This window comes from Xiphias gladius, chromosome 14 (genome assembly GCF_016859285.1).
Source record: "Xiphias gladius isolate SHS-SW01 ecotype Sanya breed wild chromosome 14, ASM1685928v1, whole genome shotgun sequence".
Lineage (NCBI taxonomy): Eukaryota > Metazoa > Chordata > Actinopteri > Istiophoriformes > Xiphiidae > Xiphias > Xiphias gladius.
The window spans coordinates 25,777,610-25,899,505 of NC_053413.1; the positions used below are offsets into that span (position 1 = coordinate 25,777,610).

The following is a 121,896-nucleotide window of genomic DNA, read 5'->3' on the forward strand; positions in this document are numbered from 1 at the left end:
TGAAAAGACCTAAGAAAGAAGCTATAACAGCACCGTCTTTACTGTTTGATTGACAGACGACCTTTGGGAAGTGCTGTGCAGAAACACAGCGGTAATGAGCCCTTCAGTGTTGCCCGGTCACTCTTTCATCCAGATGAAAACAAAGATATGCAAATAGCCCAGGACAGGAACTTCAGCCCTTCAATCATCGTCATTGGCGTAACGTTCCCCGATAACGGTGTTTGGACCAAACCTTCAATAAAGGCGATTGAAGTCATCTTGAACATTTGTCCCCTTCTTTCTTCTCTAGAGTTGTGCCTGGCTACAAATAAAGAAATGTATTCGGGGGATGTTCTGATGCATCAAATGAATACGACCACAACGAGCAGACTAAACATACCTCAGCATCCATTAGACATTTCTGTGGTGGACAGAACCTCGTCTCCCCTTCATCGCTTCTCCCTCCAGACAGTTGCAGTAAATAGAGGTGTTGCGTTTTAGTCATCTCGCCCGATGAACCTCACCAAATTCGCCTACGTGTTACGAAACACTCTCTCCTCAGTTTTAGTAGCGTTCAGCTCAGCTAATCTGCTTTGACAGGTGACTGTTCTAGCCTGAATCCTAATCTGCTATCCACATTTAGGATGAATGGGATTGGTGTTTGATGCACCGAATTGCTGTTCAGCTGCCACCTCTGGCTCACGGCTGCACATGTCTGTGTGCACGTTTGCATCCCGCGTGTTGTCTTGATGACAGCCAGCTTCGCGTCATGCCAGGGGATAAAGGGCCTCAGTCTGTCTGGGATGATCTGAGTCAGCGTTGGGCAGGAGAGGAATCTGCCCACTGGGAACTATTTCAAATGTCGTTGATCTCATTACTGTCGTGAAAATTGTGCCAATTAACACGTACGAGGAAAAGTAATAGGACCACAGTCTTCAAACTGAGGTGAATTACAAGCCCTAAACCTAAAGTGCAAAATAGACCCATATGAGTGTTCTCTGATCTGTCACCTCTTTGATTAGTTACCTAAGCTTGACAAGAACTTAAAGCTGCTCGAGTGATAAAAGGAAAAAATTGTGGTCATGGATAAAAGAGAGGTCGTAGGTCGTAAAAAACTTGGCCCCATCACGAGAGTGTAACGTGTGATCATCTCATTGCTCATGTTTACGTCTTACTGGTATTCAACATATAGCAGAGCCTGACCGATACACTGACGTCGGCGGATTTTAGCCTGTGACAAAGAATTAGTACGGCATATACTGCATATTGGCCAATAAATAACAAGGAGTGGCATCACAGGAATGACACATACTTTTGAGGTAGTTTAGAAACTGAGTTGCCAGTAAATAGTTTGTGCATCAGTAAGAACTGATATAAGTAAGATTTTTTTAACTGTTAAAAGCCCCACTCAGTAAATATCTTGGTCACGATTCAGCAAAGCCGCGAAAATAGCAATTGCTTTTTTGAGCCACTTCCACGTGCAGTGGAACGAGCTGTAACACAACACTGACATCATTTTATCACCTTAATAGCTGCCTTTTTACAAATTCATCAGAGGCGGAGCAAGATTAGCATTCTCCATCAAAAATATCTGAAAAAAACCAAACATCTGAGCTGCTTAGCTGCCACTTTTTTCCCCAGATAGTCTCTAACTTTGTCTGGTGTTTAGTCCTGGGCAGGTAGCGTACCGTGGGTTTAGGGGAGCTTTTCCCCCCAAAAAACACCTGCTTTCTGCTTGAGAGGGTCAGGTGCAAGTTGCAAAACCGGAACAATGAGCTGAACTCACAACTGAACAAAAACAGTCCATAGAACTGAAGGGAACTGCAAAGCCCGGTGTTAAGGCGAGTCTTAGAAGTATAGATAAAGAGCAACAAAAAAAACCTAATATTACCTGACGTATTTTACCAGATTTTTTTTAAAACTCTCAAATTAGTAACTGCGCTCAAGAATTCGGTGCTGGTTGGAGTACACCCCTTCAGTAGGATGCAATGTCCAGTCTCACTGGTTTCACTGGTGACTAAAATGTTATAAAACTGAACAGAAACGATGGACAAAATTATGACCATGTCATCCGGCTAATGAAAAGCTAATTCATCTTTCAAGTACAGAGGTAGCTTCAACAGCGGAGATCTCGCTGGTGAATACATGTTGCTTCTGGTCTCTGCGCCGGAGACATCAGAATATTCCTCATGTACCAACTGCTACAGTGTTTACATGAGTCTGTATCAATGCCTACATCAGATGACAGGCTTATCCTTTTACACACACGCAGAAGTGAAACACACACCCGTGGACCGTGCATGTTGTTTGATCGTGGCGGCTTAAAGTTATGCAAACCCGTAGTAACACACTCGCGCGCACACACTGTGACATTAATATTCAAAAAATGTTGAGGACGGCTCGGTTGTTTTTCCAGTGTTGTTTGGCAGGGTCTCAGTGTTTCCTCTGCAGGATTTATGTGGCCCACACACACTATTAATTCATCTGCTTCTCCTGGTTTTAAACACTCGCTCGGTCGCTCGCTCGCTCGCTCACTCACTCGCTCACTCACTCACTCACTCACTCACTCACATCAAAAGAGGGAGAGAAACAGGGAGCGTTGCCTGGTTGGTTTAAGCAGCTTATCCTGACCCTGTATTCATCTATCAATCATAACCTTGACTTTCCCCGGTGCATCAGCTTGAATTACTCCCCTCCACCGGCTACCTTTAAGAATAATACAAACAGAATATGGACAAACAAATGACAGAGTAAATAAATTAACAGATGCAATAAATAAAATTTCTATTTATTTCCTGTATCTACTGATTTTCGCATATTGTTTTGGTGGTTTGAGGAAGTATTTGTTGTTGGGCTTTCTTCTGCATTCTGATTACGGGATCAATTCTGATTTAAGACACTTGTTGCTCCGCTGGTATAGTTTGATGGAGTTTGCAGATGTCGCACTCCGCTCTGTTCTCTCGAAGCCAAGAGCGAAATCTTGCGGCTTACCGTACAGGCCAGCTGAGGCTGAAACCTAATTTTTACTTTAGTGAGCAGCATTTCGAGTTGAGGGACTAGTCGCGTTGCGTGGTAGCGTTAGTGAGGTTTGGAGAAGGTTTGAGTACAAACAGTGGTCTCGATATGATAAATCTTAAGTGGAAAAACACCTGGGAACACACATCAAAAAATCCCAGGTTCACACAGGTGTTTGGGCAGGAAAAGACATCTGGCAAGAGTTCACCGTATTCAATCCAAAACCTTAGCTGGTCCATACAGTTCTGTATGTTTACGTACTGTAGTTTCGATAGCGTACCCAGTATTATCTGAAAATATCGCCTGGGATTTTTGTTTGGTCAGATCATCACCACCAATGATTTTTCTTTATCAAAAACATCTGGTGTTTAACATCCGTCTGAAGGTGGACAGGCCCTAAGATGCGACATTTTAAGGTTGATGCGGCGTGAAACCTCGTCCTTGTGCACCCTCGACATACACAGTAAACGCTATTCTTTTTCTCCACGTGCTTCCATCGCAGGTTGACAGTCGACATCCGACCTGTAACTTCATGTTGGAGGTGGAGCGAGACCAGGTGGAGTGTCTGAAGCGGCTGAGGGAGGAGGAAGAGGAAGAGGAGGCCGCTGGCAGCCGTAAAGGTCAGGTTCACTCGCCAACGACACCTGCTGTAGCACCAAAGAAAGAAACTGTAAAAAACTTTGTGGCGCTGAACAAGTAGAGCCCGAGGACTGAAAGTTGAAGTGAAAATGTTTACATGTATGAAGATGTTTACACACAGTATGTACATATAGTCCTTCCTCTGTCATGTGAGGATGTGAGCAGCTTTCACCATGCGGTTTAAATCCCATGTTTTGGGTTCTGTCCAGCAGTTTTAATGCGCAAAATGAAAAACCAACAGATTCCAGTACAGGTTACCTTCTCTCATTGAGGAGATTCTGGCAGGACACTGAAAACCTGTGCGATGTAGCCGGGAATGGACACCAACCAAAATCCTACCTGGACTAAATCTGGATATGAGACGCAGCTACACTGACCTCCATAGATGACTGAAAGGATTATATCTCATATTAAAATATGAGATTATTTCTCTGACTTTAGACCAAAATGATATTAAACACACACACACACACACTTCATTTCTGTTTTTTTAGAAATCTATTGTACTGTGTATCTGTCCTTGATATAAAAAAACATGCTGCAGTGTGCCGGCTCATGCATAGGTTGATAAAAATGTATCCACTGAATTATTTCACATTTATTTTCATTCTGTTGAGAGTTAAACCCTGGACCAGAGACAAACTCCTGAATAATGTATGGGGCTATTTGGAAAACAGAAAATATAGCATTTTGGCACTCGTTCGTATAAACCTGACGGGGGAGGGAGACCGTGAAGGCATTCGTGGCGTGAGATGGTGAAACGTGGCAGGTCGAGGAAGGGAACCAATTATTAAAAAACTACTTCTTGTTGTTGGCTTTTTCTAAAAGTAAAAGCAACAAATACATTGAAGAATTTATGAAATAAAGTCGGGTTAAAAATGATCTCAGCCGATTAGAATGAAGCACTAATGGCCCTGGTTGCTGATTTGATAAGATGGAAGCTTACCTGTACGATCTGATGATATCTGCCGCACCTGCATCAGCAGGTTTGCTTGGCTCCTTTATAAAGACGGTCCGAGACAATCTGGAGGTAACCAATTGTTTGTGTTACAGCGTGTTTGCTCCTGTTTGTACCCAAATACACAGGTACCTGGCAACAAGGCTGTATAAGAGCTTGTCTGGAAAAACAATCAGACCCTATGCGCTGTATTTGTCTTCAACCAGCAGCTGCACGTTGGATGTTCAGTAAAACTCAGAACACATACTAACACAAACACAGTCCTTTAAAAGAGCAGATTGGCGGAAACCATTTCTGTCCATTAGTTTATGTCCGCACACAGTCAAAAGGTATTTGTCTTTCTGCAGAATGGTACTAATTACCACAAATTACCCTGCGAATGGGGTCCTCCGCTGACGTTCACGGCTCAGAAACCATCTAGCGTTGGGGAACAAAAATGCAAATGAGCTTCTCAGTAAGTAAAAGAAAAACAGGAGTTAAATTACACATTGCTGCATAGTGATAAAGGAGCAAAAACACCGAGCAATGCACACACAACGAGCAGGGCACTCGGAGAGCACAGACTCAGCCAAGGCCAATGTCAAACAACATAGACCAGGCTTCAGAGAAAAAAAATTCAAATAAATAGTAAATGATCCGAACCTGCTCCAAAAACTAATGAGTTCTTCCCTGGCCCCTGCCCCATCCCTCCCTCCAAGTTCAGTGCAAATCGGATCAGTACTTTTTGCTTAATCCCGCCGACAAACAAACCAACAAACAGACACGGGGGCAAACAGGACCCCCTCGGCGGAGGTAATGAGGCCTACGTATGGGGCAGAAACAGAAATCTCAGCACTCCCCCATGTAGTTATGGAGTCATTGTCATTCTCAACTGTGTGCTTTGGAGCAGTAAAAATAGGTAATAAATTGAAGTTTTAAAACTGAGCCTAACCTTTCCGACCCCAATCTGTCTGAAAGACTCTCAAGTGTACAGAGTGAAACTTCGGATCGCTCTTCACCCGACCAACGCAGTCAGACATTTAAGCAGTGGCGGCGGCGTTCGTATGCTCAGACCTCGGCTTAGAGATAATTAACACGAAGGTATAAACCTGGTGATGCATTGTAATGTCCCAAACAAGCATACCCTTGCTTGTTCAGCAGACTCTACAGCAAAACGCGCCCTTTCCAAGCACCAGACGATTGATGATAAAGTGTTTCAGTAAATTTCACATCGATACAACAGTCCATTTACTTTCGGCTCAATGCTACATCACGTACGACTGTTCTGTTGGATCGAACTGCACCATAATTACAAACACCAAGCCTTTAGAGCCATTCATTTTTTTTAACATTATTTTACTGAAGAAAAATTACGCTCACGTTTTACTGCTGCTACAACTTGGATTCCAAGCACCGACAGATATTTTACATTTTTACTCTAAAGAGAAGTTATTTTAACCGCATCTTTACATTTTCACGGCACGTGACCTCTGGCGGTCGTGTGAATAATGACTGTCAACTCACAGCGTTATGTTTGAGGTACTAAGAGTCAGGCTCTGCTGCTTCAGGCTTCACCATTCTTTTTATTTTTTTTTTTATGTCTCTTGCAAGTCTCCTGACTTCATGGAACTGCAATACTAAGTTGCTGAAGTGCCACTTTAGCCGAGTGGTTTAAATGGCCTTCACTTAGCCACACACTAACCATAGTTTATCAACCATAACCAGGATCTTGGAAAGGGGTCGGGTTGTTGAGAGACAACGTGAGTCGTCTCAGCTAAACCAAACTTCCAACCAAGTGTTTCCTCTAATTTAACTGTGGTCATAGTTTTGGTCACAGAGGGCAAAACTGCTCCCACTTCTGGTTAAAAATCAAAGCAAAAGTTTATTAAGTTTTACTTTCAGACAATGAAGAGATCTAATGAAATAATTATGCACGAGAACGGTTTCATACTGGAGTAGCTATGTGTCCTGTATGGGACAGTAGACATCGGCCTTTCTTTTTGACTGCAGCCCAGCTCAGCATGTGTTATTTTGTATTACTTTGTGAAAAAATAAATAAATAAATGAAAATCTGGACTGATCAACGTAACACCTACTAATTAATTCTTAGCATGAAGTCAAATCCGCAAATGAATATTATCAGCTATCTGGAGTCGTGGCATTTTAGAGAGAGGTCAATTTTTTTTTCCAAAACAGATGTTCGGAAGCAAACTTTGACATGTTGCGGTGAAGATGAAATGTGCTGCCTACGTTTTCCTCAGAAGAAAGGGCTCATTTCTGATGTAACCCGATGCTTGCGTAATTATCCCAGCAGTAAATTGGCTCCGACTAGTCTGTCGGTCTAACTTCATATAAGATCCAATTAGTTTGAGGTTGAACTGAGAAAGCTGAGCTAACTTTTCTTTAGCCTCCCTAAAGTTTTATCTGCATATCTAAAAGGCACAAGTAATAATACCACGTATATACTCGTAAGATTACAGGTTTAATTCACAGTTTGTGATCTTATCTCTAAAGTGAAAAACAAATTTATTCTAATATTTTTATCTGCAACAAACTAAAGCCTAGAACTTGTATTTTCCCAAGTGTTTCACTCCACTGATGTGAGCTCTGGATGATGGGTCTCCCCTGCGGTCTTAACTAAAGCTCATTGACATGAAGAATAATAAAATAATGACACGGGTAAAAAAAAAAACCTCTGCAGGGGGAAAAGTGCCGGGGAGAACATCTTCCTCACGGAGTTGTTTCATGTGTTTGCTGGAGCGAATGAGGCTCCCAGGACTTCACCTGATGCTTCAGCCCCGGTGATCGTTTCAGTACAAAAGAGTTTGCGTTTCGCTCACTCAGCCCCAGCGGGAGACAAAACCCCAGCCCCACAATGTCACCGCCTTGCTGGACCCATGTCCCCGGCAGGACATACGACTCAGGGTTAGTCTCAGGCTCTGCTTTATTTTCTCGTGTCTGGATGAACCCACGTCAAGACTCAAGTTGAATTTCAAAGTCCATTCCTCCCTGACCCTTAAAAGCTTAGGACTGGCTTTGAGTTTTATAGGACTCCTTTCAAACTCTTGTGTCTGAGCGTAGCCGAAAGTAAAAAGAGAGAGTAGCCGCCTCACGCGAGTCCTCGTGTCCCGGAATCTTGATAACGCAGGAGGTGAGTGCAAAGTTGGCGTGACCCATAGAGCCACAATAGCCACATTTATGGGAAGTTCACGGGGTTGAAATTAAGCAGAATTATCCTTTAAAAGGTGCAGGGGGTCCACCCTGTCCTCACCAGACCCTACCCATTATCGTGCTGGTGTCTGTACTCAATAGTCAACCCTGTCTCCGAGACACTAGGTTCATATACTGTACAACTAAACTGCAACGGCAGATACATTCTGTAGGAAACTTAATCGCTGGATTATTTTTTTTTCTTTTGAATGAATAAAGCAACATATTTAATAATTGCGGCAGATTTGCAAGAACGTATTTGCTGTTGCAGGTTAGTTGTACAGAAACATCTGTTTCCAGGAGACAGAGTTTAAAATGTAGGACTCACTAGTACACCATCGAGGCCATGATCCCTCACCGGCTTCTCGCCACTGCCATTACCGGGTGTACGTATGTTAAAGCTCTGGGCTTTCGACTTGAAGTGAACACGAAGGTGAGCAAACTTTGGATGAAGAACATGCCTGCAAACACGTGATGCACCGAAGAAACGGGTCTGCACCTGAAGGTTAATGGAAAACTTCCGTGCAGTTCGTATAAAAGAAGTCAGTCTGTTTAACTAACGGCATGAAGTCGAAGTAGGGCGATGCTGGAGAGGGGCACCTTGCTCAGTCAGCCTTCACGTTACGATGAATAAAGAATAAGAAGACCATAGGGCGGAGGCAGAGGATTTCCCTCCAGATGTGTGCCGCTGTGCACTCGGTGCGTTGTTGCTTAAACGTGGCGGCCCTGCCTCTGATGTGTGTCTGAGTGTTTCTGGGAAAGCGCACAGAGAGCGGCCGGATCACTTAGCGGGTAGATGGAGTTTTCCTCATGCACCGATGAGTTCAGATTCCATTTTTAACCCAGAGACATCTCTTCTCTCACTCTTTCCCCTCTCCTCCTCTTTTGTCCTCTCTTGTCCTTTCTGTATCAGTGTAATTTCCTCCCTTTCACTGCTTCCTGTTTCCCCTTTCTTCACCTCTGCACTTTCAGTCTACCTTTTCTTTCTTTTCCTGTCTTCCTCTTCCTGTCTCTTTCATGCTCCTTTTCCTTTGGTTTTCCCTCCTGTTCTTTGCCTCGTTTCAGAACGTCACCTCCACTGGCCTTTCCTCTCCATCTAGTTTCCTAAAAAAAAAAAAAAAATCTTTTCAGCGGCCTGATGGACTCCGGTGTCCAGGCCATTTACAGTGAGGTCAAGTCAAGAATAAGCCTCAGTTCCTATGTGGGACATACAATAGCAAACCAATCGTCAGGAGGTCAAAAGGCAGAGCGACTTCACGGAAAAAGCAGAATCCTTGTCCTATTACTGATGATCAGGGAAACATGGATCAGTTTAGGAGGAGACAAGACTGGATTACCGACAGGGCGAAACAGGCCACTTTCTGGGGGCCTCAGACCCCCGGGGTTGCTCCACCTCATCTCCGTTTACATAACTTGATCAGTGGCAGATATGTGGCCCTGGTCCTTTAAAGGGTCCCTACGTCAAAATCTATTCACTTAAACTTACTGTTTTAGCTTATGTTGAGCTCCTTTGTCTTAAGGTTGTGTTTGATCAGATTTCTTTTACTCTCTTCAAACTGCCTGAAAACTTCAGGCAAAGTCGTGTCAGTCCTTCAGGGGGAGAACTGTAAGGCTGCAACCAACAGGGATCTTCTGTATCAAAACATCTGACCATCCTTTTCTTTAATATGCAGCTTATTTTTTTAGTGAATAAAATATTAGAAAATAGTGAAAAAAGCCCGTCATTATCCCGCTGAAGCCTGAGTTGACACCTTTTTAAATGTCTTGTTCTGCCTGACGAACTGTCAAAAATACAAAACTGCTGAATTCACTAAAATGGAAAACTAGCAAATATTCACATTTGAGAAGCCGCTACGGGATAATTGCCAGATAATGTGCCGTCGATCGACTAATCAATCAATCATCTTATCATTTCAGCTGCAGAGTGTAGCGGTTAGTGTCTGGGTGCCTGGAGAAAGAATGAAACTGCCGTGTCTGTTGGGGGTCAGCAGGGCCCAACAAGAAGGTTTTTGCCCCCGAGCCCACGGGAGGTTAATCCAGCCATGGCCAGAGAGAGTATTGATGCAGAGGGAGAAAACACAAAAAGCGAGCAACGAAGGAAAACATGGGAGGAAGGAGAGAAATGAGCAAGGGAAGAAAAACGGGCCTGGCACGGGACTGCAGGGTTGGGGATGCGCAGTGGTACAACTAAGAAGACAGCTTTCTGTCACCTCAACGCCCTTTGGCAATTCGCTTTAACCCTTCGCACAATTAGCATTCGAAATGACACCCCGTCCTCTCATAGCGCTGTCAAACCTGAGCGCACACACACACACACACACACACACACACACACACACACACACACACACACACACTGCTGGAATCTGCGTGACTCACCCTCTCCGGCGTTACTCTACTGGTAACGGTCATATAAAAAGGCTTCCTTTTTAAACTTCTAATCTTCCCTCATAATTATCAGACTTTGTTTTTCTCTTCAAGTGACTGTTGCTTGCACATCCTTGGTTACGGGAGAAGCGGGAACAGCTCGTCACCGATTGTTCGCGGTGTCGATTTCGTCAAAACATGCGGGAATATAGGATGGAAAGGGAACGACGCCAAGGACGGACGGGACTCCAGGTTCAACCCATAACCGGCTCACAGACTCCCTGGCGACATTATGGGCCCCGCTTGTGTCGCCCAAAGCAGTTTCCAGAACCCAGGACATGTTTATCCCAGAAAGAAAAAAGGAAAACGAACGTTATTAGAAGTGACAGAATCCATGAATATTGGCCTTGAGGTTTACATTCTGAGCCTCAGTAATATCTGAAATGGACTGATATGTACCGTCAGCGTGGGTCTGGCGACTCGGACACACTGACACTCTTCTCTGCCCAATCTTACACGGTATTTGTTGTGTGTTTCGAGTCTTTGGATTACGTCCAGTACTGTGCACCTGCGAAAAAATGCTAAGAGAACAGCGCCAGCTCTTTGTTCCCCGGGACGCCGTTCTTCATGGTTCTCGGCCGTCCTGTTGCTCCAAGCATCTTGGAGAACTTTAGTCTGCCTCGGTGTCTTCTGTCTCCGCGTGTGACCCCGGGCGGACTCCGTGGCGAAGACGGCTCCCCGCGACTCCGTCCGTACGTTCGGGGCTCGTTGTTCCTGCCGCAGAATCAGTCTGGGACCGATCAGGCGCCTCCGTGGTGGTACTGCGTGATGAATACGAATCTAAACGTCCAGAGCGCCTGAAGCTTCAGCACAGCGCTGTACAGGAACAAAACCTTCGTAACAACCTCAAATTTCATCAAATGCTTCTTCATAAAACTGTCCTAGCACATGTAGATCCCAGCTTATTCTGAAAATACCGATATATGTCATGTCTGGCCCGTGAACCCGGCACAACTTTAAATACGATATAAAAAAACTAGAGCAGGAGGCGACAGAATGGAGTGTGTCTGAGGGTGGCTGGGATGCACAGTTTGGTTGTTTGGCAGAAGAGGACGATGACATCTTCTCGTTCCTTTCGCCTACTTTCGGCGTTTCGGCGCGTGTGAATAACCTTTGCGGAGGAGATGCTGATAATTAGCTCCGCAGGTCCTCAAAGTCACAGGTTTTGATCTCTGGCAGCGCCGGAGCGCGTCTGTCGCCCGGGATAATAATGATGTCAGCCGAACCACCGAAAACGCGAGATTTTAATTGTGTGCACTTCTTATCCACTTCGTGCAATAGATTGCAACATTTCAAACGTCATAGGATTCAAATTAAAATAGGCCAAATACATAGATAAATAAATAAAGAATACATCATGCTGTGATGTTTAGCTTCTCATCTCCTCTGGCTGTGTTCTTCTTTTTTTTTTTTCAACTTGACACTAATAGGTTTCTTTTATGGCCTTTTTATTCTTTTTTTTTTTTTATCACAGTCTGATGCCCTGGTATCTTGCTCGCTGTGTGTCTTTAGCAGGGATGTTGGGGTTGGGGTGGGGGCGGGGGGGCTACGTTTTTACCAAGCACACTGTCTCCATTCATCTGTTGCTAAAAAGCCTTGTTGACTGTTAAGTTTGCCATCGGCACTTTCGCACTCATTAAGGCTTATGCAGAGGAGCTGGGGGGGGCTATATTGGGAGGCGGTATGCTTGGTTTGTCTCTTTTGGGGGGGTGTTTGTGTTCGATCAGGGCCACTCCTGTACTGTATTCTGTTCCGATAGTGTCTAAATCTAACACATACTGCAGGTGCTCTGTCTCCTGTGCATTTTAGGAAAGAAATGCCAAATCCACAACGCTCCACGAGGAGTATAATTGTTCTAAAGAGGATATTCTTTCTAGCCGGTCCCATTGTGCTTTATGTGATTGTTGTAAATAAGCTGTTTATGCAGAGATAATGTAGCCCATTGGGGGCGTAACTGAATATCGAAACAAGATCATTTGCTCTGAGCGGATATGAACAGCATCCAAATTGGTGCCGTGGTACTTTGGGATTTTTTTTTTCCCAGTTTACCACATGGGTCACACCCGTCCGCAGCCAACTCTGAACACACGAAACATCGTCCGCGCATTTGTGAAATCGGTGCAGCTCGCTCTCTCCAGTGGTACAATAAAAGCATCCTGCAGAAATCTGAGCAAGGGAAAGAGATACTCCCGAACTCGTCCGGGTATTTCCCAAAGGGTCGAACTGTTGCTTTAAAAGAAACTTTATTTTTTTTCTGGGCCTCCACTGCAACATCCAGTTCAATGAGCTCTGTTGACCCCCCCCCTTGTTCTGTGTCCCGGACCAGTCACACTTACAAAGCTTTTTAGTTAGAGTCAGTTTAGACCATTCGTGGTTTTTTCTTTCAGAAGTTGGGTTCAAATACAGATCATTTTGTTTATTTTTTTGCTTTGTGAGCAGCTACACTCATACATTCATGTGATTGAAGAGCTTGTATGTTAGGAGAAAACTATGATCCAGAATAATTAATTTATGGAGAATTTATAGAGAATACCACAGAAAATAAAACAGTCTGGACAATTTTCAACATTTCCTGCCGTACGCCGCGGCCATTTCTTGGCGTTAATCTGAAAACTGGCATGAACAGGCGCAGACAGCAGCCCTGCCTGGGTAATTTACTCAGTGAGGAGACACGGCTTGGCAAATGCTATACTTGGCTAAGTTTTTAAAAGTTTGTTTTTCGGTAAATGATTCGTGCTGACAGTTGCAGAACTGTGAAAAAAAAAAAATATATATATATATATATATAATAGGTAGGACTTACAGCAACTTCCAGACACCACAAGTCAAACTGTGTTCAATTTCGCATCAGGCCCAGGAGTTTCATACCTTTTATGACTAAAATTAAATTTTTGGACTTTCGAATTGCTCTGTTCTTCAAAGTATCTTAGACGAGCCTTTAAAAGGATAATAACACTTTGTTGCCCTGGTTTCAACGCTGCTTAGATAACCAAGAGCTGGATGACTGAGAGTCTTCAGACGTAATTACACTTTTTTCGTTCCACCCTTCTATCTGCGAGTCTGCAGCCGATACCGCTGGTCCAAACATGAGACGCAAACTTTCCTAAGAAATGGGAAGCAAATTACCTCGTCAGAGGTCTTCCTTTTTTTTTTTTTTTTTAAAAGCGAAAACTTTTAGTGCCGGGAGATTGTGGGTCACCGGAGGCGGCAACAGTGCCAACAGAGTAATTTTGCTTCTGCGATTATGAAGATAGAATGACAGTGAGCAGAGGGAGCGGCGAGAGATTAGAGATTTGTATTCATGAGCGCTGCATCAGTGGGAAAGTGGATGTCTCAGCAGCCGACAGCACAAAAACAACAGGTGCACTGAATGTTTCTCTGGGGAGGGAGAAGAAAACCCCCCCACCCCACCAACACCTCCGAGCCTCCGCAGCTGCTTTATGTCTGCTGTGACTTCTGTGGACTGTATATAAACCAGTTTTTCATACGTGGACCAGAGTCCAACAGGGAAGAACATGTGACTAAACATGTTAGATTACTTGGGTTTCATTACACGGCCGCGAGAATTCAGAGAAGCCGCCATGTAAAATGAACCAAATCTATAACAAAAGCTTAATGTTGACAGAAATAACCCTGAGAGGACATACCTCCGCCAAAGTTCAGATTTTTTAAAGTTTGGATTCAAAGCCGCATCAGAATACATCTCTTAGATTTACGTTCCAGTGAGAACATTTACTCACCAAGCCACTTTTGGTTTTGACAGAGCCGGGCTGCAAAGGAACATGGGACAACATAGCGTGTTGGAAGCGAGCCGAGGTCGGAGGGACCGTCACCATCCCCTGTCCCCGGGTCCTCAGGACTCTATTCGGCAGAAATGGTACGCCTGTTTATCCTTGCAGTTAATTAATGAGTGCATATGAAGGTTGTTTGGTTTTTTTTTTCCTGTGGCTATTGATTTCTGTATCTGCTCATTTGTGCATTTATTGATTTCCTTGTTTACTTTTTGTCCACTGGTGAAAAGTAATCAAATACATCTACTCAAGTACTTAAGTACAAATTTGATTTACTGGTATTTTACGTGATAAGTATTGAGTATGACATTATGTATTAGGTATTTACACTTGATGCTACATTTATTTGACTTTCCGTACTGTGATTTCACCCACAAAACACAGTGAACTTGTGATACAGTGGGGGGCATCCTTAGGGTCTAGGACGGCGACTCTGTCATCGCAGTATAAGTGATGCTTGAGTCAGTTCGAGGCAAAAACACAAAAAAAGGTCAAAAGAAAAGGCATTCGGCATAATTTGATCCGTTACGTGTATTTTGTTGATAATATTTCTGTCATCCTTTCATCCGAGTAAACTTTTGATGGCAGGCTCTTTTACATGTGATGGAGTATTTGTATACTTTGCTATTGCTACTTTTACTTCAGTAAAACATCTGAATTCTTGCTCCACCACTGTTTTGTATCTAGTCGTCTTTTTTTTTTTTTTTTTTCTAATGCTTTGCGCAGCTGCAACCCGTCGTCAGTCATGTTTACCTCAGCTCCGACTTACCAGTTTAAACATAATCATTTGTTACTTCCAGCGCTGTATGTCTTAACAAGGAGCCTGCATTGGAAAGTGGTATCAGACTCTGTCCAAGCCGCGGGCCAGTGCCAGCAGCGAATGTCTTCAGCGCGTATTAGGACCTCTTAAATTTACCAAAACCTACCTGTACCTGGGGGGTTTTCTTGTGGACTTTGTCCGCATCCTCCGTCTTGCCGTGAAGCAGTTTTGTCTCACACATCAGGCGCATGAATTTTGACTCTTAAGTGACCGATTATGACTCGCCACATCTCCTCCTTGCTCGGGACTAATCCCAACCCAGGCTTTGAATATCTGCGGATGATTTTTTCATCCCCTGAAATTCAAAGCACTATTCGGAGACCTCCTGCGGTGACTTGACATTTGGGTCTAGCATTAAGACTGATTCCGCTTTCTGTCCACGTCTCCGCCTCCCGTCATTCACCGTCCGTCTCCTCCCGTCTTTGTAAATGTGTGCGGTCGGTGGACTCCCTCCTGAATTGGCGAGGCTCTTCCGGCCAGTGACCGGACGGCAGACTCAGCTTCCACTCTGAGCCGTGCTCTGATTTACAGTGATGACTGAACATTATGTAAGCAGCCGGCGGCTTGTTCTGAGCCAAAAGCGCACGCTGAGGCTCCTCCGTCTGGGACGGATCCAGACCCCCCGGAGTTACCGCATTTTACCGAAATAGTAGAGGACTCATTACGTAAGATGAACATTTAGCATCGGCAGGAGGCTGAACACCAGGCACCCTGAAGTTATTGCATGCCTTTATTTTATTTTGCTGTCAATGGAATGAAAGTGCAGAGAAAAGCAGAAATTAATGAGGCTTATTTCCAGAGAGAGAGAGAACCAGCGTTTGGCACAAATGAAACTCACTGTATTATTTATTTTTTCCACATCGGCAAGGACGTTGTTACAGCCAAACATATAAATCAGACATAACTCAGATTCTGACGGTTGGACTATTTTTGTCTCTTAGTTTATCCATCTGAAAGATTGAGCCTTGAGAGGCACCTGCAGGTGATCTAATCTCTCTTGGGTACGATTGGTCCAGACCCGTCGCGAAAGTCATGTGATATGATGCATTTCTCCACGGGGGGGGGACACAAACAGACCTAGTGCAAGTTTCTATGGGCGTATTTCAGCACAGCAGCCTGTGAACTTCTTCTTTTTTGTCTGTGGTGACGTTTCTCTGTGAATGAAACATTCCCACAAACAGAACGGAACAGCCCTTTACGCTAATGATAAGATCTTTAGAACGTGCTCCTCCTCGTGAGGAGGTGGCACAATAACATATGGTGCCTAATTAAAATGTGCTTTCAGTTCAACAGCTTTGTCGTTACTTTTACGTTTGGGCTGATTAACCCACCCTGAGCCCCCATTTTTTCCAAGTTATATAAACTGTCCATGTTCCTTTTTAATCCCATTCTGTTCTTACGTGAGCGTCATTCACTGGACTGAGTCTCGGCCTGAGATTATTTGACTTTTCCCCCCCTTTTGAATTGAGGTCAGTTGCTGTGACAGTGGTTGATAAAATCATAGGAATCATAGTTCTACCTAACAGGAGGTGGCTGGCATGTGGTGTGGGTGCGGTCTGCTGTTCCCCAGACCCAAAAAGGTCGATAAGGTTGAATTGTTCACTTCAGTTCAGTTAAAATTAATTTAAATTACTTTGTTCGTCCCTCGAGGGACAGTTCGGGGCGAGCCAGTTTGTAAACAAAAGTAGACAGAGACAATTCATTTGCGCGCGGACACACAAGAAAAAAATCAATCTAAAAACAGAATGATTAGAAAGTCTTGGAATATACCAGGATTTATAACACTGGCCGGTCCTAGCTGGCCAACGATGGAAGATTTTATGTTAAAAAGTAAAAGTAAAAGTGCATTTATCAGTCTATACACAAGGTAAACTGACCATTTCTTGTACTACAGCTGTTCACAAGTCTAATGGCGTCTGGAATAAAACCACACATCCTTCTATTTGTTATATGTTAGATGTTTTACATCCGACTCAAAGCAGTCGCAGCGTACGTCATGTGTGGGGTCACTGACGGTCTTATATACGTCTTTTTGAGGACTTTGTTTGGTATTAGGCTGTGGGCGGGATCTTTGGGTTTTGCCAATCATTTTTAAACGCCTCGCAATCGGTCGTTGTCCTCTTGACAGAGGGATGTGACCCAGCGAATAACTGGAAAAGTACAAATACTTTTGATTTAGAGGAGGAATAGAACGTTGCCAGTATTCTCCGATCTACTCCAAAGGAGTTTCATGTACATAGGCAGTACAGATGCCGCCGAGCCTTTGTCACAGTCACGTCTGTATTTCCGCTAAATCTCATTCTGTCGTCAGTCACAGTTCCCGGGTATTTGTGGGTCTGGACGACTTTAAAACTTATGACTTGCTCATATTTACTGCACATTTCAAAACCCACCAACCCTGGCTGCAAACGTGGTCGCCCCATGTGATAAATTCGCCCTTTTGAATTCTTTTTTTTTTTAAGGTAAGGAGGGAGGGTCTGCGCTCCACCTGGGCAAATCAAGAGGGAGAGAAGTGGTTGAGGTAGAGAGAGAGTGTCCAGAAAGAGACACATGGCTAAACAGAGACGACAATCACTTGACTGTCACCTTTTTCTGCCCACGTAAGGTTGCAGCCATGCCAGCCGTAAAACCAAAGCTGCGCCGTTGCTAATAATAAAAATAAAAAGTCTTTGACATCAAGTTTCTAGAAAAAGGGGGTGTCAGTTGTTGTGGGGGTTGGCGTCTGGAGATAATTAGCTCTGTGTGTCTTCTTCTCTCACAGGTAACATTAGCAGGAACTGCACGTCAGCGGGATGGTCGGAGGTTTTCCCAAACATCAGCAGTGTGTGTGAGTCGGACACGAGCCAGGACAAGGTACAGTAAACGTCTGCCGTCTCTCGCTCGTCCGGTCTGTCGCTGCCGTAAATGTCAGCGCAGTGTTTCACCTGAGCTGTAATGAATTCTGACTGTGCAGCGGGGGGAAAGGAGCTGTAACATAACTTCGTTAGTGGCCTGTAATTGACGAAGCCCGCAGGGTTGGATGTTAATTAACACCGGTTAGTGATGAAGGGCCTCCATCTTTAAAAGGTCGATATGCCCAACAGTAGTGTGATACATGTTTAAATGTGAGCAATTTGTGAGAGTGTGTGTGTGTGTGTGTGTGTGTGTGTGTGTGTGTGTGTGTGTGTGTGTGTGTGTGTGTGTGTGTGTGTGTGTGTGTGTGCGCTCTCCTGTTTTGCGCCATTTAATGAGGGGGGAAAAAAAAAACAATCTTGGAAACACCATTAGCCTCCCTCTTGTGGGAACAGATTAGGGTTGAAAAGTGTTGTAATTTTGTGTTTCCTAGAATGCTTGTATAATAGCAGGGATGCAGCCAGGCAGGACATTTTCCGGTGAATTTTGAACCTTAAATGAAACATTTAATGAGCTCCATGAAAAAGTCGGCTCACACGCTGTATGTAAAGCCCTTTGCTGGAGGTTCCTTTATTCATCTATGAAGCTGCATGAATGGGAATTAAAACCATTCAAACAGTTTTTAAACCTGCAGTAACTGATTCTCTTTGGCCACTTGTGGGCAGCAGAAACAAGCTGTGAACATAAAATGGTACCAGCACCTTTTTATTTTGTTGAACTTACATTTACTTACATTATCATTTATGTGGAGTGGTATTTGTGTCCACCTGATGAATGCTGAGTCCAGTATTCCCTCTACTTTTAGCTCTGTTTTTGGTCTCCACCAGCTCCTGAGGGAAATGTCTGGCTCTTTAGCTGCTAAATGCTGCACTATGTTCAACGGCTGGTCTCTGCCCGCGTCTGTCTGTCCGCTGTTTGGTGCTCAGCCGGTAGGAAACAGTGTGGGGTTACAGCTGTTTCTCTGAAAACAGCTGCCTGCTGCGGCCAAAAAAAACGACGCTATGGAGAGCAGTGAGAGTGCACCAGAGCAGTAGAGTCATGGTCTGGACAGATGAACGATGAGCTGAGACTCACTATGAGGCTTCGTAAAGACGAGGGGAGCTGCAGATTCAGCCGAAAATTCCCTAGGTTCATAACTACGAGCAACACCTTTCACGTTGTCACGTGGTTTTCACACTGTCATTTTATATTTTAAAATCGCTCATTTTATTCACTTTAAAGACTGATCTGATATCTCCTCCAAACAGTACAATTGGCCTTTTTCACAGTGTTTCGTAGCTGATTTTATTTTATTTTATTTTTTTTTTTTGTGTGCAAAAGAGATGGAAATTAGGATGATACATTTATGACAGTGACATTGGAAGGCAGATCAGAGGACGTGCCTTTCCCTCTTTCTCTCTGCGAATATTTCACCTTGTGCAGCCGCAGCTTTCATATTAATCTATCAGCCTTCGAATCAGACCTGTTGAAAATGTCAAAGCGGAATCACTAGGTCTGACCTGGCGAGATTGCTGTTGAGACATTTATGTTAAACGGCCGTCAGATCAAAGTAAAATGATGCGTGTCTGAAAGGCGCTTAAGTTTCAGCAGCAAATATGTTTTTATAGAAATGAAATGCTGTCTTGATTATACTTTCCTAAGTAACATGGAGGACAACAAGGAGGAAACATTTTTAATGTATGTATCCGCAAAGTCACAGTTTCCCCAGAGCCAAAAACTGAACATCCTATATCTGCAAAATGTTCACTGTGAACATATTTAATCTGTTTTCCTACAAAGCACAAATAACATTTAATGGTTATTTTTAGGCTCTCAACTCAGCCAAGAGTTAGATGAGAAAGTGGATACCACTCTCATACCTGTATGGTAAATAAGACGCTAGGACACAGTTGTCTTAGCTTATCTTGGCCTAGCATAGAGGCTAGAAGCAGGAGGAAACAGCTAGCCTAGCCCTGTCCAAAGCTAAAATCTGCCCACCGGCAAACACTTTCTGTCTCGTCTGTTTAATCTGCACGGGGTTCGAGGTGGAAACCCTCTGTATTTTATTTTCATTGGGTCAATAAATCCTGACACTTCGGTTGAGGTTTCAGACCTGCAGGTAAGCGACGGTTTGGTGATCCGCAGGTTTTTAGATATTTCCATGAAGGTAACATACAAACAACAGCAAGTCAATATCTCAGAGTGAAACAAGTCCAAACTACATGATGAAATGTGGTCATTTAAATGCTGCCATCATGTCCAACAAATGATTTCAAACACTTTTGCTTTCCAAAGGACAACGGTCTTTTGACCTGATGTTCAAAGTGTCTTTTGACCTGATGTTCAAAGTGTCTTTTGACCTGCGCATCACCAAATCACACAGCACAACACCTGAAGGCGTTTTGAGGCCATTATGATCATTGAGCTTGGCAAGGTCTTGTTTTTTGTTTTGTCAGGTGTTTTGGGGGTGTTCTGTGATTTCTCTCCCCCCACCCAAACAGTTCAGGGAAGGAGATGAAGGAGCGTTTGAGGTGGGGCGATTGCGTGGCCTTGTTTGGCCTCGGCGGTGATAATTGCCGCTCCCCTTCTCTTTCGCTGCTGTGGTTCAGTTCGGCTCAGGACTCCTCTTATTCTGAATCAGCGGTTGTGCTTGGTAAACTGTCTCTTCTCCATTTCTGACATCTTCATTCGGTTTTCCTTCCTTCCTCAGATTTCCTTCCTCCTGTTCTCCAGTCTGAGCAGGTCTCGCTCTCAGTACACTTCACCCAAAATGTCCTGAACAGTGTCGTATATCTGTCAGATCCCAGTGGTCCATCTTCAGTGTCGTATTTTTCAGGACAAGGGAAGAAAACGATGCCTTTATTTCTAGCGGACTCCTTGTGTGTTACTGAAATACCTCAATAGCTGTGTGAAAGGATTCAAAGGCCCAAGAATCATTAAAAAAAAAAAAGAGAGAGAACTTGAGCTTTTATTTTATTAAATTCAAACAAAAGGAAAAAGAAATGACAAACCTTCTGGTGCAAAGTCACAGTTCATAGCTTTCCCTAACCAACAACCACACTGGTAGGTCGTCTAGTGGACCGACGCCATAATTTTCTTTTGTAAAGTGAAGTAGTAGACCTGAAATCAAAGGAGCCTCATCCTGTAAAAGGATGTAAATGTGCCTTTTTCATTTTCTGCTGTTCAGGGAAAGTTAAAAAGAGGCGAAATGACGACTTTCATCTGGACTGAGCAGACAGGGCGTTTTTTGAACTGTTGGTAATAACATTTTTAACGTGGGACTGAAAATTTAAGTAGTTTATGGGCTCAAGCACATCACTGGAAAGAAAACGAAATGACAGAAGAATTAACAGAAACTCAAACCAGCAAGTGAGACCAGCAAGTGAAATATAACTTCATTCCATATTAGTTTTCTGGTTCACGTTGTAGCATCTTTGCGTCTGATCGGGGCTGTAGCGTGGGTTTTAGAAATACCAAAATCACGAGTCTGTCTTCTCCCAGTGCAGCCCCCCTCCCTCACCCAAAAAACTCTTTGCATATACAGCCTGAATTCTGCAGTGACACTAATATACATTTGGTGCAAATACTACATTCTTTTTAATGTAATTTGTTTTTTTTTTTTTGTACCTTGGGGATTTGTATGTTTAGTTCGCTTCACAGTGAAAGCGGAGAAAGCCTCAGCTCAATTTCGTTTTCAAAACATGGGCGAATAATTGTAATAAAATACTTGGGAAACATCAAGATCATTATTACTTTAGCGATAATCACGCGGTTTGGCTGTCGCCGCCCCGTCGGAGAAATCGATCGCTGTTACACAACACAGATGCTTGTGTTTATTCCAAGTAATATCAGGCACATCATCGTCTTTTCCGTTTAAAGTAACAAGAGGACAAAGAAAAGGTTCCCGCTTCTAAACTCTCCTAAACTGGCTGCAAAAGCTTCAGATGTTTGTATTGTGAATACTTCTGCAGATTATTATTATTATTTATTTTTTTAAATTATTATTCTTTTCCCTCTTTTCCCCTCTGCCAAGTGTGTGTGTGTGTATATATAATGTCATTTTTAGGAGACATGCACCTTGCACCTTGCAAACAAAAGCCCTTTTTCAGTTTTCAGACATGGCACATGTAACTTTGGTGTCTGCGTCTGTCCGTTGCAGTGATGCCCTTTTATTTGTCTCTTTGGCCCGAATGCACAGCTTTATCCAGGCTCATATGGAAAGAACCACGGCGCTTGCGTGAAACGGTACTTGGCACCAGGTGTCACAAAACTAAACGGGCTCATTTACAGTGTTGCACGGTGTCTGTTTGAGCAAAGGCGATGATAATGAAGTGATGCCTGTATCAGCTTGTGCTGAGGCAGCCTTTACGCTGATTTGACGGTGATAAATGGAGGATAAATGGGAAGGGGCATACTGTATCACACACACAGTCACACACACAGTCACACTTTCCGTTTAAACTGAATGGAAATTTGGTTTTTCAGCTTCTCGTCCAACAAGCGTACTTTGATTTTTCTCAGAAAAAAAAGAGCTCAGGAGAGGAAATCAAACACATAACATCTTTTTCTGAGGAAGCAAGATAACGTGACACACACACAAACACACACACATGGGGGGGGGGCAGGCATTTATTGGCTGAATCCAGTCTCTTTGTTTCTGTTTCTAACAGGAAATTATGTGTTCTTCAGCTCTTCGTGTCAGACACGAAAGTTTTTCTCAACAACAAAACACTTTCTCTCTCTTGATCCTCCAGCACTCGCAGTATATAATGAGCCTGCTCGGATCTGATGCAAAACCTTCATTCAAAGCACAACAGCCTTGTTGCATCACATCTGCTCTGAAACACAAGAGACACACACACAGTATCTTGTGTCCCGATGAAGTCTAAAAGGAAAGTTCTGAAAAGAGAGGGAAAAACCAGCGGCTCCCGATCCTCTTATCCTCAAGTCTGCTTCATTTCACACACGTGCACCAAATCTGAACACATTTTTAAATCACTTTAGTCAAACTTCAAAGTAAATGTGTATTTCATCTGTGGAATGGCATTGCCAAGGAGCTTAGTGGTATTTTCTAAATTAAAATGAAAAAAGATCCGGTGGTTATTTTTTGTTTTTTGCTCAGGGTCTCATCTAAAGATGTGCCTCTTCCCTCACTGAAATTGAATTTGCTGGATAAATTATTGCATTTGGCAAGAAAATGCCTTTTGTTCAAGTGGATCAAGGAGGCTCCTCCTACCGTAACTTTGTGGTACAGAGAGACCTTGAATGTATCGCCGCGTGACAGGATCAGCTCTGCGCCTAAAGGTAACGATCAGTCATTTGGGAACATCTGGAGGCCACACATGGACTGTCTCCCAGCAGACATAGGGTTATTTTATTGTCAGTAATGTCCGTCTGCCATAGCAGACCCATATGTGTGTGTGTGTGTGTGTGTGTGTGTGTGTATACAGTTGTATGAGACATATGCAGGGACATGAGTGCCGGTTGTTTATGTTGTTGTGTGAATACACATGACCAATGGTGGACATTTTGCCTTCTTTCTAATAATTATGTATCTAATAATAATGTATTCATTCACCTGCTACATATGTGAAGTTTAACTGTATATTCATTTCATCTGAAATGTCGCGGTAGTAACATGAAAAAAAAAGGACAAATCGCATCAGAGGAGAAATTCTGCAGCCGGCAGGACTTTTCCTTCGTCCCTCAGTGTTTCCTTTTCGGAATCCGCTTTTATTTCTCTGAGTAAAAGGAGTTTGACTCGGTGGATTCGCGTTGACACAGTCACAGAGAGTCAGAGAGAGTAGAGTCCAGATGTTCTGTCGCGCAAAAGATTTGGAAAAAGAAAAAGTTCCTCTCATATTGTGAGTGAGACGAAACTTTAAGTGATTAAAAATAATAAATCAACTCCTTTCCTGCGTTTCTACAGTTTTCATGAAATATCTACAGTTGATTTGTGAAATATTTCATCCATCCCCGTGACCCAAATCAAATATGTGTGTGTAATTACAATCTGATGTTGCGGGACACTTTTCAGCCGTGCCGGCAGCGTGGCTGTCGGGATGGCAAGGTCAATGCCACCGACGCTTTATTCGGGCTCTTTGTAACGAGAGGTGTTTATACAAAGTCCTTCATAGCGAAAAGCAACGCTGCCTTTATGGGTTAAACGTTTGAGCCCTTGTGACAGTTTGACAGAAGCAAAAGCGAGATTTTCAGCCTGTTTTATCACATTTTTCAAACCTACATGGTGATGGTGACTTTGCATTTAAATAAAATAACAGCATGAATTTTAATACTATATTTATTAACATGGTTTGGGATATTTGATCACATCTGCCTGTCCCATGAAAACAGCCCCTCTGACCCTGCTGATATCTCATTGGTTTCCATTTTAAATGATCGCTCTCTGCTTTGTGAGCTGCCCCAGCGTTTAGTTTCAGCAGGAAGTTCAACGAATCACGGCAGAAAGATGCCGTGTTCACTGTGACGCCTCATTATGCAGCAAGATGATGTTTATGCTGACAGGATCCACCAGATTTTACAGATGCTTATCAAACGATTATTCTTGAAGCCTACGGCATAATGGTAAAAAAAAACAAAACAAAACTGAATTTGTGTTTTATGAGAAAAAAAAATCATTCTTGGTTGACACCATATTTTAAAACAAAGCATCGCACCTACTTAAAGGTGTTTCACCAACTTAAATTATATTATTTATCGTCAGATAGTCCAGATTTATGTAATAAGAGACGTCACTGGTGAGTAAATGTTTAGATCCTTGTGTCCTTGTCCTCACACGGAAGAAATCTCAATCATGAAATCGAGCGTCTGCTCTCCTGCGTTTTCGTGGGTTTTGGCCTGTTGCTGTTGCATAACTGCAGCTTCCTCCTGGTCACTGGTTTGGCTCATTTTGGGTCAGGAATGGCACCAATGAATTGCCCATTGTGTTGTCCCCCCATGTTACTACCTCCTCCTCTCAGTTCACTTCAGCTCAAATCAGTGAGCTTTACCGCCGATGAATTCAGCAAACGATGCCAGATCGGCACCCGTGAGCAATAACAATAACGGCCCTTTTAATCGTGACATAATGCTGATGAATTAAATGTAAAAGTCCAATAAGATCTTTTATTTCAACACTATAACAATTGCTCCCTTACTTGTTTGTCTCCCTCTTGGTCTCTCTATTTTTGCCACGAAGAGAAGTAGGAAGATTAGTTGTATGTGAACTCCGCTGCACAGAGACAAGCATCATCAGAGACCGAGAGCAGACCAGAAACGCATGCACACATCAACAGTGAGGGTGCAGACGAGGGGCCGCCAGTCTTGTGTTGTTTAACAGCTCTATTTCAGCTGAGCCGTTGTGTTATGGGTCAAAAAATATTACAGTCCATCATCTGGGGGCCATGAATGCCCACAGCTGATTTCATAGCATTCTGACCACTAGTTTCTGTCAGGTGATTTGTTTTCAGTAGTCCGTGCTCTCCTTGTGTCTATCAACAGACCGTAATCTGAAACTACCTGCACACGTTAACATTTAACACACAGCTTGTTTGAGGCACGTCAAGGTTAGCACGCCTTTGTATATCCGTACACACAGAGTATCTCCGTCCCAAACCCAAGCTGCTAATTTAAATCAAATTTTCCATGGCTGACAACCGTCACTGATATCGGCCAAAGCTGAAACCGTGTGGCGAGGCTGCGCTTTGAGCTAAATGCTAAACGTCTACATGCTAAGATGCTCATGATGGCAACGCTAACATGCTGATGTTGAGCAGGTATATTGTTTACCATGTTCACAATGTGAGTTTAGCATATTAGCATGCTAAAATATGCAAATTTGCATAGTACAAACTAAGTTTGATGGGAGCATGAATTGGTTTTACACATATTCAGACATAATCCAAAGTATTGGACAAATTGAAACTTTGACCCGATGGTGGAGCTAGATGAAAAGTGTAGGTTTCACCAAAGTGATTACAATTTATCCTGAGCGGAACATGAATGTTCGAGAAGCTGTCAAGATATTTCAGTTTGGACCAAAGTGGCTGGCTGGCTGGCTGGCTGGCTGGCAAAAAAGTCTGGAGGCAACAAGGAGAGATGTAATGAAAGTGATAAACCTAATAATACTAATATGAAGGGATGGAGGCAGCATCACCCCAATGACAAAACACAGCTGCTAGTCTGTCGCTAACACCCTGGGTGCTCCTCCTTAACTGACCTGAGCTGTGTATAGGCGAGGTAGCCTGTAACTGTTTCAGTAACTCAAGTCTGCGAGATATCTTCCCGTGGACCAAAGCACTGGACTGACAGACCAACTGCCCGAGAGACTGGCGCCGAAAAGAAGAATTAACCCAATAATCCTCTTCTCTCTGTGTCGCTTCCAGCTGGTCTTCTACGTGGTCGTGCAGATGTTGTACACTCTGGGTCACAGTCTGTCTCTGATCGCCCTGACCACGGGGAGCGCCATCCTCTGTCTGTTCCGGTGAGACCGCATCTTCCGATATTATCGCACCAGATAAAACGTCAGCGGCCCCTGTGGGGAAGCGGGGTCTTCACAATACATAACAGGAATAAAAAGTTTTTTAGAAAAAACAAAAAACATACCAGGTATCAGTAACAGAGGAAGACTGGCAGGTGTAAATATCACACTCGGTTTTTCTTTCCGGTGTTATTTTTATCTCCATGTGCTGACTGCCATGTCAGCAGAGTTTGAGGAAAAGCTTCCAGTTTAATTGGATTTTAAATGAACAAGCACTGCAATTAGACACATTTTCATTTCACAGCTCTATTAGTAATTGTCAATAGATGTGTGTGTGTGTGTGTGTGTGTGTAACTGCTTCTCAGTTTACGGGTAAATTGGATTTAGCTCCCTTCATTTCATTAATTTAAATTATGTTGATTGGAGCTCTTTTTTTTTTCTTTTTTCTTTTTTCTTTTTTTCCTTTTTTGCTGTTGGGATTAGTTTTTAAAAAGCCACGGGAGGTTTGACCAACAGCAGCGAAACGTTTGAACTTAATGTGGTAAATATGCATAAACCGCAAATCTGTGAAATCTTTTTTCTGAGGTATTTTAGCCGAGAGACATGAAAAAACTTTTGATGATAAATCTTCTTATATTTAAGCTCCTCTACACTGCTCGTATCAAAATTCTACGCACTGCATTCAGCTTTGCTAGTTTTAATTTAAAGACTTTAATGAGCCGGTGTTCTCCAACGTGAAGAAAAACCAGACGTCGTGTGATTTATAGTTTTTAGTTTTACAACTACAGCAGAAGTGATAGTGTTGTCCTTGGCTTTGACGGATGATTAAAGTAATTTAAACAGTAAATAGTATGTTTATTATGCACAGTTACAGCTTTTAATGTTGTGGCTGAACAGTGTGTATACAGTGTACAGTACATGCTTTTCATGACGCCATTTTCAGAGGCTTTCCACATCCTCACAAAAACAAAGCCTGAAACAGTGAATTCATGGTTTAAAGATCACTGACCCCTTAAACCCTGGGCTGTTTTAATTTTCCGCCCAAAAAAAAAACATACCAAAATTCAAACAGTAATAGCTGCACAACTGTCAGGCCAAAATGAACAACCCGGAGCTCTATGGATAAGGGACACTTGGGCGAATTTTGAAATATAATAAGTCTCTGAAATTTGGGTAAGAACACCAGTAACAGCCAGCAGAGGGGACAAAACTGTGTGTTGTGTAATTACGGGCTGGAATACAGTAGAGAAGGGTAAAGTGAGGGTTTCAGTCTTTTTTTTTTTTCACCAAATAAACATTAGTTTTTGATCCAAAAGCACAACTGAAATGTTGAATTTTGTCTCGGTGGATGTAAAACATTAGGTTCCTCTGGGCTTTACCGATTGTGTTGCTCATATAGGGATATGTTTGGCTAGAGAGGCGAGACAGTCTAGTTTCATATGATACCAAACATGTAGTTGTGGTCTGAGTGAAGACTTCCACAATCATGTTTAAAATGTGACTGCTGCTCACATGTCGAAAGGTGATTATTTTAGGACACTTAAATTCGAACGGCTACTTTACGCTACACGTGTTTGGTTCACATATTTTGGAGTACCGGGCCACGTTTTGATAACGGATTCGGGCCCGAACCTGGGACCAGTTGGGTTGAAAGGATTAATACTGGCACAGAAATATGTAAGGCACCGGCAAATTCAATCCTAAAAAAAAAAAGGAAAAGAGCGTTTTCACACTTGAAATGAAAGTGTGACAAAGCTGATCTCCCCCCACCTGTGTGTTGTGTATCTGTTAACGTCCGTGCAGGAAGCTCCACTGCACCAGGAACTACATCCACCTCAACCTCTTCTTCTCCTTCATCCTGAGAGCCGTGGCCGTGTTGGTGAAGGACGACATCCTCTTCAACCGAACCTCGCAGTGCTCCAACCAGCCGTCACTGGTGAGGTCACCACCTCTGTCCTCGCTGAGCCCAGCCGTGTCCTGAGGGGGAGGGGGGGGCGAGCGAGCTACACACTCGTGTGTTGACAGCACAGCTGTCACGGAGGGCAGGCAGCCCTAGTGTGAAGCTGAAACTGAAAATGTAGATTAGGTTTTGCAGAAATGAGACATCACATTTTTCTATTTACCTGAAATTGTTTTGCCAACGTTTCGTATCATTCAGCGTTCATCAACATGATAAAAACTGGCGAGCCATCTACTGCGACGGTTAAGTCGATGATATCAGAATCTCGTTCAGTTAGACTGGCTGCGTGTTGTCTAATTTTTAAGGAGAACGGGGAAACTCCCCTTCAGCCACAGACTGTGTCGTGTATTGTGATTGGCACCGCACAATTCTCTTTATAACCGGCGCCAGTACGTCCTTCGATATCATCAGCGTTTAAAGCCAAAAATCAGTGAAATGAGCATCCGCGGGCCGGTAATGTGGATCTGAAAGTTGGCAAAGGATAGTAGCTGTCGTCGAGTGGGACTCTCAGCAGTTGCTACAGCTCAAACTCCCCGTGAGCCTACGGACTTTTCAGATTCACCTCTTAAGCCACCAAGGGGCCGATAGGGCTTCGCCTTTTTAAAAACATCAGGCCTGCACGAATAAGAACTCGCACACAATTTTTCCATCATTGATTCGGACGCCCATCACATAATCTTGAACTACGCTGTTGACTTGACACAGCCTCCGCTGCCTGATTTGAGACAAGCCAACAGGTGACTTCAGATGTGTTGCGATGGTAATGTTACAGCAGGGCAGTTGCATTTTACAAGTCCAACAAGCAAAAATTAAAAGGAAAAAATGGCTATGGATCAAATATTTAATTTAATATTTCGGTTTTTCGAAAACAGTGAGAATTCCAAATAAAAACTTGCAGCCCCAGTGGTAAGTAAAAAGTAAAAAACTAATTTTATCTGAAGAAAATACCGTGTAAAAATTAACCAAATAATGACTTGAGTTTGGAAAGAGCGAGTACACAAGTCACTGTGGTTTAGCGGTTAAGACGCCAACCATGTGAACCACAACTTCCGCGGCTCAAGTCCGGCCGGGGACCTTTTGTTGCGTCTCTCTCCTTCCGTTTCCTCTAATTTCTCTCCCATCTAATAAAGACATAAAAACACCCCCTAAAAAAGCAGTAGACAAGACTACGAATCTCAACGAGCAACCTTCAGTATTTGACACACTGAAACTTCTGATGCTCTAAACCACTGATATGTGATCCCTTCTTATTTAACGTTCCTCCTCTTGCCCTCGCTGTATCTTGGAGCGGGTGCGTCTCGGTAATAACTTCCGGGAACACCGAACACAGGGCTCTCTGACCTCTATGCTCCCGTCTCCTCGCTGCTCGCTGGTGGTGTCGTGATCTACGAAGTAGAGCTTGTCCCCCCGGTGAACCGACCGATTGTCCCCAGTGGAAGAGTGGCATAGCGCACCCACGTATCAGTCAATAATTAGCATTACTGCCTGATTAACCCACCGTGTCTCTGCGGACATGGGAGTCTGATCCAACACTGCGGTCATATACGGCTCTGCGGACAAACAACAAGGTGTCCAGAAAGGGACTTCAAGGTTAATTCCGTGTCGCTGATAAAGCTGTTACAGAATTGCTGATAGTTTTGTGACATCTAACATTTGAGCTTTCGGGGTTTAGATACAGAGTCCATAACCCAGTCATAGCTTTGACCTTCAGGTACTCTCCTGATGTGCATTCGTGCCCTTGGTGTGTATTTTTCAGGTGGGATGTAAAGCCAGCCTGGTGTTTTTCCAGTACTTCATCATGGCCAACTTCTTCTGGCTGCTGGTGGAGGGTCTGTACCTCCACACTCTGCTCGTCGTCATCTTCTCTGAGAACAGGCACTTTATCGTCTACATGTTCATCGGCTGGGGTAGGTAACCAAAGATTACTGAATCAAATGGCTGCATTTTGTTTTTTAGCCTTTTTTAGATTACAGTTTTGGTTTTATGGCCCACTAAGGTAGGGATCCGTTTCAGAGTCTCCAGCAGCAGACGGCTGTTTTGAGCAGAACAGCTCTGTGCACTGCCTGCACTTAAACAAACCAAGGCCTGTATGTATCAAACTGCTAAAAGTAAAATTTTTGACAAAAAATCACTTTTTTTCACTTTTGCTCACGTACTGAAGCATAAAAACTGTTTTGTCAAACTTCTGTTGACTTAAAAAGTCTCTTAAATGTCATGGAGCGGCAGAGGTCTGTTAGGTTGGTTCAGTGACTGCAGTACAGAGACAGAGCCGACACTATTATTATTATTATCATCATCATTAATAATACTAATGATAATATTATAAGTTTTTAAAACGTATAATTATATACATTCTTGCAGAATGACTCACCCCAGAATAAACTAAGGATTTTTTTTAAGAGTGTATGGCAGATGTAGGTTCAATCTATTTCTCTGATTGGCTAACTCCTTCTGTGATCAGTCATGTGATCCCTTGAGAGCTGATCTTAAAAGTGCCTTTTCAACTCGGCCGTAGGAAGGAGGGAGCCGCTTGGCAAAAGCGTGTTACCGCTCAGACTCGGCGAAGGACGTGGCGAAGAACATTTCCGCTCCTAAGTCGCTACTCTAGAGACTTCTGTGGGGTCATTCTTGCAAGTTTGACAAATACAGGCCCAGAGCTAAAAGGAGAATAAATGTTGGACTTGACCTGAATTTGTCAGGTGGACACAACCACCACTCCAAATAAATGATAATGTCGCTCCGTGTTTGTTGCTTTTGACGCTGACATTTTCAAAATAAATGTAATAAAAATAAGAGTGTCATGTCATTCATCAGAAACATCGATCCACTAAATCATGTCCTTTCTCAAACCCTTTGCCAATTAAAAAAATGAAAAATTTCTGGAGCTGTTTGCCTTGGGTGTATTATACAAACTTAGTTACACATTTCTCTAAAACCATGATTTAGTGTCCAATAGTGTTATCTTAATATTTTAATACTGTACTATATGAATACAGATACTGTGTGTGTAATCGTTGCATTCATGTTATGAGGTCGCAGATTGGTGTTAAAAGTAACATTCCCATCTCATGCATCTAACGCTGCCGGAACAAGTGTGCTAACTGTAATTCAGTACATTTATATAAATACTTTCTTATCCTTATTAAATTCTTATTTAGCATTTATGTAATCTATAAACATATTCATTTAAATTAAATACAAAATTTAAAATAATCATGATAAATAGTGGTAGAATAAAGATTAAAAATAAAGAATAAAACACGTTTTTCTTTTTAAATTAAGGCTGGTATAGTCTCAGATCTAAACACTAGATAATGTTTTTAATCTGCATTTAATCGATGTTTTCCTCCTGGCTGTTCACAGGAATTCCCACTCTGTTCGTCTTTGCGTGGGTGATGACGAGGATTTATCTGGAAGACACCGGGTGAGTGCCGCCAGCAGCCAACCGCTCATCAACGTGAAAACGCGATTCGGATTCGGTATTTGTGCACATCATAAAGTCCCCCAAAGACACGTTGCACGGATTAAGTTGTATCACAGAAATCTGCACGTGTTGTCCGACATCTTAATAATTTTTTTTAATAATTTTTTTTTTAAGTGAGAGTAAGCCATTCCTTCTGTGGAATTATTTATTTTCTCTTTTATTATATGAAAGGAGACGGGGAGTATCAGTCACGCTAGGGAGTGGCACACGCTGGTATCCAACAGGGACTGCATCAGTTATTTCTTTAAGTCCACAAATGACATTTTATTGATTAGATTCCGTCAGCGGATAGCTAGGGGAGAATGTGGCTTGGTTTCCAGTAATAATGAGACAACTATCCCACACGTCACTGAGCCCTTTACTGGATGATTCAGCTGGTGGGATTTGCATCGAGTCGTCGTCATGTAAGCCTGGTGCCGCGGATCCAGTTCAGCCTCTCTGGCACATTAATACGGCCGAAACTGCAGCTTCTTGTTGGCCGAGTCGCACTGGGTGGGACGTTTTCCAAAAGTGACTATGTGAAACAACTCTGCAACAACAATTACAGAGCAGCAGTCTGATAACAAAGGATAGCAATTACACAGCTCCGAAGTGTGAGGAAACTGTGTGGATAATGATAATGAAACATGACCATGAAAGTTCATTCTTGACCTTGTGGATAGTAGTTTGGCAAAAAGATCTTAACACAAAGTCCACTAAATTGCTTTTTCAGGAACTTTTAACCAGTGACCCAATGACATCTGCTGATTTAAATGCAATGGAAAGCTCCGGAAAAAGCTAGACCTTGAGTCATTATATTTAATGTGACTTAGCCCCAGAGAGGTCAGACCAGACCTGGCTGGTGGCGGGGTGAGCTGTTTAAGGTTAAGCTGGGTTTAAGGGGATTATCAGACGCCAAAACACTGCACAATGGTTTTTCTACTACTGACAAATCAAAGTGACAGGTATTTTATCTTGCAAGGTAAACAGTAGAAACGCAGCGTTAACATTAGAAAGTAACCGACTAGGAATGTGGGCTCGAATGTATTGGATTGGCCAATGCAGCATCTTGTTTGGAATTTGATCCTGGTTAAACTTTTTCGCCAACTATAAATATTCCACCTGGACCCTGGACGCCTCCTGTTTTCCAGGCATGTCCAACTAGGAGAACACCCAGGGGCAGACACAGAACATCCAAGAAGGGTACACATATCCCAACAGCCCTGGTAATACCTCGGGATCCTCCAGGAAGAGCTGGAGGACATGGCTGAGGAGAGATGGACCCCTGGGCTACCTGACTTAGCCTTTGGCCACTGCAGCCCGGTCATGGATACGTGGCCAAAAAAAGGATGGATGGATTTGTGACTTGACTTACACTTGCCTTGAAAGTAGAGATGGTTGGGTGATACCAAAGCTCTGAAGCTTGTTTCATTCCCGCGACGCGCACTGTTTCAATACACTGAGTTGGAGCTTGTGTCAAATGAAGGATATCGTGCGACTTATGACGTAGAAAGCTTCAAACGTCACCGGTGCTTCAGAGGGCACTTCGTTCAGTGTTTTCGGTTTTTAAAGGTTGGCAGCTAAACTATGTGAAAGACACATTAGTGGGATGAGAGAAGAGGAGAATCATTGAGAAATATGGTGATTTACAATAGGAAGATGTCATAAGTCTGAACATTTCCACCTGATACCAAGTAATAATGTAAAGTAACAGGCTAATTGAAATGTTACATAAATATCCACCATGAAGTTAAAATGCATTGGCCCACAGTGACACTTGGCCACGTGTTGCGGTGATTCGACCACCAGGTGTCGCTTCGCTTGCTTTGTGTGAGGCAGCGAAGCGTCAATTGTTTTTCAGCACAAAAAAAGCCCCCAAGGTTTCATAGGGCTTCGTCCATCCACCAAAAACCGAAGGACATAAGATTTTTCTTTAGGAGCAAATAATAAATAAAAAAAAGATTCAGATTTTCAAACTCATTTTTCACATTAAGCTTTAAGGTCTGGAAAACATCTGCTTAAAATGTGTTGAGTCGGTAGCAGCCTGGCACTCCCTCTGCTTTGTAACCACCCCTTGTACACTATAATAGTTACATTGTGGTCATTTATGGCGCCCTCAGATGCTGGGAGACGAACGACAACCCCATACCCAACTTGGTGATCAACGGACCAATCGGATTCTCCATTATGGTAGGTTGAGGTTCATTAAACCTGCTTTTGTCAGCGGGTGTTTTATATGCCTGTTGGTTCAAAAAGCATTCAAGTGCCTCCAAATGGAAAAGTGGTTGATGATACAAAGGATACAGGTGTTGTTGGGCCAAGTGTAATTCATTTTACAACATAAAGCCAAAAGCAAATCCCGCGGGCAGATAATATTGACATTAAACTTTTGATTTCCTGAGATCTCATTTAATTGCTTTGTGTTCCTTTATTGATTTGTGTTATTGTAGCTGTCATCCTTTGATATCTCTTTGTCTTGTCTTATTTCTTCACTTTCTATGGAGAATAATCATGTAAAGTGCATTCAGTTGAGTTCAGCAGTTTAGAAAACATCACCGCAGCATCAAATTCGACAGCGCTGAGTTGTACACACAACCTTCCATACATGGGCAGTTTCGAAGTCACTAAATTCTGTTTCCAATATTTCTATCTGCGTGTGAAGGAACAATATGTTCAAAGAAGATACAAATGCAGTGAAAAATATATTTGATTTTATGTAAACTTTTGAGCCTCTCGGTTTAAAAGCTTTTAAAACCCTAATCGGTTGTTTTGTTTAACGAATCTACAGGCATCAGTGAGCATTCTTTTGAGCACCACTAACGGCGACATAACGTGTTGGCACCCATGTCTCAAGGTATTAACTTAACAAGAATTTTTCCTGCAGTGTGTATCCCCGGTCTCCCGCTGAGTTTCATAAGCTGTTTCAACCTCGAACGGTCTCAGCGGGGGGGGGGTTACCCTTAAAAGCAGTTGAAGGTCTTTATGTGATAAGTAAACTTATTTACGCTGCTGCCAGGCATGTAAATGAAATTTAATGTGAAGCACACGAGGTGATTAAAGTTCAAAAGACTACACATCCAAAAAGTAACTACACACAGTTTGTCATTTGGCATCTTTGCTCAGGTTCCAGGCGACTTTCTCTACAGCTGAACGCTCGTTTTAGCGGCTCGACCACCGAACCTTCTCTCGGTCCTCTCCTCCTTTCCAAAAATTCACGTCCAGCCACAGCAATGTGTGTCATTTTCAGAGACAGCAGTGGCATGTTTAACACTTTATATTCATGCTATCTTTGTAACAATTGGTCCCTCATTTCCCACAGAAGTAGGCAAAAGCTGGGGCTTCATTGCACATGGCACTTGTTTCATGCTGTTTTCGAGACGGTTTGTTTTTCTGTCGCAACTTTCCACTCAGTGTTTTCGATTCGTGGGAAAATGTCCAACACGGCAAAATAAAATCGCCCTTATGGGTTTTCGGAGGCTCGGTTGTTGTGATAACTCACTTATCTCCTTCCTGTCCCCAAGGTGAACTTCATCCTGTTCATCAGCATCATCCGGATCTTGGTTCAGAAGCTGAGGTGTCCCGACGTGGGCGGCAACGACCAATCGCAATACAGGTATCTCGCGTGAGGCGAGGATCCGATGCTGTCTAAACAGCGTGAACATCAAAAAAAACTACACAGAGATGGAAGCCTCTCGGATGTGCACTACAAACCGGTTTTTTTGGGGGGGGTTTTTTCAGCATGGATCCTAAGAAAAGTGAAAAAGTGAAAAGTTGACAGATTGTGTCACAATTTGTGTGTTAATAAGCAAACGCCACATCTGCTCAGTCAGTGTACGTTGCTGCAGTCAGGTAAATGTCTCAAAATATAAAAACCAGATAATCTGAGATGCCCAGAACATTTTTTTTTTTTTTTTTTTAAATCCCCTCCGTGTTTGCTGTCTGGAGAGATAAGAGTGATGCTAAAGCTCATTTAACAAGACTTTTCATGATGCAGCCTTTACGAAATGGAGAGTGGGGGGGGGGGTTAAACCTTTATGCCTCTATAGAGCAGCACATTTTTGCACAATTCAGTTTCTATTTGAGTCTTTGCGCAGTCAGAGGCGGTGTGTTTAATCTTCAGGCAGTGTTACCCTCCGCTGAGAGCTGAGCTGTGCCGAGTTGTCAGGTATTCTCGTGTCTTGCAGCCGCAGAGAAACGAGATTCGGAGGCGAGAGGTGATGGAAAGCCTGGATAAGCTCCGTTTTTTGGGGTTTTTTTTTTTTTTTTTCACACCGCAGAATCACCCGTTAGTGTAAGTGAAGATTCAGTGTTGCTGTAGTGTAGTTCAGTGTGGGTCTGGGCTGAGTCGACAGCTGGAGAGTGATACTGAGAGGGAGGATTTTACCACCTTGGGAGTTGTAGTGGTAACACAGCACTAGACAAATGCATTCGGTTTTCCAAAACCCACTTTTCCCGCAGACATGTAGATAGTTTCAGTTTCATTTGCCCTCATATGTGATTATGAGATGGAAAAATATTCATCCCAAAATCTGCTGCACAATAAAAAAGAATTTCAACCTGTTTCCCAAGTTGCGGCTGTTTCCTGTCCAGGTAGCTGGTGGGCGGCCATCTTTGTTTTGAATCGGAAACAAAAACGCAACTTGGGTAAGTTTTTGGGTGTTTTTTTTTATCCTCCAGTGGACAGAATATTTTTTCATCCAGATTGTTAGAAGAGTCTTAAAAACTCCTTACTGGGGTTTTTTCGTGGCTTGTAACCACATCTTTAGATCTTCATTAGCAGATGGAGTTTGACATATGGAGTTAGTAGAGCACAGACTAGTAACTGGACCTCGAGTTAAAATCATTTTGTAAAACAACCTTTGTCAAGGTCAAGAATCAACTTTCAAGCTCAGCCTCCTTTTTTTTGTCTCGGGGCCAGAGACCATCTTCATGACCTGACAGCACTGAAGTCACATGGGAGTGTGTCCGGTGCATTTGTTATTTGGGTGAACTGACCCATTACAATAAATACAATGAATCAACACTATATACTCAAACAAACACTCCATCTGTTACAGTTAAAGGGTTCGTTTGTGTCTATCTCTCAGGAGGTTGGCCAAATCCACTCTCCTGCTGATCCCTCTGTTTGGGATCCACTACGTGGTCTTCGTCTCTCTCAGCGAATCCATCGCAGAAGATTATAAAATATTTTTTGACCTGGCACTCGGATCCTTCCAGGTGCTGTATTATTAATCCCTTCAGCCACACTCATATTACCACATGTTATTATCATTGTCCTTAATGACTGTAAGTGCTTGTGTTAACGTTCATGCTGTGAGTTTGAGACTAAATTGTTGAATCACTCCCGATGTTCGTCGTTTTTTAAGACAACTCTAATTTAAGTTTTTTTTCCCCAGGGTCTGGTGGTGGCCATCCTGTACTGTTTCCTAAACAGTGAGGTAAGTGATCACTTTATCATATGGCACAATACAGTGTATGGAATTAAATCATTTTAGCTCAAACAGTCGAGCGGGACTGAGTGTCGCACTTCCAATCCACATCCATTTGTACAAATCATAATTTCCTTATTTGTAATTTGATTTTAGAGAAGCAGAAATAATAAATATCCCCACGAATGTGTCTGCACTCGGCTGATAACATGATCATTTAAAAATGCACAGCTTGATTTCAATGTAGTCTTCGGTGGGAACATTTGATAAGCGGTAAATTATATTGGCAATATTTGTGAGTGTGTCCTAATTTCATCATTATGACTTTTTTCAATATTTTGAATTATATGGTACAAATATCCATGAAAGCAGTGGCAACAAAGCAGACTACAACAGACCATGGTCAGATTTAAAAATAGAAAGTGCTCACTCGTATTTGCGTTGACTACAAAAGTGTCTGGGAACTTTATGCTCCCATCATCAAAAAACAGTTAATAAAACTCATTAACCTCAAAACAAGTAAAAACAGGAAGGCACCACATGAGCCAAAAATTCACGTTGCTGTTATGTCTGAGTTTCTGTAGGCGATCCTGCTCTCTTCATCTGTTTAGGCTTGGTGGGTAAAATCTCCCATGCCTACCATTAACTTTCTACTTACTTGCCTCCTGTTTCCTCCAGACAAAGCAGAAACATGAAATGCATCAGCGGCTGCTAAGGGAGTTTGAAAATGTTCCCCACTAATAATTTGACTCACTGTTTCATAACGAGTTGATAGACTGCGATGCCAAAAGTTTTTCTGGCCGACGCCATCATTTCAAATATTTCAAAATTGTCAGAGAATCATGGAGTCTAGACTTAGAGTCATTTTCAGCACAGTTGCTGATAAACGTGGATCCGCGCATCAGAGAGACGTTTCCCCATTAACAGCTAAAGTTTGATTCACTGTTGTATCTGTTTATAACATTTAGGTTAAAAAAAACTAAACTACAATTTCTTTATTTACTTGCTCTTGCAGGTTCAAGGCGAGCTGAAGAGAAAGTGGCGGAGCATGTGTCTGAACTGCCGCCTGAGCAGAGATCACCACTTCAACAGCGCCTTCGCCTCCAGGAACAGCTCGGAGCACATGGTGCAGTTTCAACGCAACTCCCGCACCCAGTCCATCCTGCAGTCGGAGACCACAGTGCTGTGAGGACTAGGGGAGGATCCTGGAGACGGTCTCCAGGTTGGCCGGAAGTTGGAATAGTTTTACAAAACGATTTTAGCATTGCAACCTGAGGTGAAGTGCCACACGGGTAGAAACGTTTGAGTGAAGATTTTGGTTTTAGCTTTACAGATCTAGTGGGCCTAAAGTGGTTCTGATCTGCCCTATGAGGGTGTGCTAATGTTTGCTGCCGACACACAGCCATTTGCATTCTGTGTTTTATGTCACGTTAGCTGTGTGAGCCGAGAAAGAACGGGACTTGTTGGCGATCTTTGAATGAATCTACTTCTCCTCGACGAGTGAGGTATGAGATGTAGATACTTTGACTTGTATGTGTTACACGTTCAGTATTTATAAAAAATATATATATCTGTCAGCGAAACAGTGCCGTACTTTTCTTCAGGGTTAGAAGAGCTGTCGGCAAATTGGACTGAGTTTGCCAAAAACGCAAGATCTTTTTGTCCCTTACTCCCACTCTTACGAGATTACTGTATCTAGTACACGAACGTACGTACGCATAAACCTGTTTCATGAACAGGGTACAGTGGACACCGCTTATGGTGATCACGTCTGTCTGGGTCAAATTGATCACTATAAAGTGATGATTATTATAACGGGTTTTTTTTTCCTTTTTCTTTATTTTTCATGCAGATAATCGTCCAACTGACATTTGTATATTTATTACATCAATATAATGAAACTATTTACCAATTTAAAGGTAAAATAACATAAACTTCACCGTGGCTAATCTCCTGCTCCGAACCCAGTCTGAACCGCAGTCAGTCCGCTCTCTCACGCTGCTGTGAGAGAGCGGGGACGACGATTATGCACTGTAAAAGTCCCAAAACCCGAGCAAAGCAGAAACGATGGCCCAAAACAACTCGCTGAGCCACGGCGGTGTGAGTAGAGGAGGATATCACGTTGCGCACGAGCCACACACACACACACACACACACACGCAAACGCAAACTCACACATGGTCCAGTTATGTTTGGGGGGGCAGGCAGGAACAGGCGTCACACACTGTGGCAGTACAAAAACCTTGTACAAATAAGTCAGAATACGGCCTAAGCATATCACAGCAGCAGTAGTAGGCTACAACAGTTTTAAATTCTTTTTGCCATATGTTGTCATGTGTGAAATGACCCAAAATGAACACTGTAAGCGGACTACTTGATCACTATGAGCAAATTACTTAAACAGCATTTGTATAGGAATCCTTCTGTCCCAAGCTTTTTGATCCATATAAGCGGTCGATCCCTGTAGCCGCGATCACCATAAGCGCTTTCCACTGTATTTAAAATAAACATATATCTCTCGTAAGTGACTCGCAAGTGAAATATAAGGCCATAGAAACAGACCGTGTGAGTTAATGGAAGTTAAAAAAAAATTAAGAGAGAAGAACATGGTAAGAGGAAAATCTTGCGTTACTGTTGTGTAAGTAAACTGGTTAGCATTTTATTAGCCATATTATCCTACAACATAACATAAGCCATGTAAATTAATGAAGCGAAAGAGACTCCCTTCCCAAGAGAAACAACAGCATGAGTGGTTTCAGAAAATGCAGACAGAGGTGGTCAAGGATGGACAGATGGGACAACAAAATGTCTGACTTGAACATGGGAGACTGCTGTTTGTTTTGGTTTCTTTAAACCGTGACTGTGGTCGTTTCCTAACTCTAACCAAGTATTGTCATGCCTAAACCTCACCAAAGCTTAATCATTGCAGTGTAAAATGAAGAAAGCCGTTGTATTTTTGAAACAGTGACCTTTAACTGTTTTGGAAAGCACTCGCAGATAATGTTGTCCTAAAAAAAGCGGCGCCAGATCAGAAGACAAATTCTGTGTCGTTCCTGAGGGCAAGAAAAGTAATTTGTCGTTTAATTTGTAGGACCCGTTGAGGCAAAAAGGTCGGGTGGGTAACTTGTACTTTTAAAGACTGTTTCTCCACCAACAAGGTTCCACTCAGCCAGGCAGCGTAAGCAGCAGCTTCCCAAGAAGTCTGTATACTTGTGTGTTTGGTGAACCGAGTTAATGGTCTTCAAACCATGTTATGTGAAGGTCAAAATTTTAATTCCATCTCGAATCAGCAATGTTTTTTTCCTACAAGTATGCAGAATACTTTAGTGACCCATCTGATACTTGAGGTACGTTAAAATCACTGCTAAGAATGATTCACAGATGCATTTTGACCCAAGTCAGCACATGTGGCCTGGGTGTTTGGGATTATGTTTAAAAACATTTGTAAATACAGGCTTGTTTTTGTACCGATCCAGGACCCAAAGTGTTCTGACATACTGCATCATTCTTGTTTTACATTAAATGAACTGCTGTTATTGAGAAGTGCTGTGCATGCTCCAAACCCTTTATCTGTGCTATGATGGTTTTGACAGTGTGCTCGGTGATCTGTCATAATGAAACAACGCAGGTGCTCAGACCGAAAATCTAATTTAGCCAAAAGGAAAACTTTAGACAGTTTGTCCACTGAGAACTTCTGTTGAGATTGGTGGCGCAACCATTTGTCACTTGATTTGCTGACAGGTTCAAAACAACCACCGGAGTTGTAATATCCAAACTTAATAGCTACCGTTTTACACAAATTGGGAATCTCTACCTCAGAGAGGAAATTATGCATTTCCCAAATTTGTAATGAGGTTTCAGTGGGAAGCCGGTGAGGGATCACATCCTGCTCCAGTGTGTACCAATAAACGCTGGTCATGTTTTTTGAGACCGCAAACCAAGTAAGATAGAACGAGTTCATCAGTTTAAAGTCCTAAAGTGGAGGTTTTTACACAGAGCTGTTTATTCGCATCCACCCAACTACCACTGCAGGATTTCCATCCACTCCCACCCGCGCGTCTAGAGATTTTGATCAGTCCCACCCACATCGCTGTTTTCTGTTGAAAATCCTCTCTGCCCCGTCCCACGGGGAAAATAAGACACATGTAAACCTCAAAGATTTTTTTAATCTGAAGAAATGCAAATACTTAACTGTTAAGTCAACCAACTGTTAAAGACTTGAATTGAAAACAAGCTCTGCCAAAAGGCGTTGAAGTGGATGACACATGCTGGATCACAAACCAGATTTTGGAGCATCACACTTTAGTAGTGATAGTGTTATAGTTTTCCAAAAGGGTCCCACCTCTAGCATTCACAGTATGTGAAAGGTGTGTTGAGCAGATTTGCATTTGGGAATGTCGTTGAATTTTAATAATATTTAAAGTTACATTTAAGCAGCCAACAACTTGACAATATATAAAGAAAAGTGAGTGGATAAGTTGTGAGAAACTGAAACTTTATTTCCTGCACCAGGGAGGTTCTGTTTTTTGTCCAGTTTGGTGAGCTGGATATCTCAAAAAACTGCTCAACAGATGTAAGTGAAATTTCACAGAAGTTCAGGCCTTGAGCAATGCAAGACCTTAATTAAATTTTGGTGCAGTTAGTGCCACCGTGTGGCCATTTTTAAAAAGCCTAACTTCTGATCACAACCAGAAATTTTATGCTGTGTCAATATTCTCAGCCGTGCTAAAGTGCAATATAATCATAGTACTTACATCACTGACTTTAAAAAGCAAATGAACTGAAACTAGCTGACTCTAATTTTTTTTTCCGCTGACCTCCATTGGTTTAACTTCTCACTTTTCTGCAGCGATGCAGAACTGTACTCCAGGGTGTGTCAGTACACCGTGACATCACTGCTGGGTGTGGTTACACGTTACACTCTGTGCACTTAAAACAGGTTTCATATTGTTGAATGAAAACGGCTTATTCAACAAACTTCTTAGACCATGCTTTCATTTTCTCCAGCAGCAGCACAGGCATCTTTTGAAGGCCACCAGTTAAAGCAGAAGTGCCAGGTGGATACAGGAACCTAAAAGAAAATAATAATTCTTCACTTATGAGCGTGAATAATGTTGTTTTTATTGATGCAGCAAGTGTTATGCAGCAGTTGCATGATATTCTCAGTGTTTTGCTTTTTTAATTGCTGTTGGTGTATGGCTGTCAACGTGTCACTTCCATGTAGAATCTAATGTAAATGATGTCAAGAGATGACAAGAAAAAAGTAAAATCTTGCTTGTACTACAGTTTTCTTTACATGTTGTATGTAATTGTTTCCACAAGATAAAAAATATCTGGTGACACTTTACTTAAGACATACACCATAGGTTTATTTTGAGCAATTACATTTTCACATTATTGGTTATTTATTCATTATCTGTAAAACAATAACTAAGACTAAAGCCACTTACCGTCCTGAATAAATGCCAAAATTTTATTTTTTTATTTGCTTTAATTTTGAAACTGTTGATCCAATTTAAAATGCCTTTTAATTAAAAAAAAAAATGACAACAATAAGGACAAACTATAATCTTCTAATACAGCAAAAACTGCACTCTAATATACACTACATTTGCAAGGAGCCAGATTCCACTGTGCCATAACACATTAAGAGACCACTGCAAATTTATCAGTTTCTCTGATTTTACTATTTATATGTATGTGTTTGAGTAAAATGAACATTTTTGTTTTATCCTATAAACTGCTGACATTTCTCCCAAATTCCAAATAAAAATATTGTCCTTTAGAGCATTTATTTGCAGAAAATGACAAATGGTCAAAATAACAAAAAAGTGCAGTGTTTTAAAACCTCAAATAATGCAGAAAACAGGTTCATATTCATTTTTAAAAAAACACAATACTAATGTTTTAACTAAGGAAGAGTTCAGAAATCAATATTTGGTGGAATAACCCTGATTTTCAATCACAGCTTGCATGCGTCTTGGCATGCTCGCCACCAGTCTTTCACATTGCTGTTGGGTGACTTTATGCCACTCCTGGCATAAAAAATTCAAGCAGCTCAGCTTTGTTTGATGGCTTTTGACCATCCCTCTTCCTCTTCATCACATTCCAGAGGTTTTCAATGGGTTTCAGGCCTGGAGATTGGTCTGGACATGACAGGGTCTCGATCTGGTGGTCCTTCATCCACACCTTGATTGACCTAGCCGTGTGGCATGGAGCATTGTCCTGCTGGAAAAACCAATCCTCAGAGTTGGGGAACATTGTCAGAGCAGAAGGAAGCAAATTTTCTTCCAGGATAACCTTGTTACGTGGCTTGATTCATGCGCAAAGATCTGCCTGATCCAGCCATGTTGAAGCACCCCCAGACACTGTGGCTTGTAGGCCTCTCCAGGTCTCCGTCTAACCATTAGATGGCCAGGTGTTGGGCAAAGCTGAAAATTGGATTCCTCAAAGATGATGACCTTACTCCAGTCCTCATGGTCTTTTGCAAACCTCAGCCTGGCTCTTCTTTGCTTCGCATTGACGAAGGGCTTTTTTTTTAGCTTTACACGACTTGAGCCCTGCCCTTAGGAGCCTGTTTCGGAACGTTCTTGCCGTGCACTTCACCCCAGCTGCCATTTGCCATTCATTTGTAGATCAATTGACGTCATCCTACTGTTGCTGAGTGACATTTGAATGAGTTGACGGTCATCCCGGTCAGTGGAGAGTCGTTTTCGCCCTCTGCCGGTCTGTAGCTCTGTTGTCCCCAATGTCTGCTGGTTGACCCTGTTCTTATGAACTGCCGTCCTAGAAATTTTAAGGATGGAAGCAACCTGACGCTCACTGTATCCCTCTGCCAGTAAAGTCAGAATTGAACCCTTCATTTCCTCACTCAAAACTTTTCTTTTGGCTGGTCAATAGCTATTTTTTGATTCCAATTACTATGGAGGTACTACTAGCACTGTTTGCCATCCAGCTGGTCCTATTGCAAGAGGATAGTGATGACCACAGCAGTGGTTTTTATACTTTTCCTTGTTAAATAAGATTTGGTACCAGATTTGGTATCAGTACCTCATTAAGTAGAATGAGGTGTGCTTGCAGTGGTGTCTTAATTTTTTCCAGAGCTGTATTACTAGAGGTCTGGACCAAATAAACATCTAGTTAAATTCAAAGTTGTTGTCCAGAATTTGTTTGATATAATCAGGGGGAGCAAAATAAAAAAAATGTTTTTGCTAAATTCTGTCAATTTGGGCAACGGGTCCTGGAATCTCCTGGTTTTATAGATATACCTGAATCTCATCTGCATTACAGCAAACTTTTTTTATTAGTTTCAGAGTTTATGTTTGAATGCATGTAGTTGGAGATTAAGAGAGGATCGAACCTCGTGGTATTCCACATTTAAGATAAGCTGTGAAAGAACTTACTTTGTACAACAACAAAGGTTCAGACAATGAGATTTATATATATCCTAAAGTTTTGAAGTGGGACACGACAGCAGCATTTACGACCACCAAGTGTGACTGACTGGGAAACCTGTCAATTAAGCAAACAGTCCCCTAAAAACAGTTCTTTTATTATTTGTTTACTTTGACAGATTAAGAAGCGCTTGCAATCATTTTCATTATCACTTAATCTGCTTAATATTTCCTAATTGTTTGATCAGTCAAATTTTAGAAAATTGTGAAAAAGGCTAATTTTTTCCTGATTCCAAGCTGGTGTCTTCAGATTGCTTACTTTGTCAGTCCAGCTGTCCAAAACCCAAAGATATTCAATTTACTGTCACAAAAGACAGAAGGAAACCAACAGATATTAATATTTAAAAAGTTGAAACCAGGGAATGTTTTCACAGTTTTGCTTAAATAGAGATTTAAACGATTAATCGTCTTTCAAAATTGTTGCGGATTAATTTCCTGTCAATCAATTAATGAATTAGTTTCAGCTCTAAATTCCATTTTTGCCTGGCTGCACTTTAAAGACGGTGACAAACTTGTCAACTTTACAAAAACAAATACATTCATTTATAAGGACCATAGAAAAATAATACCAGTTAAAGTAACTGTTAAGAGGCTCTCACAGCTGCCATGCAAGGATATAACGTTATAACCCAGTACAGCAGTATGCCTTAAGGAAAGTGTTACCAAATATCTTACCAACAGGATGTCACTGTGTTACTCAATGTATCATTACACGTCTATGTGATTATAAGTGGTTGAGAGTATACAAAACACTGAAGACCATATACAACACACACAGTGTTGGCTTGTCGAGTGATTTCATATTTATGTCGACTGACATGACGCTGAGTATCATGTCTTTATTGAACACGTATTTGTATTGAGACACCATGAATGTCATGCTAAAGATTATTGATAAAGGCTATCTTTGTAAGCATTGTGTTGTGTGAATGTAACTCTTTGGAACTTTGCATTTATTTTTATACTGTTTGTGCTTGTAGAGGCCGATCCTGCTGCATGAGAGGCAACGGGATTTCTAAGTTATAAAGTCCCACACAATTCAAAGTTAAAATTAGCTGACAGTTGGAGATAACTTCCCCTAGTCGAGCTAATGCCATGTTGACATCATGTGGGGTGGAAGACAGCGATGAGGATGTCCCATGTTTATGGCTTTGTGTCATCTGACAACTCAAGACGGCAACTGCCAGCCTTAAGTTGTTTTTGCTTTTCACTCATTTTGGTGATTCCAGTGCTTTCATAGACTTACTCTCTTACTTTCACCTGTTCTGTTGTTTTGAACCCAAAAGTACCAAACTATAATCCCTCAGGTCCACTGAATGCAGCTACATGCGATCAGTATCTCAATAACCTATCACATTGGCTAGACCACATCTGGAGATAGTCTTGTCTCCCATTGTGATTGGATCTCAAGCAGGTGTAAATTTGATCCGTACCGTGTGACCACTTTCTTAAAAAAAAAGACTCGCTCAGCAAGTTGAAAGGTCACCCGACTCCGACATTTTCTGGACTTTGTGGACTTAGGCAAGTCCATGTATGTGGCTGGACCGCTCTTTATCTGTTTCCTATTCTCCTACTCTCTGTGCTTACATATACAGTATTTTAATTCAGCTGAATTCCCGGTAAAGCTGTTCTCATTTACATGTTTTTCTGTTTCTGTTGTCAGACAATGAAAAGTATGAAATAGTGACTGTTACCAGGCCCATTAAGACGACATGTTAACCAGCAGTCATGCGGTCAGTTAAATGAGACGCATAGATAAGGTGTGCCTTTGGAGGGAAAGGCCGACCTCACACTTGTGGAGAAATGCTAGCGACTCTCTTCTACGAAAGGTAGCTCAGGTTTGTCAAAAAGTTGCTAGATTTTTAACTAGCTTCCCTTTGGTGAAGAAAAGTGTCTAAAGGGCCTGAAAAGTCCCTACATCTAGTTACAAAGGCGCTAAATTGGCAACACTGCCTGTAAACGACCCCCTGGTGACAAAATAGGAATTGTTTATGCCAATTCCTTTTGGAAGAGGAACAGCCAATGGGGAAGCCATGGGGCTGGCCATGGGGCTGGCCGACCAATGGTGTAACGTCAGCACTCAGTCACGCAGCAATCGGCTGACCAATGGTTTAACTTTATTTCGCGCTCCGCCAGTCAGTCACGGACTTTCACGTTTATAGGGCTGGCCCCGCTGTTGTGGTCTAGTCAAAAAGGAATAACGCCTGTACATTGCATTGCTTTTCTTGACCCACGACTGCACCATGTCTGTTAACAAGCCCTGCCAGCTTCACTTAACTAATTTGCATACTGAGATCACATTGTGGGCAGATGTGAGTTAACAAAAATGCTTATTAATACCAGGTGTAAATGCAAAGACCCATGGATTAGACGTTATCATCCAGATAATAAATCCAGATACTGATCACATGTTAATACCAGGTGTAAATGGGGCCTTACTTTCTGCCTTGCTACATTCTGGGCACGTACTTTATGCGTTTGCATTGAACGTTGGCATTGGACTTAAATTGTGAGGAGCAGAATAATCCAATGTGGTCGTAGTTCCTAGAGATGCTGGGCTCATATTAAACTATATCCATGAAATATGTATTTGAATGTGTTGAGTGACGGACTTTGGCTAATTTGTTTGTTTTCTTTTTCAGGCACTTTTACAGTTTCCCCATGTCATTACACGTTGTATGTTGAAGTGAACTGTATGTAAGTCAGAAAATGGTAATTATAGTGACTCCCACATGACGTGAACACAGCAGAGAGCCCCCCCACACCCACAGTCCACCATCAAAGGTGTTTGCACTTACTTTGCCTGATTGGATCTCTGCCCAGGGCTGCGAGGTGTGTTTTGACTTTCCTCCCTGATTCTCCGGTTGCACCCAAGTAGATACGTAGGTCTAATCAGACATAACTGAAAAGACTTGTGTGGGTGAGTAGGTTGTTTAGCCTCATGTAATCTTTGTAAAAATTGTCGCGTAGTGTGCTGTCAAAGCTTCTCTACCATTTTGCATCCTGCTCTTGAGTGATTTTCTGCACATGATGGCATAATTATTAATAAAGATGGATTTCTGAATGAGAGAGGCGGGATTTATTATTCTCCTTCCATTTAAATGAGCAGAGCGGGTCAGTGGCCCCATCTCCTTTAAAAAGAGCTGTCTAATGCCCTCCAGTCCTTTTTAACTTCTCTCTAATTATCTGCTTTCACTCATCTGATAAGAGCATGAGCAATGGTCTGCAATCTGTCCGACTCTTCAGTCAGCTCACATACTGCACATTCTTTCCCACACACACACACACACACACACACACACACACACACACACACACACACACACACACACACACACACATAGCAGAGGCAAAAGACTAGGTTTATTTTAACGAAAAACATCAGAAATGCATAATGAATTTCGGTTCATTCCAGTTTCATGGCAACACAAGCATCTCTGTGAATGTACACTTGTTTTTTTTATGCTAGAGACATTATGCAAAATCTGTTTATAGCTTAAGATCATTGTATGTCTTTTTGGTGTTTTAATTACTTAGGAAAGTAGTTTAGCAACAAAAAAGGGCTCCATGACTTTAATGAGAAAATTAAAATCTTCAGCTGTTTTAAGTCCTTAAAATTCAACTACAAAAATGCCACACACGTAGCAGAACTGTTTTTTAAGGATTTGATTAGCTGATTTTATATTTCAGTCGACTTGAATGAAGCTGGTAGCAAATGCACATAAGTAAACCTACAAATTTAAAATTTATCATGGCTAGCAGTCAGGATAAACTGCTAAAATGTATTAACTTGGTGAAATTTTGATAAACCAATCGTTTATGTTCTGTGCGCCTTGCTGTTCCTCTAACCCAGTCACCAAACAAATTGTTGGTGATCGGACTACTTTCCAGAACCATAAAGATGAAGTGTGTCTCTTGAACAGATGGATCCAATCAGATCTGAATCCGTCTCGGGGGCTGTGTTCACACAGATGCAGCAGGAGCGCCAAGACCGAGGGCTCAAACATCGATCGTCGATTAAAATGTCCGAAAGGTGTCCCGTGTAGACGGCGGAAGAGTTAGACCCTTTTCAGACCTGGTGTTAACATGCGTGTCAGGTGATCCGATCACAAGTGGACAGCACTACAGGTGTGAATGCACCCAGGACGCATTGAGGACGCATTGAGAACCGATCGCTCAGACACAGTCTGAGGTTTTTCTAGGCCGCATAGGGCCACATTCTTTTAGCAGCGTGAATGCAAATGTGTCATGGCCCACGCTGAAAGACTGGGACCTCCTGCTCAACTGACATCGTCTGCGTAAGCATATGTACGTACTCATTCACAAACAAGCGCAAGACGTACAATTGCGTACGCTGGCAAGGTTCACGATGTCTGAAAATTTCAAAAAGCCCATAGAGATATGTTACAAGTTTGTCAAACGTCTTGAGTGATTGGGTTTGTCTGGAACACACCAAGGAATAGACCCAGTCTGTATTGTTGTTCTTCTTTTAATTTCCGACAGACTAGGCACAGAAAGAGGACTGCTGCCTCCCGGCAGTTAAAAAAAAACGACGCATTTGGTCTTTGCAAACGGATGTGATGTACGTGTTTACTTGGACACAGCGCGGGGAGGTGAAATCCAGTCGCGAGTGGTCACTCATGTGAGACGCATGTGGAAACGCATTCTAACTCCAGGTTTGAACCGACGTACTCAGAGCTGTCCACTTGTGATCGGATCACGCAAGACGCACGTTAATGCCAGGTCCGAAACGCGGCCTAAGAGGAACATCGGAGCAACAACCCGACGGTGCTTTTAGGGGGGTGGGAGTGTCAGCGGTCATGGCGGACGGATGGGGTGGTGTCGGGGTGTAAAAAGCTTTTTTGAATTTGTGAAGGCGGGTGTGTTCAAGCTAAACCGGGGTGTTAAGTTGCTCTTTAAAACAGGGCTATTTTCAGTGTGACCTCCCTCTTGGTTGCACTCGGGTTTTTTCATATCAGATTGCCGTCTGATCTGCCCAAGACAAATGAAGTGGCTAAACGGGGCAGCACATATTCTGCCTCAGAGACCTTACTCAGATCTCCCTGCAGAAATTCAGCTGCCCGAAGGACTATTTGATGACCATAAATAGTTGTTTATGCCTGATGCCATTCACAGTAACAAATTAGTAATATATCATCTGTGCATGAAAGCCGTAATATTTAATGATCCAATCACTCAGTCTGGGGGCCCCCGGGGGGGGAAACGTGGCTCACGGTTTATGTTTCTGAACTGTCAGAAGAAACAGGGTAGTTAGTTAACATGGGCATCATGTCCACAGACAGCTCACGTGTCAAGAAAAGAGCTCAAACCTTAACAAAAAAATCCAAAGAAAAAGATGTCACAGTCAAACCGTTTGACTGACAAACACAGCATCAGAGATGGAAGACACAAAGATGTTGAGGTTGAGATACTGAGGTTTATAGTTTCTGAATTTTTTCACATTTTATCTCTTCTACTTCTTCTTGCCCCTTTCTCACGTCCCTTCCACATGTCGGCTCGCTCCTCAGGGCTGCTTGGCCTCGAGGTGGCGATCTGGATGTTCAGTCATCTCTGAGAAAGACGAGCTGACTTGATCGGAGCCGACAGAGCGACTTGAAACAAAGACACAACTAATTGGGAGGCAGAGGGCGGGCTGGGCGAGGGGTCCGTGTTAGGGTGATGACTGAGCACTTGGCTTCACGTCGCTGGTTGCTGTGCGTGGAAACCACAGTCCTCCAGGGAGGGAAGCGGATTCTTTACTGCGTTTCCTTTAACAGCCAGCACCACGAGTAGACGATAAAATCCAGAACCCCTTCAAATCTTTGAGGCATTTCGCTGAAAACTGACACATAATCTCAGCTCTGGTGTTGTACAGTTTGACAGAGTATTTCCCCTCATCTCAACAATCGTTGCTCTAAACACGGTCCTGTATGTGCTTGTATTTGAATAGAAGAAACAGCACACAATCGTTCCGCAACTGATTTCCAGACACGTAAAATGAAACTTTAAAATTTCAAAGATTTCAGATTTTAAATAAAAATATATATTTCCCATTATGATATCTCAGCCTCATTTTTCTCAATTAAAGCATATTCTAATAGATTGTAATTAATCAGAACTACTGCTTCTATCAAACTAATTGCATTAAAGTTATTTTTCCCATAAATACATTGTTGAAAATAAATTCTTTACATGAAAAAATTCGATAGTGTAATAAAACAGCTCCTGGTGAATGCTGACATTTTGGACAACTGTGGTTCAACTACACACAGAAAAAAGAATGGCTTTATTGGCATGACCATATGCAGATAATGTATTGCCAGAGCATTGTATGAATACTGACATTGATTTACGAGACATTGAAAACATTTGTTAAAGATGGAAAAAACAAATAGAACTGGATGTATGTTTTTAAAAAAAAAACAGTTCAAAATGCTGAACATTGTGTTTGAAAACTAACATTTAACATCTGCAAACCAGTGTAAGCATAAGACATAAGTCGACATAGATGTAGAAAATAAAGCTGTTAATTGATCCTGGCAGGCTACTTCAGTACCGTCTGTCTGTCTGTCTGATGGAGGTCCCTGCAGCCATCGACAAGATGCCAAAAACACCGTGTAGACACTTTCATTATTTACTTATTCTATGTTCAACCTAAAATTTGGTCTCAGGAAATTGAGTCTGGGGAAAAATCCGCCTACGAATTCATGTCACAGAGATTTACAGGAGAGCCTCAGAAGATGAGTCGGCTGAGAGTGCAGATGGGTTTTCCCTCCCTTGTTCATCTCGCCACATGGTTCCGTGGTGTGAGGGCAGGCCTTCTACGGACAGAAGACGAACAGACGTTTAGCCCTCAATCATATGGAGCATCTTGTTTTGTCTAGAAGCCCTTTATTTATATATGTATATATATACTTTTATAAAATATGTTTAAGTAGCCCCCATGTTTGGGAATATATTCCCAAACATGGGGGCCACTTAAGCATATTTTATAAAAGTCATTACATTTAATATTTGGCCACAGAAACGTTGTAGTCACTGACTGTCTGAAACCTTGGGCACAGTGACATCTGCAGACCTCTTACCTTGGTGTTGCTCTGCCAGGGCAGTATCGCAGCCATCTTCAAGTTCTGCTTGTTGCAGAAGATCTCTGCCTTTATGTCTCGTCTTGTGTGAAACCCGTGATCAGCCGCAGTAATTAACGTCAGGTGACCGACTCTTCCTGTTTAGCCGTTAAAAAGACGCCTTGGTGTTTATCTTGTTCAGTGAACATGCCACACGGATTCTCCGTGGCCACATTTCAAACGCCATGTTTTCTTGGTTATCACTTGTTGAGCTGGTGTAGAGTCCGACCCCCTCGGCCCTCTGGTTGCTCCATCTGTGAGCGACAAGCATCTGTTCACCAGCGTCCTTCATGCCGGGAGAACCGTGTCCGCGGATTCACTAAACCTAACTTTGTGAAGAGAGTGGGGAGTCACGTCGGGAGCTCGATTCACAGACACGAACCTGTCTAACTGTGCTTTCCACCAGCAGCTTTTCCACATCACAGGCCTTTATTGACAATGAACAACTTTACATCCGCAAACTATGGCCCCAGTTTTTGTAATCTGCAGAGTTTCACATCTGGGTAAAATCTAGATACACTAATACACTTTCTTTTGCACTTAGCCTCAGGTTTGTCTCCGTTAGCCACATCACAAATCTGATTACAATAGATCATGGTTTTCCCAGGCTACATTCATATCAGGGTCAGCTCTGCTTCAGTCGAGAGGGTGGTGTTAATGCACTGAAGTTGTTCGGTAACTGCCAGAGATGCCAGAAGAAGGATTACTTGTGCCCTTCGGCGCTTTAGTTAAACCAGTAACAGTTTACCGAACTAACGGACCTCGAGGCCAGTTTAAGAACCACTGGTTTACGAAATCTCTGGATCCCCCCTCTGAAGAGAGCGAGGACTCTTACGTTTTCCCATATGAGCCAATCATGTTGAGAAAAAAGTCGTACCACCTATGGCCGTGTCCATAAAATCCTGAAACTTCGGTTCCCCATAACAACAACGACACATTGGGACATAACTCTCACTGGTGACACGGAGCTAACCTCTAAGTAGAATCACTACAATCTCAACTTTCCATACGAAAAGACACACTTTACGCCACGGCGTTCTCCGTTCCTGTCCCCCTCTGTTTTCTGCCAGCTCGCTACCAGACGTAGCGTGCTCACCTCAGCAAAACACTCGTCACTATGCCGTTCGCACGTTTTGGCACGTCAAAAAAGACGTAAATGGCAATTTAGGGGTTTTTTCTCAACACAGGGCAACTGGGTTTTGTAATTTTTCAGTTCTCGAAGACGTGCCGACACCAGTACCCGCTGTAACACCTACACGAGCTGCTCACCCGAGCTGCCGACTGGAGACTGTCTGGAGAGGTCCGGGGTCTCCGAGACAGGAGGAGTATGTGTTTACGTATCAGAGAGAAAAAGAGGGTGAAAGACCAACAGTGACAGTGGAGAAACACCTCGTCCTCCGTGGGTGAGGTCGGCGCATCTGCTTTGTTTTGGCAGCTGCTCTGACACTTTTGGGTCACTCTGCTCTGACATTTCATGTGTGTGTACACGTCCGTAGCTTCAGTCAACGGACGGATTAAAGCCCCTGCGGGAAGACGGGCAGAAATCAGCGCTGCAGCTTCTTAGATGAGCATTGTAAGCAGCTAAACTCGTGGGAAATAAAAGCCCCTTGTAAAGCTGTCGGCCCGTCGGACTTTACAGTCGCGTACGAATATCTGGTGTAGATATAATTTACTTTAACTGCTCATTGAGGCTTGCTCTGGGATTTAGGGGTTTAGATTGATCCATTATCCGTGGAGGAAAAGGACATGCGGTGTTATGAAGCGGCACTTTAAGAACATCTTTCATGATTTGATGCCTTTCTTTCTGAGAGAAGATATTGCTGTAATTTATGATAAGCCAGGCACGGCTGGATTGTTAGAACCAAATTAAAATTCTCATTTTCATATTTATGTCTCCTTGTATAAAATTATGTCTAATAAAAAAAAAAAGGGGAATATCTGCACACAGGACATAGTGTGGCTCCCAGTGCTTTATGGGAGTAAAAAAGGCAAGATAGTGTCCGGATTTATCTGAATTTACTGAAATAAAGTACATATAAACACGAGGGGGAAAGTACACCATCAACAAATTCATGTAAATACACACATAAATACATCTTAATGGTGGCAAAATCATTGCTAATTTAGTTCATTAGTTAATGATGCTTCTGTACCAGATAATCACAGAATGATGAAGACGTGAATGAGGTTGTGTTTGCTTAGACACAAAAAGACAGGAAAAATGCATCACCTTTGTCACGAGTGCGACATTTGGTGTCTTCCAATGTTAAACAGATTCAGTCTTTAAAATATACTCAACTTCTGTGGTTTATTGGTTTGCAGAAAAAAAACATATATCCCCTGTAGTTTTGACTCATCGTAAAGTTTCAGATATCTACAATCGAGCTTTGACTTGTAATATCTTCGTTTGTGATCTGCAAAAAGATCATTAAGATATCTTAAAATGTACTGAATTAAAGACATCTTAATTTAGATGATGGCTGGTCCAAACTACACTGAAGGTATCTTGAATTTGAGCGCACTGTGGAAACCTTTGATGTAGATGTTAAACATACGCCCCAGTTCATTCTGAAAACCAGTAAATTAATTGTCAGAATGAATTGTGTCCTCTGCATCTCTCTCTCTCTCTCTCTCTCTATATATATATATATATATATATATATATAAGGCTTACTTTAATATTTTTTTTAATAGTCTTCTGTTTAAAAAGTCAACACACTACACTAAAACTACACACAACACATTTCAATAATTTCAAGTAGCCCATATCATAATCTAACACTTAAATGACGCACACTGTTCTGAAAGTTATAAAACCTCCCGTGCTCACACTTTACACTGCGCACACACACTCAGAGGCAGCGCACTGATAGAGGACAGGATGGACAGGATGTGACGGTTGTCGGCGTCCGCCACGACGCGTCGTTCCCCCGGCGTAGGCGGGCGGAGGCCGCGGATCCCGCGTGTCTCCGACTCCTCGACACCCCGCCAGGTCTCTGTCGCTCCCCTGCGGGCGCAGATACCTCGGCGGTTCATTATCAAACCACTTCCCGCTACCCGCACACTGGCTATGCTTGGCTAAGGGTGGAAAAGTTAGCGTATCGGTAGAAAATCATGCGAGTGGATCACGACGTACATGAAGCATGTGACTTAAACGAAGAGACGGAAACGTCAGATCTGTTGCGACGCTAACTTTCCTCACATTTAATACGCGAGACAAACGTAAAAGCCGTATTTCCATCAGGCGATTTTTATCATCTGGTTTTGCCCTCGTCTGCTGTGGTTTGACCTGGTTTGACCTGGTCCAACTGGAAAATGGACGCCGCCGGTTGTTCGTTTCGACCAAGCAACTCCTTACATCCGCGTCACGTTACCGGATGGAAATACGCAGTCATTCGTGCTCTAAATTGTGTTTAATGCTCCTTATCAGGAGCGTGATACGGGTGAGCATTGCCTTTGCCATTGAAAGCATGCTGCCATGCTGACGTTTCCATGTACACAAGCGCAGCCTCTCGCAGCACAGGCAGGGTTGCAGGCTCTCTTTCTATAGTGTCCTGTTACTATGCTCTGCATTGTTCTCTCGCTTATTCTTTTATTAGCCCCGACTTCTGGAGTCGTAAGTAGTTGTGAATATCAGCAGCAGGCTATGCATGAATCAGAGCTTGATTTCCCCCCCCCATGGATCAAAAGCTTAAAATTTCAGTTCAGTCCGTTTTGAGAGAACACTTACTGAAATTTTCTGGTTCCGCCGTAATGCAGAGAAGGGGAATTGAACATTGGTATATACCTACCAAACAAAGCAGCCTGAAAGAAGCCATTGTGTGTGTGCTGTCACACACAAAAGCCCCTGTAGTTATTCTGAATAATACAAAGACCTCATTGTGGACAGTTTTTATAGCAATTATTTCTTCAATCGAACGATGTTTCAATGAAAACGTCACAGTAGGATCTGTGGATTTGGCTTTTTTTTTTTCTCTTTTTTTTATGACTGTTGTGTCTATTGTAGCCTGGATGTCATCTTTATTTCGGAGAGTCTAACAGAATATACACATTTTTATACAGCACCCAAACAAACCAACAAGGGCCCAAGCCTCAGTTGGCTGTCGGCACGGATCTAATGGCAGACGTTCCTCCGTATTTAAAGGTGCGCTGTGCAGCATTTTTATGTTAAACGAAGGGTGTTGTGACGCGACGTGTGTAAATCGTCACCCGACTCTGCATTTCCCCTCCGGTCCACAGGGTGTCTCAGCATCTCTCAGCTCACTGTTGTGGGCTTTACGGCCCACAGATGTACTGTTCCTGTTCAGAGTAGTAGTGTGACTTCAGACACGTTTTGTTTTGCTGACGTAGATGTTGATAAAGCATTACCGGTGATATTTCCCACTCAAGTTATAAGTCAACCACAGGCCTTTGATTTTCTGTTGTGTTCATTTTGTCATTGCCAAATAACTCTTTAAAAGTGTATATATATATATATATATATATATAATACACATAAGCATAAAGAGTGGCTGGGGCTTTATTTTATGGGTTCCATATTCTGTAGCAAATTTTCCTGATGATTTCCCAGAAAATAGCCGGTCTTTCCAAGCAAGACCTGAGCAATTCGGTACCAACTGTAAGGGAAAAGGAGAAAGTGTTTGTTGCTACAGTTATTAAGCAGCTGCTTGTCGCACTCAAGTTTTTAAGAAAAAAAAAAAAAACGGAATGATTTAAGTGAAAAATAATTCACAGACTGACAAAACTTCGTTTTCCGCTGCATTTGGAAATTCCTCCGTTTTTTTTTTTTTTCAAACTGATGATGATCAACAAACAAAACACACTCCTTGCTACAAAATGTCACCGACTCCGCCGTAACACGTACAAACACACTTCTAGCTCATTTCCACAGACTGGACCTGTAAAGAGAATCAGTTTGGCTGACCAAGAAGGAATTTTTTGTCTTTTCCTTCAAGGAAACTGATGGGCACTGACATCTGTTTATGAACCACTTTTCATTTACATAACCTGCCAGGTTTTTTTTTTTTTTTTAGGAAATCAGCTGGAAAGGAAAAGACCTGGAGAGTTTATTCAAGAACCTGATTTCTGTCATAAAACCGCCCTAGCTGATGTCTTTGGAAGTCTGAGGACACACTGCTCGAGCAGAAGTCATCTTTTCATTACCGCCGGAGCACTCGGAGCATTTCTCCTTGTTTATTGTCTCTGATGTGTCCTCTGCCTGTCACTTGAACGGGGCGGCTCGGAGGGGACGTGGTGGTGGTGGCGGTGTATGTCTATGTGTGAGTTTTTGTGTATAAACGGAGGGCGAGCGGTTGATAAAACTGACAGCCCGGCGTGGGCAGTTGGTCGCCGGCGGAGGCTCGACGTCGCCGGGGTTCAGGGCCCACCGACGGGCGTGTGCCGGGATGTGTGTCTGAGACCTCGGCCGAACCGGCAAACGAGCTGCCGTCAATCATCCGGGCCCGCGCTCTACCCCCTCGCCTTGGAGGAAGTTTAAACAAATTGATTCAAATGAAATGTCAACTTTATTTCCTGCGCTTCGGAGCTTCTGTTGACCTAAACCTTGTCCACAAATGGACACGCCGCGTCCTCTTCTTCAAGGGTTCCAGCCTTTTGAAACCTGACCAGAATTTCAAATGATCGAGGCGAAAGGGTCCAGCTGCACTGAAAGTTGAATGTAGAGCTACGGTTTTGGATCACGGTGTTTTTCAAAGCCTGGAAAATAAATTAATTTCTACACGTGAGATGAGAATGATAACAGTTACAGAGCCGCTTCCGGGACTTATTATATTATTCTATCTCTATTCATTGTTGCTCTGAAATAGTGTCAAAGGCTTACGGACAGAAAAAATAATCGTCTGTATAGATACAGAACCTGGTAAATCTAGATCATTTCATATTCTTTTTAAACGCTAGGGTCTCTAATTCAACACAACTTTTTAGACAGACAACGACTGGTAGGGGGCCTGGACCAGATATAACACCAGTGGCTGACTGCTGAAGTCAGTGGTATTTTCACTTCATTCCAATCAGCCTGTTGAACCAGAAGGAGTCGCTGAAATATGGAGACGTGCCACAGTTGTCGTAATAAGAAAAGCCCTCAAGTTCTGAATGACCTTAGAACAGTCGTTCTCAACTCCTTGACGATGAAAAGCCGAGACACCGGTTAAACAAGAGACAACGGGGCAAAAGGAAGGCCGCGCAGACCCCCTTTAGTTCGCCGATGGAGCAGGTAAAGGTGTCCAAGAGGCAGCTTGTACACTTACACTCGGTACTCGGTCTCCTACACTTGATACTTCAGCGCATGGAGGAACCGAAAACCCCGTCATTTCACTGGCTCTCAGCTTTCAGCACTATCCAGCCACATCTACTTGCTGGGAGAGTAGATATGGAAAACCGCGTGTTTTAATTTGAGCAACGTGACGGTCTCCTCATCGCGCCACACAGATCCGGTGTTTCCGTCTGCCGCCGTTTTCCGTCTCTTCGCTTCAACCTGGTTAAGCGTTTAGGCCACGTGCTTCACGTTCGTCCGGATTTTATCCGCTAAGTGTGTTTCCATGGCACCTTTTTTTTTTTTGCATTAGTAGTTTTAGGGGGAGTCGTGTGCTGTAACTACACTGTGTCTTGAAAACAGCTGTTTCAGGCCCCATCCCCATTCGTATCCACACCCATTCGCCCAGTGCTTCTGTTTAGTGTCCTCTCTGTTGTTTTGGCGACTCCACGGTGATGACCACAAGCCAAGATTTCACTCCGCCCGGCCGTTTTCCGCCAAAGAAATAAGAACAGCGCGTTAGTCTCTATAAAATCACAAACCGATGATCTTCGTTTCCCTTTGAGTAGGGGTTAAACAAACACCATACAACATGTTAATCAGTGAGGTTTGGAGGTGCTGGTAAGTATATTTTTATCTTTTATCCCCAGCTGAGCTAGTCGGCTCCTGTCTCGCCCAACGGGACAGTGGCACCTACGTTCTCATCTAACTCAGGTATTACCCCCGTGTGACTGTTTCTTTAGGTTGTTTTTTTTTTCTTTTTTTTTTTCCCAATCTTGAGCGATCTTATCTTAAGAGACTATTATAACTCTGGGGCTGGCGTCCGGCCTGACAGCGGTCGATGGTATTGAAGACGTCGCCGCAGAAGCGCTCGACTGGAATCTGTTGTCGTGGATTCCAGTGCTGCACGTGAAATCCATGCTGTAGCAGCAGTGAGGTCCGCTGGATTCCCGTGTCAGTCTGTGTTAGAGTCACACACACACACACACACACACACAGGCAAACACAGGCCGGGCTGACGTCCTTAGGCTGACATCACCACTCACTGTCGCTGTCCCACGTGAGAGAATCTTTTTTCTCTGATTATGGATGCTCCCTCAGAGCTGCCTGACAGCCAATTAGTATCTCCTGGCAGGAAGCGCTGAGAAAGAAAAAAAAGAGGTATGTTTATCTAATCTCTGTGCCCTGTAAAGTTTCTGAAAGTGCCTGTGTGTGTTTTTTCTCTCTTGACAGTTCACCGACACTTGTCACTGGCTCAGTTTTGACGTAGCCGATGTCCGTGTTTTCGCAGGGCTGTAGTCTCCCGCCGTCGTCCGACCAAAACTCTGACCTCGCCCAACCTGAGGGAGACTGCCCGCTCTGACTTATTTAACATACATGTTTTCTGCGAGCACGGTATGTTTATATTTGTTCGTGTTTCCTCTGAAAGGCCGAGCCTTTTAGTGATGGTACTTAACGAAAAGAGACATCGCGCAGTGATTTGCAGAGCGGCAGAGAGATGACATGCATGCACATCAAAACAGGAGAGAAAAGAACACATCGTGAATGGATGAAGGATAAATTAGTCACCAGTAACAAATGTTCCCTGTCACCCTTTAAGAACTCAACTCACCTTGTCACCCAGTTACAGAAAAGCACATTAAAACGGTTCTTCAAGACAAGAAGGAGCTGTGAGAAAACAGCCACGACATTCATGTGCACAGCAGATCAGAGCTAAATGACTGAAAATTGCTTCATGCTGAATATCAGTGGCCCAGATTTCCCAGAGTCCTCAAAGCGCATGCCCTCGTTTTAGGGAGCGTCTTTTCTAAGCGCTGCCGGAAGCTCTGTCTGCCTCATGTTTCAGCTTTTCCTGTGTGGTTTGTTGCTGGGCGGAAAAGAGCCTCTGCTGAAGCAGGAGGAGATGAATAACATCTGGTCACCTCTGATCCGTGCGTTTTGTGGATACGGTTGTCGAGTGACAGGATGTCGGTTCCGTCTGGATATCTCCGAAAGAGCCTCACAGCGTTGTCCGGTCGGGACATGAGAGTTTGGATCCTTATCCCGTAAAAATCTGGGAGATCTGATCAAGCACCCGAAGGTGCTTGGCCCGGGACACTGGGCTGAGAGCAAAAACTTCATACCATGAATTCTGTAAATGCGAAGGAGATTTGCACGTGTGAAAAGATCTGCAGATAAACGGGCTCAACAAAAACCGAATGTAAATTCCCTTTTATGGCACATGAAGACTAGTTGACACCAACGGCTCATTCTTCGCTTCCACCTCAGGTACGCCTCTCAGCTGGCCGCCTTTTTGCATGTGACTTTTGCTGCACCCCTGCTGTGCCTGAGACGTTTAATGTGCGGCAGTCCATCTGCGGCCTTGCGTTTCCTTTGCCCTGAGCTCAGGGTCACAGGCTCACGATGCCGCTCGCTGGGTCAGACGACGTAGCGCCCACCTGGCCATCCAGCCTCAGTCGCTATATAGCCTCCGTAGCGCCTGGCAGCGAAAGCACATGGTGGGCCAATGTCACATATTCCCAGAGACCGGTAATATCTTATTTTGATCACAGTGTTCACGCCACCTGCCCAAAACTGGTCGCAACGCCTAAGTAACGGCCTGACCGGTTAACAATCTTGCCGACGGACGGTCGGTTGGATTTCTGGCATGTGTGAAATTTTGGTCGGCCGACTTGCAAATTGCGCGGTTTCACCTCCTGATTTCCCTGATTTTCTGATTCAGTATTATTGGAGTGGTGCTTTACATGTCACGGCTAAACTGCAGTCTTGACTGAAACTGTGCTGTGATATTAAAAAAAACCACACAACCAAACAAACTGAACTTTGCTGCGAAACAGACGATCGGTCTAAATCTTCGGAGCCATCTGCGGGTCCATTTTCTTCTGTGGAAGTCTGCACAAAGCAACGCTTGTCTTTCTCTTTTTTCGGCCGCATTTTTGCGTGCTCCTGTTTCAATCCAACTTCTCGTTGGATAAAAGCGAGCTGGGGTCCATTCTGCAGTGCAGAAAGGCCGCGGTAAAATGTGTTGTGTGAGTTAACACAACATGCAAGATTAATGAAGTCACACAATGTCCCGGTGGATCCCAGACTGTCTGGCCCCCCGTTCGGAAAATTTGCCCCACCGCCATTTGAATGTTAATCCACCTGTAACAATATTGACGATACAGTTCTATGGACAGAAGGAGCCGCGGTGAATGTGTATGGTAATGACGTTACCATACGAACATGAACTGTGTGTTTATTTTCACCTCCTGTGTTCTCTAGAGCAAACGGAAAATGCAAACTAAACTTTGAGCTTTTACACACACAACCCACGTGTTCCCTGCTACCGGTACATTGCCAGTCAACTCGAGTTTAGAACCGGCTTCTTCCTAATTTGGATTTGAATTACATGTTTTCACAATGAGCATCACCTGGGGTTTTTTTTTTTTCTTTTTCTCTCCTGTCAAAAACATGTCCGCCATCCACATTTTGATTGTTGCTTTCTGCATAAATCTCGTTAACCAGATAGTGTCGTGCGTGTTATCCCCGTGAAATGTTAATACATTTCTGTTGATACACTGAAATGAAAACAGCTGAAGCCTTGTGTGTGATGGCTCGAGTGGTCTCTACTACCGGAGAAACTGACCTGATGAAAACTCTTGACTGTGTGTCACATGGATTATTTAGTGTAAATATCACAGACCGATACCTCAAAATCTGGACACAGGACACCAAAACTAACCCCCCTCCCCCATTTCAATCAACGGTCTGTGGTTGCCAGACAAAACAAACAACTGGACCTAAAAAACGAAATGTGATGGGGAATGGTCACGAGGCCTGTGTCCTCATAAAATCACAGTTTTAGTCAGAGGTGAAGAAGAAGAAAACACTGACTTGAGTTTTCTTACAGGAGTTATTTGGAGTGTGTCATGGTGGGATTGATGGTGAGCTGTTGTCCTGGGTATGAAGAAATCTCCCGTAATTACAGATTCCTAATTAGTCCAGTTTACTGGGACACCTCCAGGCGTGAGTATACATTTGGTCTGGATTCAGTTGTTTATCCTGGATCGAGCTCAGTAAAGCAAAGACGCACCTCCCGACGCCAGTGTACACTCGGTGACGAGGACTAATCCAATCTATATTCAGATGAAATCCTTCCTGGGCCGAACAGCATGGCCAGCATGGCTGATGCTTTTCCGTGCTGCTCTGCCTGTAATTTGATTTTCTTGGCTTTTCCGCCTCCATATAAACAAAACTGAGCCCGCAATCTCTCCACATATCTAAAACTGGGACAACCCAAAGAAGAATACATCTCTGTTTAATATATCCCCGGAAGCCTATTTCTCTTGCTGCTCACGAACTAGACAAAAGAAAAGAGAGGAGAAGAAGATAAAAAAACCAGTAATTTAACCGTTCACTTTTAACAACTTCGCTCCAATATAGTGACAAATAGCCTCTTGTTCTGTTCACCCAAGTATTCTGGGAGTGTCTATTTGTAGGAAACAGTCGTTACCATATTGCAGTCAATCGGTTTTCTTTCAATGTTAAAGTGAAGCACTTAAACCCTGAATTATCAGGGTGATAAAAAAAAAAAAGGAATTCATTTTCTCGCTAAATGGCATGAAAATTGGTTCATTTGATTAATTTCCTTAAAGTCTAAGTTCAACACCAGGCGGAGTTTCACCCTGAAAACAGCTCACGCTCGGGAGTTTGGGAGATGTGAGATTATTATCCGGTGTCTTACAACACTTCTGATGCCGCGATGGATTGGTAGCCCTTAAGAAATAATTAAAAACAACTTAAACTCCTCGTCCCGTCATCCGTGGTTTAAAATGCGTGAGGCTACGCACTGCTTAGTGTGGCCGACTTTATCTTTTGTTTGACTTTATGTGTTGTACACTGGCGGGAGATGTGAATCTGATGTCCCATCTCCTGCCAGTACGAGCAAAAAGGGACAACGCTCTGCTCCTACCGTTGACAGGCCAAAAAACATCAAGCTGAAACAGACTGTAAACATCCTGCGCCAACAATTATGACATGGTGCGAGGAATTGGCTGTGACAAAGCAGGCCCTCTGACTGCGTAGTAGAGGCCGTATTGATTAATCGGTGCATATCTGGTTAAAACAGACGACTGAAAAACGCAGCTGTAACGTCTCCTGTCTAGACAAGCCTTTACGCATTGTGTGATTCTGGCCTGGCCCAGATGAAAGCTGACAATTGTGAGAAACTGCCCAGGGGCCCCAGAAGCCCGAGGTTTACAGATCCGCCATCCTCCACCTTGGTCCCCTTTACTTGACGAGGGACTCTGCAGTCGAAGGCATTCATTGCTTTTAGTTTATGTTGAGCTCCTTTTGTTTTAAAGTTGAGTTTTATCAAATTTCTTCCATTTTTTTTCTGTTTGACAGTTTTTTTCTTTCATAATCGATGATCAGTGTGTAAAATAGTCTCCTGTCCTTCTCACAGAAGCCCAAGTTAACATATTCAAATTCCTTGTGTTATCTGTCAAGATAAAACAAAAAATACAAAGATGTAGAGTTTCCTATCATAGAAAAGTGGGATACTAGCAATTATTCACATTTGCGAAGCTGGTGTCAGTGAATTTTTGCACGTTTCCTTTAATAAAGATTTTAATTGATTCCTCAGTTATCAAACTTGTTGCCAATTATGTTGTTAATTTTCCGTAGATCAACTAACCGATTAATCAACTCATCATTTCAGCTTCAGAGTACTGATTGCAACCAAGATTTAAATGATAACATGATGATAAATATTGACGATCTACATACGGGATAAAATAAATTAAAAACTCTGGTCTACGCTTGCAGCCAGAAAGCCAGAAAAAAAAATCAGTCAGTACAGACATGACAGATTAGTTAGATGTGGGACATGCAGGTGATGAGGATGATTGAAAACCTTTATATTGGAATTATTTATACTGGGACACATATCCTGAATATAATCAAGACCAGGATGAGACTCAACAACGTAAGGTGAAAACGCCTTCCATTGTTGCAGACTGGGAAAATTCTCACTCCAAACAACTTCAAACACTGACTGATTTCTTGCATTAGACCATATGCATCAAATGAATCTTCATTATTAGTGGACTTCCCCCAACTGTTGGTGCAGCTTTTCCTTTTGGTTTCAGTTTTAGTTTCCAGCTATGATCCACACCTGGCGCTTTGGTCGTGACAATCAGGAAGGTCAAATGCTCTTGCAGCACGCCTCTCACCAAGTTTCCCCATTATTTGGAGCCAATACCTTTAATCCCTACTGCTGAAAGTGTCTGTGTGATGTGTCAGTTCAGTTTGGATTTTATTTATAAAGCCAAGTATCACAAGTTTGTCCCTAGGCCCTTAAACTGGATAAGGACAAACTTCCCCCAAAACAACCCTTTAAAAGGAAAAAAAATGGATCCCTCTTCCAGCACAGACAGACATGCAATACATGTTGTGTCTACAGTACAGAACAACATGGTAGATCTACAGGATGGACAATCAGGATGACAAAAGTAGATTATGAATTTATGTGAAGACTATTATCAGAATATTATCGTCAACAAATCCCATGAAAAGACCAAAACCAACAATGAATCCCACTAAAAAGTATTATCTGTGTATGCACTGGGTGGGATGTTCCTTCATCACCAAGAACACACTCACACTGTAGTTTATTTTGGCTCAGTTCCACATACATCATCCTGCAGCCAGAAGTACTCACTGGCACAACAAATGTGGATTAATTTGCTGCTGAAAATAGTCCCCAACAAATGCACTATTTCCTCCTGTTTGAGTAACGTTTGCTAAAAACTACAGTGACCAGCTATATTAGGGAAATTACTGAGCCTTTTTTAAAAAGAATGTATTGAGAGACGGACTAAAACATTGTTGGTTTTGGTCTTTTTAGTGGAATTTCTTGACAATAAAAAACATCAAAGAAGCCTCCTGGTGGCAACAGACACCATGTAACAACAACATCCCCGATGTGATTCCAGCCGTGGGTCTTTGTTGCATGTTTTAAAGAAGTAAAGAAGAGAAATCTTTTAAAAAAAAAACAATTCAGGGGATCGTGAAAAGTCAGTATGAGAGATCCTCAGGGAACCGTGAATGTCTGTACGAAATTTTGCGCCAATCTAACTTGCAGATGTGGAGACATTCCACAGAATCAGTGAAAACAATTGGCCTGCTGGTGATGCTAGATAAAAAGTCGGGGATCACCAAAAGTCATTAGGGTTCATCCTCTGGACACCATGAAGGTCTGTACAAATTTCATGTCAATCCATTCAATAAGTCCAATAAGTGATGATATATTTCACCCTGGACCAACATGGTGGACCAACTGACTGGCATTGCTGTCCCTAGAATCATGCCATCAGCATGGCTAAAAGTTAAATTAAACTGGACTTCAAAATATTTTCATTAATATATAACTGTACATCTTAATTTCTTGTTTCACTTGTGCATCTTTTCAGTGCATGAGTCCACAGAAGATGTGGGAGAAAGATGCAGCGAGAGGGTGTTGGGGAAAGTCAAATCGAGGAAACACAGCTCAAGGTGAAATTAAACATCCATCCCTTCACAAGTATCTTCTCAAGCCTCTTTTGTCGCTTTGGAGATTGTATTTGCAAATATAGTGTGGATGTACTGTCCAAATGTGAAAAGATGGACAGTATATAGCACTACTTTGCTATTGCTGATGTTTGATGGTTTTGTGTATCCTTGCTTTAGCCTCCTCCAGACAATATGAAAGGAATACTTTGTCATTTCTTGAAACTGATATTCACTTCCTTGTTGAGGGTTAGATAGAAAAATCGATACCTCTCTCATGTCTGCCCACTGAATATGAAGCTAGAGCCAGCAGCCAATTACTGTATCTTAGCACAAAGACTGGAAACATGGTGAAACAACTACCCTAGTCCACAGGTAACAAAGTCCACCTGCAGCACCTCTAAAACATTTTATATCTTGTTTGTTTAATCCATACAAAAACCTAAGGGTAAAAACGATGTTTCACAGTTTTACTGGAGGTTATTTGTCATACTGTTTTTTGGCCGGGACCAGTTGTCAGCCAACCAGCAGAGACTTCCACGAAGTTACTGGTCTTTATCCTAAGCTAAGCTAAACGGCTGCGGGCTCAAGACTCTTATTTACAGTTTAAAATGAGAGTGGTATCGATCTTCTCATCCTACTCTCACCAAGAAAAGGAACAAGTTATCCATTTCCAGGTCATTTGGAGATTGAAAAGCAGGAAACAGTCACATAAGGGAATTGGGATGTACCCCAATGTACCACTGAGTTTTTATTTACTAAACTCTCGTATTTACCCATGTGAGTTCATATCAGGTTCTCTGATTTTCATCTTTCAGGTCTATGTTGAACGTGTGCTCTCTCTCTCAAATGGTGAGAGTCCTTTGCTCACTCCTGTACTTATTTGCTTCTCCACAGCTGAATAATTGATCACAACAGAGAAAATGAGACGCAGACTACACGGTTGGTTGTGTGAGGAAGGTTGTGTGAGGAAGTCAGTGGTCTCCCAATGGGGGGAAGCTGTAATTGTCAAGATAATTGCAAAGTAGACTTTTTCTTTCATTTGTCAGCTCCATCAGCTCATCTGGGACCTGATTACCCACACAGGTACAAGTTTAAAGAAACTCTACCTCTTCCCCTCCCTGGGGCTTCTCATTTCCTGTGAATATTTGATTGAGAAGCCCTACATGTTTCTTCTTTGATTAAAAAGGCTCTTGCTACATGCAAAATTAATCAGTTTGTGTGACCAATATAATTTAAAGTGAAAACAAAATTAAACACTGCCAACAATTTATCAATCATACATGTAAGGGTCTTGACAGATCCATTCGGAATGCTAGTACCCAGGACCTGAGTCAGGCCAGGTCCAAATTATATCCAGTAAATCTAATACCCAAGTGCTTCTGAGCAGACTTGCTATCAGTTCTGATCATGTAGTCTAAAAGTCTACAGCCACAATAGTAGCTCTTTGAAGCTGTCATTTGAGCTAAATACTAATGTCAGAATGCTAACGTGCTCACATTGACAGTGCTGACTGATCCCTAAGCAGTTTTAGTGTTCACTATGTTCACCTTCATAGTTTAGCCTGTTAACATCTGCCACTTAGCACTAAAGACAAAGTGCAGCTGAGGCTTATAGGAAAGTCATTAGTTTTTCAGGTATTTGGTCATAAACCGAAGTATTGGACAAATGAACATTTTGACCAGATGATGGTCCTAGATGACAAGTTAAGGCATCAAATGTGACTGTATCAAATTTCATGGCAAGACATCCAATAGTTGTCAAGACCTTTCCATCAAAACCACAAACACCAGCCTCACGGTGGTGCTGTAAAAAAGCAGGAGGATCACCAAAGTCATTAGTGCACATTTTCTGTGAAGCATGAATGTCTGTGTGAAAGTTTGTGCCAGTTCTTCGAATAAATTGGGAGATATTTCACAGGATAAGTGAAGACTTCGACATGCTGGTGATGCCAGATGAAAAGCCAGGGGGGTCGCCAAAGTCAGGTGGATTCATCAGGGTTACTAAAGTAGAGCATAACAAAAACAAGAATGGCACTCAGTAGAGCGCATACCTCTGCCAAGGCCAAACAACCCTACACGTCTGTGTCTGGCTCTTATAATAGAATTATAAAAGGAAAAAGGAAGCAGTCTGATAACATAAAGGATTTACTCGTCACAAAACATGGTAAGTACAATTCTGTGTGTAATGTTGATTCAGCATTTTTTTTTTCACCAGATCTGGATTATTATCTGGCTCTGCACCAAACTGTTCAAACTCATAGATTTTGACGCCATAAATATGTCAAAGAAATTGACGTAAATGTTGAAAAATGCCCTGTCTCGCAATATTAAGGAGAGTGATGAAAAAAAATTCCTGGATTCGCCCCTTTAACTAGATCTGCAGCAAAATTCAATGGGTTCTTCCCTGGCCCATTCCTCATCCCTCCACCAAGTTCGGTGCATATCAGTTTAGTGCTTTCTGCATAATCTGGCTGACAAATACACCAACAAGCAGACATGGGTGAAAACATAACCTACTCGGCGGACATGAATATAGAGTGGCAACTATTAAGGCCGTGACTCCATATAAGACTAGACTAAGGTTTAAAAAAAAAAAGGAAACATGAATGTTATGTCAGGCCAGCTAGTCTTCTTACCTTGTATGTCTAAATAACTATACTCTGGGACCGGTGATTCTTAAACATAATCATCCTCATTCAAATGAGGGAGGTTTATCTGACAAGAAGAATCATTCTCCAGGCCAAAACTGAAGCAATTCATCCAGATAAGCAACTTTGTCTCTAGAGAGAGGCACTCTAAAAACAATATGTTCTCGGATTCCCACATATGTGTGAAAAGGCCTGTTCCTAAAATATGTTTAAAGATCGACATGACCAAAACACATGACCAAAGGTCATATGCCATACCTGGTCGTTCAGGATTAATGTTGGGCTACATTTTGGCGAGTTTATCATTTGAATAGTGTAGACTGTGTGAGATGTAAAACGTATTGGACTTGCATAGTGATGATGAGTCTATGATCCAGACAACAGCAACTTTCCCAAGCTTCTTTGGTGCCCATGAGGGTTTCCTGATATCCTGTATCCTTCCATTAATAGTAGAGAGGTCCCCTTTGCTATAGGGGTCTAAACACAGAATGTCGTCCCTATGTTCTTGCCTGGAGGAATGGGGAATGGGTACTGCTTCACAGCAATGGCTCGTGCGTGTCCCCAGTGTGTGATAACCATGACTCCGCCACGATTATCAGTGACAGTCATTGTTTCCACACCGAGTGAACTGTTTACATCTCTAAAATAGATGTAAACAAGCTGAGAACATGCCAGTGGCTCAAAAGACTTACAGGTCACTGGCCTTGACCACCGCATTCTGGGAATTCAACACTAGTTCTGTAATTAGTGGGTACAGCGCTGGTCCTATACAGTGTTTCAGTCCTTTGTGTGATTTGCTAATGAGCTGATTAAAGGGCCGTGCTCCGGTGCCACGAAGCCAAATGTTGGGCCTCTTGTGGGAATACCTGGTGCCCAGTCATGCGTCACATTTGTTTACTCACAGATCAACGTAGAGCAGTGTCAGGTGGCGACGTCCTGCTGCTCCTCTCTCTCCGTGAGTCAGACAACAAGGCCAAACCAGCAGGCGCCTGAAAACCTCCAACCAGGCTTCGCTTTGTTTTGAAAAAAACAGGCCCCGCTCTTTACGTGCTGCTGGCGACGTCTGAATAAATCATCACTTCATTTTTACAGAGACAGTTGGTGAAGTTATTACTTTTTCTGTTTCTCTGAACATCCGTAAAATACGGACTGCTTTGGCAGTAAAGAGAAGAGATAAGACACACTGAGGGCCGTTACTGTTTAGGGGGCTGTGTAATAATTTTACAAACCTGCTCACAGGCAACCAATATCCTTTAAAGACCTTGTGATTTTTATCAAGTTGACAAAACTTGTTTTAGAATAAAACCAGGCATCTGTATGCCTTCAGGCTTTGTCTACTGTACCATCGTTTCTCTGGTGTTACATATACTTAATGGAAAGTTTTGTAAGTTTAATATTTAATGGTGGAAAATTAATATTAACTTAATGTAGTTTGGTCCATTGTTTTAATCACTTATGATAACATCGTACTCTTGACGATGAGCAAGTAAGGTGCCTGAAAACCTTTGCTGCGGTATGCGTCGAAAATTGTGCTCCTCCTCAGAATCAGAACTCAAAATCATCACACACAAGAAGCGCATATTTTTAGATTCAGCCTGACTTACGCCTACCAGGGATATTGTAGCTCTGATGCCCATAACAGTTGACGAATCCTCTTAGAAATCATAAAAAAAAGATGCTCCCTTGACCTAGCACCATCCCGTTTTTAAATTTTCTCCAGTCTAATCCAGTTACAGTTGTCTGTACATTCATGGGTACACAAGTCGGTATTCTTTTAACGGTGCAATCTGCCGATAGTTCAACAGATATAGGCTTAAAAACGGGGGGCCCCTGAATTGTGGGAATTGCAGTACCAAAATTCAGAGCATGATCGTACCCCAAATCGAAGTGGGGGGGGGCCCAGAGTGACAGACTTTGAAAACCCCTGATCTATACCACTTTATTTGGACCCCACTGATTTGCCCCTCAGCTCTTCCTGCCTTTCACCAAGTACCCGGTCATCACCTACCTGCACACCTGGCCTTCATAACCCACTATCAGCCACCCAGTATATATATCACTCCACCAGTAAGTTCTATTGACTCTTGAGTAGCTCAGTCACATGTTCTCTGCCTTGGGTTTTTTTCCGTCTGTCTGATTCCTCTCTGGACTTTCTACCGACTTTTGTTTTTTAACAAAGACCAAGTAAAACCCCTTTTCACCTTACCTGCTTTGCCCCTGCTGCGGGACAAAATTTGCCGCAGATCAACGGGGATATCATCAGTGTCAAACTTTAGCGAACAGTGAGCTCAAAAATACACCTGGAGCAAAAGCACTGAAGAAAAAAACAGTTTATATGGTGAGGTGTTTTACTCAGAATGAAATCCAGCAACAAAATTAGGAGCTCGATGTGCTTTCAAAATACAAACGACTTTTTTTAAAAAAAAAGGGAAAAAAAAGAAAAAATTTAATGTAATCTTTTTGTTTTCAGTCATTTCTTTATCATTGGAAACAGGGAGAACTCAACTCATCATGTGGACTCAAGGGAGAATCTATAGCAAGACTTGACATGATTTGACAATGAGCTGACTGTAGCGCAGCAAGCAGGTATCAGATTTAACAGAATATAACAAATCAGCTGGCCAGGCTGAGTAAAATCATAATCTTGAAACTATTCATGCAGGGTCTGTTTGAAGTTGTTGGAGTCTTTTAATCTTGTCTATGAAAAAAAAAATGCAGGTTTTATAGCAGTTTCCTTGCCTGAAATACCTGTGCTAACGTCAAAAAAAAAAATGTAATACACTTAATACACACAGGCCAGTGACCATATCTCTCACCTGTATTTGTCGTTTTGACCACCATCTAGTAGCTAAAAAGATTCGTCAGTCAGCCTCCAAAATTGGCAATAAATATGTGAACGTTTCCATTTCTTGTAAATTAGTTTGATAGTCTACTGCTACCAACTAGAGTTTAGTTTGTGCCATGGATCTGTAAAAAAAATCATGCCTGTTGGCTTTACAAATGGTAGTGGCAGGCAGTGACTGAAACCCCGACGTGTAATTTGCCTGAGAGATTTGAAAATTACACTGTGCAGCAAGTTTCGGCCTGACTTTAGTGAGACTGGCAGGGGTTCGTTTGAGTCCGCAGCTGTTATAATTGGGCAGCTCCTTAGTGTGAGAGTGGGTGTAATAGCATGAATGTGAGGCAGATTAGTCCTAAAAATGGCAGGAGGGCTGCTATAAATATGGATAAACAATGTTAAGCCGAAGACTAATGCTTGAATCTGAGATCAGCGGAGGAGCTCATTGCCGCCGCTGCTAACCATGGGGTCAGTCCACAGTCTCATTATACACCTCCAAACCACAGGGATCAACACCGCTGTGTGGTCGGAACCACACAACTACAATTTTGTTTTCCTTTTCCTGCTGGAATATAAGTTTTGGTACGGTGGGCTGAGTGATCGTCATGCTCCTTGGGCGTTTGAAACTGAATCAAAAGCTTTTTTATTTTTCCTCAGGTGAATGTTGCAGCGTTGTCCTGTTGGAAACCCGGCCTTCACGTAGAGGGCGGTTTCTGTGTTTTCGAGTTCTCCACCTGCGGGGTTTAAGTTTGATCATCTCTTGTAAGCCATAAAGTTTTCTCCAACTGACATCATTAACAGCTGGGATCTAAAACCCTGCCGGGCCCCTGTGGATCACTTGTTGATTCCTAAACTCGTGGTGTGAATGCAAGATGTTTTCAATGTCCTCTGGGTATTTTTTTAAAATTTTTAAAAAATCGCCATTAATCAATACTTTTAGCTGTTGTAGCTGCACGGCTCTAGGGGTGGCAATGTCTGTCGCTCGATCCACCACTTTGGTTCGGACTGGAATATCTCAATAGCTACTGGATGGACCGACGTTACATTTCGTACGGATATTCATGGTGCCCACGGGGAAAATCCTACGACTTTGTTGATCCCCTGATTTTTCCTCTAGCGCCACCGTGAGTTCAAAATTTCCTCCTTTCAGCTCAAATATCAGTCCCAGCTGTACTTTGTGTTTAGCGCTACCTCGCCAATGCTAACACGCTAAATTAATACGATGGGAACGGAGAAAATTATAGCTGATAAATTTATGAACAGTGCTAGTGAAGGGCTTTTTGTTTTGTTGATTGGTTTGTTTGCACTGTTTTGAGTAACTCTGCTCACAAAAATGGTACATTTTTAATATATATAGGAAAATAAATCTTAAGTTAAATGTAAATTTAATTATATTCTCCATTAATTAGTTGTAAAAATACATATAATGCACTGATTAAGAATGTTTTTTTTAAAAAAGTTGTACTTAAACTCTACATTAGTTCACAGAAAATACACTTAAGCACAATTTAAAATGTTTTTAAAATTAGAGCACTTTTAACAGGTATATTAAAATTCCGCTCAAGTTAAATTAATTTAATTATAATATCTGAAGATGTGTTGTAAAATTCCATACAGTATAATACACTGATTTAAATTATACCCTTATAAAGTAGACTAACTAACCTTAACCTTAGTACAAGCATCACTGCACTTGAGAAAGTTACATCTAAGCAACCTCAGCAATGTATTCCAAAATAGTGGACACTTTTAATAAGTAAACTAATGTGTTGAGTTCAATTGCTGTGTTAATACCCTTGGTATGAGTCCACTAAAAATAGATTTACTTCATATCGATAACTTTGTTATATATCATTGTGCTTTAACATGGTTGAAGGAACTATACTGCAGGTATACTCACATATCGGGAAAATACGCTCAACCACCACCCTGGCTTTAGACATGGGAAAGTATACTTCTCTTTTGCTTGGATCAGAATGTTAACGCTGCCTTCGTGAGCATGTTAGCATACCGATGTTTGCATTTAGCTCAAAGCACCACTCTGCCTAAGTCTAGCCTCACGGAGCCGCCAGCACGACCATTAGTCGTGCCAGTTTATGACTACTCTATCCATTAATCAGTGTTTTGGGATGTTTTTTTTTTTTGTTTTTTGCATTGCAATCAGGTGAAATACAAATTTTAAGTGAAGCCTTAAACACATGAACATTTTAAACGTGGAAGTTCAGCCAGGAATAACAGCACAGGAATAACAGCACAGGCCAATATGTTTTGCTGATCTGCAAGTGAAGAGAAATCTATTCAAACTGGACTACATTTCATTGAACAGTATTTTAGATTCCAACCTTCATTTCGATGGTATTTCAGTGACCATGTTTTCAACTTGTAACAGGATCTTTGGAATCTTCAGGCCGCATTTCTTGGCCAAAGCGGATAAGAGGTCAAATCTTTTCATACATCACAGCTCGATTACATGCGAGGTGACACTGCACTAATGGCGCCTGGTTTACTTTCGCTCTCATCCCTGTTTCGTCTACAGGTAAAACAAAACCCTCTCTCTCTTTTGGAGATCCGGAGACCATCTTAAGTGCTTTTTTCTCTTTATGGCCCAACTACTGTAACTCTCCTTAGGTAGGGGTCATCCCTACCTCACATGCAGCTGTTTCTAAATGCAGGCGCAAGGCTCCCTGGTCAACGCTTGTCGCTTTTTATGTGCTCTATAAATCAATTGACTGGACTTGATTTTTAGCAAAGCTTAGTGGCAATTCTAAGCAGGGTTTTTCCTGTTTTTTTTCCCCTAACATGTCTGAGAGAAGACAGAGTTGAATGACCTTTACGATTTAGATTGCACGACTCTTTTACGCACAGTGTAGTTGCATTTGGACATAACGGAGATTAGATAAAAGGTGTCCACATTCCTCCATTTCCCAATTTTGATTCTTTTTTCCCTCTGTAATCTGGTATCTGATAAGGTCCAAAAGAGATGGAATGTATAAAAGAGAAATGAGTTGATAACTGTCTGTCAGTGTCTCTGGGTAGAACATCCTGTATAGTTCACATTGTAACTGTGGGCTGAATTAAAGTGAAATAAAGCGTGGGAAAAAGTAATGTGAAAAGAAAAGACCTAGTTTGGAAAGTAACTTTCTCAGTACAGTTTTCCATCGAGCTTTTCTGTCATTGATTGAAATGTATCTGTTGGAGTTTTAAGGCAGTTGTGAACTAGTGGAAAACTTTTGAGCATTGCTAAACTGCAGCTATGAAAGGTACATTTTATCATATGCGGCTCAAACATTACACTGGCTCCGCAGACAGCCACTTCATTAACAGCGCCACGTCTAATGGATTGATGGAAAACAAAGTCTGTTTTACCACCACGGTCGGGTTTAGCCCGTCTGATACAACAAAGAGTCAGCGCCTGTAGCTACAATTAAGGGAAATTTAATCCATCAGTCGGGGCTGGGAGAGCAGCTCAGCGTGGATGAGAGATGTACAGTAGGTGAAGAAGAGTCAGCGCCTGCTTAGTTTTACTGAAACATAGCCTGCGAGCTTTCAGTTCAGGCAGAGGACTCCAGAGGTAGGCACAACATCACCATCTGGTTGTTCCTGCACACACTGTCTGTCAGTGTCTTTTCTTCCAGTCCTATCGACACTCCGTCAGACTAGAAAGCTTATATAGCAGAGAGCTGCTGTAGTGGCTTAAAACCTACCAGTGCTAGACAAAGGATAATTATTGACACTTAATCCTGCCACTATAAATATAAATATAAATATAAATATAAACACAGCGGCATGAAGACGTTTGGGCATTCGTTTCCGTTACTGTGAATAGTTAGGTGAGTAGAGGATGAACTGGTTTCCAAAAGGCATAAAGTTAAAGGTGAAACAGTCTTTTCAACATTTTAAGCAAGATTAGCGTATTTTTGTTTTGTACAAGTTTAGAATGAAAAAAAAGGAAAAGAGAACCATACAAAGGTTTGGTCACCGCAAGAGATTTGAGCTCTCAGGTAACTTTTACCAAGGCCTCAGACTGTAATGAGCTTGTTAGGGCTTCGGCTTGTTCACGGTCATCGTTAGGAAAAGGCCAAGTGATGCAAATTTCAAAGCTTTATAAATACTCTGACTCCTCAAACCTTGTCCCAACAATCAGCGGCTATGGGGCTCCTTTAAGCAGCTGCCTGGCACTCTGAATATTAAAATAACTGGTGCCCACAAAGCAGGAGAAGCTCATAAGAAGATAGCAAAGTGTTTTCATGCAGCCGTATCCTCAGTTCGTGATGTAGTTAAGAAATGGCAGTTAAGAGGAACAGTGGAGGTCAAGTTGAGGTCTGGAAAACCAAGAAAACTCAGAGAGAACTGCTGGTAGGATTGCTATGAAGGCAAAACACAACCCCCGTTTGACTGCAAAAGACCTTCAGGAAGATCCAGCAGACTCTGGAGTGGTGGTTCACTGTTCTACTGTGCAGCGACACCTGCACAAATAGGACCTTCATGGAAGAGTCATCAGAAGAAAACCTTTCCTGCTTCCTCACCACAAAATTCAGCATCAGAAGTTTGCAAAGGAAATTTTAAACAACCCTGGTGCTTTTTGGAAACAAGTCCTGTGGACTGATGAAGCTAAAATAGAACTTTTTGTCCAAAATGAGCAAACAAATGTTTGAAAAAAGGGTGCAGAATTTAATGAAGGAAACGCCTCTCCAACTGTTAAGCACCAGGACGGATCGATCATACTTTGGCCTTGTGTTGCAGCCGGTGGCACAGAGAACATTTCACCGGTAGAGGGAAGAATGGATTCAGTTAAATACCAGCAAATTCAGAGAGAAACCATGAAGCTGAAGATTAAAAAAAAGATGATGGCTTCTACAACTGGATAATGATCCCCAACACTCCTCAAAATCCACAATGGACTACCTCAAGAGGCGCAAGCTGAAGGTTTTGCCATGGCCCTCACAGTCCTCCGACCTAAACCTCATCAAAAATCTGAGGATAGACCCTAGAAGAGCAGGACATGCAAGACGGCCCAAGAATCTCACAGAACTAGAAGCCTTCTGCAGGACAAATGGGCAAAAATCCCCCAAAAGAGAACAATTTAACAGAATATAAGGAGAAATTTCAGACTCAATGTCAAGGGCATGTCCTCAGTTTCTCAGGGTCTACAGCCCTGATTTTAGCGGTTTCTAATTTTCCCAAAGCCCACACATTCAAATAATTTTATTTGTCTCAAAATCACAATTTTGACACAATAATATCAATATGACACAAATAAATGCAGACAAGACCAAAATTAAAACAAAAAATGGATCAGATACGTGAAAAAAAAGGTTAAGAAATGATTATTCAAGACAACCAAAGGAATTACAACACACAACTATCAACAGATACCCAATAAATAGAAAGAATATAAGTACTACTCATTATAAATGATAGTGTGGTTAATGAGCCTAATTTTTAACAAAATACAGGCTCTCCTGCAGACTAGAGTCCCACCTTCCTGTTATGACATTCTTGACTGAAAATAGGACCCTGGTGCTCGTGTTTGGCTCTGCAGGGGCAACTCGAAACACTGAGCAGACCGCTGCCCAGAAGCTCCGGAAACGCCACTTTGAATGATTAGACATATGAACCAGATTGTTTCTCCGTGCGCGGGCACCAGATGCACCAGCTAGAGTCTAGAGTTTTGTAAATGGCGTAATATTGGAGGCTGAAAACCGAAATTTAATTTAAGGCTGAAGAGCAGACATGTGTATCAGGCATATAAGTGATGTTCCAGTGAACTTTTTCATTAAAAGTTGTCATTTAATGGCTGAGAGCATTAATTCTAAAAAGTGTCCAGTGTTAGTGTTAGTCATTTTGGCAGTACCTATGGTGATTCGAGGTCACATAAAAAGCTTTTCATCACACATAACCAAGCATTCAATTTAAAATGAAACAGTTAGCTTTGATTGTGTGGGGCAGCAACACACCTTGCAGCACGTAGTTTGCCAGAAATTCAGTGGAAGAAGGAAAGAAACTCCTCTGACCGACCAGTACAGATCAAACCATGGAGGCATCAAGGATTTTATTAGGTTTAGTTTAATTTTGAGAAATGCACTTACTGCAGAGACGTCTCTCATTTGGGTAGGGGGTGTATAAGAGCTGTACAGTATTTACGATGAAGAATATGGATTGTGTAAAACATTGACTGTAGAAATATTTTTTTTTCAATGTGCGAAAATAAAAAAAATTAAATAAAATAAGTTAGTGGTGGAGACTTTAGATTAATGTGAGGCAGGATATTGGGTCCCATATGCTCCATCAGAGCTGATTGTTGGATGGCTTCAGAAACCCCATCCCCTCACAGCTTTCTGACGAGGGATTAGGGAGAGGTGTTCCTGTGTGTGTGACCATTACTGTAACTTTCCGAATCCGACATTCACAGCCACTTCACACTGTGTTTGGTCAGCTGTGTGGAGGTGAGAAAGGAGCCAGGGACTCTCTGAACTACTTTCTTTAGCTCTCTTTTTTCAGTCTTGACACAACTTTTTGTGACACTTTTCCTGTGTACAACCAAGTGCAACACTGTGAATGTCTTCCAGGAAATGTGCGCAGCCTTTCCCTTTGCCTTTGACTGACGCGACAGCAAATCCCACAGAGTAGTTTTGATCGAGCATAAATCGGCCCCGTCCACAAACAGAGATCCTGGCGTAGGTTCCTGATGAGTCCAGGTGCTCAAATAACTTCATTTACCACAGAGATCAGGGTGACGGGTCGGTAGTCATTAAGTCCTGTTGTCCTTGGTTTTTTGAGAACAGGGACAATGGCTGAGCAGGCTGGTACGTGACATTTCCAGCGAGGTTTTTACGATGTCTGAACACTGGACACAGCTGGTCTGCACAGTACTTCAGGAAAACAGGAGAGTCTAGTCCGGCGGCCTCGTGGGGGTTCTGTCTCTTGAACAGCCTGTTAATGTCCCCCTTCTGGATGGATAGAGTCATCAGTGTGGTACGGGAGGAGGGGGTGTTTAAGGTGGGTGGTTGAGGATGGTGTCAGGACTGTCCCTTTCGACAGTCGAACTCATTCAGGTTGTTGGCCAGGTGTAACTTGTTAATGGGGTGGGGGTGGGTATAGTTGATGATCAGTCTGAGACGTCTCTGGAGAGAACAGAGTTGTTTGCTTAGAAGTGCTGTCAAAGTTTCTCAGAGAACAGTCGTTCAGCCTCCCTCAGCGACCTGCTAAACCTTGCCTCTTTAAACTGGTCCCTGTCCCCACTCACGAATGCTTCTTCCTTCTCCAACCTCATCTGTCTGATATGTGCTGTGAACCAGGGTCTGTCATTGTTGCAGCATAACTCACCCTGGTGTGTGTTGGTATGGCCATGGCTTCTCACAAGACCCTACAGTAGTCTCTAGGACCTTTTAACCTCTGATATCCAGATTCTTCTCTGGACTTTTTTATAAGTACTGAGAAACTAATCCATGCTTTTCACTGTAATTCTTGATACGCCTGCCTCAGCCAGGGATCTGTAGCTTATGAGCAAGGTCAAAGGTCAACAGTCAGGATCCACTCAGGAGTTTTGAGGGTTTGAGCCAGACAGCCTCAACTCTGCAGGTTTATCTCCACTGAGGTACAACAGCCGCTTGTTCAGGAAATCAACTTTTACATTTCCAGTTTTCCAGTTCCAATTAAGTCTCCTGAAAAAAATCTCATGGTTTAGATCAATTAAAAACTGTGTACAGACAAGAGACAAATACACCGAGCAACAACCTTTCACATCAACATACAGCGTTTGCGAGCGTCAGTAAAGTTTCAGTGGAGCTCTTTTGCCTCCCAGTGGTGGCACAGTTTATGACTACTTGAAATGCTGATTCTAACATAAAGGTCATTTCCATCATTCTACTCAGAAAGGAATCGGCAGTCATTAAGCTATGCTGTCCTCTGCTGGATCCCATGAGTGTGCTATGTAATATATGTTTGTATTGAAAGGAGTGCACTGGAAAAATACTGTGTCATTATTAGATGATTCTGAAAAACTCTGGCTCGTGTTCAGTGACATTTTGAAAACCCTTCCATGCAAATATGATTCACTACACACTGATCCACCACAAACCACTTTCCACCACCCTAGATGTAGACCACCTACCTGCACCAACGCTGACCATTGGCGTTGGACATAAGTTGTGAGACGCAGAACTGTCCGATATGTATGTTTGATGGAAATGCTAGGCTGAACATTGAGCCATGAAAGCATCTTATCACAACAACAAAAAAGAATTTAATTACAGTCACATCTAAAATTTGATTCAATCAATGAAGAAACAAAAAAAGAAATCAAATAATTATGAAAAAGCTAGAGACAAAAAAAAAAACAGGCCCAAAATGGGATGCTGTATTACAAATTACAAATCCTTCTGGGATTGCAGTCAAAATAGAATAAAAGGCTTATTGTGTAAAGATTATCAATGGATGGCAGTGAAATTTGTTAAGAAGGGTTTTTTTTTTAAATATCCTAGAAAAACAAAACCTTCTGGATACAAATAGATTTAAAAAAATGTTCAGCAGTGTCAACAAAATTTACCTTTGTTATTACAGCAACTCATTATTCATTAAGATAACAAGTAACAATAACTTAATAACTTGATACATTAATATGACACATAAAAATATCAGTCACAAAAGAAAACAGTCTTGGTCGTACTTTTTATATCTGTATTGTTGCTTTAATGTTTTCTGCTCCTTCTGTTCAATACATGGTCCTTAATGGACCTTAATTTAAGATGCAATATACTATAAATGTAAAGTTTACTAAAATTAATGTACAGCAGTGCAGTTTGTTGATGGAGATTGTTTTTATGGTTGTTTGTGCTTCTTGACTTTAGAACGGCCTCCTGTAAAGAGCAGAAATCAGTGCACATTTTTAAAGGTAACTTAAAACCCATGATAACGCTTTACTTTTAACATGTAATGAATGGTTTGTATCACCCGATATTGTAGCTGTAACCACATACCAGGACATTTTTAAATATTTACTACTGAATGTACAGTATATGTCAAAAATGATAACTTATCAGATGAAGGCATCTTTTATGTTCTTACAGCTGTGTTTTACTATAATGTCATTCATCATCTGTTTATTCACAAACATCCACTATTCACCCTTTCTCTTTTCCTCCCCATGTAAAGCCCTTTGTTTTTAAACATCAATGGAGTTTGCTAGCTTGACACGATGTTTGTATTCATATGAAGAATGCAGCCCTTCTAGAGAGAATATAAAAATAACATAATGGTAATGGGATTGCTCATCTTTGCAGTGTTAGCTTGAACTGTTGTGAGCTCAGAGGGATTGAAATAACGCCCCCCACACACACACACACCCTTCCTGCTCTCAAACAGATCCCGCTCCACTCTGTCTATGCATTACTGTGTTCCCTCCCCCTCGCTAATCTACAACTGTGCAGATGGGTGTAACCAACGTGATAGAGCAAGAGCTGATGCGTTCCAGTTCAGTGCAGATTAGCAAATAAACAGGAACAAAAGGAGCAGAGTTTTGTTTTGGATCGGAGCACAGATTTGTTTCTGTTCAGAGAAAGTGAAACTGTCACATTCACTGCAACGAAGGGAAATGGCGCAGAAAGGAGTTCAGCTGGACCAGGAAACCTTCTCCTGTTCGATCTGTCTGGATCTACTGAAGGATCCGGTGGCTGTTCCCTGTGGACACATCTACTGCATGAACTGTATTAAAAGCTTCTGGGATGAAGAGGATGAGAAGAAAATCCACAGCTGCCCTCAGTGTAGGCAGACCTTCACACCGAAACCTGTCCTGGTGACAGTCTCAGCTGCTGCAGAAAGGACTGAGAGGCAGATAGAGCTGGATCTGAGTCGACAACAAATCCAGCAGAGAATCCAGGACAGAGAGAGAGATGTGAAGGTGCTTCAACGACAGGTGGAGAAAATTAATCACTCTGCTGATAAAGCAGTGGAGGACAGTGAGAAGATCTTCACTGAGCTGATCTGTCTCATCGAGAAAAGAAGCTCTGATGTGAAGCAGCGGATCAGATCCCAGCAGAAAACTGAAGTGAGTCGAGTCAAAGAGTTTCAGGAGAAGCTGGAGCAGGAGATCAATGAGCTGAAGAGGAAAGAAGCTGAGCTGAAGCAGCTCTCACACATAGATGATCACAACCAGTTTCTACGCAACTACCCCTCATTGTCAGGACTCAGTCAATCTACAGACTCATCCAGCATCAATATCCGTCCTCTGAGGTACTTTGAAGATGTGACAGCAGCTGTGTCAGAGGTCAGAGATAAACTACAGGACATTCTGACTGAGAAATGGATGAAGATCTCATTGACAGAGGCTGAGATGGGTGTTCCTCCATCACATCCACAACCAGAGCCCAAGACCAGAGCCGGATTCTTACAGTATTCAAGTAAAACCACACTGGACCCAAACACAGTAAACACACAGCTGTCATTATCTGAAGGGAACAGAAGAGCAACATTAATGAGAGAAGAACAGTCTTATTCCAGTCACCCAGACAGATTCATTAGATGGCGTCAGGTCCTGAGTAAAGAGAGTCTGACTGGACGTTGTTACTGGGAGGTGGAGTGGAGCAGGAAAAGAGTTACAGTAGCAGTGGCATACAAGAATATCAGCAGGTCAGGGTCCATGAATGAGTGTGCGTTTGGATTCAATGACAATTCTTGGGCATTAGAGTGTAACTGCAGCAGTAGTTATAAATTCAGACATAACAGCATCAAGACTCCAGTCTCAGGTCCTTGGTCCTCCAGAGTAGGAGTGTATCTGGATCACAGTGCAGGTATTCTGTCCTTCTACAGTGTCTCAGAAACCATGACTCTACTCCACAGAGTCCAGACCACATTCACTCAGCCTCTCTATGCTGGACTGTGGTTTAGTGGATATAATGGAGCCACTGCTGAGTTCTGTGAACTGAAGTAGACGATATATATTGAAGAGGTAGGCTGTTAAGAGGAGGACATCTTTTTTTTGTTTTGGATTTTCATGTTTTTCTCATGTTATCCCCAACAAACCCAAACTTTGACATGATTGTCTTGTGAAAGAGCTTCCAGGCAGTTTCTTTATCTGTAAATGCTTGTCAGTGGTACTATAAACTATTCCAGGACATTGTATATGAGCTCAAATAGTGACTGATGTTAAAATGCCGGCTTTCTTGTGGTTCGTCTGCACCGTCCTGCACTTCTGCATCATCACCACTCCTCTATTAATTGCAGGGTCACAACATAGCCAGTAGGGGAAGTATTCAGATCCTTTACTTAAGTAAGGGTACCAATCAATTTGTGTAAAATACCCTATTACAAGTAGAAACCTTACTAACCTTCATTCAAAATCCTATTTAAGTAAAAGTTAAGGACTATTATCAGAAAAGTGTTCTAAATCTATCAGAAATACTAATTTTGCAGAAAAATGCCCTCTGTGACTGATATTAGAAAGTGAATACTGATGCATCAGTGCAGTATTTTACCACTGTATCTCTTTGAGGTGGTGCTGATTTCACCTACTTATATACTTATACATATATACAGTTACATATTCAGTGGTTCTCGACCCCTCCAAAGGGTCACAAGATAACATGGGAGAGAAAAGAGGAAAAAGGAAACTTCTGCTATACAGATTTGTATTCATTTTTGGAGCAGTTCTGTAATCTTTGCTGTTTTTTTTTTCTTTTTGTGAAGCACTGGATAATTGTAGCTGTTGGGGGCTTAAATGGTTATTTAAATGAAACCATGTGAGAAGTTTTGAGGGGAAATGTGTCTTTGGTGAAACTGCTAATGACTAATTTACATCCGAAACATGACGAAGAGCCACAACTGTGTTTTTGTGTGGGGCCATAAGCCAAAAAGGTTGAGAAGTAGTCGGCTCATCCTTAAAACTATATTGTATTTAATAAAGTCATTGTGTTTTTTTTAATGTAAATCTTAATCTGAAAAGTATCCAATTACAACAGCTGTCAGATAAATGCATATAATATTATAATATTTGCCTTTACAGTGTGGTGGAGTAGAAGCAGCAGAAAATGGTAATACTCAGGTAAAAAAACAAGTATTTGAGTAAATGTACTTAATTACTCTCCAGCACTGCACATGACCCAGTGACCTGCCAGCTCAGCTGCTCCCTGTTACTCATTAGCTTCAGTACGTATAATAAACTGTTGACTCTCCTTCTGCCAGACTGTCCGCGTTGCTCAGTGCAGCCTCGTTTTTCTTTGCCCTGCCTGTTCTTGTTCTAATCACCCTCCTGAAAGGAATGAAAGTTGTTATAACCAGAAGGTCCTGCCACTTTATTACCTTGACATGGGGTGTGCGTGTCTAACAGAGTGTGACGCAGGCGGAAGGCGTGGTCATGTTGTTGTTGTTGTTGTTGTTGTACATGTGACTGACCAATAAAGATACACAGAAGAAGGGGACTAATGATGACTGCTCATTCTGTCCTGAGAACCTACATTATGTCATTAAGATAGACATCTACAGACACTACACCTCTGTCTGCCTTTTACCCTTTGGTTTTGTTGTCTGCACAAAGTGACAAGTAATACACCTGTTGCAGCCTCTCACCTTGTTGGTATGTGAGGGACTGGTATCCCTTTTTATATATAACAATTCATTTTGTTATTTCAGAGAATAATCAGGCAAGTTGAAGTTAACTCAAATGCATCACATTTGACATTTTTTGCAGTGAATGACTTTCTTTAGGGGGCTTTTTGAATTTTTTTTTTTTTTTTTTTTAATTTAGCTTCAATCAGGCCCTCAGCAATAAAACACAGTTGCATTGAGGTCAGTTGACTGACATGGCCTGTCATTTCAAAACAATATTCTGGACCAGATAGCAACACAACAAAAAAAAAGTCACTGTATAAGTACTCATGGACTGCATAGGTTAAATGAACTATTGTGCCATATCTTTTGCCATATGCACATTTGTTCACACGAAATCATCAAACCTGTAAAATTGTGATCAGTATTACAATTTTCTCCCTGCACAGTGTTTAGATAGTGGTTTTGTAGCTGATGAATGAACTTTGCAACTGACTGTGAGGGTATAAAAAAACACATAGATGGAAACACTGAGTGTGAGGGCCCCACCGCTGTTTAGTGATTTTATGACCAAAGTATGTAAGATAATGCTACTGCACTCTTCAAGTTTTGAATTATTTTATTGATTTTCAGAACGACATTTGTGTTTTGAACATTAAAAAGATTTTTATACGTAGAGATCAAAAGTCTGAAAAAGTGTCAAGAATTTGTTAATTCGATCATTCCCAGCAGAGATAGGTTGACAAAATTGGCCAAACCAATATATTGACCAGTATTAGCTCATTGCTGATATATTGGTATTGTTTGTATGTCTGCCGATATGTAACAAAATGCCACAGACATGTTCAAGGAAATTTACTTATGCTCGTTTAGAGATGTTTGTTTATGACATATGTTTATGTTATAAATGTTTTGGATATTTTTAACCCGTAAATCTAGTTTAGTTTAGTTTAATTGAGATGGGAGGAAGGACCCCAAGTCACACATGCAAATTTCATGTCAAGGGTAACACAATAAAATGTCCAACTTATTTTAATCGTGGTAAATGTTGATATCGGCCTAAATAACTCCGGTATCAGTCCGGTAATAGCTGCAGTAATTACCAGGTTGAACCCTGTAACACGTATGATGCAAAATTTGACGTAGTGTTGGACTCGCTGTCGTTTCAAATAATTTTATTGTTGTTGTTTTTTGTGAGCAAATTGACTTTAAAATGATGTGATCTGGTTCACAATCAGATTGTAAATAACACATGATAGATCACAGCGAACTAAATGTGCACAGTCCAACTAGGAAATGAGACACTGAAGGGAGGGCCGTGCCCATTTTTCTTTGCATGAAGATGTATATTAGATATAAGAAATACATTTTTTATTTATTACATTTATTCAATTAACTAAATACTTACTTTAACCGAAAGCATGAGCTCCCTAAACCTACGAAATCTTTTTGTACCTAAACCTAATCAACAAACAGCCATAGCATTGTCTCGTCACAAAGCTGATTTGATTTTTCAACAGTGGTTTGGAACAGTTTTGAAAGGCACAGACAAATGATGTCGTCCCGCAGATGGTAAAATAAAGCCTGAAAAATCTTCCCTCCTTCTCCAACCTGTCATATATTTCTTTGTCCCCTCCCATTCACAGATCTGTACGTATAAGGATGGGTGTAAATAACACGATGTGAATAGCGGGTAGTTATGAGTCTCACTCACTGCAGCAAGTGAACAAGAGTACAAAGATCAGACATTTGTTTATCTTAAGAGCACAGAGACTGTTTCTGTTCAGAGAAAGTGAAACTATTTGACAGTGACTTTCAGAAGGTGAAATGGCACAGTACGGAAATCAGATTGACCAAGCAAAAATCTCCTGTTCGATCTGTCTGGATGTAATGAAGGATCCGGTGACTATTCCCTGTGGACACAGCTACTGCATGAGCTGCATTAAGGACCACTTAGAAACACAGGATCATAAGGGGATCCACAGCTGCCCTGAGTGTAGGCAGACCTTCACACCGAGGCCTGTCCTGGTGAAAAACACCATGTTAGCTGATTTAGTGGAGGAGCTGAAGAAGACTGGACTCCAAGCTGCTCCTGCTGATCACGGCTATGCTGGACCTGAAGATGTGGCCTGTGATGTCTGCACTGGGAGAAAACTGAATGCTCTAAAATCCTGTTTGGTGTGTCTGGCACCTTACTGTGAGACACACCTACAGCCCCATTTTAAATCACCTACATTTGAAAAACACAAGCTGGTGGACCCCTCCAAGAAGCTCCAGGAGAACATCTGCTCTCGTCATGATGAATTGATGAAGATGTTCTGTCGCACTGATCAGCAGTGTATCTGTTATCTCTGCTCTGTGGATGAACATAAAGGCCACGACACAGTCTCAGCTGCTGCAGAAAGGACTGAGAGGCAGAGAGAGCTGGAGCTGAGTCGACAACAAATCCAGCAGAGAATCCAGGACAGAGAGAGAGATGTGAAGGTGCTTCAACAGGAGGCGGAGGCCATCAATAACTCTGCTGATAAAGCAGTGGAGGACAGTGAGAAGATCTTCACTGAGCTGATCCATCTCATCGAGAAAAGAAGCTCTGGTGTGAAGCAGCAGATCAGATCCCAGCAGAAAACTGAAGTGAGTCAAGTCAAAGAGTTTCAGGAGAAGCTGGAGCCGGAGATCAATGAGCTGAAGAGGAAAGACGCTGAGCTGAAGCAGCTCTCACACACAGAGGATCACAACCAGTTTCTACGCAACTACCCCTCATTGTCAGGATTCAGTCAATCTACAGACTCATCCAGCATCAATATCCGTCCTCTGAGGTACTTTGAAGATGTGACAGCAGCTGTGTCAGAGGTCAGAGATAAACTACAGGACATTCTGACTGAGAAATGGACAAACATCTTAATGACAGTGACTGAAGTGGATGTTTTACTGCCACAACCAGAGCCCAAGACCAGAGCTGGATTCTTAAAATATTCACAGGAAATCACACTGGATCCAAACACAGCACACACACGTCTGTTATTATCTGAGGGAAACAGAGAAGCAAAATTAATGAGTCAACAACAGTCTTATTCTCGTCTCCCATCATTTTGGGAAAAAATGATAAATCTTGGACATTAAATCTAAATGGGTTATACATTCTGGTACAGTAGCATCAAGACTCCAGTCTCAGGTCCTCAGTCCTCCAGAGTAGGAGTGTATCTGGATCACAGTGCAGGTATTCTGTCCTTCTACAGTGTCTCTGAAACCATGACTCTACTCCACAGAGTCCAGACCACATTCACTCAGCCTCTCTATGCTGGACTAAGGTTTAGTGGATATAAAGGAACCAATGCTGAGTTCTGTGAACTCAAAAATCCGTTAATAAAATCCGTTTATTTGGTCTCCATGTTTGTTGATAAAAGCTCATTGCTGTTGTGCTTCTGCGCTGCATGGAGATCACCTGTCAATCAAACATTATGGGTGGTACTTTGGCATCTTCTCCTTTATCGTCCTGTTGATGTTTGACTTTCTTTAGGTGGAGCTGGAGCCTCGGAGGAGATCACTGCTCATGATGATTTTTGTTTACGTAAACTTATGTTTCTCCACGTGAAAATATAAACTTCTCTGTTCTCTAAATGTTTGTTGAATATTTGTACTGATGTATTTGTATGTTGTTGTTTCTCTTCCGCTGCATGAGCCTGAACAGACAAATCACCAGACCTTCCTTTATCTGAGATATTTAGTTCTCACTGTTAAAAGAAAGAAAGCTATAATTACATTTATATTAATGCGTTTGTCAGATCAAATGTTGTCTTTGCACAAATCAGCTTACAAAGAAGATGCTCTGATGTATTATAAAACTGTATTCATCGTGGTTATAGTCAATAAGGAGATTTATTCATTATTTTCTTTTCCATATCCTTGAATCAGGTTAAACAAACTGATTGTGTGGATGAAGTGAATCTTTACATGAAATCACCGAACAAGCGTCATTTAACAAACTTTACTGATTGAATGTGTGAATAAACTGAAAGTCTACATAATGAATAAAGTTGTTTTTCCCTAAAGAATAAATCGAGTATTTTCTTCTTTCTTTATTCCAGGATCTCATTCAAAGCTGATGGAGAAAATGTTAAACTGATCTGAGTGTAACTGAGGCAGTTTTCCTCCTGAAACACCACAAAGGACGGTGTTCATGTTCAGAGCAGAAGGTCATTTGTCAGTCAGTCCCTGTCCTTTCAGCTTTCTGCATTAAAACAGTTTTGTCACAGAGAAATCAGCAGTTTTCTTTCACTAGTTGCTTTAAAAACCGGACAACGTTAAGAATTAGCTCGGTCCAGGTTTAGTTTGAAGAAGTTTAGTCGAGTCCTGACACTTAAGACAAGAGATATTGTTTCATTGTGGACTTGAGGTCATTTTATTTAACGTGATGTTGATTTTCATTAAGATTAAATTTCAGAATGACGCTGCCATGTTGGTTCAGTTTAAGGCATCAAGACACAATAATTGATATTGTTTCTGAGAAGTTTTCACAGTCGTCACTCGACCACAGAGCGACACTTTTTTTAACAAATAGGGAAATCTTTAAAACTCAACAAGAAATGGAAAATGTGTAGCCTGCATCAAGTCCAGTCTTATAACCATGAAATAAATATATAATTTTTTAGATTTGATTTCAAGCATTTCAATGTTGGCCAATCAGGATTGAAGAAGTCAAAGAAAACTTCACTTTTAGCCTCAAACTCAAAGCAGATGTGAATAGTATTTGTTAACTGGAAACTCTTCCCTCCCAGGTTTCCCAGGTGGCCTGAATGGTGCAACATTGTTACCGGGTGTGACTCCTGTGAACAACCTCCCAGAGAGGGGTGGTAGATAGTTTTAGCTCGCCTTAGGAATCAGTTGTGGGATCAAAAAATATAAAACATTAAAAGATGTACCTCCGTGTTTTATACTTCTTTAAAACTGACTGTAAACTACCTGCCTAGCCGTTGTGAGCAGAATGTGCTGGCTCCAAGTGCAACTATTCAGAGCAGAAGAACATTTGTCAGTCAGTCAGTCCCCGTCCTTTCAGCTTTCTGCACTAAATCAGCATGGATGAATACATCCTTTTATGTATGTTTAATTTTAAAAGTCTCTGTGTGAGTCAGTCAGAATTCAAGAACTGAGAGAAAACTTCCCTTTTAGCCTCAGGTCTCATATTTCCGAGTTCTGTTTACAACCTGAAAGCCGATGTGAATAGTATTTGTTGACTGGAAACCCGTCTCTCCCATCCTTCCCAGGTGACCTGAATGCACCTTGAGTGTTGCAGGGTGTGACTCCTGTGGACAAACTGACACAGTGTGATGCCACATTTATTTCAGTCTCTCCGTACTGATGTTGTGTTAAAAAAGCTGCCAAAGGCTGAGTGACGTCTCTCTACGTCTTCCTGCAGTGAACATCACAGCAGGTGGACGAGTGAAATCTGATGCACGACACAAGAGGGCGCCTTGTGTCTAAATGTCTAAAATACTTGAACTGTATGCTTTCAAAAACAAATTGTGTTTTTCCACACTGGACTTTGGTTTCATGGCACTCCCTTCGGCGCCACTGCTGAGTTATGTATGTTTAAGCAGACAGGGGCAATTGCAGAACCAGTGAGTTTAGGTGGCCCTACTTCTCTGGTCTGTTCATCCAGAGAGAAAGGGTGGGGTGGTGGATGAGCATGCACTGCATACAACTCTCACATCTTAGGCTGGAGTTCATCACAGACTGCCTTTATAAAATACAGTCTCTCTCTAACCTTAACCACACTGCAATTGCCAGGTGTGAGTATTATAGAAATCAATCACCTTTAAAATATTTGGCACGAAATTCAAAAGTGAAGTTTGACAGGAGTTTTGCAGAAGGATATATGGGTGCACATCCTGTTGTACGTGTGAAAACATCAATAATATCATTACTTCTTTCGCAAACCTATCTGTTTCCTGTGTGTTATTATTACCGTATCGTTTCTGTGCTTTTGTCCTTGTGTTTCTCTTTCACTGCCCAAACTTAGAAGGTGCACATAATTCCTGATTGACTGTTTAGTGTATAAGACACCAGAAAACACTGAAAAGCCCTCTCATTATTCGTTAAAGCCCAAAGTTATAAAATTTTAACTGTTTTTGTTATCTGACCAGCTGTCAGATAATCACAAAGATGTTGAGCTCAGTATCATAGAAAACTGAGAAACTAGCATATCTTTGCAACTGAGAAGCCTTTTTTTTTTTTTTTTTTTCATAAATTAAAAACAAATGATTCACCTATTATAAAAAATTTTGTTGCCAATTATTTTTCTGACAATGGAGTAATCAATTGATCAATGAATCGTTTCAGAGCGCTGCTTGGTTTCTGGTGTCTGGGGGGGGGGTGTCTGGGGGGGAAATAATCAAACTGGCATGTGTACTAGAGGTTTTCCCCTGGGGCCTCCCACCCGCCAGACCCCTAAGTGGTTAATCCGGCCATGCCTGGTGGTACCTCCTACGTGACCAGCAAATTGACTCTGACACGCAAAGTCGGCGGAGTGCCCCTTTAATACCCCGGTTGACGAGTCCCCGGGTGTCGGGTGCAGTAAGTCGGATTCCACCACTAGAGTTCTCCCTGTGGTTCAGCAGCCCCGCTCGGCTCGGCTCCGTTGGCGCTGTCTGTGTTTACCTCCCAGCCCAGCGCTGCTGTACCGTGGCCAGCTGCTGGACACAAACCACCATCCGCATCCCCAACTTGCCCGAAAAATACTAATGTAAGCTGCCTCGCGTTCAATCCTTTGCGGATTTTCTGCAGCGCTGTGTGTTCTTGACACTGTAGCAGAGGTGAGTTTTTAATCATATTTATTATTATTTTTTTTTTAATGCTGGTGAAAATGGCACAGGCTCAATAGCAACTCTGCGGCTAGTTAACCAGCAACTACAGGCGCTAACATCGTTAGCTTAGCCTTTTCCTATCCCGTGATGGAGGACTGTGAACATGGCGCCCTCCAAAACAAACGAGCAGGTAGCTAGTTAGCGGACAGTGTTTCGGTATTTTATGGCGGCGGATAGAGCTTCGCGTGTGCCCCAGATACTACGATATCGTTGTAGTGATCGTGAGTCGTGTCTAGGCTCGCTGACAAGTTGGCTAGGTACACCAGTCAGCCAGCTAAGGTTAGCTACGTAACACTTTACTAGCATCGCTAACAAAAATTAACTCACCACGATAGCTTGTTTGCCAGCCGAACATTAATTTTGCGTGCTTGTTCAGGGTTTTATGTTATCATTAAATCTGTATACAATATAAATTGGCTGATTTAAGTTATGTGGAAAAAGTTAAATAGCTCCCTTTGTCTTGACAAGCCTTGGCTCGGACGTTAGCTAGCCTGCTAGTAGCTAAATTCTTCTTGAATTGCAGTGCCCGTGGCCTTCCACGCCTCTCTCTTTGTTGGCAAAGGCACAAGTTGTGTCTGTTGTGTTAATTTTAAATAAAAGGTTTGTTGTGAAGTTTTGTATCAGTGTGATGATACGGGTGAATTTACCTAGAACACCTCGTTTGGGCTCCTCATACCAGTGTCAGCCTGGTTGCTATTAGCGAGCTAACGGTGAATGGCACTGTCATGTTGAAATCTTCAAACCTGTCTGGGTGTCAGAGTTGATTTGATTGGCATTGTAACCAGTAGGTGTGATTGTGGATTTGAAGTAATGTTCGGACGAGCTGTCAGGTTTTTGAAAGAGGCGACAGCAACGCCGCGTAGTCTCTTTGTTTACCCAGGGAGCCATAAAACCCCCTCAGACTGTCTTCTGATTGGCCTCCCGTGTCGCACACCTTGCCTGACTGATCGGCGAGCACGTTGGCGTGCAGAACCGGTCGTCCCGTCATCGTGCAGCCTGAGCTCTCTGGAGAAAGAGGCGCAGGCTGGCAGCAGGGTGTCAGGCAGAGGAGGCTGCGTTGTGTACATGCCGGCCCGGCGGACACACATGGAGGCGGGAGAGCTGGAGTGGCCCTGTTGGCTTGGCACCATGGCACAGGTGGCCCTCCTTCACACCTACTAAACTTGGTGTGGAGCGGAGGAGCCCACATTACTCACTGTCACCTTACTGCTCTCTCTTCCTCTTTCTCTTTCAGCTGTGTGTTGTGGGCCTGTAAAGTCTGCAAAACTGCTTGTTGTTAATTTCCAAGTTGGTTTTCCACTTTCTGTGGCTCTCTAAACCAAGAGTTCTGTGACGCTTTAAGCAAGATGAGTGAAAAATGTTGTTCCACCTCGCCCCCCACTTCATAGTATAATGTTCACTCGAGTGTAAATGTCAGAATATTTACACGCTTCTTGAGATAGAAAAATATTTTTAGTGTTTTCGTGTTAGCATCCAAATGATCCTATGGTTACGAACAATAGCACCATTTCTGCTTTTTGGACAGACGCTGCAAAACCTTCTCACTGTTTTGAACGAGGATGTCAAAATCAGATTTTACCTTCTTCTGCATTGTTGCATTCAGTGTGGCTGGAATTCATTCAGTTTTGAAAATCCAGGGTTTGGGATGTCTGAAAATTATGAGCAAAGTATTGTCTAATTGTTGTAATTACTACAGTTCACATTTCTGTACAGTTTCCCCCCGATTTGTGTCCCTTTCCAGCACTTTGTTTCAGATGGTAATTTATGAAATTATGACAGTAAGAGACACATTTTGCTGGTATAGCATTTAAAAAAAAAAAAATCCCATTGAGAAGAATCCAGGTTGTGGTAATGAGTGCTGTATGTGAGCTTGACTTGCGACGCTTAAATCACACATCAGGCAGATACTTGTGTACTGGCTAAGCTCGGAGCTTGTCTCTATGCCATTCTGAAACAGGACAGAAATATAAAATATCTGGCACAACAAGATTATTATATCACACAACATCTGAACTTAAGAAACCTCGTCTCTGTCCATGACTACTACTTTTCTAGACAATATGATTTGCCAAAGATGTTTGCTCATCTTTTTTTTGCCTATGACTGACCAGATGCTTTGTGTTGTTTTTAGCTTCATTTGCATTTAGTCTTATGTAATTAGCTTATTTGCTCTCAACACCAAATATGTTAATTCCCCCCCCCATGCTTTTTTTTCCCACCCTAAACCACAGGTCATACATACTCTCATGATAAAAGTGGGAAGAAGAACATTTGTCACAACCCCCTCTACCACAAAGTGCAAGCTTATTCCTTCATTTAAAATGCTCTAAGCATTATTATGGTTAGCGTTTGGCTGAGATTTATGAAGGTGACATCTTAAGTTTCACGGATGGTTAAGAGGAGGACTGCATAAAATTGGATTTCAAGATATTCAGGGAGGACCAGGCTTGTGCTCCACAGTAGAGAGGCAAACCAGTATTATTCAGAATCTTTGAAGGTCTTTAAGAGTTTTTTTCTTGTCAAATTCTCTCTGGCATTTTCTGAGCCTACATTACTGCCACAGTGTTTGTTTTTATGTCTGCATGGCAAGGAGGGAAATGGTCTGAGGTATTAAGAAATGTCTTCTAATGGCAACTAGGCATGATGTAAAAAATCTTTCATTTGATAGGTAATCATTCCTTTTGAGATAAATAAGGGTTACATATATGAATTTCAAATAAATGGTGTCTAGGTACGACAGAGACTCTCAGCATAATTCTAAATTAATGTTTGTTTGCAGCAAAAAGGTGTTTGTAGCTTTAGTTTGACTAACATCAAACACCTACCTCGTGAGGAATGATAGTCAAGGACACACACACAAAAAAAAGAACATTTCCTCGACTTGTTGTTACCCAATCAGAGCTACACCGCATGTCATTTCCCAAGAGCTTTTATCCAAAACATGTTAAAGATATTGTGATTGCATGTACTTTTAGAATAAATCAGCTAGACACAAATCTCTCAAACAAATGTTTATTGAGCAGTTTGCTTGTGTTCCCATGAAAAACATGGGATCAATAATAACAACTACGTACACAGAGGAGGGAAAATGGGGGAATAAGGCAATCCTACCCAGCTACCCTAACCAACCCGAATTCCCTGTATATCTTTCACTCATATTTGTATGATATCATACATTATTACAAAAGTTTAAATTTGAGATTAATCATATAATAAGGGGCTGCTGATGTAATTGTGCATAAACAATCTTCCCTAAATGTAAGATAATAAGTCATCCAGCCACATTTTAATGTTTGGGAGAGTAGTTTTCTTCCAAAATGTATTGTTGTTTGCTGTAATGATAGAGTAGGAGAGAGAGTCAGGGCTGAAGAAGGTTTCACTGTTGATGTAAGACATATTTTGATGTTCAGCATTTCTGGTTGGTATTATGGACTACTTCTCGTGATGTTCCCACTACTACTGACACTGCTACTATTATATTATGGCTATTACTACAGCTATTATTATAACTTTGAACACTCCCACTGGTATTCATTAATTGGTAGTTCTCCTAATGTGCCTCCTTATGAGGCCGTTTCTTTGTATTTTGGTACAACAACGCAAGTGTAGTGAAACCTACTTCTCATTTACAGAACAAAACCGATAAAGCTGCTGATTTAAATTGTTCCTTTGTTTCCGACAGTTGTGATGAATAAGGAAATCATGTCACGCGTGGTGAAGAAGAGGCAGGCGGACCCCAAGGTGGTCCAGTATGTGTGGGCTGCCATTGAGGTCATTCGCAACCAGAAACAAATTGCAAATATGGACAGGATCTCCAAGTAAGTTCACTGCAAAAAAGACGTATGATACTGTGTATATTTATTGGCATGTCTGTACGTTTGTGTTCGAGTCGTTTGACTAAAGCACACTGTTAAAGGATACTTTAAAGGGCTAGTTCACCTTATTCCAAAAATCATCTTTTTAATAGTTAGCTCTCATTTTATCTGCTGGGATTTTAAAATAGCTGTCCCCTGAGGTTTATAAACAGACCAATACAGTTGCGGTGAAAGGGATTTTGAACAAAACTCATCAGCCACGTGTCCCTCTAGAAACAACACCCGCTATGCTCTGGGTAATACATAGACCTCACTGTGAACACTTTTCAAAGGGACTACTTTCTACAATTTTGTTGTATTGTATGAAGTGACAGGAAGGCTGGATAATAGCTGTGGAATTGATGTTGGGGGATCTTTATCCTTTTTAACAAAGCTCAATAATTTCAATAACCCACAAAACTTGCAGCTGGAAAACTTGTTTTTGAGCCTCTTCTGGTTTGAGCTTCTTCTGGTTTGGCCAGTTTATTTGTCCTTAAGCAAGGTACTACGTACCTAAAAAGCTCCATATTCAGAGTTTCAGGTGATTCAAAGCAGCATGGTGATGACCTGAGGGGAGAAAATAGCTTCACACACAAACATGCCATTACTTGAACTGACTGAATATAGAAATAGTGGGCTACTTGAATAATTTCCCTGGTCTGTCATGTTATTATGCACCTCTTTGAAAAATAACTTTTTACTTGTGAATGAAATTTCTATACTTTAAGCTTTTGATAAAGGTAGCTGAAGGTGACATCTTTTCATTTGCTCGTTTTGTCTGTCCAACAGTCCAAATCCCAAAGATACTTAATTTACAGTGACAGAAAACAGAGAAAAGCAGCGAATCCTCACATTTATAAGGCTGGAACTATTTCTTTTTACTTGATGAACGACTTAAGTGATTAATGGATTGCGAGAATAGTGGCTTATTGATTTCCTGTTGATTAATTACGAATTGATTGCACTTGGCATTGTTGTGAGGTTATGTGAATACAGTGTTTGCTGGCGCAAGCTGCAAAGGCAAGGATTGGGAGGTTCTGTTGAGTCCTGGTTGCACTAAAGGCCATACCAGACAACGATCGATAGCTAGACTGACAGCTGTTGGAGTTCTGACACTCTCCAACCGATATTCACTCATTGCCATTCCTGCCATGAAGTCAGCCACCCTGTATTGCATCCCCTCTTGAAGAAACCAGGCCTAGACATAGAATCTACAGCAGGTTGGGTTCATGACGGCTTTAACCATCATGATCTTATCCGTGGAGAGGATCTCACATTGCTCGAACTATGCAAATTGTTGACAGATCATCTATGGCGGACCTCGCTGATCAGTCATTCCTTTCAGTTGGCGGATGGAGCAGAGACTAAATGAAACACTTAACACATATCATACGGCAAGTTGGCGAACACCTTGGGAGCTGGCTGCTTGCCAAATGAAAACTGAGGACGAGCGGCTGTTGTCATGGCAACAGTAAGAAGCGGCATGCAATGGATAGCTCCCCCATCCATAACTTGCCCCCACCACACACCTCCACCCTTTCCAGGCCCACTGTAGCTTAATTTCACCGAACAGGCTTTGTGGTTTAAGACGGTGATGACTTTGGTTCTGTGGAAATAGAGGAGTCTAAAGTCAGCAAGGCAGAGGCGAATAATTAACTGCCCTCTCTCTCTCAGAGGGCAGTGTGATTTCCTCGTACAGCAGGGCCACAGCAATCAGACTGCTTCAAACCAATTAGTTAATCATTAAAGAAGGTAATTGCTAATTTACAAATATCCGATATGTGTTTAACTAACTGTTACATTTAACTTTTTCCTATGTTACTTTTGAATGAACATTTTATCGTCAAAATGATCAGTGTGGTAATAATAAACAGAGTAACCAAAGATAGAAGATAATGCCTGAACACAATAAACAATCTTGATAATTATCACGAAAAAAATTCCCACAATGCTGATGATAAACAGAAGAGTAATTAACAATAAATGTGTCTCTTGTGTCTCTTTGGGATAACCCAATCAACAGAAACTTCATCAGCATCTATCTTGTTAATCGTTCAATTAGATTTAAAAGCAAAACTATGGCTTTTCAGATGTGAAGATCTGTTGCTTCCCTTTGCCTTATGTGATAAACTAAAGAAATTAATCTAAAAAAGTTTTGGGTTTTGGCCTGTTGGTTGGACAAAACAAGCGATTTGAATTATTTTTTTTTTGGCTCTGGGAAATTATGATGGGCTTTTCCATTATTGTCTTTTTATCACTCATTATTGACATTTATTGACAAAACAATTGAGAAAAATCTCAGGTTATTCAAATCTAAAATAATCGTTAGTTTCAGTCCTACTTGATTGCTGTCAAAATTCAAAAGCAAGTTAGGAATTTTCTCAGTGTCTCTGAAGATTCTCAGTCATCCAGGTCATGGTATTTGCTTGAAGCAAGTCCAGTTGTCTTCGTATAGAACCTAAAAGTAATTTTCAAAGGTTAATTTTATTTTTGTGTATTCTATTATATTTTCTATGTCACATTACCAGATTTAGACACTAATACGTAAAATCGGGATTTTAACTCTCGGCAACCCAGCTCATAACAATGTCTTTTTTACTACAGAGTTTGTAACTATAACCACAGAAACATGTAACTGTCTACCACAGGCTGGAAGCAGTAACTCGGGAATGAATACAGACTCTCACCTGACTCTCCACTGACATAGTCTGTTCATTGGCTGTCTGCCACAGTAGAGGATACATGACCTTGCTCAGTGAGGTTCACTGCCTGTCAGCAGGCAGCTGCAGGAATCCACCGAGCCATTTTTTGAATCTCATTTGCTTCCACGTTGGAAAATGTAGGTGTATGAGAGAAGATGGAAAAAAAAACTGTCTCTAATTGTAATTTCAAACACCCCATGTATCCCTAATCTGTTTTCTGGGCAGCTTGAATATAATTTATAGAGAAGTGGGCTGTCGTTGGTGAAATATTACAAATCTGAGAGGAAAGTAATTTTAAGACCATCGAAAATATGCATACTCTTTGACTGATGATGATGATGATGTATACAGTTATTAAGGCTGGTTTCAAGGATCTAATGGCTCTTAAGCGTCACCTTACTTATAAACAACCATTTAAACTTTCACTTTTATGATGGCCACACTAATAGAAGTTACGGGTCTCTGCCAAGGTGTACTACTGTGCCCCTACTTTGGATTGAGATTTTAAATGTTGTTTTTTGGCCAGCATGAAAAAGTGCTTAACATCAGCATAGCCGTCATTGCACATTGCTCAATATACTTTACTACTCCCGTCTTCCCAGGTACCTGAGTCGTGTGTTTGGCATGCACCCTAAGGAGACTGCCAGACAGCTGAGTCTGGCTGTAAAGGACGGCCTGGTTGTTGAGACCCTGACGGTTGGGTGCAAGGGCTCCAAGGCTGGCATTGAGCAGGAAGGATACTGGCTTCCCGGGGATGAGATGGTAAGTGCAGTGACAATTTATCAGGTTCTCAGCACAGGCAACAGTTAAAGCTCTTTCTAAATTATGTGTTATTGGTCGTGAGCTAATGAGAAGTGAGCTAATTCCTCCATTTTATTTTAGGTATTTATGTGGTGTGTTTCTTCAAGTGTAACAGTAGAATTCTGTTGGTGCCCATGTTCACATTGCGAGCAACATTTTTCCAGAAATTGCCAGAAGTCCAGCATTTCCTAAAGAGCTGAATGTTTAAAGTACCTGTTAAATGACAAAACCTTTTGCCACCACCGGTGTCTAATGGCCAACAGGGTGGATTGTTTCTCAACTGATGTGATTCTGTTTTTATGATTAGTTTTAACTGACAAGCACAAAATGAACGATACATATAGTTCTAGCCAATCAAAGTTTCACAGTTCTCTAAAACATTTGTTAGAAAGATTTAGGGCTGCAACTGATGAATATTTTCATTATTGCTTAATCTGCTGATTATTGTCTTGAGTGATCAGTTAAGCACTTGGTCTAATAAAATATCAGAAAACATTGAGAGCCCAACAGTCCAAACCCCAAAATGATCAATTTACTATAATGTAAGACAAGGAAATCTGAAAATTCAGTCATTTGAGGAGCAGGAAGAAAGTTTGACATTTTTGTTTAAAAATTACTCAAACGATTAACACTTCTCAAAATAGTTGCCGATTCATTTTCTGTCAATTGATTAATTGTTGCAGCTATAGAAAGGTTAGAATAACAGATATATAAGAGTCTCAGAAGCAACACACGAGTCCTGATGAAAACCACAGCTGTCAGGATGTAGCCACCCATCTGTCAAGTTGCTTGCAGTGTGAACACAGTGTTAACAGAGTCACAGCACACAGACATTTCATGAAGCAAATATCACTGTTGTACCATGATCAAGGAGGAAGAGGAGGTACTCAATTAAGAAATAAGAACCAAACAGCAGGGATACAAAGATTCAAGTGAAAGTTATAAAGGTATCTGGGTCAAATTATGGACTTCAGTTTAATAAATAGTTCTTTGTTCATATAAAAATGTGCAACCAACAATTTTCAGTTGATTTTTCAATAGTGTGTATTATCATTTAGCCCTCTGCTGTGCAGCGTTCTATTAATGTTTTTATCTTTTGATGTTAAATCCTTGTTTTTATTTCCCTCTTATTTCCCTTGTTAGTCGTGAGGAACAGTTCACAGTGTAGAGATGCTTTCACTTGTCTCTTCCACAGTAGCGCTGCACTGAGTTTGACATGTCACAGTATATCAGCACTACCTGGGGAGAATCCTCGTGTCTTTTACCATCTGTAATGCAAAGAGCACTTTATGGATTACTCTGCAAGTGCCATCGGCATTAACATGTATTTGGAGGCTGCCTTAATCCCAGTGCTTTTTACACCAGGGTACTAACACCATGGCAGTATTAGTGTTAAGATTTAACCATTAAAGTACGGAACAAAATCAGTGATGTATTAGCAAGAAATATAATGCAGGAAAAACAGAAATGACTGATGTGATTTGTATCAGAATAATAATGTGGTGGGAGACTAAGTTTCTTTTCTTAGTTTGCACACTCTCAGCTATATTTTGCAGATAAAATCTTTGCATCCGAGGTTATTTATAATGATTTGCGGGCCAGAAAGCGAGTAAAAAAGCATGCTAGATTGGGGAATTTATTTTCAGTGGGTCTATATGTATTGTGTGGTGTCATCACAAAAAGTTGTTGGTCTCTCGGGACATGACACTGTTGCCCAGCGGAGCTCAGGTCATTTTAGCAGCAGGACTTTTAAACACTACTCTCTGAATCACTTGCAATCACAGGAGCCGAAAGCCGAGGGAAGCAAGGTAAGTGTTGCATTGTTATTTAAAATTCAAGGTTTGTTCTTCATTTGATCCCTTCATTTTTCCCCCTCTCAACTAACATCATTCTGTGAGAAATCGGTTCTGCCACATGCAGTGCAGTCAGGGATTTGCTTGAATCTTTTTATGCAGGATGCAGAAATCCGAAACAGCATACAGCGTGTTCTGGTTAGTGTAAGAGTTGTGGGCTGTATAAAATGAAATGGTAATCCTTTTGTGCTAGTGGCGAGAAATTGTCTTCTTGCACCATGTAATGATGCTCACTGCACTTTAAATAAAATGATCAAACGAGGTGAATGCTGAAAACGTATCAGGTTTCCATTTGCAAAACACGCTCCATGCTGGCCTACAGTCTGGTAGTAATCACACTGCCAGAAGCTACTCGCTGTCATTCAGTTGTGCTATAAAAAGCTTCATAAAAGTCCACTGCAGCGCTGTGTCAACGTGGCCAAGTTTCTTGCGGAAGTGATCAGTGATCTTGATGAAAATTGTGCTCGCTACTTATCTACAGATGTGCCGTTGCTTGGTTTTAAAAACGCAAAGTCTAACCTGGTACAGCTCAAAGCTGGATCCAGTCCTTGGCATTTAAACGCTGCCAACAAGAATCGAATAGCAGCTGTAAATTATGGCTTGATCAGTAATAAGAGTGTGCTTGATCTAATCATTTTGTACTTTGAGATAACAAGCAATGCTAGCATAGTTGCAGGTTGGTAGCAAGCATCTGTGCGTTTGTAGTATGTCGTTCTTGGTAGTTGTAGTTCTCCTCAGAAGGGGTGTGTTCTGCTGTGTTCTTTACTCCTGTCTGGCATGCTTATTTTCTTTTTTTCTTCATTTTTAATTAATGAGAGGGTGGAGGCTGGGGGAGGGAGGGAAGGTGGGTAGTTTTTTTTTGTGGTTGTGCTTTTCAGTTTACTCCATGCCTGCTGCTAGTAACACAGCCGACTTTTTTTTATTTTTATTTTTTTTATTTATTTATTTTCCCAGGATAGCAGTCATTCAATTGGACAGACTAGAGTTCTAATGTGAGAAGCACTGAAAAGCAGTTGCTAGATGGAAGCCAGTTTTCCCTCCGCAGGTGCCTGGATTCAATCCAGCTGGCATGTGCTGTGTCCTTGACCTCAGGAATATTTAATCCTCAAACAGATAACCACGGCATTTGCACGCCGTTCATAACATTTAAAAATAGCGCTGCCAAATTCTTGAAAACAAGTTTTAAATGCACTGCGTCAAGTCAGATTGGATTGAATCCAGGTTTGCCCAAAATGATTACCTTATCTGTGAATTCATACTCTTAAATTTCACATTCGAAGGGTTTTTTTTTTTTTTTAAGGTTTTTGTTTTTCATAAAACAGTTGGATATCTTTTTGATAACTCGAAAGTCTGGTGGGTAAACTGATTTAAATCTGCGCACTTGTGATGCATGATAATGAACATGATATGATGTGTTGATGCACTCTGACAGTAGTGAGTTTAAAAGAGAGAGCCCAAATACACATTGCATTTCATTTTACTAACCCATTATTTTGACAATGTTCAGTGAACTTCCCTGTGCAAACATTGTATTCATATTTTACACCCTCTGCAGTGATTTTACTTGTGTTTTTTTTTTTTTTTTTTTTTAAGTTTGTTGGTTTCTCTACAAGCTTCTAAATGGATTGTGACCTCAGAGGAGTTTTTGTTAGATGCGTGAAAACACTGTTAGTAAAAATATTGATTGCGGGGTTTCCCGCGGACTTTCATAGTGAAGGTGGGCTGCTTTGCTCGAAACAAAGACCACCTCCACTAACATAAACAATTTATACACTCAAGAAATAAATCATTAACTCTTGGGGGAAGAAAAGGAGAGATGCTGTTTCACATAGTAAATGCCTTGTGTTCAATGAATGTGTTCATCATGCATCTGGATCTGGGTGACTTACCACCCAGTTAAACATTTTTCCTTGTGGAAACCCTGAAATAGGGGTGGGCAATATATATACCATGAGACAGTATAAATTTGTGTACTGTCCAATAATTTTGCCATAATGTTTTTATACATAGGTGTGTGTTCCTTTAATATCATAGGCAATGTTGCAAATCACTGAGCAGGTCTGCTTCATGGCAATATTGTATTGCCATTTACTAGTTAATATTTAATTTGCTGAATTAACTGAAACATACATTCATGAATGGTTATTTGTGTCCATTCACAAATTACTAAGTTTATTTTTAAGAAAATTTTTAATATTATAATTTATATCGAAATTATGATTTCGAGTTATTTACACTGATACAGAAGATTTTATCCATATTGCCCACCCTTGCAAGTGGTATGTAGCTTTTATAAAGGGTGTTCATGCGTGCATGTAATACACTGAAAAAGCTGTGTGTGTGTGTGTATATATAGGAAATAATGACGTAATTGCCATGTGAATAAATTGCATTCAACACCCTTTTAATTATGCTTATTGTGGCAGTTGCATTTCTGTCAGTAGTATCTTTTTTTAAGCCACAAAGTGATATGGCTTACTTGATGTGACATTGACCAACCATTACTAGCCATAACATGTGAACACTAGCAAAAAATCTTGAAATGTTAGGAAAGTAATGTCTGAAACGGTATCCGCTTTATAAGACAAAAACCTGTAGAAATTTTGGTGAAACTGGCAAAAGAGCAAACTTGGTTACATTGCAGTTTCCAGTTTATGTGGATCTTAAGAATATGTCAGACTACAAGTGAAGCATTTTATTTCTAAAAGAAGCAGGAGGTGGAAATGAACCCTTGAGTTGTTTTGTGTAGGTCATACATTAGCACTGCTGCTCAGCCTCGCTCGGCTCTCTGACGTGTCCCGGCTTGACACTGACAGTGCAGAGCTGTTAACCAGAGTCAGAAAGCAGTGGGAAGATAGCTAAAGGCAGCCAACTCCTCCTCCTATAACTTTCAGAGTCCCTGCCTTTGTTGGCAGCTTTTCGTCAGGGCGCATTTCGTTCCCCAGAAAGGCACAGAGATATTTCACGGATGTTTAGAGAAATCTGTAACATAAAACACAACAAAGATTTTCCCGAAGATTTTTTTTTTTCTTCTTCTTTTGGTTTTTGGTTTTTGCTGATGAATTTGAAAGCTTCAGTGTTTTTTATTTTTATTTTTTTAAGTTTGGCTACTCTGGTACTCAAACATCATGTTGACGTAGTAACATCAGTTGTGCTTGGGCCAATATCTGTTCACGCTCTTGTTGAAACTCACTTTGCTGAAACTGCAGACACTCTTTCCTTGGCTCAGAGAGCTCTAGCCTTTTGAAGTCAGCCACTTGTCTTTCAGACAGTCCAACAATAGTGAAGTGGCCTCTTGACACCCGACAAAACACAAGGACCATCTCATTATCGTCAAGCGTTTTTGTGTGGGTGAAGAGTCTACTATAATCTAAAAAGTAGAAGTCCTTGGATGAATGGGTGGATGGGCTTTAATTTAGAACCCTGGAAAATGTGTCCTCCTTCACTTTATCTGTGAATATGTGAAGACAGAGGTTGCACTTGACTCGGACCTTTTGTTCCCAAATGAACCTTGGGACTGAGAATATGATCTGACCATGTTCATTCCTACATACCAGGACTTACAGACATGTAATGTAAATACGTGGTGTGAACTATTGGTTAAGGATGGGTTTTGTTTGCACAGTGGCTGGCAACTCCCCAGCCACGAAGAATTGATCCAAATGAAGTGCAGTCATTGCTTTTCTGATGAATTGGTAGAAAACCATTGCATTCAAATTCAGGATTGTTCTCACAAGGCACAAATTTGTGTATAAACCAAAAAACTTGGGAAAAAATGTGTTCTGCTGATGAACTACAGTTGGTTTGAAATTGTGCACTTAGGAAGTGCACCATCTTTAATGTTTGCTAATAAGTAATAAGAATTGTCAGTATGGAAATGCATAAGATGTTTGTTTGAGATAATATAGAAATGGTGTCTCCATTACATAGTTTGTGCACCATTTTTAGCAATGACAAGTTTTTTTTTTTTTTCAACTTCAAAATGTCCCTTTATCTACATATCCTGCTCACAGTTCTTTATAACCAAATTCAAAGGAATCCCTATTAAAAATGTTGCTTATATATGTTAAAAAATAAATATCTAATTTTTTTTTAAATTCTCAAATATCATTATTAGTATTGATGCCATTAAAAACTATATCTGTCAGGCTATACTTTGAACGTAAAGTTTAAAAGAATTTATTACAATGTCTGACTGCCATACTGCTCTGAAGATAAAGTTTCAGGTTTATTTTGCCATTCAGTGCACTTGGATAATTTTTACAACAGGTGTTCTGTTTGACCACGTCCACATTGGCCGAAAAGACAAGATTTTTATCTAGTGCTACGTTAGGTCCGCAACTGATAATAATAAAAATGTTTTTTAAAAAGAGTTTTTCTGCATTTCTATGCCTGTATTGTAAATTTGAGAGACTGACCAATGTGACTTGAACCAAACTGTTGGTGCTTTTAACCCAGAGGCCACCATGGTGCCAAAAACAATTACTTACATTATCGAGCAATTTGTAGGTCGTTTTTTTCTATTAATCTTTTGTCTTGTCTATAAAATGCCAGAAAATTGTATAAAAAAATGCCCATCACAACTTTAGAGGCACGTGACATCTTCAGATTGCTTCTGTAGATATTCAATATCCAGTGATACAAAACGGAGAAAACCAGTAAATTGTTTAATTTCGAGAACCTGGAAGCAGAGCATATTTGGCGTTTTTGCTTGACAAATGACCTAAACAATTATTAAAAATTGCTGGCGATTGATTTTCTGCCACTCGACAAGTCAGTTAATTGACTTTATTTGCGTTTGCCCTTAATAGCCCTTAATAAACCCCTGGATTTCAGAGTGTAGAGTGCTTCCTGGTGGTACCTGCCTCTGATCAGGGTCATTGGTGTTGCAGCAACACTGGCAGTGTGAATGTCAGAGCTGTCTTCACTCCTTTTGTCCTTATGACTATTTATGGTTGTGTTGGGGCTCGTTTCACCCCAACACTTCCGTCGGAGGCACTCTAGTCCAAGTTTGTTTAAATCTGCATGTGCTTTTAGACCGAGGAATGCTACCCTGCGCATTCTTGTTACAGTCTTCTGTTTAAAGACTTATCAGGGTTTTTTAGCAAAATGCATTCCTGGTAAGATGTTCTTCTACGATCAAAACCACATTGTTGAGCTACCTCTTGTCAAGCAGACCTCCTCAGAAAGCTGATCATCGCTGCAGTTATAAGCTAAATCTAGTGTGCTTCCACCAGTTCAAACCTAAACTACAGCGCACAAACACATGGAGAAAAGATCAAGGAAGAAGCCTGAAGTACTGTTCTTTTCGAGCTTTTATTGAGCAGCACTCAGTCACGACTCCCCTGCTCTCCCCTACTTAGTCGGTCCAGACTGTGAGTGGGAGGAGTTGGACTGTTGACAGATTGATGAGTAGCTGAATTTTCAGTGGTTCATACTTGCCGTCTCTGTGCCCTACACTTGAACCCTGCGATGAAAATTAGCACAAGACAAGACTACTGCAACCTGAGTGTGCTGGGATTAAAAAAAAAAAGGCAATGACCTCTCAGCCACAAATGAAAATATTTGATTTTTAACTTTTAATTTATCACGGAATAAGGGCCAGTTATTATGTTAGGGCTGGGTGTCATTGGAATTTTTTAAAGTAATACAACACCAGCTTTGGTACCAATACCTTAGGGAAATTTTTGTCAGTTCAGTTGGTTTTGAAAAAGATAAAAATGTTTATTTTTAAAGTCAGTTAACAAAAGACGCCAAAGTTTTCAAATGTTAAACGTTGTGCATTTGTACAAGCACTTTCCCTTACTAAAATAGTCTAAAATTGGACAGCTTTTGATTAAGATCAGGAAAATTCTGATTAAACGAAAAAATAAGGAAGATTGCGAATCTGACCAGGTATTCAGTGCAAATGTTTGGTATTTGACAGATTTCAATACTTCGTGCTTCACACACATTTGTAGTCTTTACCAAAAATGCATTGAGGTTTGATACCCAGATCAATCTACCCAATTGTTTTATTTTATTTTATTTTAGCTATTTGCGTCCAGCAGGATGGAAAAAGAAGGCTCCACAAGAGCTGGAAAGCTGCTCAGCGTTATTTTTCAAGAAAGGGGAGATTTTTTTTTTTTTTTTTTTTTTGGCATCCATTTTTCCACCCAGATCTTCTTAGCGGCTTCACAGCTTGAATTAGTGACCTATTGGCACAATTGTCTGAACTCCATGCTTTCGCCACCTGCTGGCATTAAGGCCATTGTGTCTAAATTAGCTCAACTAAAATCCATTCAGTTCCTTCACTGAATGCTGTTACACTTTGTATATTTCCACATACACATTCAGGAGGCAAGTAAAAAACATTTAAATATTTTGAGTTTTTCCATGGGCTGTATGTTTGCTTTGTGTAGAATTACAATGAAATATATTGTATTTGAAAGTTGCCGGTGAAGTACATGAGGAATGAGAGTGCGCCTAGAAATAAAAATCATGCTGTCAGATCTGGGACTATTCAGTCAACTGAGCTGGAATTTATTAACATGTATTGTCTATGCAGTACCGGGATTTGTTGGAATAGAGCTCCTTGAACATTAGCAATTAAAAATAAGTAGAATTTGTGCATAATCTAGATGGAATTAAAAAAAAAAAAAAAAATTGTATTTACAGTTGTAATTTAATCAGAGTTCCTGTCTCTTCTACATCTGTTTTTGTGAGAGAAATCAAGGTTGAGAAAATTTTAAATATTTTGAAATCAAATACAAAAGCATCACAATCACAAATCACACACACAAATTGAAAACCAATTCATACTCATGGAAAAATTGAGTACAGATCAATCAGGAGGAGCCAAAAGAAACCTTATTTGCAAGCTAAATTCGACTCATACTGCAGATTTTAAGAATTTAGATGGTCCTTCATTCACCGTGGTCGAGTGAGGAAGTTGATGTTGTGCAGTGTGGGATCGTACCGGACGCCTTCAGTGATGAAATGGTCTCTGAAACATCCTCTGCACCATGACAATTAGGAGTGCAATCATCACAAATCTGTAAATCTGAGAGCAAGGTTTAATCAAGGATGGAGGATGGAGAAAATTGTTTCCTCCCCTGCTGTGGTTGGCGGGCTGGAGGGGGGGGTCACCCAAACTTGTGCTCTGCTGTGTCTTCCCTGCAGGACTGGGAGACAGAGAGCCATGACTGGTACTGCTTTGAGTGTCATCTACCGGGCGACGTCCTCACGTGTGACAACTGCTTCCGGGTCTACCATCTCAAGTGTCTATCGGAGGAGTGCAAGCCCAGAGACGGCGGGTCGCACTGGCAGTGTCTCGTCTGCAGGGTAGGTGGTCAAACTTGGAAGTGTATGCCCTCTCAAAGGTCTATCGTGTTTATCTTTGAATGATTAATGAGCATCTTTTTGGAAAGGAAATACATTTTGAACATTTTTAATTACTTCAGGGGGGCGTTTGAGGATTAAATATAGGGTTTAGGGTTAAGGCTTCATAGTATGGGGGGATTTTAGACATTCAGCTTGGCAGAAGTCACATTTTAAATCAAAGCTGGCATTTTTAAGTGCATCATGAGTAAATGTTATAAAAACATATATGTTTCAAATATCACTTAAGTTTTTACAGAGACAAAAAAAAAAATCGGGTTTCTCCATCACAAATGTTGCTGTGTTAACAGTGTTTCTTTGATTTACTTACCCCAATAGGGGGTTTTGTTGCTTTCATTTCACATAAGAGGTCAGGATTCTGCATAAACAGACTAATTTAAGTTAATAACTATCTATTGGTTTCACTGTGTGTGTTACACTAGCAGACACCTAATTGTTCTTTAACCAGCCTTGTCTCTTGCCTCAGGCTATTTTTGGTACCTTTGAGGAAACTGGATGTCTGTAATGGGCCGTTATGAACAAATTTTAAATTTAAGTGTGTCTGTGTATTGGAGCACTCGGGTTACGGGGTCAGATCAGGACCTGCTGTGGCTCTAAACGTCCCCCCTCTTTCTCTTCTTTCTCCACATCATCCTTCCTGCCTTCCCTGCAGGGCAGTAAAAAGAAGAACCTGAACAAACAGGAGATGTCTAAATACCTGCGTTTCATCGTCCAGCGTATGAAGGAGAGGGTGAGAACAACCATATATTTACTGTATTTCTACCTATTGTTGTTGGTGTTATCTACCTTGAACTCGTCACAGCCCCTCCCTGTGAGAATACAGCGGACCGTTGTCCATCGCATCTTGTAGCGATGTAGTTTTTCAACCCGGCCTCCCAACAAGCATTCACCCAGCTGAAGCGCTCGAGAAAAATAACTAACTCTAGGCTGACCGTTTACGTTTTTATTAGGGTTGGGGTGTCATTTAGATTCAATCAATTATATTTTTATTTCTATTCATCGGTTCCTGTTCTTATTGAAGCCTGTGGTTCAAATTCTTGTCATGTTACACGAGAAGGATTTAGATCGTTTTTTTCCATTCACAAGGTGAATGTTTGCTGTTTTGTGCTTGATTTTACTTTGTTAAACTAGGTTGATTATTGATATTATGACTGTCACTGACGATAAAAACTCTTCATTATTCTTAAATGACATGAAGTTGTAATCCTGTTACAATTTTCCCCTTTGCATGAGAGCCAATTATTCCACGTAGTGATTACAGATTTCTGTATCACTTAGCTATCCTTTTGAGGACTTTAGCTTTGATTCCTCGGCGTGAAACCTGCAGTTGCCACAGCAAGTTTGTTTTAGCTCGTGTCATGTTCACCGTGTTGGCTTAGCTGCCACACATGGAGGCCCGCCCACTCTCAGGGGCTGAAGGAGCTATTCTGAAATATATCGACATCAGTGGGTTTCATCCTGTAAAATAACCACCAAAAAAAAAAAAGTGTGTGTGTGTGTGTGTGTGTGTGTGTGTGTGTGTGTGTGTGTGTGTGTGTGTGTGTGTGTGTGTGTGTGTGTGTGTGTGTGTGTGTGTAAAAAAAAAAAAAAAAAACCATTTGAAACCCACTTTGCCATGTTTTGCCATTACAAAAAAAAAAAAAGCATGGCTTTTTGTAATTTCAGTTGGACCTGAAGGCTTTAATTCTCCACTCAGACAATCTGTGGTCTGTGGTAATGGCCTCTGCTTGGCTCTTTTAAAATATCCCACTTGTACAACTACCCACAATAACCCTCACTCCTCCACCAGTTAAGAAAAAATATCCCCTTCATTCTTCTCCCACTTCACCACCCCTTCCTCTGTCTTTTCATCCATCTCCTCCATCCCTCCCTCTCGCTCTTCCCTCGCTCTCCAACCTCTACTCAATAAAAAGGGTATTAAACCTCATTACTCTTCCTCTGCAATTCTCTCGTCCCTGTCTCTCTTCGTCCTTCCTTCATCCCACTGCTCCCTATAAAAACGGTATCAAATCTCATCATTTACCCTGCTGCCCCTGTTACTGTTGGCCTCCCATGCTTCTCTGCTTCATTAATCCATCCCTTCCCTCTCACACACCCATCCTAAAGTGGTATTACATCATTATCCCTCCTCTCTAGGGCTGCAACTAAAGATTATTTTCTATATAAGTTAATCTGCGGATTGTTTTCTCATTTAATCGATTCCTCTGTCTATCAAATGTCAAGTCATTGTGAAAAATAGCCTTCACAACTACACGCACCCCAAAGTGACGTCTGCAAATCACTTAATCTGTTGACAAACAATCCAAAAGATCTTTCATTTACTATTGTCTATGAGAAAGAATCCTCACATTTGTTGGCTTGAACTGGCTTGAACCAGCAAATGTTTTGAATTTTATTTTAAATCACTAAAACAGTTAATCGATTATCAGAAAAATAGCAGATTTACATTTCCTTTGGTCGACTAATCGATTGATCAACGAATCATTGCAGCTCTACTCATCTACATTGCAGGCAGTGGACCTGAACAAGAAAGGCAAAGACATTAAACATCCCATGTACAGACGGCTGATCCATACTGCACTGGACGTCTCCAACATCCAAGAGGTAACAGTCAAGCCCAGTGTCGTCCTGTGAAACTCCCGTTCTTACTTAATTTGCACTAAGGAAGACATTTTTCTGCTTTCATATATATTTATTTTGCTATTTTTATTCTTATTTTTTACTGATATTTCTGTTTTTTTTTTTTTTTCTTCACCCGTACAGACAGAAGCATCCCGTTATACACACACACACACACACACACACACACACACACACACACACACACGTGTAAAATATCGGTTTTAATCGAAATCCAGCTCTCACATAACACCGCCTGTTTCCGAACTACTTTAACTACACGACAGTTGTCCTGCGCTGCATTTTGCGCTGTTTGGTTTGTCCAAATCTCAGCTTTCGTGACAGTGAATGAACGTTAGCAAGTCTGTCAAGATTTATTCATAAAGCAAAACGAAATGCAAAGTACACGAGGGACAGATTTTTGACAGGGAAGAAGAAAACCGGTACAAGTAATGTTGATAAATAGGGCTGCAAAAAAAATTTGATTTTCAGAATAATGGCAATTTTTATTTGAATAAGCCGACATTGATTCTTAAAATCAAGGGACTGATCTTTTCATTTGCGCCTTTTCTCAGTAAACTTGTACGTCTGCGCTGAATTTTTTCTGTATGCAGTGGTTACTTGTTGGAAGTGGTTCAGTTTGGTCTGCAGGATGTGCAATATGTTTACTTTACGGGAACTGAGTTATTACAGTGTGTACAAAAAGTTTATTTTAAGTTTAAAAAGTGAAGTGGATGATAGGTGGCTTTATGAGCTGCCGTGAGTCACGACAATCTCGTAAACTCTGACGTAAATAGTTAGTCCGTGCAGACCTGCCACAGTTTACCGGACTGTCGTGACTCAGGAGGATCAGCTGACTCTGGCTATCTCGTAACGAATCAGAGCTGGATGTACCAGAGGGACAGACTGAAAAAGGACTGATCTGTGCCGTGTTTTTTGTTTTTGTTGACGAGATACTATCTCTGGCTACGAGATGTGAGGCCGTGGAAGTCGAGAGCATAGTGTTTGTGTAGGAAATCATTTATTTTTTTAAAAATGTGCATAATGATTACGCCCCTTGTTCGTGGTGCAGGTCTTTTATTATTCTTGCTCAGCTTTTTATTCACATGTAGGCCTAAAAGATACACAGATGTCATGTTTTAGCTGTTTTGGATTTGCCAAGGAAAATAAATTCTTGGTCCACAGTTATAACCGGGAATTGTGTTTACAGTTTAGCCTGTAATGTGGACTTTACACAGTTTTATATTCAAGTAAAACACCAGTGCTGCTCACTTGTTGAATGTAGAAGAAATTTAAGCTCCCAGGATGAATTCTGAGAAGCACTTTGGCCAATATTGGCATTTATCTGATGTAACTTGAGTCATCAAGTCAGCACAAATCCAAATGAACTGGTTCTGAATCGAGTCGAATCATCCAGCCCTACTGCTCAAGCAAAAGAGTCCGTCAACATCACAGTCAAGTTATATAATGAAGCCTGTTGTGAACCGCAGGTTTAAACTTGTCACACATCTGAACCAGAAGTTTAACCAGCCAGTTAGCCCACACTCCTGGCCAGGAGTGCACACGCTGTAAGTAGTCAGGACACATTAGGACAAATTCATCGGAGTTTACATTTTTTGGTCTTTTCAACCAGTCTTAGTTAAAAATTCTTTGTGTAACTTTGAGTTAAGTAAGTGTGTGTGTGCGTGCGTGCGTTAGGTCAGGCAGGAATCTGCGGTGCTTTGGTCAGTGGTGCATCACACCCAGCCTCTGCCAGACACACTGGATCTCTGCCTAGACGTGTGTGTGTGTGTGTGTGTGTGTGTGTGTGTGTGTGTGTGTGTGTGTGTGTGTGTGTGTGTGTGTGTGTGTGTGTGTGTGTGTGTGTGTGTGTGTGTGTGTGTGTGTGTGTGTGTGTGTGTGTGTGTGTGTGTGTGTGTGTGTGTGTGAATATACACACAGCCCTCACCTGGACCCTCTCGCATGTTGGTCACCAAACACACACACACACACTGCCAGCATGTGAATGGACCTCTTTGTACTTGTTCCCTCTCTTTCTTAGCAAATTTGTCTCTCTCTTTTTCCATATTTTTCACTCTGTCTCTCTCACTCTCTCTCTCTCTCTCTGCCTGTCTGTCTCTCTGCCTGTCTGTCTGTCTCTCTCTCTCTCCCTCCCTCCCTCCCAGAACCTGTCTGAAGGAAAGTATAAGAGCTTTGAAGAGTTCAAAGCAGACGCTCAGCTGATTGTTCACAACACTGCCATCCTGTATGGAGGTGAGTCAAAGTTGTAATTCATTAGTTAACTCAATGATTTTGTTACTGGTACAAACAATACTTGCTTTGATATTTACATTGAGAAATATATACATTTACTGTATTACAAAACCCTCTTTTTTTTAAATTGAACGGCACAAGTCAAAATTCGGAAAACTTGAATGTTGTCTAAACACAAGCAGCTGTACAAGAACCTCGGTCAAACCCAAGTCTAAAAGTGGCCAAAATTGGGATCTATCTGATGAAAGAATAGATAAACAAGACATTTGATACCAGCTTTCAGTACAGTGAAGGTTTTCGATAATCTGTGCCCTTAATGCAATACGATCAGTACCCAAAAAGCATTGAGGTTTGATAACCAGCCCGGACTTAAATGTGGATTTTTATGAAAGTTATTTTAAGACATTTGTCCACTCAGAGAGGAGTTGGCGAATTCTTCAAGGAAGTAAAAGGATTTCATGCTACTTTATAAGTGGTGGTGTGGCAGGAGTATTTTAAATTTTAAAGATCATTCATTTAATATTTTACAGTTAGCCTCAGTTTTTTGGTCTTCATCCCGCTGGCGATCAAAATTTCCCTTTTAAGAAAAAATCAATTGTAATAAGCCCGAAAGGAATAAATATTATTTCATCTGAATCCTATGAATCGTACAATGAAGGTCAATAAACAGTGTTAAATAATCTTACTGTTACTACATCCTGCGTGTCTTTTTTTCTCCACCACTAGAAATTTGACCCCACATCTAGGAAACAAGATGAAAATGAATCACCGAGCGTTTATGGCTATAAACTATTAGCAATTACTGCAGAGTTGTTAGAATTAATTAAAACATCATTTGTAAATTGCAACACCTGCTGAATATGATTCCAGAATAAGCCCAGGAGCAAAACACAAGATACACAGGAAAAGAATCACTGTTCAAACAGGGCCTCGGCTTCTGATCACGATTTTCTTGTTCCCTAACTTTCTCTGTGTTATCAACTCTCCATTTTTTCTCTGCAAGTAACCCAGACTAAGCCAAATTGACAAAGATGTTTTGGCTGTTATTCGTTGGATGTTAATAAAATGGCATTGATGCGTTTTCTCAGAAACAAGCACTTCAACGTGTCATTCCACTTGGCTCTTGTTCTACGTTGATTGATTATTTCCCGTTGACTGTCTTGCTGAGCGTCATCTCTTTTTGTGTATTGCAGTTCACAGTGACCAGGCAGAGATTGCACGGTTGCTCTTCAGCGACACGTGCCACGAGGTACCGTCGTTTTTGTTTTTCTCACAAAGTTCAGTTAGATTTAGTTCGTAGGTTGAGAGCCTCTTAGTATGTGTGTCTTGTGATTTTTAATTCCATGTGGAGTCCAGATTTGTTCAGAAAGTTCTCAACAGTTCATGTACATGTAACTTTTTTCTTTCCCTTCCCCTTCTCCCTCTTTTCTCCCTCATCCCTTCTCTCTTACTCTTCCAGTTGAACGAGTTGTTGTTGTGTAAGAACTGTTTCTACCTGTCGAACGCCCGGCCTGACAATTGGTTCTGTTACCCCTGCGTGAGTACAACCAAACCTGCTATACGGGGCCGAACTTCACCTTCTCTGAACCAAACGTTATTTATTAACAGATACAGCAATTCACAAATTTATCATAGACCTTTTTTTTGCTTTTTTTATTTAAAGGCAGAAGCATTACGTTTATGAAACCGTTATAATTGGTGGCAGCTGTAAGATGCAGTTCTAGTATTGTTTTTGTTAAATGATACACCTCTCCCTCTTACATCCATTTGTTGTTTAATGAAACAACAGATATTCTAAGAGTGGAGGTTTGATCTGAGAGAAAGTGGAGTAAAACCCATCTGGTGTGGCAGACGTCAGGTGTATTTACGCAACCCACTATCACTGTTAGTTTGACAAAACAAACAAGCTCTGGTAAACTGCTACAGACATTTTTTTAACTATGTGATGTTACAGGTCAAGTCATACATAAATTTCTGCATAGTACAAAAACAAAAATTTAAGCAAGTAGTCCTGCCATATTAAATGTGATTTTAGCATAAAAGGCAACCTGCCACAAAAGAAACTGTGGCTGAGGTTTGCTTGTTAGAAATAGGTTGTATCTTTGGTCTAATTGGTTTTTTTGTGTGTGTGTCACTTTTGGCAGAGCCCCAGCCATGACCTGGTCTGGGCCAAGATGAAAGGTTTTGGTTACTGGCCGGCCAAAGTCCTTCAGAGGGAGGACAACCAGGTGGACGTGCGCTTCTTTGGACACCAGCATCAAAGGTTAGCACAGCTGGAAGACACCACAACAGTACACTGCATCACTTTTCTAATAGATTGGTCCAGCAGCAGCACCAGCAGCAGCAGTCTGGTGTTTTCATATCTACATGACATCGTTTTTTAATCATTTAGTGTTCTGCAAAGAACCCTAAAGTAGGACTGTTACTGTCCTCACAGCTCTATCAACCATTTTAAATTCATCAGGTCTTATTTGGAAACAAATAGAAAGAAGAGCTTATTAAGCAATCAAATTGAACTAGATTCTGTTACTCTGTTTTAACAACATCTTCAGATGTATACAACTACATAAAGATTATTATAGTTCACGAAGAAAAATATTCGGTTTCCTGATTAAAATAGGAAAAAGTGAAAAGGTTTTTTACAAAAGAAAACCTTAAAGTAAAGTCCCTCAAAACCAACTTACAATGGACTGAAACATATTAAAATGTTGCTTGGTAAATGTTGAGCACGGTTTTTTTCCTTGTCTTCTCCAGAGCGTGGATCCCCTCAGACAACATCCAGGACATCAAGGTGAGTGTCCAGCAGCTGCAGGTGAAGCGTAGCAACGGCTGGAAGAAGGCGTGTGAGGAGCTCGAGGTTTACCAGCGTTTCCTGAGGGAGGGACGCTTCTGGAAAACAAAGATGGAGGACGGCAGCCAGGCACACCAGCATCATCAACAGAGCCAGAGCCAGCGGCAGCAGCAGGAGGAGGGCAGCGTGAGGACGGACAGACTGGAGCGGACGGACGAAGCCGAGTCCAGTATCTCGTCCACCAGCAACGAGCAGGTCCGACACGTAAGTACGGAAATCTGTCTAGTGCGTCTGATCGTCACAAGTCTTCAGATGTGGTGGAAATGCAAACCGGAATGCCAAAAAGGACTTCTGGTTCTCAGTTTAGCTCCTGTTGTTCCATAGGTACTGGAGCTGTCTGGTCGGAAAGGGCAATATTACCCCTTTGTTACCAAATAGTTCCACCTACTAAGGAGCACGAAGATTAGAAAACTTGGATGGATGATGTTCATACTAGTGGCACTCAGGACTTGCATATTGTGTGAATAAAGTTGTACACGAGTTGTCGCAGCCTTGAGGTTTGTGAATGCGATTCTGAACATCGCTGACTGGTCAAGCGCCGCCCAGACAGTTACTGGCCCATCGAAAGTACCACTCCTAGAGTGGGGAAGCAGGGCAAATGAACCAAAATTCAGTCCCTTGTAAGGTTCCTGCAGTGGAAACGGGCTGTATAACGCACAGAATTGCACACAATAAACTGTATGATATACTTGTCTAGGAGCAGCAAGCCACCCAGAACTCTTGGTCAAAGATTCGTTGCTTTCCGGTGCTGGATCAGCCTTCAGGCGAACTCTGGGTGTTTTCAGCTTAAAGCTTCATTTTTTTCTGTCGCCTTCCGATTATGATTATCGCTTCTTTCATGTGTGCTTATTTGAGTGATTGGTCGTTACTGGGTCTTCTTAATTTCATGTGTTCTTATTTATGCTGTTTAGTTTTTCCTAGTGTAGGAAATGTGCTATGGAATTTTTGCCTTTCCTCTAAAATCCATCTTGACCTTTTCAGAGACTGAATTAAAGTAGTTGGAGTTTGGGTTTTTTTTTCTCACAAGTTTCAAATGATTGCTGCCAAACTTAGTCGTGTCTTGATCTGTCGTCTCGATTTTGTTTCACTCTGCACCTTCACTGTGCCTATAACAGTACATTTTTACAGAGGAGACAAATGGCTTCACGTTTGAGCCTTCTTAACACCCGTCTAAACTCCCTCTGAGGTTTTCACTTCGATTCTACGTCTCTGTCAGGTCTCGAAATATAAACATGAATCTACTGGACGCTGCTGCAATATTATGTAAACCAAAGCCCTCGCATTACAGAAACTGGTTTTCAAGAAACAAAAAAAGCAAGAGGGCACACTAAAACAGCGACACAAAGAAAACAATGTTAAACTAAAGTCGCCAGATAAACTGGCAGTTTAGACTAGTGGAACACAAGCTCAGATTGGTGTAGATATGGATACGTCAAATGGTGCCATCTGGTGATTGAACTGCCACACTGTTAGCGCATCGTTCAGTATTATTCTCAATTTTATTGGGCTATAAACATTAATTTACCGCTATTGTTATCATAAAAAAAATCACATCAAAGTGCCAAAGCTCAGTAATAGAGGGAGAAAAACTAATCTACAAGGGTTTGTGGAAGTGACCTCAACAATCAAACCGTAAAGACTATATATGATTAAGGATCTTTGATTAACGCCGATAAGAGCGATGTAATTCTAAAGGTTTGGAGGAGAATAACACAATATGAAAATATACAATATCAGAGTCTAATGCCACTCTGAAAATGTCTAATTCGAGTTTTTATCCAAGCAGCAGTTGTTTTATCATTATTCCACATTTTCCTGTCGCCTTTAATTCCTTAAAATTGGAAACTGAACAGGAACATGGACAGATAAGAAATACTAAAAGTATTTTCTTAAAGTGGCCAGAAAACAGCTCAGTGTAAAAACATCTTAGTTTTGTTTTTTATTTAGCTTTGTGGTGAATTCTTTCATGCATCCTACGTGGAGGAATTGCAGCATTTGGCTGAAAAGGAAAGTTCCTTAAATGAGTCTTAGTTTGACTGTTGCTTTCCCAGCACAACAGATTAAAAAGAACTTTTCTGAGGTGGCCTTAGACTTTGGCACCGAATCATGTCTTTTTAAAGTACACATACTTACGTATTATTGCAACTGTTTTAAAAAAAAAAAAAAAACAAACTGTGAACACAAGTGCAAGTGTTGTAGGAGGCAAGAGAAAATGCTTGTGATAAAGGTCCCTACAGAGCTTGACCTCACGTCTCTGTCTATATATCGATATAACAAGAAAAGCGTACTGGAACCATGATATTCGGCATATTTCATATTGACTCTTTTTCCTCCAGCTCAAAGGCAGCCAGGAGCCCAAGGCAAAGAAAAGCCGTCGGACTCAAATGGTCGAGCCCAAAGAGGAAGTCAGCGTAAGTTTGTCATTGGTCAGACCGTGGCCACACGGACCATATTTGTTAGCAGTAGGATACATTTATTGTCTGTCTTGGTTAGAGCTGGGCTGATTGATTACTTACCGGGCAAATTACACATTTTGTTGATTTTCTGAAGTGAAACGAAGTAAATACCTACAGCAAAAATGAGCTTGCTTTTTAATTTAGTAATAACCCCCTCATGCTTAACAGCTGGCAGAGGAGGGTTACTAAGAACAGACATAGTAGGGTGCCCAAGCTTTTGCACATGCCACAATCCCCCCCCAACAAAATGCATAGTTTGCCCAGGGTTTGCCCAGACTTTGCATACAACGGTATCCGTCTTTGTAAGACACCTGAACTTTCGTTGATTTGTCCTGCTACAGATAAGTAACAACTTTGTTCCCTCCCATCCTCTCCTCTCCACCAGGACCCGGAGCCTGAGATGGAGGCGGTGAGCTCCAGCCAGGAGATTCCGGTGTCCTCGGCGCCCCAGCAGCCTGAGAAGCTGTCGGTGTCCACGCAGACCAAGAAGGCCAGCGGAGGGTCGCCGCGCACGCTGCACCGCGGCACCCAGACCAACAGCGACGGCGCCTGCCAGAACATGTGCCACGAGAAGTACACCAAGGTCTTCAACGACGTCAAGGAGATGATGAAGGCCGACAACAAGAGGGAGACGGAGAGGGTCGTCCGAGAAGCTCTGGAGAAGGTGTGTTTGACTTTGATGACTCGGGAGGGGGGAGCATGAGTGTCTGTGCTTAAAGAGCGTGTTACTCTTCGATGCTCGGATCTTTGAGGGTTTAAGAAGGACACGTCCTCGGATAAAAACCCCAGTTTGTCCTGTCCGTCTCTGTGCCTTCAGCTCCGTGCAGAGATGGAGGAGGAGAAGCGTCAGGCGGTGAGTAAGGCGGTGTCCGGAGCTCAGGCGGAGATGGAGAGGAAGTGTAAGCAGGTGAAGGAGAAGTGTAAAGAGGAGCTGGTGGAGGAGGTGAAGAAACTGGTGGCCCAACACAAACAGCTCATCTCCCAGACCAAGAAGAAGCAGTGGGTGAGTTCAGGATCAGTTAACTGTCTTTCCTTTAGCACCTTTTTTTAATGTCAGAGCTCTCCTTTTTATTCCTCGGGGTAAATGTCCGTTTTTCCATCACGTATTCAGTATATATCCCCTACTATGTCCATCCATTGTTCAAGACTGGGGACTTCCTTCTCACAGCTGTTTTGAGTTAAGACTTTTTTTTGTAGAATTTTACAGAGCTAGAAGTCACTTCTTAGTACAACTTCAATGTTTTATTATTTCGTTGCCTAAAATGTCTCTGGGGGTTGAATATTTATCCTCCCCAAACATGAAAATCTTTTCACATGACACATTCACGGAAAATGCGGGAATGATGAGCGTTTACGCGCCCACACACACACACACACAGTCTCCAACACTGCTGTTCGGTCGAGTTGTTTATTTTTACTGTGAGGTTTGATGAAAAATACAAAATTCACTCAGGATGAAGACGAAGCTGGAACATGCACACAACTCCTTGGTTGTGGTTTTTACCTTACGCAGAGATATGATACTGGCGGTTTGTCTCCAAAGTTTAAAGCTGACACAAAGTGACTTTTCAGAATTAACACTTACCCCTTTAGCTAATATCGGACCATCACATTTCCAAACAGCTGGCTAGAACTGATGACAATGGACGGATAACTGACCAGCGGACAAACTGGATAAATGATGACGTTAAAGCTAGTGATGACATTAAAGTTTACTCTTTTTTACTGTTTTTAACAGTAAAACAAGTTTATTTTTCAACTGCATAACTGTACATATCTTGGTTGGAACCCTTCAATAACTAAATATAAGAGATTCCCATCAAAAATGTTTATGTTTTGCGCTTCTGTTGAAAAATGAATATTGGTTGATGTATTGTTATCAGATTTTTCTTTTTTAAACCCTCAAGTATTGAAATTGGCATCGGCCTTAGAAATCCTGCACCTGGCCGGGCTCTATTAAGGATTACGTCTCAAGATTGGAAACTTTCACAAGCGGAACAAATAAAGCTGGGGCTTTTTTGTTTAGTTTTATAACTCAGTCATAAAGGTACTGCTAACTTAAATAAGCAATTTTTTTGTCCTAGATCCGAGACATTTTTATATCGAGTCGTTAAATACAGAGTGGACCTTGATAGTTATATTTTCTTTGGTAATACAGCTGCACAGGAAACACTTTGCCCAAACTACATTACCATCAGAGCCAAATAGTTTACTCAAAATGCTTGTTTTTTTTTTTTTTTTTAAGGTGGCTTTGCTTCCATTACACTGTCAGAGTATCATTAATACAAATGGCTGACTGCTGTTAGTCTCTGCAGCTCTGCAGTGGCACCTCTGCGTCGGGAAACTCGTTCATCGGGGCATTTTTGACTTCAGGCCTTCAAAGAGTACACGCTCAGAGACACAACAGGCTTTATTAAGCAGATACCAAATATCAGGCTTGCATTGGCTTGAGGCATTTTTCACTGATAAAATTGCCCTGGTGTAATCTAGTTTATCTATAGCGGAGTTGTTTTTATCTCGTCTCTGGTCCGTTCTCCCTTTTTGTGCTGTATCTTTATCGCGGGACCTCTTGTTTCTCGCTTCGGTCCCCGTGTGTTTCTCGTGTTTTCCGAGCCGCATCTGAAGTTGTAACCGGACGCGTTTGTGTCGTTCTCAGTGTTATAACTGTGAGGAGGAGGCCATGTACCACTGCTGCTGGAACACCTCGTACTGCTCCATCAAGTGTCAGCAGGAGCACTGGCACGCCGACCACAAACGAACCTGCCGCAGGAAGAGATGAACAAGCCCCGCCCTCCCCGACCCCTGCACAGCACGCCATTGGCTCTCGCCATCTCCTCCGCCTGTCTGTCAGTGTCTACAACACACACACACACACACACACACACACACACACACACACACACACACGCACCTCTCTCCTGCTTCTCTACTTGCCTTCCTGAAAACTTTGTGGACCCGACGTTTTCTGCGTGAAAAGAGCGATTTGTTCCCTGTCTCGTTTTCATTTTGTTTCTATTATTTAATGTACCCATTGTATTGATTTTCCTTTCTATAATTTGTTTATTTTTTTCTCTGAATCGTGAACAGATTGCTTGAGGGCACGGCTCGAATGCAGAGTTATGGTATGATTTTCCTTTTTTTTTTTTTTTTTTTTTTTTTAATGTCGTTTCTTTCGATTTTTGTTTTTTCTTTACTGAAGTGCTTATTTTGAACTCGTGTCAGAGAATGTTTTATTTAAGTGTGTAGTAACAGATGAGCATTAACGGAATACATTTTATTACCTGAATTTTTTAAAGACTCACTTTTCTTACTGTAAATGCAACATAAAATACACACCGTCGATCTTACAAAAAAAATGAACACATACCGTAAGTACTATCGCTGCATTGAACTAGCTCTGCTTTCATAGAGAAAACCTATTTAAAAAAAACAACAAAAAACTGCATAAGATATTGAATTGTGGATGACGTGGTTCATGGACGTTAATGTATTTTGTTTTTTTTCATGAAACTATTGCAGTGCATAGCACCTTTTATCCTTTGTACCTAAAATCTTAGTCTTCAAGTCACTTATTGGGAACAGGGTCACGAGTTCGGCCTTAAAAGATGCCGACAAAAGAAATCTTCCATGTATTAATATTATAATTATAACTAATATTATTATGCACATCCTTTTTTTTTCTGGAATATACTGTAATTTTTAAGAGTCAGATAATTAAAAGAAAAACCAACAAAATATCAAGTTTTTAATTTGTTCTAAATTGGGAAAACGTATAGCAATCTTTCCTGAGCTGGATCTTAGAGAGGTTCCATGATTTGACAGTTTTTCCACTTTATTCTTCTTCTTTTTTTTTTATTTGCACATTGCATTTTCTTAATAACCCAAATGCTTGTAATATTGCCAAAAAAATCTGACATTTTGTCTGACGAGCTGGTGAGTGCAACCCTTCCTCATTTTCCTACAACCTAAAAAAAGAAGAAAAAAAAAAAGAATATTTTTCCGAGCGTCGTCCGTGTCATTTTTTTTATAGTGATGTACACTCGAAATCCGTTCTCTTTTCCTTTCTTTTTTTAACGTAAAGTGACTAGCTATGACTCTTTCACTGCTTATGCTGTAGTTGGTGGTCAGTGCCTGTTTCTCCTTTTCTTTTCTCATCCTCTTACTCCCAGTGAGGCTACATGCATGTTGATAGTTTCATAGTTCGTCTTTTTTCATCCATTATGGTAAAAGGAAGAAAAAAAAAAAAAAAAAAAGAATACCAGGACCTCGCTGGTGTCTAATAAGCAGTGACGACGGATGGACCAATATAAAATATTATGCAAATGTGAATGATCAGATCAATCTTTTCTATAGTTCTCCCTGCGCTGGATGTCGCGTGTCGATTGTGTATACATATGGTGCTTGGAATCCCCCCCCCCCCAGATGGGCAATGAAATTGCCAGTTTCTTTTCATTTGTGACACTTTCCTCAGTTATGAAGACTGACTGAACGGAGGAAAAATAATTCCGTTGCCCTGTTTTTTTTTTTTTTTTTTTTGTTTGTTTGTTTTTTTTTTTTAAACCCATGTCGGTTTGTGCTTCTCTTAACCTGGAAAATAAAATACCATACATTTTCGCACGGTGGGCAGGTCCTTTATTCACCTCAACTGAAGAGAGAACCGGGCTTTTATTTCTAATTCTCCTGATTTTTATCCCGTCGGTCTTCTTAAATTCCTGTTCCTTCTTTTTAGTTGTAAATGAAAACTCAACGCCCAGTTAAGGTGGTATACATGTGCCGTGTCCCGATTCCATACCACATACTAATTGTATACATTATGAGATATATATATTACTGTTTGTG

At 41.6% G+C, this 121,896-nt stretch overlaps 3 protein-coding genes and 1 pseudogene across 12 annotated transcripts in view; all 4 read left to right on the forward strand.

Moving 5' to 3' along the window:
* vipr2 (vasoactive intestinal peptide receptor 2) overlaps nt 1-47,543 on the forward strand; it is a 67,449-nt gene extending 19,906 nt beyond the window's left edge. Inside the window, exons 2-15 of one of the 6 annotated variants that reach the window (XR_005708836.1) lie at nt 3,497-3,614; nt 13,971-14,084; nt 17,580-17,671; nt 26,074-26,171; nt 27,972-28,104; nt 29,885-30,035; nt 31,492-31,552; nt 33,712-33,781; nt 35,113-35,204; nt 36,679-36,808; nt 36,988-37,029; nt 38,036-38,296; nt 38,455-38,525; nt 47,117-47,543. Coding sequence is in view for 2 of the 6 variants with exons in the window: in XM_040144585.1 (XP_040000519.1) it covers nt 3,497-3,614; nt 13,971-14,084; nt 17,580-17,671; nt 26,074-26,171; nt 27,972-28,104; nt 29,885-30,035; nt 31,492-31,552; nt 33,712-33,781; nt 35,113-35,204; nt 36,679-36,808; nt 36,988-37,029; nt 38,036-38,209 (1,275 nt within the window). In the remaining 4 variants the exon portion in view is untranslated. Of the gene's footprint in view, nt 1-3,496; nt 3,615-13,970; nt 14,085-17,579; nt 17,672-26,073; nt 26,172-27,971; nt 28,105-29,884; nt 30,036-31,491; nt 31,553-33,711; nt 33,782-35,112; nt 35,205-36,678; nt 36,809-36,987; nt 37,030-38,035; nt 39,003-42,027; nt 42,225-47,116 lie in introns of those variants that run through there. The other 5 variants (XR_005708837.1, XR_005708835.1, XR_005708834.1 and 2 more) reach the window with 5 other exon arrangements.
* A 32,934-nt stretch (nt 47,544-80,477) lies between these two features.
* On the forward strand, nt 80,478-82,873 carry LOC120798830 (E3 ubiquitin/ISG15 ligase TRIM25-like). Its single transcript, XM_040143526.1, has one exon. The coding sequence runs from the start codon at nt 80,481-80,483 to the stop codon at nt 81,813-81,815; it is 1,335 nt and encodes a 444-aa protein (XP_039999460.1). The 5' UTR covers nt 80,478-80,480; the 3' UTR covers nt 81,816-82,873.
* A 1,999-nt stretch (nt 82,874-84,872) lies between these two features.
* Nucleotides 84,873-86,351, forward strand: LOC120798831 (annotated as a pseudogene).
* Nucleotides 86,352-89,981: 3,630 nt separating this feature from the next.
* On the forward strand, nt 89,982-120,167 carry zmynd11 (zinc finger, MYND-type containing 11). Of its 5 annotated transcripts, none has more exons than XM_040143520.1 (16): nt 89,982-90,237; nt 93,971-94,106; nt 97,447-97,606; nt 99,430-99,453; nt 106,660-106,821; nt 107,531-107,608; nt 109,390-109,482; nt 111,663-111,750; nt 112,944-112,999; nt 113,210-113,287; nt 113,895-114,013; nt 114,505-114,805; nt 116,938-117,012; nt 117,443-117,721; nt 117,875-118,060; nt 119,714-120,167. In XM_040143520.1, exons 2-16 carry the CDS (start codon nt 93,976-93,978, stop codon nt 119,834-119,836), a joined length of 1,953 nt encoding a protein of 650 aa, XP_039999454.1. In that variant the 5' UTR covers nt 89,982-90,237; nt 93,971-93,975; the 3' UTR covers nt 119,837-120,167. The 5 variants fall into 5 exon arrangements, with proteins under 5 accessions (XP_039999454.1, XP_039999458.1, XP_039999459.1 ...); XM_040143522.1 differs by lacking the exon at nt 89,982-90,237 and adding an exon at nt 90,390-90,418; XM_040143523.1 differs by lacking the exon at nt 89,982-90,237 and adding an exon at nt 91,332-91,425.
* Nucleotides 120,168-121,896: the final 1,729 nt, after the last annotated feature.

Excerpts from the sequence above, each read along its gene's own strand:
- LOC120798830 (XM_040143526.1), top strand. The coding sequence starts at position 80,481 with ATGGCGCAGAAAGGAGTTCAGCTGGACCAGGAAACCTTCTCCTGTTCG.
- zmynd11 (XM_040143520.1), top strand. The coding sequence starts at position 93,976 with ATGAATAAGGAAATCATGTCACGCGTGGTGAAGAAGAGGCAGGCGGAC. Across the intron at positions 94,107-97,446 it reads AATATGGACAGGATCTCCAA|GTACCTGAGTCGTGTGTTTG; the intron begins GTAAGTTCACTG and ends CCGTCTTCCCAG. Across the intron at positions 109,483-111,662 it reads ACGTCTCCAACATCCAAGAG|AACCTGTCTGAAGGAAAGTA; the intron begins GTAACAGTCAAG and ends CCTCCCTCCCAG.